Source organism: Anastrepha ludens, chromosome 2 (assembly GCF_028408465.1).
Source record: "Anastrepha ludens isolate Willacy chromosome 2, idAnaLude1.1, whole genome shotgun sequence".
Taxonomy (NCBI): domain Eukaryota; kingdom Metazoa; phylum Arthropoda; class Insecta; order Diptera; family Tephritidae; genus Anastrepha; species Anastrepha ludens.
The window spans coordinates 157078270-157222448 of record NC_071498.1 but is presented as its reverse complement, the minus strand read 5'-3'; the positions used below and the strand labels follow the sequence as shown (position 1 = coordinate 157222448).

Sequence of the window (144179 nt, the reverse complement as noted above, 5' to 3'; positions counted from 1 at the left end):
TTTTTAGAAATTCAAATGCTGTGCCACCAACTCTGTTTATAGAAGTTTTTTCTAATATCAGTGGCCCCTCGGCAGGCATAGGCAGAGTGTATTTTTGCTTGGAAGCAAGTGAAAAAGCTCCTCATTAAAATCATCTGCGCCTCGAAGGCGGAAAAAATATCAACACATTGGAGATGGAAATCATCAAGATGCACACAACGAATAGGAGGTGGAACTAAGCCCAAAGCGTTGGTGTCTAATAGTCACTTCTATTGCGTTGTGGCTGCTGCCTGAATACCAGCATTAATTTCTTATGTGTGCTTGTATGTGGATATCACACCATATCACAGTCGTTATCAAATTGGAAACCTACAAAAATGCACACTGCTGTTGAAAATTCTTAGTGCTCCATGCTAATTTCTGCTAGTTTCAGAATTTTCGCTGACAATAGCCTTATTAGCTCAATTTACTATTGAGGATAACCTCCAAACACAATTACAAAGCCAAAAAAGGGGGGTAAAAACAACTAAATGAAATTTGCACTTATTTTCAATTCTAAATGACTGCACTAATTCACGCAAGCCAATTTGAATGAAGAAAAAATAATAAATTAAAAAAAAGCGCTGAAGTGACATTTTAATTTGTAAGAGGATTGCTGACAATTTGACTGATTACTACTAATTAACTGCCATTCAAGTTAAATTTGCGCAAACAGCTACTCGTGAATAGTGAGCATAAAAGAGGCGCATACAAGCGCTTGACAAGAAATGAGGAAGAAGAAAATCAATAAGAATTAATTTAAGTTTGAGTGCAACGCTACTTAAGGAAGCCTTACGACTATTGTGGCAAAAAAGAAAACCAAAAACAAATAAAAATTCAAAAATGAAAAAAAGCTACAAATGTTAGTCAACCAGCGTAGCGCAATCGTATGCAGTTTTTCATGTCTGTAAATTACTTGTGTGTGTGTGTGTGTGTGAATGTGTGCGCTACGCCTTTTACAGAAGCTATTGCATATTTATTTGCCTAAGCATTTTTGTATGCCACAAGTGGCTGGAGTTCAGGTGTCTGGAGCGACTACTATGCAAATATATATGTATGTACAGGCATACATACGCATATATGTAAGAATGGATGTGTGTTTATACCTTCTGTAATATGAAGACGTCTCGAGTAGTTGCGGGAGCGGGGCTTTCACACCTATTCATACATGCATTGGTGCATAAGTAACTGTCATTGTGTACTTACGATTTATTTGCATGGACAACTATACATACACACACACACACACACATGTGCATATGTATATGGCTATGGCTAAATATCGTAGTAAACGAGTATATCAAATTACTACACTTTTTCAAGCAGAACTTCAAGCATTTGTCTGCATGCACAGTTGAATCGGATCTCAAAAGTTTGCTGAAAATTAGTTACATATGCACATATGTATGTTTGTGTGTCTATATGGATAGCTGCCAATTGGACTGTAAATGAAAAGCAATAAAAAAATTTATTAAATTTGGAATTTCATTGCACAATTGAAAAATCAGTTCTAAATCTGCATGCATGCATGGCTTTTATATGGCTCAGTATACGAGCAGTGCGTTGTGCAATTGCTTTTCATAGACCAAACCCATTTACTACATGGTATGTGTAGGCACATAAATATGTATATATGTACATATCGAATTTAATTTTTTATTTTCTGATGTCTCAATGGAATAAGGATTTTTCTAATTTTGATCTCTTAAAAAATTGGGTGAAAGTTATTAAAAAACACAAGCTGCGATCAAGGCCCTGTCGTCGCCGTATTGCAGCTCACTTCTGGTGAACTCCTGTAAGGAGAAACTCAAGCATCTCGATCCAGCAGGAAACATCTCCCTTATCTGGGCTCCTAGGCACAGGAATATAGAGGGAAATGAACCGGTTTCAGCTGTCCCCCTCTCAGATATCGGCGTCCCTTTGTCCATTGTTAAAGGGAAACTACATAATTTCTTTCTAAAGAAAGCGCAAGACAGATGGAGGTCTGTCTCATCGTGCGCTATTTCGAAAATACTATGGCCCAAATACGATAGAAACAGAACGCTTAAGGTGATGGGAATCCCCCGCCATTCAATTTCCAAACTCATTGCGGTGTTCACTGGTCACTGGGTGAACGATACTCATGTGGAAGTGCTTGGAATTCCGTACAATTCCTATTGCAGAAGCTGTGGGGATCCTGCAGAAAGAGACTGTTGCCAGAGAATTTTAATTTTTATAAATTTTTTTTTCAAGGCGGACATTAGAAATTTCTTAGAAAAAAATGTGATAGGGTTGCCACAGCATTTTCAATCAACTTTTAAAAAGAAGTTACATAATTTTCTATAATTTCTATAAACAGTGTTGCCACAGGATTTTGATTTCGATAAATTCAAGTTTTTTCAAAGACGAATATTCGAATTTGCTTACGAGCAAACTGAATTGAGTTCCCACAAAATTTCGCATAAATTTTTATATACACAGTTGCCACTGAAACTCAAATTTTCATAAAATTTATTTTTTTTTGAAGGCGCGCATTAGAAATTTCTTAAAAAAAATTTAATAGGGTTGTCCCAGCAATTTCAATAATTTTTTGAAAACAAGGATTTCAATTTCTATAAAACCTACCTTTTTTTGAAAGACAAGTATTCGGAATTGCTTAGAAAACAAACTGAGTAGAGATGACATAAGTTTTCTATAAAATCAAATTTGTTTCAAAGGGGAGTGCACGCATTCGCTCAGTGGAAAAAATTAATAGAGTTTCCATAAAATTTTTTGTAAGTTTTTAACGAGGAATGCTTGCATTCGCTCAGGGAAAAAATTAATAGAGTTGCCATACACTTTTTTGTAAATTTTTTAAGCAGGCTTGCCGAAGTATTTTCTGTAAATTTTAAAGTTAATTAAATTTTCTGAAAATAAATTTTTAAGTTTTAAATTTTCTCAAAATAAATTTTTACAATTTTAAAGTTTATTCTATTTAAAATTTCTTTATTATTAAACGTACACTCTAACGGTACTAATATCAAAGTTTTTTCATATAGCAAAAAAGATACTAAAAACACACACTGTACTTGTAAATATTTACACTGTTAATTGTGGCACTTGACATATTTCGACATTTAAAAACTCCACAAAGTATTTGATTATGACAAATAACTGCCTAAAAATGTAACTATCCACATACTTCGTTAACATATTTTGTCCATTTCAAATTGCTAAAAAAAGTTGTAAGCCACGCGTTGTTTCCTGTTCTATTTTATTTTTAATTTCATTTATTTTTTGTTCATTTCGCTTGCTTAGAAATTTTCTATCCCCATGTCTAATACCTCATGCTAAGAGGCCAACAATGTTTATTTTTCTCGCTTGATATTCGTTAAGAAAACAAAAGACAAAAAGAACAGAAATTCAACAAGCCAAAAATGGCGAAAATGCCAGCCTAAAAAATTAATAAACACACGAAAGCAAACAAATAAACGCCAGAGGAATGCGGTGTAGGTATTTAAGATACCTACTTCGCAGAAATGTTTTATCTCTATTCCTATTTCTAGACATAAAAATATGTACACAAATGCATGCGGACATACAAACCCGCCTATGTGCATATGTATGTACCTACCTATACAAGTGAACGATTGTATGTATGCGTGCATGTGTGCATGTGTTTTTATTGATGTCTGATGAAGCAAGAATGTCGGTGATAAATATACGCTATGATCATGCACATACATATATACATACATACATGCAGGCATAACACATTTTTGATCGCTAACAGCTGCCAGGCATTAAAAATATTTTTCACTCGAAACATTTGGCACAAATAAAATCACCAGCTTAATAGCTGATATAGATTGAAAGTGGTGCGATGGGTTGAGGTGGGCAGCGAAACGAAAGGACGGCGCATTGCAGTACACACAAAGCGGTCACACATACATACAAACACACATACATATTTTGATAACGCGACGATCGCGCAGCCAATTGATTGACTAGCCGTAGCGGCTGGCAGCCAAAAACGCTCGCTAGCGCATAGGCAGCTAGCAGACGACCCGCATTTTCACACTCGTCGCGATCGTCGCCTAGCACTGTCACACACACACACACGCGCACACACAATGGCCATTGACAACGAACGCGGAGACTTAGTGGCTGCACCAAAATCAATTAATCTTTAGCATTTTTGCAATGCGCGATCTAACCGCCATGCGCCGCGCCTCCGCGTGCCAGCGCTACGATGCTGGCTTCCCACAACTCGTGCGAGCAGGCAAACCACATTATTGCGGTGCCGCGCGGCGAACGTGCCCGCTAACATGGCAACCACCATCAGCGCGACACGCTGCACTTAACGCTTATGCAATGACGTAAATAATTGTGTTGATTGGTTGAGAGGGCAAAACGACAAACAAAAAATGGATAAGTCAAAGTGCTAAAAAACAAAAAACAAAAAAAAAAAAAATAGAAAAAAATAGAAAAATAAAATTTACTTGAAATTCGCGATAAAATAAGCAATTAAATTTAAACGCGTTGATGAGACATTAAAAAGCATTCTTAGAAGAAAAAAATCACTTTTAGGTATGCAAAGATTAGCGTTTAAGTTTATCTAAAGCGCTGGGCATGTGTGTGTGTGTATGGGCAGATAAGTGTGTGTGTATATGTATGAATGTGTGTAGTAGCGTGACGTATGTGCATATGCGCGCTGCCATCTACGGCACTTGCGACATTTGCGACAGCTAATCAATCACTTACCCATTCATTCAAAATATCGGTGCAATTATCTGTTTTTATAACCCAATGCGCGCTTCTGCGTATTGCGTTTGTGGCTCATGAACAGTTTGCAGTATTTATTTTGCTGATGTTTCTGCCTTTTCTGCTTCTTCATTTTCTGCTGCTTCTAGTAAACACTTAAAATTCCTAGAATTTTATAGCATAATTAGCGCAAATTTTATTTGTCAATTAAATTGCGAACAAATATTGAGTAATCCCATGCATTGCGCTGATTTTAATGCTAAAAGTAGAAGCAAAAAAAATACAAAAATAAAACAAAAAACAACAGTAATAAAAATAAAAAAAACAAAAGTAATAAAAATTAAATAAATAACGATAACTCGCTCGAAGGCAAACAATACAAAATTCTCAGAAATTTGGCCAAAAAATTGCTGACCAATATATTTTGCTTCTCGCCAAATTCTAGTTCATTGACGACGCGACGCGCCTTGCTGGTGTTATGTAAACTGTCAAAATGGCAACAGGTTTGTGCACCTTTAAGAAGTGCACACACACACACACACAAAGAAGTATATATGCCCTGTAGGGAAATCGAAATCGAAGGAAATTTTATTTTAACACCGATTGGTGCAAGGAAAAGAGGGCGCCTACGAAAGAGATAGTTAGATGACGTCGAATGAGATCTTAAGGAAGTGAACGTACAGAACTAAAGAGATGAAGCCATGGATAGAATAAAGTGGGGAAAAATTGTTGATGATGCTATGTTCCCTCATGGATTGTGAAGCTAAGAGAAGAAACAGAAGAAGGGACAAACGAGACTTATGACATACATTTTTGTGAACTTTTTCGGCACTACTGCCATGAGTAGCGACAGCTGTTCTCAGAGTTTAGTAGTGACGAAGCAAAAAAGTATACGTAAACCATTACTCTTTCCATGGCAATGATCAGGAATAATGGATTGCAAGATTATACTGATTGAAATGGAAAGTAATTGAAGATTAAATAGGAAAGTAATTGAAGACAAGATGTGTGAGAGAACTCAGAAGATTTTGTCAAAATGGTCAGTGATCGTAAACGAAAATGAAAAATTAGGTCCTCTTAGGTGCTCTTCTCGGCAGTTGCTTCTATTGGATAGGAAAGATAATATAAATGAAGATAAAATGAGAGTCAAAGAAACTCTTCACAACAGCTGATTCTGTTGAATAGGAAGGAAATAGAAATAAAGATAAAATGAGAGTTAAAGAAGCTTTTTTCAACAGCTGATTCTGTTGTATAGAAAAGATAACAGAAATGAAGATAAAATGAGAGTAAAAGAAGCTCTTCTCAACAGTTGGTTCTGTTGGTTAGGAAGGAAATAGAAATGAAGATAAAATGAGAGTAAAAGAAACTCTTCTGTTGGAATGGAAAGATAATAGAAATGAAGAAAAAATGAGAGTTAAAGAAACTCTTCTGAACAGCTGATTCTGTTGGATAGGAAAGATAATAGAAATGAAGAAAAAATGAGAGTAAAAGAAGCTCTTCCCAAGAGCTGATTCTGTTGGATAGGAAGGAAATAGAAATGAAGATAACTGACAGTGAAAGAAACTCTTCTGTTGGATAGGAAATATAATAGAAATGAACATAAATAAAACGAGAGCAAACGAAGCTCTTCTCCACAGCTGACTCTGTTGGATAGGAAGGAAATAGAAATAAAGATAAAATGAGAGTTAAAGAAGCTTTTTTCAACAGCTGATTCTGTTGTATAGAAAAGATAACAGAAATGAAGATAAAATGAGAGTAAAAGAAGCTCTTCTCAACAGTTGGTTCTGTTGGTTAGGAAGGAAATAGAAATGAAGATAAAATGAGAGTAAAAGAAACTCTTCTGTTGGAATGGAAAGATAATAGAAATGAAGAAAAAATGAGAGTTAAAGAAACTCTTCTGAACAGCTGATTCTGTTGGATAGGAAAGATAATAGAAATGAAGAAAAAATGAGAGTAAAAGAAGCTCTTCCCAAGAGCTGATTCTGTTGGATAGGAAGGAAATAGAAATGAAGATAACTGACAGTGAAAGAAACTCTTCTGTTGGATAGGAAATATAATAGAAATGAACATAAATAAAACGAGAGCAAACGAAGCTCTTCTCCACAGCTGACTCTGTTGGATAGGAAGGAAATAGAAATAAAGATAAAATGAGAGTTAAAGAAGCTTTTTTCAACAGCTGATTCTGTTGTATAGAAAAGATAACAGAAATGAAGATAAAATGAGAGTAAAAGAAGCTCTTCTCAACAGCTGATTCTGTCAAATTCATTTTCATCTCGCTAAACCTACTGTAAGTGAAGAAGTTCGATACTAATAGAATTCCTAGCAGGGCGCACTCACACAAATTAAAAATAAATAAACAAATGAGCTCTCATTCAGGTACAGAATTATGGATCTGTGCTGGTAATTATATTCTGTTAAATGGACTTTTGCTTTTAACTGACAAACTCATTTGTTTTGAATTTTGTAATTTTTATTTTTTATATTTTTTTATATTTTTTTTTTTAATTTTAAATTTGTTTATTTATTTTATCTTCTGTTTTCTTATATGAAATTTGTAATATTTTTTAATTCTTATTTGTTAATGGCGTTACGCATTAGTAAGCATTTTGAGAGCTCGCTCCAAACAATGGACGCTAAGGTGCCTCAAGCTGTTGCTACGGGCAATTTGAGAGAATAATTAAATATTTAAAGTAGTATTGAATATATGTACGTATGTATATGCACATACACATGTACCATATGTATATGTACACAATTCTATATATTTGAACACTATTCTCCGCAAGCTTAACCTGCCACTGAGTGACAGTCAGTCAGTCATAAAACTGTCAGCATATCAAATTTTAAATTTTTGACATAACTAAGCAATGAGAGTTATTTTTTATGACGAATTGAAAGCCGAGTCAATATGTGCATGTGTGTGTGCGTGCTTTTAACTTGCAAATTAAATAGAATTAAGGAAACACATAAATATTTCTTCAGTATATCTCCATATGAGTCACATCGCTGAGTGATAAATGTGCAATAAATAAAATATCAAATAAAATTTATATAAAATACAAATATTTATGATAGAGTGATACCACTTTGCCAGTGCACTAAATTTGGAAGGCAAATATTTACTCTTGAAAATTATTCATTTTCAACAAACTTACAGTTCAAGCCTTAAAAAAGTCTCGTTCAGTTTCTGTTTATTTGTTATCGAAATGTACAAAAAGCCACGCAAAATAATAGCGAATCTTTTAAGGGTACCTTACACGCTCAAAAGTTGTAAAAAAGAAAATAGTTAAAAAATTAAAAATTAATAAAAGAATAATTAATAAAAAAATTAATAAATTAAAAAATTAATAAAATTAAAAAAATTTTAATTAGAAATTTAAACAAATGATTGAAAAGATATTAAAAAAAATTTATTAACAATTATTAAAAATAATGCTTATTAATTGAGTTAGGGTTATATTGTATCTATCTTCTATAAAGTAACAATCCTATTAACAATTTGAAAAAAACGCAAAAAATAAAAGAAAATTAAAAAGTACAAAAAAAAAAAACAAAAACAAATTGAAAAAAAAAAAAAATTAAATTAAAAATTAAAAAAAAGCACGAACGGAAATTCAAAAATATGAAATGAAAAAATTCTAAATTCAGAAAAAAATTAAATAATAAGAAATAAAATTTAATTTAAAATTAAAATTAAAAATGAATAAAAACTATAAAATAAAAAAGTACTTAAAAGTCAAAAAATTTAAAATTAAGTGAAAATTCAACAAAAACTTTACGAGAACTTGTAATTTATTAATGATCTATAAAACATAAAAAAAATATTAATAAGTAAACAACAAAATTTAATATTAAAAAAATTATTAAAACCTATAAATTAGAACAAACCTTAGAATTAAAAAAAATTAAAATTAGAAATTTAAGCAAATGAATGAAAAATTATTAAAACAAATTTCATTAACAATTATAAAAAAAACGTTAATTGACAATTAAAAAAACCTAAAAGCTTTGAATTAAAAAGTAAAATAAAAGAAAAATATAAAAGTTAATTAACAAATTAACAAAATTTAATATTAAAACAAAAACATTAAAAAGTACAAAAAAAAATTTTAAAATTAAAAAAGATTTTAACGGAAGATTAAAAAAAACTTAAAGTTAAAAAAAAAAATTAAATAAGGATTTAAAAAAAGTGAATGAAAAACTATTAAAACAAATATAATTAACAAATGTTAATTAACAACTAAAAAAACCTAAAAAGTAAAAAAGACATTAAATTGAAAAGTAAAAAAAAAAGTTTTTTAAAAATACCAAAAATTAAAAAGTAAAAAACCAAAAATATTAAAAAACAATACCAAAAATTAAAAAAAGATAAGAATTAATATAATAAAAAACTTTAAATTGAAAATTAAAGAATTTTAAATTAAAACTTCAAAAATTAAAGAAAAACTTGAAATTTAAAATTAAAAAATTTTAATTAAAACTTGAAAAATGAAGAAAAACTTTAAATTACAAAAATTTTAAGTCAAAACATGAAAAATTAAAGAAAAACTTCAAATTAAAGATTAAAAAATTTTAAATCAAAACTCGAGAATTAAAATAAAAAACTTTAAATTGAAAATTAAAGAATTTTAAATTAAAACTTGAAAAATTAAAAAAAAAACTTGAAATTACAAAATTTTAAGTCAAAACTTGAAAAATTAAAGAAAAACTTTAAATTAAAGATTAAAAAATTTAAATCAAAACTTGAAAATTAAAAAAAAAAAACTCTAAATTAAAGATTACAAAATTTTATGTCAAAACTTGAAAAATGAAAGGAAAACTTTAAATTAAAAATTAAAAGAATTTAAGTCAGAAAAATTAAAGAAAAACTTCAAATCAAAAACTAAAAAATTCTAAATTAAAACTTGAAAAATAAAAAAAAACTTTAAATTAAAGATTAAGAAATTTTAAATCAAAACTTGAAAAATTAAATTTCACTTATTATATGGAAATATCGCAAGAGCCGCCACCAAAACCGATTTTTTAATCTACGCGATTTTTTAGCCGCTTAAAAAATGCGTTTTTTGTACCTAATGATTGAATGACTGAATGTTCATTGAACTATGAATTTGCATACTCGAAATTTTTCTAAAAATTCAAAAGAAAGTTTTTTTGAAAGGTCCCAATTTAGATGAAGATTTTTTGAAATTTTGCATTGCGGTTAGTTTATATGGTTTTGGCTAAAGAATGAACAAAATATTTAAAAAAAATTAAATTCAAAGTAAAATTTTAACTTGAAAAACTTTGTTAATATTAAATAGATCACCAGTGAATTCACTTCATTGATTATAACTTTGTGATTGTTGGGTTGATTTTGTTCTGCGAGAGCTTAAAACCTGCACAAATATTTAATTTATATTTAAATAAATTTTTGTGATTTTTTTTAATTTTTGTGATTTTTTTTTAATTTTTGTGATTTTTTTTTTAATTTGTAACAAACAAATTTGCAAATCGCTCAAGTACTGCCTATTGTACTTTAACTAACGGTTTATGGAAAAGTGTCGTATGAATTGAAGTCTATTTTTCATTTAAATTTTTTTTTCATTTATTTCTTTTAATGCTTATTTTTTTATTATTATATTTTTATGATTTTACGATTTATGTTACTGATTTAAATTTTTTTAAGTTTTTTAATTTGATAAAATCTTTTGTTTTTTTATAACTGTTTTTTGCCGCTTTATTAATTTTTTTGTTTTGTTTCTGTAATTTTGTTATTTCTTTTAATTTTTTTTTTTTTTACTGTTGTTAATAACATTTTGTTTTTAATATAATACATTTTTTCTTTTTTTTATTGTATTATAATTTTTTTTTGTCCTTTTCGTAATTGTTTTAAATTCTCTTTTTTTGATTTTGTTGCCTAGTGTTATCAATCCATTGTTTGTTTGCATTGTAAACGCCAAAAGGCGGTGGTTGTGGTGGCGTTGTCGCTGTTCTTCAAAAAAATTAATCTTACAAAAAATGTTGAAAGCAAATATTTAAAAAGCCAACTGCAGGTGTGCCTTATTAGCTATTAGACGATGTTGTCTTATGAAAATAGCATAACATTTTTCTCTCAAAACAAATATTGACTTCCACACTTAGATTTTCAGGTGTGTGCACTTGTGGCCTGCATGAATTTGCATGATTAAGTAGTTAGAAGCAATCGTCCGGCCAATCGGCCAAGCAAATGCCATTTTGTTAATTAGTTAGTATCGCCATTTGTATGTAAAAGTGTGTGCACTGGAAACAGCGTGGGAAATGGGTGATTAGTTATGAGTCAAGCGCCAATGGAAACTTGTTTCCCCACGCGCAACTGCGCCGTCGCCTAATACTCGTAGCTAATCAAGTATGCTAGTGGACGAATAGCCACTTAACTGACTGGTTGCTTGGTTGCTTGGCTACTTGTCTGAAGTTTGTCGCAGCAGAAAAGTATTTCCGAAGACCATCATCACACACACTCATCGGTGTGGCGCGCATTGAGCCGGAAGTTGCTGTTTATATCAGATTGTAGACCATAGATTAGACTAGAAATGTATTTACACTTGGTACAGACATACTTACGCATAAATTAACATATGTATCCTAAATAAACACCCCTTTTTAACGCACTCACTAAGTATTTCCGTTTTCTTTCATTTCCAGTTATACCAAACCACAGTCATTCGAAGATTGTGTCGGCGATGAGCTGCCGCATGGCTGGGAGGAAGCGTACGATCCGCACATCGGACGCTATTATATCAATCACATTGAACAGACCACGCAGTTGGAGGATCCGCGCCAAGAATGGAAGAGCGTGCAAGAGCAAATGTTGCGCGACTATCTGTCGGCGGCCCAAGATCAATTAGAAAATAAACGTGAGATGTATGATATTAAGCAGCAGCGCCTGCAAATAGCGCAGGAAGAATACAATAATCTGAATAAATTGGCGGCCAGCAGGAGTAGTTGTAAGTGTAATTTTTTGTTTTATTTTCTTTTTAAATACCTACATAATTGTTTTGTCAAAAACCAAACTAACTCGTGGCCTCTCCATTTCAGTGTGTTCCTCTTCGAGTTCAATGAGTCGCCACGATCCCGAGTTGTTGCGCGCCGATCTGGCTATGGCTAAGGAGCGCGTGCGTCTGCTAAAGCAGGAACTCAAGCACATCACACACGACATCACTTTTACGCAACGTGGCATGAATACGCTGCACTCGGTGGGCGAGAAGATCAATGCACGCCAGAATGGCTGTTATGATATTGCCGAAGTGCAGGCCATACGCGAGGAAATGCTCAAGGTGCACAAGTCGTTGGTGTCGGGTGAGAAGGTGCGCGAAGAGCTGATGCGTAGCCTAGTGCAAATCAAGAATGAGCTCAGCCGTCAACAAATCAACGACGAAAATGCTGAGCTGATGAATGCTGCATCGCCATTCGATCGCGTTTGTGTTGCTTCGCAGACGGATTTGTGTGGTGCTGGCGATATGAATAGTGGCGCACGTTTCGCAGAGATGGCCAAAACGAAGTTGCAATACTCGGAATGGCGTAAACATATCAAAAAACTACAACAACAGTTGGCCGATCATGTGGAACGCATCGATCCCGGTCAATTAGAGTCGGATAAGGATCGCATTTTGTTGATACAGGAGAAGGAGAAATTCCTCAACGATTTGAATAGCATTTCGATGGAGTCGCGCACACCCGAGGAGGTGCGTGTTATACAGCAAACACGTCGCAAGCTGGAAGAGGATCTGAATGAGGCGTATGAGGCTACAAATCAGTGCATAGCGAAGCGTCTGCGCTTCCACGAGGAGAAACAGCTGCTGGTGGGTGAGCTGCAAGAGGCGCTTAAATCTACGAAAAAACTGGAGGAACGCCTTAAGTCATTCTCGTCGGAGAGCACATTCTCCATTAGTAGCGGTTCTAGTCTGGGTTCGCTGTCGACGGCGAGTAGCAAAAGCGCGCTCAGCTTCACCGACATCTACATCGACCCATTCGCTGTCGATTCACAAATTGATGTGATCGATTTGCAACGCCGCTCACAACGTTTCTATCAGCAACAACAGCTGCAAGTCGCACAAACGCAATTGCAGCTGCAACAGCAACAGCAACAACAGCAGCAGCTGCAGTCACAAACGCATTCAGTTACGCACACGCATCCACAATTGCAACAACAACCCTCATCGGAGTTGTCGCTTTCGCCGCGTAGCAGTCTATCAATGGAAACACCACCCGCCTCGCCCATGAAATACAATGCCAGTCCCGATCAGGTGACGGCGTCCACAAACCAGCGGCTCAAGGAAGAGCCCACGTATGCCAATACATCGTCTGGCGCTGGTTTGCCACCACTCTACCAGCCAAGTCCAGCGTTGGCGGCAGCCATGGCACGCACACACGCGCATGACTTGGACTCGACCCTACTGGACTGTATGGTGCTGGAGGCTAAGCTGCAGAAGCTGAACTTAGCCGCACCAATTAACCTGCCCGCTGCGCCGCTGTCACCGATTTCCGAGAAGCCATCTTTACTAGATCTGCCGCAAGAGATGCTCAGCCGTTCATCTTCCTCGTCGAACACACGCTCCGTATCCGCGGCGGTGAGCAATGAGTCGGTCGCCGGTGACTCGGGCGTTTTCGAGGCATCACGCGCGCATCTGCCACGCAAGGAATTGGCACAAGTGCAGATCGGATTGAAGTATCTGAAGGAGAAGGGTGTACTAGTCGTCTCGCTGGAACGTGCGAACAATCTCTCAGCGCTATGGACTGCGACCGCAGACAATTCACAAGTGTAAGTTAATGCCATTTATTACATAGATGAACTAATTTCTCATGCGTTTATTCGTCACTACAGTTATTTGCGCGCCGCTTTGCTACCAAATTCGCTCACATCGATTCGCACGAAAGCCATGTCGGACTTCCAGAAACCCGTTTTCAGCGACACTTTTGCCGTCCCCATATCGCTTAGTAAACTGCAGACGAAGAGCTTGCAGGTCACAGTGGTCAGCATGACCGGCCAGAAGGAGGAGATAATCGTAAGTTAAAGCTCACGCCACATTCAAAAGCAGGTTGTCTAAAGATTTCTCTTCCACTCTTTTTCACTACATCTTCCACAGGGCACTGTGCAGATAAGCATGGCCGAATTCAACCCCGATGATTCCACACTCAAGTGGTACAATGTGCTCAGCTCTAAATTCATGCCAACCTTCGAACCACTGGACATGCCATCAACGAGTGCCGCCGCTGCTGCCAAAGCTGCTTCTGCGGCGGCGGCTGCAGCTGGCGTTGCCAATTCAGCTGCAACGCCTCATTTGTCTACGTCAACTACGGGCACCAATGTTCCGAATGTTGCCAAGGAAGAGTCGTCCGATGAATCGACCATCACCTCGTCACAAACATCAACGTTGACACGCAATCAAGTGCCGCCCTTCGAGATGCAAGCGCAAATCACCGAAGAAATGCAAGAACAATTGAGCGTAAACGACGAAGACGAGGAGGATGAGGAGGACGATGATGAGGATGACGACGATGATGATGAGCTAGAGGGGCTGACAGATGGTAAGCGCCTGGATATGCAAACAAAATTTCACAAATCTAAGATTTTTCTCAATAACTACAGCTGATTTTACAAAGAAAATGCTCGAAGCATACAACTGCATCGATCTGATCAAGCAAGAATATGCGGACAAGGAAACCAATACCGAGTGCGCATTCCAGCCGGAAAAATCGCGTGCATCCCAGCAGCAACAGCAAATGGCCGACGATAGGCCGGTAAAACGTTCGCAGACGTTCACACCGTCGGCGGCAGTAAATAAAAACCGTTACATCTGCCGATTGAATCGTTCCGACTCGGATTCGGCTATGCATTTCGGCGTCACGCCACATCCCTTCCATCGTGGCGCTGTGGAGCGACGATCGTTGCGCTTCCACACCAAAGTACCCAAACAAGTCACAAGTAAGTAACGCTTAGAGCGAAAAGCCTTTATGAACGCCAATGAATTATTATTAAATTACGAATTTCCTTTTTACAGAACTTCGTCATACCCATATACCCAGAACTAGTTTGGATCTGGAACTAGATCTGCAGGCGCAGCATAGTAAATTAGATTTCCTAAATGATCAAATAGCCAAGTTGCAGAACTTGAAGGATGTGTAAGTGAAAGTACGCACAATTTTTCGAAGCTATTTTGCTAAAAGCAATTTTTTTTTGGCTCACTTTATTTTAGGCTTGAGAAGGGTCGTGATAATCGCGATCCCTTAATTGCCGCCTGGGCTATTGAGAATGAGGAGTTCCAGCGCTTAGTCGAACGCGCCGATCCGGCCAAATGCCCGGAAGAGAAACAATTGCATAAGCTTTTGATGAAAACTGCCAAAGAAATTTATAAGCTGCGTAAAACCAAGGTGCCGAAAGGATCACCCGATTTACTGTCATTCAAGTAAGTAGGAAGATTTGTTTTTTTTTCTATGGTGCGGGTGTTTTTTTTTGTGTTTGTCTTAAGTCAAAAAAGTGGGAAAGTTGAAATATGCAGGCAGGTTCTATATTCACTTCTTAGGGTAGGTAGGTGAAATGGTTGAAGTGCCGGTCTAGCACTCCTCAAGTAGCACTAAAGCGCCGTTTTGATACCATTATGAGACCTCCAGCAGGCAGTTGTCTACAGCCAGCCAGAGCTGTTGATATAATGGAGGATATTGATTGGATTTAGGTTGGCACCCTACCCCAGGCTGTAGAATAAAAGAGTGCCCAGTGACCTTAGTCATCTAGCTGTCAAACCCGGACATTTACAGATAAAATTTTCAACAGTCTTTTTGTCTGAAATGTCCCCAGAGCTTTTGCAATGGGGGTTAAATGGTAACCCCAGCTTTTCCGCGAGTGTGCCGATCGTCCAGTGACCAGTAAACACAGCTACGAGTTTGGAAATTGGATGGCGAGGAGTTCAAGGGACTTTCCGAATCCTCCGTATATCGTATTGGGGACAAGGGGTTTTCGAAATAGCACAAGAAGAAATGGAGCTCCATCTTTTCTGCGCTTCCTGAGAAATAATTTGTGCAGTTCCCCATTAACAACTGTCAGGGGGATGCCGATGACCGGGTAGGAGGTCTCTGAGGCCAACTCAATCCCCTTTCTGGTAAGCTCATCAGCAATTTGATTTCCTTCTATGTTCCTATGTCCCGAAACCCAGATCAGAGAAATATTATCTGCACACCCAAGAGATTTGATCTCCTCCTTACAGGGGCTTACTAATTCCGTTCTGCACCATGGTGTAGTTAGAGCCTTAATCGCGGTTTGACTATCGTAGTAAATGTTAGGAAATCGCCATGAAATCCACTCGCAAATGAATTACAGAACCCGCCCGATTATATTTCATTAGTCATAAGACTTACATACAAATTTTTCATTAAGAGACCGCTTAGCTTTGCCGGTTTTTTCTTGGTAATACTTCCTCTACTCTGAAAATTATTAGATAATTTTTGTGACCAAGAGAAGAAAGCACTGATAGCCTTTTTTTATCATTGCGTCAAACTGATATTAATCTGATTTAGTTGAGCGAAACTTAACGCATGATTTCTAAAAATAAAAATAAATTTGAAGAAGAAGAAATAAATAATTTGCTTCAAGCAATTATTAGGGTGAGAAAACATCAGATAAGTTGAGATCGTTTGTTTACACGAAAATGGAATACTCAGCAAACGGCAAGTGAAGATGATATGAGCACGCAAATAAAATTCAGATAAGATATGATATGATAATTTTTCGTTGTTGGCACTTTTCTTTGCATTATTAAATGATCTCACAACATTTATTAGATTAAAAGGCTCCACGCTTATAATTTTCTTACGAATAATCAATTTCTTGAATTCGAGCAGAATTCACCCAGCCGCAGCTGAGTGGATTGGAGTGTGGCTACCCTTCGGAAATGCACAGGTTCAAAATAAACGAACGAAATCCCAATTGAAAACTTTCGTCACTCCACGAACAGATAAATCGCAAAATCGATTGACCTGTTTCTTATGTTTCATTTCATTTATTTATTTCATTAAGGAACTGGGATTTGTTTCCTTTTGCTTGGAGAGGCTGATTGAAAACACCAAACGATTGTGATGGTTTAAGGCCCTTAGAAATAGCACTTGAGAATCTTATCTTGGGCTCGTGTGGCCATCAACTTTATTCCTATTCTATTCTCTGGCCCAGCACAATCTAAAAACCTCTCAAATATCTCGAAGGTGGAGATTTTAGTTTCAGACTGTTCAGAGAGGCCGATAAAATAACAAAATGAAACTAACTTTAGGTTAGGTTCGGTAAGGTATATCTGGCTGATCTCACATAGATCTCACATAGACCACAAGGGTCCGCAGTGTCACCCGAGTTGTTGGAGTCGTGTTAAACATAGTTTGTGATACCTGTTTTGGCGAGTTTTAATAAATAGTTTAAACTTTTGTCAGCAAATCCTTCAGCGATGAAAAGTATACCGAACCCAGGCAGTTGTAACGAGTTCTAGTTAGAGCAGGACAGTGGCAAAGGAGGTGTTCTAACCCTGCAGGAAAGTACAATGCTTAGTTGCTTATGACGTTGCTTTTCATTTGCATGAAGAGGATTTGTGCTTTGATATATCAATACATTGGAAACCAAGAGCTTTCTGTACCTATAAAAATGTATCTCTGCTTGAAGTTTAGTTCTATTTAGTACACATGAAAATCTTCCACTTTTTAGGCAAACTTCTTCCCATTTAATCACGTGTGATTTGGTCGCTAATTTTACTAGCTTGCGCTTTTTGTCTCATTTAAATTGGTGAAATACTAGTCGTTGCCGGGCTGATTTGCATTCACCAAATTAGTATTAATTCCGAAATTTTATGCTTCTGTTTTCTGTAGGTTTTCCTTGCAAATATCGTTTTAAGAGATTGCAGATTTGTTTTTACATAAATGCAATTTGTAGTATACATTTTCCCTTTCTTCTTTGCTTAAGTTACACGCATCTTTCCATGTACCAATCCCATTTTAGGTGCGTGATATGTAGTGAGAAGATGTTCCGTCAGTACTCCAACCAATATTTTACATTTCTTCCTGAAGAGTGATAAAAGTATAAAGTTGGTGGTTTTCCTGTTTCAAGTTCGTAGCATTATTTTGGCAATCTTGTGCAAAATGAAGGCTTCTCCATATAAGAAGACTGTGCATCCAGAGTTAGTTCCTTGTATAGTTCCGTCTTCAAAACTGATAGTGAGCGCTATAAGTTCGACGTACTCATGCTAGGCAAGCGGGTGCCCGCCTTATAGTGCTCACAATCACCAACGTAAACGTATGCCCGTACGCCCATATCAAATGAAACAACGATCTACAATACTACGGAACGGAACGGTGGTGAGAATTCATTTACATGGGGCTCTCATTAGTTTATTCGTGTCAGCTGATACAGGCGTACATTTACGTTGGTGAGTGTGAGCACCATCAGCAAGCTCCTCAACCCTCTCATTTCACTCTATTCTATACGCAAAACTAGCATTGAAAATACTGAAAATAAAGCCCCAGCCAATTTAATTATTTAGCTTTCCTTTCATGGCAACTTTTCTAATCTTCACTCTCTCTCTCTTTCTCTCCATTTGATTCTTTCTTTTAGGGAAAAAATGACCTTCTTCACACGCAAAGGCTTTCCAGTGCCCGAATTGCCAGATCGTGCCGATTATGTGCTGCCCGATGCCAATCTCATCGAAGAGGAGGATGAGGAGGAGGAGGACGAGGAAGACGATGAGGAGGACAAGGCACGCGAAACAGCGATCGCTATCAATACGGCGCTCGTCGCTAGCAACAATAGAAATAAGAATCTCAATGAGAATCATATAGGCGGAGCGGTTAGTCGAAGAGAATTGAATGCAGCCAAGAGCACAGCAGCAGCTGCAGCAGCAGCAGCGGCCGCAGCCAACGCGGCAGCAACAACAACAAATGTAACGCCAACGCCTAGCACAAGCGCGGCAGCAGCAGCCACAGCGGCGACAGTGCAGAATAACAGCGCCAATGGCGATCAGAAGGATCAGCGATTTGAATATGTGGTCGATCGCACCTATGGCGTTGAGGTGTGAAACTGCCAAGCAAGGCTTGGAATTTTTTTTTTGTTTTTTGTTTTTTTTGACGTAGTATATATAAATATTTATGTAATGTAAGTAACCGCTTGTGGCTGGCGGAAAACTCAAGAAACAAAACAATTGTGCCTTACTCGTAGTTTTATAAAGAAGAAGAGTGGAATTAAAGGGAAGTGAAAAAAAAAATACTGAGTAGAACTTTAAATAAATTTAGTAGCTAAGTAAGTAGTTTTGCTGTACAAAACTGACTATTTGTTGGAAAGTAAAAAAAAAATGTTATATTATACGAATATGATTTTTCTAGAAGCGAAATTTTGCAAAACTTTTTCGCTTTTTGTTTTGTAAAACTGTAAAAAAATTGTTTTTTAAACGAAATTTGGACCTGAACGCGATATTTCTTACCCAAGACTAGCATCAGCTGTACTTTGATGTCATTGTATTTTAGCTGTTATAAATTTTATGCAAACTATCGAAAGCAAAATCATAAAGAACACACACACACATTGGACTCTACATTTCGTAGTGGTTGATTATTATTATTTTTTTTTGAGCATTTCTTTTACGAACATAACAGAAAGAAATTTAGTTAGGCTCCTCTTTAGTTGTAAAATTTTTTCTAAGCGAATTATAGGAATATCGCATGCGCTTTTTTGCTTGGCGCGTTGCTAAAATGTAAAATTCTAATTTATTTAATTTTTTTTATACAAACATACTTATTATATTTTAATATATTGGAAGGCTTGCGTTTTTGTTGAGCTCGATTTATAATGTTTTGTTGTAATTTATATTGAATGATGGCAATCCACATGATTATTATTATTATTATTACTAGAACTATGAAAGTAATAAATATTCGGGTATATGTAAAATATTTAATACACAGAAAAGTGAGTTTATTTAATTAACAATAATTTTTGTTTTTGTTTTGCGAAACTAACTCTTTGTATAAACAATGTTTTTAATACAAATTTACAAAAAAGCAAACAAATACAAATTTCTATGAAAAAATTATAAGTACATAATTTGTATTTAAATGCGACACAGGTAGTAGCAAGCAATTAAGCAAAATAAAAAAATTTCAAATTAAAAAATTGTTTAAAAAACAAAATTGTGAGCTAAAAAAATTTTAGTTAAAAAAATTTTATTTAAAAAAAAAAAGTTAAAACAAAAAAAATTTTGTTAAAAAAAATGTTTGTTAAAAAAAAATTTTGTTAAAAACAAACAGTTAAAACAAAACAAATTTTTCTTAAAAAAAATTTTAGTTGAACAAAAATTTGAGTTAAAAAATTTGTTTATTAAAAAAGTGTGTTTTAAAAATTAAACAAAATTATTTACTCTCAAAAGTTCGAAAAGTTTTTCAAAATCTGAAATTTTTTAAAAGAATTTTAAACGAAAAAAACATTTTTTGTTAGTATTTTAAACAATTAAAATGTTTTAAAAAACCAAATTTCTTTTAACGAACTTTTTTTTTCTAATTAAAAAAAAAAAAATTAAGGTAAAAAAAAATTTTGTTTGAAAAAATTTTTGTTAAAAAAAATTTTTGTAAAAAAAAAAGTTTAGTTCAAAAAAAAAAAGTTAAACCAAAAAAACTTTTTGGTGAAACAAATTTTAGTTGAAAAAAAATTTAAGTTAAAAAAATTTGAGTTAAAAAGAATTTTTTATTGGAAAAGTGTGATTTAAAAATTAAAAAAAAATACTTAACTCTCAAAAATTCGCAAAGTTTTTCAAAATCAGAATTTTTTTAAAATTTTTTTAAAAAACGTATTTAAAGAATTTTGAACAAAAAAAAATTGTTTTTGTTACCTTTTTAAATAATTCAAAGGTAAAAAACAAAATTTCTTTTAACGATTTTTTTGTAATTAAAAAAAAAATGTAGGGTAAAAAAAAAAATTGTTAAGAAACATTTTAGTTAAAAAAATGTTAGTTAAAAAGAATTTTAGTTAAAAAACATTTTAGTTAAAAAAAAATAAGCAGCAGCCAAAAAAGAAATTTAGTTAAAAAAAAAAATTATTAAAGATAAAATTAGAAAAATAATTATTTACTCTCAAAAATTCGAAAAGTTATTCGAAATCGGAAAGTTCTTGTATAATTTTTTTTTTAAAAACAAATTTTAAATATTTTTTAAACAAAATAAAATTCTTTTCTTTGTTTTTTTAAAAAATGTTTAATAAACCAAAATTCTTTTAACAAAATTTTTTTTTAATTTAAAAATTTTTTTGAAATTTGAAATTATAAATATTTTAACCCTTAACGGCCGAGAGTGTTTTTTTATAAGACTGTGGAAAATGAGGTGAAATTCTAAAACGTTTATAAAGATGGAAACTTAAACTAAACATTTAAACTGATTTATTTAGATATGAATTCAATATATTTACTTGATTTACAATTTTATATGATCAGCAAACCAGGGATGTTCAAAGTTGCAATATTTGTTAAAGAAAACTACAGCGATGATAGATAAATGAAATGAAAACTGAATTCGTTTCATATTCCCGATTTAAGGGCCTTTCGTTTTCTATCGCATAATTACTATGTCCCTTTTGGCCGTCAAGGGTTAAAAAACAAAATTTTTTTCAACAAATTTTAACAAAATTTTTTTTTAACAATTTTTTTTTTAAACAAATTTTTTTTTAGTTTTTGTTTTGAAAATTTTTTGTTATAACAAAGCCTTTCGGCCGTTAATTTTAATAAAATTTTTTTTAACAGTTTTTTTTTAAACAAAATTTTTTTAAAAATATTTTTTTGTTAGTTTTTGTTTTGAAAATTTTTTGTTATAACAAAGCCTTTCGGCCGTTAAGGGTTAAAAAACAAAATTTTTTTTTTAATTTTAACAAAATTTTTTTTAACAAATTTTTAATTTTAACAACATTTTTTTTAACAAAATTTTTTTTTAAGTTTTATTTTCAAAATTTATTGTTTTAAAAAATTTTTTAATTTGAAAATTTTTTTTTGCTTTACTTTTAGTAAATTTTTATAACAAATATGAAAGTGTGAAAAAAATGTGTTTGTAAATATATATAAAATAAGTATCCCCACATTTGTATGTAAGTGCAACTAGAATTGTGTCGAAATGAGCTGCAAAACATACATATGTACATAAATTTAGCTGATAAAAATTAGTTTAGTAACGCAACTCCACAATAATCAAATTTTAATTGATTTAACAATTTTTTCTCGATTTTGTTGCTCAGCTAAATTGTTGTGTTTTTTTTGCCTCCTGTCTGATTTGAGTTTGCGTATTTGTACGATTGTAAATCTAGTGTTAAGAGCTATCTATGTACATGTATGCATATGCATATATATGTATATGTGAATATATATGTGTATATAATATTTTTGGTGGTCCTTGTGTATGTTTTGATGAATACAAATATTTTGCTTGATTTAAGTTTGAAATAATTTAAGCGAGGATAAATATTTTAAGGCGAAAATGTGAGTGTATGTACATATGTATGTATGTAATTTAGCAAAAAACAAACAAAAAAAAATACTGTATATGTGACTAATATGAAATGGGAGCGCTCGGCAATGTGTTAGCGCTCCATATATTATATATAAATTTAATTTAATTTTAACTTATAATTATAACTAATTCTGTTAAACTCTCTCCTTTATTAGATTAACTACCCACAAATTACTACTCAAATAATTAAACAAAATAAACAAATTTTAGCAATGTACATTATATTTGTGCAATAAACAAAAATGAAATTGAAAAAAAAAATAAAATAAAAATAAAAAATTAGTTTTTTCTTTCTCCGTTGCCGCGACATAGCAAATTAACTCCGAGCCACAGCCCGACTGATGCACTAAATATCATGCTTAACATTTTACCAATAGAGCAGTACGGTAAGCAAACAGCTGCCAAAGCAACTCTCAGACTAAGAGAAATCGGCCTACTCAGAACGAACCAAAGAGGACACTCCTCAATTTTAGAACAATTCCCCTGCATTCCCAACACAACGGATTTCTGTAGGACCAAGGACATCAATTTGTATAAATCCTTCGTCACAGTATTTCCTTCAAAAGAGGAATGGGATAACGGGCTCATTGTTAAGATAAATGACTTAAACATCTACACAGATGGCTCAAAACTGGATAACAAAGTAGGTGGAGGGGTCTACTCCGACAAACTCGGAGTATGCCAATCATTTCGCTTACCTGATCATTGCAGTGTATTTCAGGCGGAAGTCACTGTCATAAAAGAGGGGCTTAAAGAAATAAAAACGAGAGTATTATCCACAAATGAAGTCTTCATTTACTCGGACAGTCAAGCAGCAATAAAAACGCTGGAATCAAAAACGCACTCGTCAAAAACAGTTCTAGAATGTTTTAAACTACTAGATGACGTATCTAAGTGCTACAAGGTGCACCTTATCTGGGTACCAGGCCACAGGGACATTCCAGGAAATTGTAAGGCGGATGAACTCGCAAGAGCCGGTACAACGCTCGATCTCGAACCGGATAAGGCGCTGATACCCATGCCTATAGCCACTTGTAAATTACTTATAGACAGGGAAACCATCAAAAAGGTAAATACAATCTGGCGAAACCTCACAACATGCGAACTAAGCAGACAGACATGGCAGAACTGGAACAGCGGTCGATCGAAGATCTTGCTAAGATTCAACAGGGAATCTATAAGCAAATTAATAGGTATATTAACAGGTCATTGTTTAATAGGCAGCCACGCTAGAAAGTTAGGACTACCTTACTTCGATTTCTGTAGAAGCTGTCTAAATACAGAAGAAGAGGAAAAAGTCAGACACCTTTTATGTGAGTATGAAAGCCTAGCTAGGAGAAGGCTGTGCACCCTCGATACAGCATTTCTAACCGATGTAGCGGATATAGCCCATCTAAAACTAACGAAGCTCGTTTATTAAAGCAACCGGATGGTTTGAAAGGGAACACGTAGAGTAAGGATAAGCTCCAGTGGTATCACAATGGACCTGCCGAAGGTCTAAGTGCGTCTTACGACAACCACCCTACCTACCTACCTACAGCCCGACTCAGTGGTTGATGATCTGACTTCAGCATTTCAACAAGCTGCGAAAGCAGCATGTCCTCAGAGAACGAAAAGAGGGAAAACGAAACCTCCATGGTGGTCCACTGATATAGCAAACCTTAGAAGGGAATGCAGAACTATGCATAACGAAGCGAAGAGAACCAACACGTGGGACAGATACAAAGAATGCCACCATAGATTTAAGTATTCCATAAGGGCAGCAACAACGGCGTCTTGGAAAAACTTCTGTCAAAAGATAGAAAGTGTTTCGGAGACGAGTAGACTCCGGAAAGTAGTATCAACAAGTTGACAAATGAAGCATTATCGGTTGAAGATAGCACTGATGATATTCCCAATGTAGAAAATAAAAACTTTTCACTGTGTAAAGAACATTTTAAATCTGGGGAAGGAGTTGGAAGAGTATGCTCTAGAAAACAATCCTCTAAGGTATTGAACAGAAATGTTCAAAAGAAATCTAGAAAACAATTTTACTGCCTACCAGGAAATCTATAAAGATTTACGAAATAAGACTTCAATAAAAAATTTTTGAAAACCAGTAATCGCTGAAAAGGATCAATCTGATAGTGGATCAAGCTCTGACTTTGAATTAGGACCAATGCAAGCAAAACGTTTCAAACACATTCAAATTATAATAAGTGATCCTGAGGAGGAAGATTTGTAGAAGGTTGTGATTCAAATTATAGTTTAATTCATTGTTAAGTAGATTTGAAATTCTGTTTTAAATTTTTTTTTTTCAGATTTTGTTTTGGTTAGGAACCTAACCCGGATTTTTGTATGGAGTAAAAGTCTCCTACAAAGCAATTTTCTACAACGCGGATTTTTTCAGTAACCTATTGACCACGTTGTAGGAGGGTTACCTGTAATTTTAAGTTATTAACTGCAAATGTAAAAAGACTTACTTTGGGTTTAAAGGGTATGATGTTTTTCCTTTTTATTTTTGGGTTATTTTTGGGTTATTTTTGGAGGGAATAATTTTATTTTCTACTACTGGCTTATTATTACTACTCAAATGAAACCACAGCTTGAAAGTAAACCATGAAAATATACTTATTATTCTACATGAAAATATACTTATTTTCTTAAGCAACATATTCCATTTTCTCTAGATTAGTAGATGTCAAAACCCTTTCTTGACAAACTGTATGTAACAACAACGCTTACTAATTTTCTTTCATGCGAAAATGTTCATGTAAAGTCTCTCCAATTCGTTCTATGCTAATCCGAAGTTCTACTGATATCTACCACAATTAAATTCTTCGCTATATTGAATATTTTCTACAATTCCTACCATTATTGGGACGTCTTAAATAAAAAAAAAAAAAAAAAATGTTGAGTGATAGAAATCTTTATTTTTAACTTCTGGCGCTCCATGGCTTGTACGTTCGCATACTGCAGCCGTCTAGTTCGCAAGTGCCAAATATGATTTGCAAAAATTGTAAATCTTCCACAAGGATGAATACTTTTGTGCCAGTTTGAATATGAAACCTCAGGAACCGATACAATTTGTTTCCGCGTTTTTTCTTTTGTAGCAAGAAATTTAATCCACTGGCATGGGGTGTCATTCATACTGAGTGATTATTTTTTATTATTTAGGTTAGTGTTATTTATATTATATATATATTTTTATACATATTACTTAGGTGATGCCTAATCGCTAAGCACCTCAGCTTGTAGTATTATTAGTCGCCCCTTGTAGTACTGAATTTTAGCTTTCGCAATTTGTATACAGCACCACACTCGCCCACATCAATTAACACGCCGTTGAAAAGAGCTAAGCAGCCGTGCGCCGGAAAGTAGGCAACATGGCTGGTGGATGTACCTCACATGCAATGCATGCAATATAAATTGTACAATAATATTGAAGCCACAGGGTGAGTGAGCGCTCGCTTTCTATGCCATGTAGGGGTATTCATACCGAGTTTGTTAAGATTGTAATTCGATATTCGTTTTTCGGTAAAGTTTTTAAATCTGGACGCCACCTCCTTTTTCTTACTTTCTCTTTCAATTTGTGTACTTAACTTCACAATTAAACAAAATTTTGGTAGAATTTACGACAATATCCAAAATACTTGGATCACGTGAAATGGAATTTCTTAAATCCTTTATATGCAATAATACCTCTGCATACTTACACTCTTGTACTGACTATATAAACGCCCCATCATCGCACAATGCGCAGAGTTCAGAGCTGACCATAATTTGTTGTTCATCGACTTTCAAGAAGCTTTTTACAGCATGCACAGAAACTGCAGGGGAAACACTGCGCCGTCGAAGCGTTCCCGGAAAAACCATTTCAACAATTAAAACAACTTACGATGGCGCTAGATGTCAATGGCGACGGAGTTCACCAGGAAGGTATTATATCGCGCTTGTTATTCCTCTTGGTAATAGGACACGGCTTCAAAGCAGCCTTAAGCCCGTTTCACAACTACGGCTTTAAATGGACAATGACTAGAACACATCGATTATGCTGACGACATATGCCTCCTGGCACATCGCCTAACCGAACTTAAGAAAATCGGTTTCGCGCTAGGAAGCTAAGTCTGTCGGCCTTAAAATCAAGTCAATCAAGTCACGACAAGTCGAAGATGATGAGTAGAGATCGGATTTTTATGCAAATTGAATATTTTATTATGATGAGTTTGTACCTAGGTGCGAACTTCATGTGATGTTAAACAAAATATGCACTTGCATAAGAAACCGATCTCTAATGATGAGTCTAGCAAATAAGATTGCAAATAACCATATCGAAACAATGGAGTAACTTACTTACCTCAGCAGTAAAGTTGCCCCGAGCGGTGGCACGGATGTAGACGTACGCTCAGGAATGAAAAAAGCCAGACGGGCATTTGGGGTGTTGTACTCAGTATGGCGAAACAACAACCTGAGCTCCAGTTTACAGGTTAGGCTCTTCAAGTCGAATATACTGTCAGTACCGTTGTACAGTAGCTCTTACTAGAAAATCACCAAACCCATAACCAGTTGCTTACCAGTTCTTGTTAACCGCTGTCTAAAGGATTATCTTTCGAATTTGCTGGCCAAAAATAATGCCAAACAAGGAATTGCTCGAAAAAGCAAAAATGCAGCCGCTAGACATTTGGATTAGAAGACAGAAATGGAAATAGCGAAGAAGGCAGGGGAATGGAACCCATAGGAGGAGCACCTGGCAGGTCGAAAAAAACTTGGAACGGAACTGTGTGGGTCGCGAGATGCCTAAACTTGGGTTAAGCTGGAAGCAGATGAAGGCTTTATCTATTGTAGTAATCGAGTGATTTTCCACTATTAATGGCATACCTTCCTTTTTATAATGAAGTAAATATCTTATATTAAAAAATAGCATTTTTCTTTGAATATTAAAATAACATCAACAATTAACAAAGGGCACTCGGTCGCTCCGGAGCGTTCCAGCAAAATTTTAAATGCGTTTTTCTCAAAACTATTAGGACTATGAATAAGTTCGTGCGGTTTTTTTCGAAATTTGAAACTTTATTGACGTAAAATGGTTACAAATTTAATATTCAAAATATTGTCCATCGCTTACTACTACTTTTTCCCATCTTTCTGGCAATTCACGGATTCCCTTTGTGAAAAATTCGGTCGGTTTTGCCGCAATCCATTTTTTGACTTCATCGTAATTACGGAAGTGCTGGTCAGCCAGGCCATGTTGCATCGATCGGAAGAGATAGTAATCGGATGGCGCAAGGTCTGGACTATACAGCGGGTGGGGTAGGACATCCCATTTGAGCGTTTCTAAGTATGTTTTGACCACTTGTGCAACATGTGGCCGAGCATTGTCATGTTGCAAAATAACTTTGTCGTGTCTATCGGCGTATTGCGGCCGTTTTTCTCGCAGTGCTCGGCTCAAACGCATCAATTGTCGTCGGTAGACATCCCCCGTAATCGTTTCATTCGGTTTCAGTAGCTCATAATACACAACACCCAGCTGGTCCCACCAGATACACAGCATAACCTTCAGGCCATGAATATTCTGCGCCGACGTCGATGTTGAAGCATGGCCAGGGTATCCATACGTTGCCCGACGTTTTGGATTGTCGTAATGGACCCACTTTTCATCGCCAGTCACAATTCGATGCAAAAAACCCTTTCTTTTGTGCCGTTGAAGCAGTTGTTCGCATGCCATAAAACGGCGTTCAACGTCTCTTGGCTTCAATTCATACGGCACCCAATGGCCTACCTTTCGGATCATTCCCATGGCTTTTAAACGTTTGGAAATGGTTGATTGATCAACTCCCAAAGTTTTTGCAACCTCTTCTTGCGTTTGAGCCGGATCTTGATCGAGCAATTCCTCCAATTCGGTATCCATGAACTTTGGCGGCGCACCCTCACGTTCTTCGTCTTCCAAGCCAAAATCACCACTTTTAAAGCGTGCAAACCACTTCTGGCACGTTCGCTCAGATAGAGCATGCTCACCATAAACTTCCACCAAGATACGATGACTTTCGGCTGCTTTTTTCTTCATATTAAAATAATGAAGAAGAATTCCCCGCAAAAACACATTATTTGGCACGAAATTCGACATTTTCAAGTGTGTTGTTTACGCTTCAAATAAAAAACTTATACTGACGTTTGTGCCTTACGACAGTAGCTCTCCAATGAATGTTTGGAAATGTGGATCGATGGAATAATAATCAAGTTACGCCATCTGTTGTAAAACCGCACGAACTTATTCATAGTCCTATTATGTTTTGTGAACTGGTGATCACTGTTCCTTAAAAACCGCTTAGTAGATTTCAATAAAATTTATACTGCTTTTGAAAAACATAAAAAACTCGTGCCTGATCGAAGGTTGTTTTTTCAAAAATCTCGATTTTTTTTTTAAATTAATTGCCGGTTTTTTCTTGAAAATCTGAAAAATATTTCCTGAGGCCGCCATATTGATAATTTTGAAAAGAAAGCTTCAATCAGGCACACAATTATCTATTAAGAAAACTAATTTTTCTTGTCCGATTGATTTTAAATGAATCTCCAAGGACTTGTGATGATCACCGCAAGGGACTTCTGGAGAAATGAGCTCCACACAAACAGCGATAACTTTTACAATTATTAATTTTTTTTTGGAATTTTGTTAAAGTCAAGTCGAAACATGATATATCTGGTCAATCCATAAGTTCGTGCGTTTTTTAAAGGTGGTTTTAAATTAATAAAAAAGACGTTAAAAGTATTTATTAGTCAATAATATATTTTCCTTCATTATTTACAATGTCTTCCAAACGTTTAGGCAAATTTTTAATTCCCTGCTCAAAAAATTGTTTGTCCTTGAAGCCAAAATACGCTTCAATATCCCTTTTTATAGCTTCTTTTGAGGAGTAGTTCTTCTTACTCTTATGGGATTGAAGTCCACGGAAAAGGTGATAATCACAAGGTGCAATATCCGCAGAGTATGGTGGATGCGGCATTAGCTCCCACCCGAACTCGTTCAGCTTGCCTAATGTTTGCCTTGCGGTATGAGGTCTTGCGTTGTTGTGGTGAAACAAAACTTTGCGTCTATTCACTAAAGCCGGTCGATTTTTTTAAGTGCCTCATTCAGGTTTGATAGCTGATGGGAATAATAATCAGCAGTTATCGTCTGGTTTGGTTCCAGTAGTTCATAACAAACAATACCGGCCATATCCCACCAAATAGACAGGAATCTTCTTGGGGTGAAGGCCATCTCTAGGGGTCGGTTCTGGTGTTTCATCTTTATCTAACCATTGGCGTTTGCGAACAGGATTAATGTAAAGGACCCATTTTTCATCACCAGCAACGATACGGTTCAAAAGACTTTCCTTTTCAAGCCGTTGCAGCAGCTGAGAACACACATTCACTCTCTACTGATGGTTGGCGACGGAAAGTCTATGCGGAACCCATTTTGCCAGCTTTGAAACCTTTCCCAACTGAACCAGGTGCCTGTGAACTGTTTCATGCGATGAATTTAACCTCTGAACTATCATATCGAGTGTAAAATTTGGCTCAGACTTCAGGACGAACAGCGCGCGGGGCATCCTCCACGTCGCAGTTACCACTACGGAATTTTCAAAACCACTCTTGCGCAGTCCTTGCACTCACGGTATCCTCTGTGAACAGTGTTTATTTCTGCAGCGGCAGCTGTTGCATTTTTACCACTTTTATAAAAAAAATATAAAATATGCCTCTTATACGCGTTCGAAGATTCCATTTTATTTTTTAACAACACGTGCTTCTATCCGCGTTTAAAATCACTTGTTTAATGCACAATATATCAGAGGAAATATAAATAGTTCCGTTATATTCCGCGAATAGTTTTTTGTATGCAAAAATCGTACAAAAGTCAAATTATGGGTAAAATACGCACGAACTTATGGACTGACCTGATATTAATGCTTTGTTTTTATTTTTGTAAAATTAAGCATATGACAAGCAAAAAAAAATTATTGAAAATCATAATTTTTACGGGCCTCTGACTATCCTAACCCCTTATGCTTTCATTCCGTTTATTCCCCCATTTAAAAACACAAGAAACTCATTTTGCTTTTTTATTAGACTAACAATTTATTTATAAAAATAAATATTTATTTAAATTTAAAGTATATAAAAATATTGTAACAAAAAACAAAAAAAAAAAGCAATGTTCCATTGTTTACTTTTATTCATTACTATGCGATATTTGCTGTATATTTACAAACTAGATTTAATATTTTATGTGTGAAATCCTTAATATTAAGTGGAAGTAATAAAAATAAAAAAGGCACGCTTACATAAACATATTTTCGATAAAAGTTATAAATGCCGTACATACATATTTATTTGCCTGGAATTTGCAACCGAAATGTTTTATATTTAATTTTATATTTTCATATTTTATTTCTCCTCTATTTTATAGTCATTTTTATATAAAAGAAGCGAAATGTGGTTATATGTGTAAATACATAAATAGTAAATATGTTTTTGAAAAGTGTTGAATAGTGTCATTACTTACAATAATTGAGTAATTCTTTTCTAATAATTCTAAAATTTTCAGATTCAATATTTGGAGTGCTATTGGTTAAGATTCGCGTGGCGCAGACGTTAATGGCGGCAGCTCGTGTGGTGGAATACCAGTGAAATTTTGTTTGCTATTTTGTTTTTTTAATCTAGTCGATTTTGATACAATAACTGGTTGCATAAATATATATGTATACCAACTTGATAAAAAATTCCGGAAGAACCAAAGTGAACTAAATTGAATTCTATTTTTTTTTCTTTTGTTAGGTTGCCACATCTGTATTCAAAATTTTATTGTCTTTTCTTAACATTTGTAAAAGCCATGCCATCTTGATTAATCGACGTCCGCACGGGTTTTCGATTTTTTAAAGTTTTAAAAATTAACTTAAATATGCAAAAACGAGTTTGTATAAATTTGGTTTAGTTTTTATAAAAATCTTTTACAAATGGATTCAATGTGTGGTGGAAAACTGTTCAGCTAATGAAACTCTGAAGAAAACAACCCCGCACGAGTGGCATGCGATCAGAAGAAATAGTGAGTCCATCGAGGATGGCGAACATAGTGGCAGACCGTCGACATTGAAAACCGATGAAAACATCAGTAGAGTGAGAGGAAGAGGAAAAGTAGATCAATAACTGCAAATTAACCATCAGAGAGTTGACAGAGGACTTGAACATTTCCTATGAATCCGTTCAGGACATTGTAGGTAATGACTTTGGTTTGCGTTATGTTATTGCAAAGTTAGTTGCAAAGGACACGTATTTCATACAAAAAAGGTACCGCGTTGACATCGCTAAAGGTGTGACTTCCAAGGTTGAATACGACGCAACATTCTTCAAACGCATCATTACTGGGCATGAGACGTGGGTATCTGAGTACGACATGCAAACCAGACAGCAGGCGACTTAGTGGAGAGCTGAACCTCACCGAAAGACCCACGTCGTTTTGAGTCAAAAAAGAAAGCGGTGTTCATGGTTTTTATGGATTAATGGAATACAACGTCATTGCACACCAAGAATTTTTTGCCAGAAGGTATAACAGTTAATGGAAATAATGGTATATGGGCGTTATGAGATATTTATGTCAAAGAATTCGCCGAAAATGAAGGAATTTTGGGAAAACAACTCGTGGATTTCGCATCACTTTAACGCACCTTCGAACAGGGTCATTATTATGAGCGAATTTTTGACCAAGAATGAAACGAATACCATCCAATAGTCATCGAATTCACCTGATATGCCTGCTTGTAGTAATGTTTTTCTGTTTGATCGGGGGACGCGCCGAGAGGACGTAGTGGAACAATCGAGGACGGGCTTTGATTATTTTTATTATTACATGCTATCATACCGGCCTTGGGTGCATAGTGACGGCTCTGATGGCTATTCCGAAAATAGAAATGTTTCGAAAGCTGGATCAAACCCTGACATAAGTGCGTTGGAGTTGATGGGGAGTACTTTGAAGGCGATGATGTCACTTTTGAGGAATTAACTTGTATTTTGAATTTTCTGCATATTTTCCGGGAACTTTTTGATCACGGTGGTATATGTACATATATATATAAAGATAAAGATTTTGAATTCCTTTTTCAAATGCATGCAACTAAGCATTTTATGCCGGTTTGTTAAAAGCAAATCGTGCCAGAAATGCCATGTACATTAATTGACCTAAATTTTATGCTAAAGTGTGAATTTCTGGTTTCAATTTCATAATTTGCACTAAAAGTTTTAAAAATTCGAGTTTCTTATAATTTTGCCCAAATATTTATGTAAATATTTTTTTATAAATCTGATTGTGAGTAGTAATTTGATAATCTGAGTCATTTATGCGGCTGGAGCAGGGAAAGGCTGGAGGGATAGCAAAATCTTTTCTCTCTGTTTGTGCAAAAAATTATCTCAAGTGATTTTAATTTATATACAAGGTGGCGCAAAATTAATCATTCAATTCCGTTTTTGTTTCACTTTTTTACTAAATGAAAAAAATTTTTTCAAAATTTAGTCATACAATTTTGTTTTTGTTTGACTTTTTTACTAATTAAAAAAAATGATTCGAAGGTGGCGCAAAATTAATCATCCATTTTCGTTTTCGTTTGACTTTTTTACTATATATATAAATGATTTCAAGGTGGCGCAAAATTAATCATTCAATTCCATTTTTGCTTAACTGTTTTACTAAATAAAAAATTATTTCATGGTGGCGCAAAACTAGTCATCCATTTTCGTTTTTGTTCGACGTTTTTACTAAATGAAAAAAAATTTACAAGATTACCCAAAATTATTCATACAATTTTGTTTTTGAATAACTTTTTTACTAAATGAAAAAATAAAAAAAATGTTTCCAAGGTGGCGCAAAATTAATCATCCATTTTCGTATATGTTTGACTTTTTTACTAAATAAAAAAAATGATTCCAAGGTGGCGCAAAATGAATCATCCATTTTCGTTTTTGTTTGACTTTTTTAATAAATGAAACAAATTTTACAAGATTACCGAAAATTATTCATACAATTTTGTTTTTGAATAACTTTTTTACTAAATGAAAAACAAAAAAAAATGATTTCAAGGTGGCGCAAAATTAATCATCCATTTTCGTATTTGTTTGACTTTTTTACTAAATGAAAAAATGATTCCAAGGTGGCACAAAATTAATCATTCAATTCCATTTCTGCTTAACTTTTTTACTAAATAAACAAACAAAAAATGATTTTGAGTAATGAAAATTTTTGTTTTGACCTTTAGGCGCTCCATGGCGCAAAACTAATAATGCGATTTTGATTTCGAATCACTTTTTTACTAAACAAACAAAAAGTTTTCAGTAATGAAATGATGAACGAGTGACTGAAATGTCTATTTAGACTGCTACGCGCTCCATTGCTTGTCTGTTTGTACCTAAAAACTGCATCTGTTTAGTTCGCAGGTGTCAAATATGATTAATACGCCATTGAATACGCCATTTGCAAAAATTATAAATCTTCAGAAAGAGTGAGTAAAAAGTGTTATCGAGGCAACAATTTTGACTGGAAAAATCAAAGGGGAAGACGTACTGTTGCCATATATCCCAATGATCCCGACAGATATGCCATTCGAATTCAAACGTTTGCAGTTCCCGGTGCGACTCGCTTTCGCAATGACTATTAACAAAGCACAAGGACAATCGTTACCAGTGTGTGGATTAAATTTGGAGAATCCATGCTGCTCACATGGACAGCTCTATGTGTCTTGCTCATGTGTGGAAAAACCTTCTGATTTATTCGTCTACGCACCAGGTGGAAAAACAAGACATATTTTGTATCCCACTGCACTTCAATAAACAGCGAATTGAAGCTGAACTTTGTAATGTCACAATTTTTTTGAAATAAACAAAATCAATAAAATGGTCTGGAATGAATTGAATATTTGTGTACTAATTTTTCTTTAAAGTTATTTATCTTAAATTTATTTTAGTTGTTGGCGTAGCAGCGCGCGCCGGGTACAGCTAGACTCATTAATGTCAAAGAACGATTTTTTATTGTAACAATTTGAGTGGGAAAAGATGCCACCTAGCCACACATTCAAAAAACATTTTTAAATTTGAACTTGCACTTGTAGTCAGGTAAAATAGGATTTCTAAAATTTGAGAATGGTTTCAACAGAATGGCCGCCAAAGCTCTAAATTAATAATATAGAAATGTAAATTTTTGAGAATTTTTTTTTTTTTTTGATTTGTCATTTTGTAAAAAAATTTGTAGAGTATATATATATATTTTTTTTGATTTTTTAATTTTGTAAAACAAATTAAGTTTTGACTTCTTTCTACCTTTGCAAGATTTTCAACCAAATTTTTTCACTTTTTATTGTGTTTTTTTTTATTGATTTGGTCGCAATATTTTAGATTAACAATAAATATTTAAAAATTTAGATTCATTCATATCAATGGAAGATTCTTTAACAATTTTAGTGAGCAAAGGGGAGCAATGCCACCTATTCACTTGTCCAAAGTGTTTATAAGCACCAAACAAAAAAACAAAAAATTCCCAGTCGAAATATTTGAATTTGATCACCTGCACCTGGTGATGGATAAAATAGTTTTTGAAAAATTTCAAGACAGTGTCAATGAAATAGCCGCCCAAACCTATAAATCATATAAGTTTAAGGGCATAATTTGTTTCTCTTTATACTTCTTAATTTTGTAAAAAAAAAAAATTTTATTAAATTTTAACTTTTTTCATCTTTTTTACAGCTTCAGTGTAAACCTGCTTCACCTTTTGTTGTTTTTTTTTTTTTGTTTTGATTTTTGAATTTTGTAAAAAAAAAAATTTAATTCAGCTTTTGTTTAAATTTGTTCACCTTTTGTTTTTTTTTTTTGATTTTTCAATTTTGTAAAAAAAAAAATTTAATTAAATTTTAACTTTTTTCATCTTTGAGAGCTTCTGTTTAAATTTGTTCACCTTTTGGGGTTTCTTTGTAATTTTCAATTTTGTAAGAAAAAAGAATTTAATTAAATTTTAACTTTTTTCATCTTTGAGAGCTGCTGTTTAAATTTGTTCACCTTTTGGGTTTTCTTTGTGATTTTCAATTTTGTAAAAAAAATTTGGAATTAAATTTTAACTTTTTTCATATTTTTACAGTTTCAGTGTAAATTTGTTCACCTTCTGTTGTTTTTTTTTTCAATTTTGTAAAAAAAAAATTTTATTTAATTTTAACATTTTCATCGTTTTTACAGCGTAAGTGTAAATTTGTTCACCTTTTGCTGTTTTTTTTTTTTATTTCTTAATTTTGTAAAAAAAAAATTTTAATTCTGTTTTGCAGCTTCAGTGTTTTTTTATTTTTCAATTTAAAAAAAAATTAAAATTCAATTTTACTTTTTTTCATCTTTGAAAGCTTCTGCTTAAATTTGTTCACCTTTTGGGTTTGTTTTTTTTTTGATTTTCAATTTTGTAAAAAAAATTGAACTTTTTAAAATTTTAACTTTTTTAATTTTTTTGACAAATATTTCAGATTAACAAATTACTACTCATTATATTTATTTTTCAAAATATTTCAAATAATGATTTTTTAACGATTTGAGCGATAAAAGGTGCTGCCTACCCATACATCCAAAGTGTTTACATAAAAAAGAAAAAAAATTGCTTTCGACATTTCTAAATTTGATCGTTTGCACTTGGAGATGCGTAAAATAGTATTTCTAAAACTCGAAAATGATGTTAAAAAAATGATCGCCAAACCTCAAAATCACTAGAAGTATAAGTTTTAAAGTATATTTTTCTTTTTTTTGGATTTTTTTAATATAATTTTTTGAACAACTTTTTTAAAGGTTAAATTTTGGGTTTTTTTGCACCTTTGAGAGTTTTTCAAAAAAAAATTAAAATTTTTTTCTTTTCTCGATTTTTTATTTTTTTTAAATTTGATTTCTCGCATCAGATTAACAAATTCCTACTCATTATTTTTTTACATAAATTTTTTAAAATTTATACTCATGAATATTAAATTAAGATTTTTCAACAATTTGAGTGCGAAAAGGTGCCACCTATCCACACATCCAAAGTGTTAACAAAAAAAAATAAAAATTACTTTCAACATTCTTAAATTTATCATCGTTTTTTCACTATAAATCTTTCATGCAATTATCTAAACAACAAATTTCTTTCATAAACGTATCTTACAAAGGGGTTGCAGTGTAGTTGTTATTGTTAATAGTTATTAGTTAGGTGTGTGATTGTTACGGCTTTTAGCGTTGGTGCATTTATTCCGATTGAAACCAAATTGTTGTTGCTTGCTTCATTCTAGTAGTAGTTACAAGTGCATGCGGCTCCAAGGACTCACATCGTTTTGCCTTACATGGGCGCCAATATACCGCCAATTTAGACCGAATTCAGTTTGTATTAATGACTTTTGCGTGCGGCTGTGAAAGCTACAGGTTCGTTGTACTCGTTCTTCAAACGGCTCACGACTGCTTAGAATCGTCCAGCGAAGGGTAGATTTTGTGAAGTTGGTGCAAAGTTGTTAATGCCACGATTTAGTGCTAAAACATTGCCGATTAATTTCAATTCTTCAAAATTTGTATAGTGAAATTTATCTCTACTAGTTAAGCTACGTGGAAGACTATTTGTTGGCTTACTGCTGAGGCTAGAAGAGCTGGAAGAGCTACTAACGCTAGTACCTAAAGTGCTTTGTGCACTGCCTCTGTTGCTGTTATTTAGTCTACTACTGATTCCGTTATTAATACTACTACTGCTACTACTACTACTACTACTAAAACTACTACTGCTACTACTACTATTGCGGTTACTGCTACTTACTGTGCTGGGAACTTTACCTGGCGGTGGCTGTAGCTGCTGCTGTTGTTGTTGGTAGAATTGCGCATTTTGCTGCAGTTGACTGCTAAGTTGTGGCTCTAAATGTTGTCGATAGAAGTTTTGATTGTCCAATGTTTGTTGTTGCTGATGCTGTTGCAGACTCAGTATGGATGCCGGTATGACAGATTGGATGGAGGGAAACTGGGAAATTGACTGCTTTTGGCCGAAATTAGATGTGCCCGCTTCTTGGCGGAATAAACGTGAACGATGTTGTTGTTGCTGTTGCTGTTGCTGAAATGCCTGCTGTTGTTGTTGCGGTTGTTGTTGTTGTTGTTGTTGTTGCTCCAGCAATGCTTGACTCAAGAAACTGGGCACCAAAGGCGATTGTTGCTGTGCCTGTGGCTGATGCTGCTGCTGCTGCGGCTGCTGTTGTTGCTGTTGCTGGTGATGGAATTGCTGATGATTATGTTGCGGCAAAGCCTGAAAGAGTGACACCTCCAGCGGTGATTGCTGCACGGTAGAAAAAGTCGGCGTATATTTAAATTGATTCGATGCCTGTATTTGCACCGAAATCCCCGCATTTGTTGCCTGTGGCTGTGTTGCGCTCACGCTGGGGGTTTGCAAGTTTTGCAAATTTTGAAAGACTTTTTGTATTGGATCGTTTGTTGGCAACTGTTGTTGCGTCACTGCCAAAATATTCGGCGTATAATTGCTGCTACTGCCGCTAAGCGAAAATTTATTGTTCGTCTCGTGTAACGGCAATTGTTGCTCGACGGGAAAAGTGTTGAAAAATGTTGTCGTACTTTGGGTGGCAGTGTTCGGTTGTATGAATTCCACGGAGGGACGTATGGTGAAATTGACAACTTGCGATTGTTGCTGTTGCGTTGCAGTTTGCTGTTGTGGCTGTGGCTGTGGCTGTGGTTGCGGGTGTGACTGCGCTTGTTGTTGCTGTATAAAGTTTTGCGTTGTTGTCACCGGCAGCGTTTGCGCGGTGGGGTGTGGCAAGCTATTCAAGCGCGATTGCTCCTCAAGCAATTTCAGTTGTCGCAGAATCAAGTCTTGTTGTTGTTGTGCTTGTAGCTTTAGTTGATAGATTTGCTGTTCGAGCTGGCGTTGACGTTCGATTAGGTAATTGCTTACACCTTCTTGGTTGGCATTGCCATTGGCGGCGACAGCTGTGTGGATAGAGTTCTTCTGCAAGAAAAATAGGAGCTGAGCACAATTATGATAATGATGTCAAATGATAAAACCGAGCTTTTATGCCAGCATGTGGTTCAATATTGAAAAGTAATTTCCCAGTTCTTCTAAATTGGCAATTTTAAGTGGTTTTTTGTGTTTCAATTGTTGGCTGATTATATGACCTTTTTAGCCAAAAAGCATTTGAAATATGGAAGTGCACCTTACTGGTGATTTTGCTAAAAAAATAAATTTCACCTTCGGATTCTTCGCAATCGAATGCCTCTAGAAAAATGTTTTGAAGGAGTAATATTTCCATTTATATAAATTTTAAGTTTTCTCAAAAGACTCCGCGACCAGTAACTTCGCAAACACAGAAAAAATGCTTAAGCTCCCCAATTTGAAAATAGATTTTTTTTGTGTAACACATAGGCTGAAAAATCCCGTGTTTAACAGTATAGAGAGGCATTCGTTTTATTCACGTCGTTTTCAGTAAGTACTAACCTTAAAAAGACAGCTGTTAAATTTTCGTTATATTCTATTTATTAGCTCGTGAGTTATTGTGCTAAGAGTGACGCTACTTTTGTTATTTTCTAAATAATGGATGAAAAAAAAAATTCGTGTTTTAGTTTTACACTGCTTGTGGATGGGGGAAAAACCCTTCGAGCAAGGCAATGACATGAAAAGTGCTGCGGGCGTCTCGCTTTATCAGAAATAATAATAAAACCATAGTTTGCTAAGTTCAAACGTAGACGTAGAGGTACCGATGATGCACAAAATATCAAAATAACTCGCAAAATCGTTTTGTATGATCGAAGAGTGAACTTCTGTGAGTTAGCTGACATGGTAAAGATATCAAAAGAACAATTGGATTAATATTGCACAAGGTTTTGACTATGAGAAAGCTCTGCTGAAAGAGGGTGCTGCGTTTGCTTACTGTTGACCAAAAAATCAATCAAAACCATGGCAAAAATACAAGGTGAAGTCCAAAATAAACAAGATAAGAGAACACAAATGCTTTTGATGGCGCCATCTTTTTAATGAGTTAGAGCGTTGCAAGTTGCTTGGTGGCATTCGGTTCAGTGGAAGCGAAGTTATTGCGTCTAAAGTGTGAGTACGTTTCTGAGTACGTTTCTGTCATCGGTACAAAAATGAGTTTCGAACAAAGAGCTAATATCAAATTTTGTTTTAAAATCGGTAAAACTTTTACCGAAACATTTGAATTGATGAAAAAAGTTTATGGCGATGATTGTCTATCACGTGCCAGAGTTCATGAGTGGCTTACGCGTGTCAGAGATGGTTGTGACATAAATGATAACGAACATACGGGCCGCCCAAAATCAGTACTCACCGAAAACTCCATCGAAATTGTTCGTAAATTTATCGAAAATGACCCGAGATTATTGTTGAAATTCATAGAATCGAAGTTGAATACAACGATTTATCGCATTTTAACTGATCACTTGGGCTTACGAATGGTCTTCGCATGCTTCATTCCGCACCAGTTAATTGAGGACCAAAAATTGCTCAGAATTCAACATTCGACAGATTTCATTAAAGAGGCGAGAAAAGACGAGAATTTTCTACAACATTGTAACTGGTGATGAAACGTAGTGTTTCCAATATTAATCTGAAACTAAGCGTCAAAGTGCCGAAAGGAAGGTCCCAGACGAGCCACCACCAAAAAAAATCGCGTTTGGAGAAGTCAAATATCAAGTAGATATTCATTTACTTTTACGATTCCAAGTGAATTGTCCACAAAGAGCTCATGCCAACGGGCCATACCGTGATTGCAATTTTCTATCTTGGCATTTTGAAGCGTTTGTTGCATCGCATTTATCGAATTCACCCTGAGTACCGCGAAGGAGGAAGCTGGTGCTTATTACATGATAATGCGCCATCTCATCGATCCACTCTTGTGACTGATTTTTTTCCTAGAAATCGCATTTTAACCACCAATCACTCACCCTGTTCAACTGATATGGCTCCCTGTGACTTTTACATATTCTGAAAGTTACATTTTGCCATGAAAGGAGAACGCTTTGCGTCCGTAGCGGCCATCCAAAAGGCTTGTACCGACATCCTGAAGGACAGTCAATGGCCTGAAACATTCTTTCGAATAGCTTTTAGATCGCGCAAAACAGTTTATCGCGGCCCGAGGGGACTATTTCGAATAAATGAACTCGAAGTTATCAGAACAAAGCTCCTGTCGTTTCTATTTTGGCTCGGTCTCGTATATTTTGGACTTCACCTTGTACATGAATTGTACTTCAAATTGCTCCCACATCCACCATATTCGCCAGATTTGGATCCCAGCGACTACTGGCTATTCGCAGATCTATAAAAAATTCTAACCTTACTAAAACTGAGGCCTATTTTGAGGCAAAGGCCGTGTTAGGCCTGCAGTAAATGAGCGATATGTATATATAAACCAGTGTTCACTATAATAGAAGCGCGATATATTGCAAAATTTTGACTATATGTTTTTACTTTTTATTAAATAAAAATAAAAATTAATTTTTTTCTACGAATATTTGTAATTTTTTTATATGGAGAAAATGCACAAGGCAAAAAAAGAAAAATTGCGAAAAATCAACATGATTTTCAAGCCACTCAAAATTTACACTCCAGACAGTGAAATTCAATGGGCTATAAAACTGCGTACCAAAAATTTTTCTAAAAATTTCGCTTTAAAAGTTTGAAGGATTCAAGACAATTTAAAAATTTTTGAAAATTTTGCTTAAGGTTCTATACTTCGATTTATATGGTTTTTGTTGTTGTTTTATATGATTAAGAAAAAAAAAATGATACAAAAATAGTCTAAGCATTGCAAAATGGCGCACTGCTACACATTATTATGAACCCAGGTGTATATACTCGCACCATACATATTAATTTGGGGAAAAGGAGATCCATTATTTTTATTTTGCGCAAATGGTTTAATATTCTCCATGAAGATCTATACACTTTTGCAGGCGTTTGAACCAATTGTCGAAGCACTTTTGCCACTCTGAATGAGGTACCTCCAAAACATGCATTCTGAATGCCGCAACCGCTTCTTCAGGTGTCGAAAAACGTTGACCTCTCAGTTTGTTTTTTACGTACGGGAATAAAAAGAAGTCATTCGGTGCCAAGTCAGGACTATACGGCGGATGACCCATTAATTCGATGCTTTGGGTGCTCAAAAATGCAGTTGTTTGAGCCGATGTGTGAGAGCTCGCATTGTCATGGTGAAGAGTGATCCGTCTTTGGCGATTGGTTTTCCTAATTTCTTGGAAGACAACTGGCAAACAAATGGTTGTGTACCACTCAGAATTTACTGTTCTGCGTTGTTCTATTGGTACGGTTGCGACATGTCCAGTTTTTCCGAAAAAACAGGCGACCATTTGCTTGGAAGTGCTTCGTGCGCGAACAACTTTTGTTGGATTAGGCCAACGAAGCCAATTAGCTGTTATAGAATCGGCACCATAAACACCATTTACAATTTCAGCGGCCTGGCCTGCATTTTCGTCTTTATCAAAGGAAAAGTGCAAAATGTACAGAATTTTCTCGTTGACTTCCATTGTTGACACCCTTTAACTCATAACCGAATTGAATACACAAAAAACAGCGCAAGAGTTTTTTTTAGTGTGAAATGCGGCCTTCACAACGAGCATAAACTTTAAATTGGTTGAGCGATACTTTACTAGATATCGATCACAACAGCCAACTACCGAGTAAGTAATGGATTTTGTTCGTGATTGATCCTTAGAGTCATAATTTGGTCGGAAAATTACTTCGAATATTTTTTTTATTTTTCCCTATGTGTTGATTAATCAAGTCAAGAAATTGCGTTCCCAGCAAATCGATCCTTCCTAGTGATCATAAGACGAAATATTCGCAATGTATCTTTGCCAAAAGTGTCAACATTAGCTGGGGCAAAGCTTTCTTGCGGACTCAGTTTTACTCTTACATGTTTTTCGTCTTCGGTGGCCTCCATTAAATTTGTCTACATACTTAAAATTTCTGTGGCAGAATTTATGTCTCCAACTGTATTTTTCAACAATTTTTATTATAGCTGTTTTCAGAAAGGGTAAAAAAAAACCATTTAGGCAGAAGGTAGAAGGTTAGAACGTACTAGTGAAAAATTCTTCGTTAAATTCTACTATAAAAGTCTGAGGACAGAAATCATATATAAAGGCACTTTATGCGTAATATTTTCGATAAACGATTCGCATTTTAGCTAAAAATTATAAAATTGTAATCCTTCCAAAAAATTCCTGGAGTATTAACTATATTCAGCAAAGTTGATCTTCGAAACACTTCTTTCGGAATTATTAATTTTTTTGTTTTGTATTGGTATAAAATAAAAATTTTTTTTCATAAAGGATTGTCTTACAAATCAAACAGATGGGAAGTTGTATGACGACTCAGAATATAATCTAATTTCTCATGACAGATAAGCGCTCAAATATTTCTCATTAAGTAAAGAAGCTGAAGTTCAACAAAGCTACGGGCGAAGATGACATACAGCCTGAACTAATGATTGCCGACCGGGAAATATCAACGGAAATTCTTCATGCCCACATCAACGCCGCCTGGACCAATGTCTGTCCTGAACAAAAGGCATCATTGTGAAGCTGCCCAAGAAAGGCGCTTGCGGGACTGCGGAAACTCGAGAGGAATAACCCTATTCAACGTCAATTACAAAATTGTAGCCGTGATTATACAAAGCAGGCTCAAAGATATCGAATGGCTGACCAAGTCAACACACTTCGGATTAAAGTAGAACAATCAGTTGAGTGGCGCACCCCGCCCTACATGTTCGTAGACTTCGAGAAGGCGTTCGACACTATTAAACGAGACGCAATATGGGTGGCACTCAGTAGAAAGGGAATTCCTGCCAAGATAATCCGCCTCATCAAAGCCCTCTACGAGAACTCCGAACTGGCAGTACTTCACAAAGGCGATATCAACGATCCATTCACTACTAACGCAGGCGTAAGGCAGGGTTGCCGCTGTATCTCATTCTCTTCGCCATCGTCCGTGATGACGTCATAAGCCTGCACAAAAAAGGCATCGAATGGAGTTTCACCAGACATCTTAAAGATCTGGACTTCGTCGATGGCATCTGCCTCATCTCTCACAAACTCTCTGACATGCAAGCGAAGACCGACAAACTAGTCGCGCTGGCACGCACTGTCGAACTGGAGGTCAACATCACCAAGACCAAGACCCTGAGAGTTAACCACAATAACGCAAGGCAGATATTCTTTGGCGGACGTCCCGTTGAATTCGTTGAAAGCTTTTGCTACCTCGCTTGCATTATCACGGCAGATGGTGGAGCAGATGAAGATATCAACTGCAGGCTAAACAAAGCAAGGGCGGCATTCGGGCGAACGCATACAGTATGGGCGACTTCGCAAATCTCCAGGCGAAGTGCGTCTTGTTGTACGGGAGCGAAATATGGCTGATCTCAAACACCATCACACAGGGACTACAGTCCTTCATCATTAAAAGCCTCCGCGTTGTGGAGAACGAGGAACCCATCCTTAGGCAAATCAAATGCAGAAAGTGGCGATGGATGGGTCACACATTGAGAGAACACCAGAAGCATCACGAGAATGGCACTGGACTGGAACCTGCAAGGGAGCAGAGGTCGCGGTTGAGCAAAAAACACATGGAGAAAGTCGATGTTGTGCGAACTAACAGATGCCAACATCTCATGTGACGGTGCAAAAACAAAAGTACAAAATCGTGCACGATGGAAGAGTCTTGTCAAGGCCATAAACTCCTCAGAGGAGTGAACAAGGAAAACAATAAAAATAAAATTTGTCATTCATCATAAATTCCTAGAGTTCCAGTACATTTTAATATCAGCAGGATTCCAAACCGCGAGCATCGGGTTACTTTGCACAAAACTCTCACCGCATACAATTTCCGCTACCGCAGCTGAAAGTAAACTCACCGTTACAAAATTATCCGCTGCAGCAGTATTCGTAAACGGTGTCGTGGGAGCAGCTAAAATACTTGTTGCTTGAGTTGGTGCCACCAGCCCAACATTACTGTACACTGCCTCACTTTGAGGCACGCTCGGCAGTTGGTTTGCTGGCAAAACACTCAGCTTCGATATTGTGGGACCCACACCCCCAAAAAGCTGCTGACCACTCGTGGCAGGCACTGGCCGGTGCACCTTTGGTTGATCTACGATCGGAATAACATTCTTGGCCGCTCCACGCTCATCTAAATCGACGGTGAACGCCGTCACCAATGGTGCCTCTAGAATGCGTATATCACTTTTATCCACCACTTCGATATTCTCGCCATCCTCATTGTGTGTGGGACGTGGAGTAGTGGTGGTTGTTGTAGTGGTGGTGGTAGGAGGACGCCGACGCGTGGTACGTGGTGCTGCTGTTGTAGTTGTCGATGTCGTCGCTATCGTAGTTGTGGTGGTAGATGGTGTTGCTGCTGCTACGGTGGGGCCATGCGTTTTACGTATCTCAAATTTAATTTCATCTGAATTCTCACCGGAGATTTCATTCAAACGCGCTGCTGAATTTGAATTCAATAGATTGCCAACACTGCGCGCCGTCTGTCGGTTACTCTCGAAAGTGCTCGAAGCATGCGCCACTGTGTCCTCATTGGCAATTAGCGGGGCGCCTGTGTGCGCTTTCTTTATGGTCTTCTTCCAGATGCGTGAACGATCGATGAAGGTCGCCAATGGCTGCTCGTGTGCATGCTTCTCATCGAAAATTGCTGTGTAAAATTGTACCGTGGGAGGCACATCGGCAGCATTGGTACTCTCCTCGAGTATCTCATCCTTGTTAGAAGTTGTTGTGGCATCGTTGTTTGCGGTTATGCTGCTATTGGTTGTTGTGGTGGTGTTGCTGATGCTTGGTGCAGTCAATGTATTTGCTGGCATTTGGGTTAGTGGCTCCTCGGTGGAGTAACTGGTAACGCTGTGATCTTCTTCGCCAACCTCATCGTAGTCCTCAGCGGCTGCTTCTCTCTCCAACTTGTCTATGGCACGTAACAGAGCTTGTCTTACGGAAAAATCCAACTTTTCGATTGCTTTTCGGGGAATTATTTCATTAGTCTCTGTGGAGTTCTCATCCTCTGCACTGGCTGCAAGGTGGTTCTGAGCAATGAGTGAGAACAGTAAAAGGCAGGTGGTAAATTTCTGAAAAGAGAAAATGTGAAAGAAAAATGCGTTAAAAACAAATGAGATTTTAATACATTTGAAAACAAAAAGGAAATATATAAAGAAAAAAAATTAGTATATCAAATATAGTAAATATATAAGGTGGCGTAAAATGAATCACCCTATCGGTTGATTTATAATTTTTGCAATTTTTACACTTGAGAAGTAGACAACTGACAAGCAATGGAGTGCGTATAAGTCAAAGAAAAGACTTCTGCCACTCAAAATAATTTTTTTTCATTTAGTAAAATATTATTTAAAAACAAAATTTATGATAAATTTTGCGCTACATTGTAAATAAATAAAATTGTGCTTAACGAGTTGCTCGAGATGAGAGGCTGCAAGTTGATTGCCTACGCGGATGGCGTGGCTTTATTTTCAGAGGAAAGTTTTTAAACACTCTGATGGAACTGATGCAGGGTTATCTGAATCTAGTTGTAAAATGGACCGCAAATTGCGGCCACTCGATAAATAGTTTGAAAACGGAGCTCATTTACGAGGAATAAAAAAATACCTAGAGCCTTTCTCTCCTCAAAAGTAGGCGCTCCGTTGGTGCTCTCTGACGTTAAGTAACTGGGACTTATCCTTGATAGAGGGCTAACGTGGAAGCCCAACAATGAACAGAGAAGAGAAAGGCCTCTTGGAGAGGGTCCAAAAGTCTGCCCTTATTGGGTCAGCGGGGCGCTTCCGACCACTCCTACTCTAGCGCTCAACGCTATGCTAAACGTGGCATCCATGGCATTTTCACGAAAAACTGCCTCTGCACGCGCTGCAATCAGATTGAAGTGATCGGGTCATAAGCTAGACTTAAGTTATGAACACTCTAGTATTGTTAAAAACTTTGAGCTCATCCCCATGATGCTGCATCATTGTACATCCTCGCTAGGTCCGAACGAAACATTTTTCATTCATATTCTATCAAGAGGGGAGTGGCGGGATCTAACATTTGTCGGCAGGGCATTGCAAACCTGTTTACAGATGGCTCGAAGTTGGACGGAAGAGTTGGTGCGAGAGTATTCTGCGAGGAGCTTCCCATCAAGCGCAAACTTAGGCTTCTGGACCCCTGTAATGTTTTCTTAGCGGAGTTAGCCGTAACTAAAGAAGCAGTCGATTGGTTGCGTATTTCTGTAATTACTGTAAAGGATGTAAATATCTACTCCGACAGCCAAGTGGAGGCAATTAGGGCCTTAAGCTCGTTGTTTGAGTGTTTGAAGATAGTTTGGGAATACCTGACTGCTCTCTCGATTGCATCCGAATACTTCGAGATTAGGCTCATTTGGGTTCCCGGTCACAGCGGCATAGAGAAAAACTGCGGGGTTGATGAGCTGGCAATATGAGAACCTTTGCCCTATTCCGGGCTTCGCCTCAATTCAGCAAGCGCTGGGCTAGTGCGCCAACGTGCAAAGTCTCGAGATCCTTCTGGTCACGCGTAAATCGGTGGCGCTCGAGGGATCTTCCAAGGCTAAAAAAGCTGCAGCTCTCGAATATGGTAGGTGTCCTAGCCGAACATTGTCCGTTAGGTGCCCATGCGTTGAGACTAGGGATTCCTTCAAGTCCTTCTGTAGAAGCTGTATGAAGGACGAGGTGGAATCATCTCAGCATCTTCTTCTTATCTGACCTGCTTTCGTCGGGCAATGGCTCAGACAACTCCCTACGCTCTTGGACAAATTTTGAATATTTGTCGAAATGGGCGCTCAGCAAGAGCAGCCATTTATCGTAATCTAAACACCTTAGTCCGCCCAGTGACCTTAGTCGTCTAGCTGCCAAATCCGGACATTTACAGAGAAAGTGTTCAACTGTCTTCTTCTCTGAAAGGTCCCCACAGTTTTTGCAGCGGCGGTTAAATGGTAACCCTAGCTTTTCCGCGTGTGTGCTGATCGTCCAGTGACTGGAGACACAGCTACGAGTTTGGAAATTGAATGGCGAGGAGTCCAAAGGACTTTCTGAGTCCTTCGTATATCGCATTGGGGCCAAGGGTTTTCGAAATACCGCATGAAGAAATGGAGCTGTATCTTTTCTGCGCTTTCCTGAGAAATAATTTGTGCGTTTCCCCTTTAAAAACTGTCACAGGGATGCCGATGACCGGGTAGAAGGTCTCTGAGGCCATTTCAGTACCCTTCCTTTAAAGCTTAACAGCAAGTTCACTTCCCTCTATGTTTCTATGTCCTAGAACCCAGATCAGAGAAGAGTTACCTACACACTAATTAGTTTCGTTCTGCACCATGACATCGTCAGAGCCTTAATCGCGGCTTGACTATTGGAGAAAATGTTAATACCTCCCTCGCTCCCGCGTTCCCTAACCATTTTGCATGCCTGCAGGATGGCAAAGACTGCTGGTTGAAAAACACTAGCAGTATTCGGCAGTTTAAAGGAGATAGATAAATTGGTTGATTTAGAGAAAACCCCTGCTGCGACTCCCGATTCCATCTTGGAACCGTCAGTGAAAACAGAGGAGCAAGCTTCGGTGCAGATTTACTCCTCGATCCATTCCTGCCTATTTGGAAAGATTGCCCTAGCACGACCCTCAAGCTCTAGTTTACGGGTAGATAGATCTGTTCGAAGTTCGGAGAAATACGATGTTAACTGCCCGAAAATGCTACCATGTGCCTTGAGAGATTACCTCCAGAGGCTAATCTCCTTTAACCTGATTGCACTTATAGTTGCGATGGAAATGACGGAAAAGTCGATGGGAAGTAAGTGCAACACGACATTCAGGGCAACACTGGGACACTTTTTCATGCTCCGGTGATGCAAATGCATGCAGTCCTTTGCACCCTCCCCAGTTTAGTGTTATTATAGCCCTTCCGAAGAGCTTCCCACCAAACTAGGCATCCATACGTTAGGCAAAACCACTGCGTTGTACATCCACAGCACGACCTCTGACTTGAGTCCCCATTTTTTACCGCACATAGATTTGCAGGAGTAGAAGGCTATACTGACCTTCTTTACCCGATTTTCAATGTGTAGCTGCCAGTGGAGCTTGGAGTCAAGTATCGCTCCAAGATACCTAACTTCGGATGAAAGCGGAAGAACGTGGTTGTTTAATTTGGGAAGTCGAAAGGGTGGAGGTTTATATTTTATGGTAAACGGTACCAGCTCCGTTTTGTCAGCGTTAACTCGGAGGCCCATCAACTGAGTACAGCCAGTGACCTTTCCAAAAGCTCAGCCAAGTCATCGGCGTATGCTACTATAGGGTTATTCAATAGGTGCGCTTCAACTTTTTTTCCGATAGGGAGGGCGAACGACGCAATATTTTTTATTTTTCGCTTATCATTTGTAAACTTCATTAGTATACATTTCATCATGGAACGCTACACACTTGATAAACGATTGCAAATCGTGCAAATTTTTTATGAAAATAATCGTTCTGTTACTGCTACTTTAAGAGCATTACGGCCATTTTACGGTCCATTTAACAAGCCGTCCCGTTTTGGGGTTATGTGAAGTCATTGGTCTACAGTAACAAGCCGGCGACGATTTGTGAGCTCAGAGCCAATATTGAACGCGAAATTGCTGGAATTTCCGCTGATTTATGCAAAAGAGTGGTCGAAAATTGGGTTCAACGATTGGACTTCGTAAAACGTGCACGCGGTGGTCATGCAAAAGAATTTCATACTTAAATGTATATGTTCAAACTCGATAATAAAAAAAAATTAGTTAAAAAAGTCAAACCGTTTGTGTTTTATTCAAAAAAGTTCAAAAGTTGAAGCGCTCTTACTGAAAAACCCTATACCTTAACCCCACCCTAGCATTATCAGAACTTACGTTCTCTTTTAGACTGACAATAGATTTTTTATTGCTTGATGACTGAAAAAAATACTTAAAAAAATCAATATTTTTAACTCGGCAACCACTCAAGTGGGTTAGCGTGGCTGTACGTCAATCTTTACCCAATTTCATATTTCTTCTTACGCGTTTAAAAGTAGGAAATGCATTAATTAGTATGATGCCACAGCTCACATGAATCTTGATTTTACAATGTGCACCGATATGTTGAAACCAGTAGATAGAAACCTTTCGATAGAATAAAATTGTTAATTTTGCCTATTTACGACTTCATTCAATGAGAAACCTGAAAATTGTTCGCCAAAAGTGAAGCTGAAGAATTTGAGAGTTTACCACTGCGATCTGACAGGGCTATCAAAATTCATAGAGCTATGCAATGCTTCCACTTTAAATAACCAACCCAGTACATTCAATTCCTGTATGAAAAATAATTGATTTCGTCATTTCTTCAAGGAACAAAAAATGCTGTTATGCGGAGTAACATAAAAATATCGACTCATAAAATCTGTATCTATGGCAGCAATCACAGCTTGCAGTGGTTTTTTGTTTTTCTGCTGTGTTTGTTCATTACCCACATCCAAACCATTTACATATTTGCTTCGCTAATTTACAAATTGTCACACACAATTGTCGCAAAAGTAATTGAGTGTAACAATCTAAGATTCAATTTGCTAATCGCTGCGCATGCGTACCAATGCGAAAGCATTCGGAGGTGAATGAACATTCGCACGGGTAAGCTAAATCTGAGGCATGAAAATATGAGCTCATACACATGCATGCATACATATGCAAATAAGTGAATACCAAAGTGTACACTAATGCGCAAAAATATGCAGACAAATTATGATGCAAATATCAGAGCGTTTAAATCTTTACGCTGTGTTCATGCGCGATTACAAGACACTCAAATTATTTATTCACGCGGCTGGATACATATTTATATATTGTGGAAGTAGGTACATATGCATATACACATTAGGGCGGGCCAATTTTGTTGTCGACATGGTTGAAAGTAGATAAGATTATAAGAAAAAAGCCTGCTAGAGCATGGCTCTGAAGTTAATTTAATGTTCTCCAAATTTTAAAGTAAACTGTTTTCAATGAATAATTAATACTTAAATTTCAAAAAAAAAGAAATTAAGAATTGTAATAGTTGTCGCTGTTTGTGTGGAGCCCGTTTCTCCAGAAGTCCCTTGCGGTAATCAACACAAGTCCTTGGAGATTCATCTAAAATCAATCGGACAAGAGAAATTAGTTTAATTTATAGATAATCTTGTGGCTGATCGAAACTTGTTTTTTAATTAATCTATCTGTGCTCTCCTCAAGTATTCAGAGTATTTCTTTGATCCTAACTTCATCAATCATTTTTAGGAAATGTCCTATTTTATTGAATTATTTAAGGGTTTTCCAATAACAGGTGTTTTTTTTTGAATAGCTCGCTATTTTGGTAGATGTTACTTTTGAAGCTGTAATTTTTTGATATTTGACAAGTAGAAACTACGTTTAAACAACGCATGGAAATTATTAAAATTCACTATAAAAATGGTGAAAATTTGGCAGAGACGGTTAGTAAAACTCGAGCATTTTTGGGTCATCGTGGAGCACCTTGTCGGACCGCAATACAGAAATTGGTGAACAAATTCGAGCAATTGGGACAAGTTAGTGATGTGAAGAATAAAACCCGCGCACGTCGCTCAAGAACAGCCGAAAATATTGCTGTTGTAGCCGAAAGTAATGAAGAAAACCCAGATTTGTCCATTCCTCGTCGTTCTTTGGAATTAGACATTCCACAAACGTCACTACACCGTATTTTGCATAAAGACTTGGGCCTTAAGGCTTATAAAGTCCAGTTAACACACGAACTCAAGCTGGCTGATCATCAACAGCGTCGTGTCTTTGCTGATTGGGTCGTTGAAATGCATGAAAATGATCCGGAATTCCATCGAAAAACCATCTTGAGTGATGAGGCTCTTTTCCACCTCGGTGGCTTCGTCAACAAGCAAAATTGTCGGATCTGGGGCTCAGAAAGTCCAAGAGTTAGCCTCTCTATCCTCAACGTGTGACTGTTTGGTGCGGCTTATGGTCCGGCGGAGTCATTGGACCTTACTTTTCCGAAAATGAAGCTGGAGTAACAGTTACGGTTAATGGTTTGCGCTATCGGGAGATGATTAACGATTTTTTATGGTCGAAAACCATTGATCTTTTATCACACCACTTATTGAAACCTTTTACTATGAATGCTATTTTTTAGAACTAGTTTTGTATGTGGAAAGTTTTAGGTACAAATAACTAATTTTGTATATCCCGTTTTTATACAAAGAACTGAAAGATGGCGCTAAATTGAAACATATTTTGTTTTTTATGACATCCAGTCACTTTTCCTATTACAATTTAAAAAAATTACATATACATAGTTTGAAATCAATCATTCGGTAAATAAAAAATAAATATCAGACTTTTTTTTTCCTACATTGGTGAGCATTCTCTGCCATATAAAAGACCCTCGGATATGTGCTTTATAAGGGGGAAAATTGTCAACATCGCATGCTATAAAAATTATCAAAAATCAACTTGATTTTTAAACGACTTTAAACATTCACTTTTTTAGACTAAAATTGAACGATGTGTAAAACTGCATACTTAGATTTTCAGATTTCTGAACATTTTGGCGGTGCATTGTCATCAAGAAAAATTACTTTGTGACGCCGATCGGCATATTCTGGGCGTTTTCGGTGTATAGCGCCATTCAAATCGGCTAATTGTCATGGGTAGCGTGCACCGTCAACTGTTTCACCTGGATTTAATAGCTCGTCCCAAATTATACCACGCTGATCCCAGAAAACACACAGCATTGCCTTGCGGCCGAAGTGATTTGGTTTGGCCGTTGTTTTTGGCTTGTGGCCGGGCGGACCATACGATCGTTTACGCTTGGGATTGGAGAAATACACTCATTTTTCATCACCCGTAACGATTCGATGCAAAAAAGACTTCCTTTGATAAGCGTTTTTCTTCAATTGATAACAGAAAATCAACGATGTCCACAAATCGTAGGCACGAAATTCGACATTTTTAAGAGCGACAAAAATGCATTGTTGTATGAAACGTAACAAACAATGACCGGAATATTGTTGACAGATGACAGACAAAAAAACAAGACATTTGGGAAGTTTTAAAAATACTCCTAGCGACATCAATGAACTAATAGCTCAAAGTCTCATTTCATAGGTATATACCTGATATACGGTTTTTGTTATGTAGTGAACCATATTTTTATAAAACATTAACGAAAAAATGTATTTATTTATTTACAGATGTGAAATAATAATATAACTATTCTTTCACGTAAATAAGGAGCACTGGTTGCTAGGACCTTCAGCTCGCTGATGTAAAAGTCACAGACAGTTAGCTTTAAGGTCTTACATGTAAAAGTGAGACTAGAAAAATTAAGGAGTTAGGGGTGGTCAAAACTTTCAAAAAATTGGATTTTTTTTGCATTTTCTTAAAGCATGATATCTTAGGAATAGTGTGTAAAAATTTGAAGTGAAGCCGACAAATACTTTTCGAGTTATTCAACAATTAACAAAGGGCGATTGGGCGCTCCGGAGCCGATAACAAAACTTTAAATGCGTTTTTCTCAACACTGTGTTTTTTGAACTGGTGATCACTGTAACTTAAAAACAGCTGGGTCAATTTCAATAAAATGTATACTGCTTTTGAAAAACATGAAAAACTCGTGCCTGGTCGAAGAATTTTTTTTTGTAAAAAATTTCGATTTCTTTAAACAAATAATTATCGGTTTTTTTCTCGAAAATCTGAAACATATTTCTTGAGGCCGCCATATTGTTGATTTAAAAAAAGCATCGAGCCTGAGATTATCTATTAATAAAACTAGTTTCTCTTGGGCGATTGATTTTAGATGAATCTCTAAGGACTTGTGATGATCACCGCAAGGGACTTCTGGATAAACGGGCTCCACAGAAACAGCAATAACTTTTACAATTATTAATTTTTTTTTCGAAATTTTGCTAAAGTCAAGTTAAAATATGATGTATTAATGCTATGTTTTTGTTTTTGTAATATAAAGTTATTGACTAGCAAAAAAAATTCTTGAAAATCATGATTTTCAGGGCCTCTCTTAGGGGTAGTACTAAAATATAGTAACTATGTTAGAGGAAAAAACATCAGATACATTTTTTCATTTCTAATTTACCTAGAAATTCTCATATTTTTTATATATTTTCTGAGGAAGTAGTTCTTAACAGTGTAGAAGATATTTGATTGCGATCTTCCTTTTTCTGATTTGTTCGAAATGTGGGCAGTCGTCGAGTAGATGGCAGACTGTTAAAGATGGTGAGTGGCAGTGTTGGCAGCATGGAGGACTGGAACCATTGAAAACGTATGACTGTGTGGCGATTGTGTGCCCTAGTCGAAGGCGGACAAATCATTTGATGTCCTTGCAACGGGAATTTAATGGGTAGTTTGGTTTTATCCTGTTTGGATACAACGCTGGGAAGTGCATCACCAAGTGACCATTTGTGCATTATAGTGCGTGTGATATATACATTTTGTATACGTCTTTTTTCGAAATATAATCGAAAGTTGTAAGTGGTTCTTTCCCAGCGAGTTTAGCCCGTTCGTCCCATAAATTATTCCCTTTTATGCCTGCATGGCCTGGAACCCACATAAGTTTTATGCGGTCGCTATTTTTTAATAATTTGCTCCGAATACAGGAGATGATGTGCGTTTTGTTCATTCTGGTCCTTATCGAGTAAATGACTGATTTGCTATCCGTGCAAATTACTGCTTTCGGTAAAGAGTTTTCAGCGAAGGTAATACCACGGAGAATCACTGCAGCTGCGGCTGTTTAAACGGAGGCATAGCTAGGGAGAAGGCTGGCCGTGATTGTTACTACTTTCGAAATGACAATTCCGAACGAGGTGTTAGTATCAGTTTTTGACCCAGCAGTGAAAATGAAGCTCCATTCGGGAATAAGAGGAGTTGTGACTTCTGCAAACAGACGTTGGTGAAGAGTAGAATTGATGTGATTTTTACCATATTTCGCTAGGTTTAATATAAAATTAGATTATTTTATCAACCATGGCAGAAACAGTACATTTTAGTGAAGTGAAGCGGAAGTGATACCAATCTCTCTGGCGAAAAAAATTTAGAATGAAAAATATTCCCAATATTGTAGAACGATTATGTGAGCCCAAGTGTAGGTTTTCTTAAAATTTGGGGGCTCGAAATTGACTTTAGAGCTTTGCTCTAGTAGCCTTTTTTCCTTATTATTTTATGCAGAATCCGATTCTGCTACGAATCATATCGAAAAATGTTGGCAGGCAGATAGATGAAAAGGTTGAAGCGCCAGTCTGGCCCTCCGCAAGTAGCAATAAAGCTCCCTTTGATACCATTATGAGATACCCAGCAAGCAGATAATTACAGCCAACCAGAGCTGTTGTTGTAGCAAAGAAGATAAATGGGATTTAGGTTGGCGCACTGCACCAATCTGTCAAAGAAAGGAGCATCCAGTGATGTTAACCATTTAGCTGCCAAACTAGGAAATTTACAAAGAAAGTGCTGAACACTCTCCTCCGCTGAAACCTGCAAGGTGGGTTAAATAGTAAACTTTGGGTTTTCGCTTGCAAACCGATCATCCAATGACAGATAAATACAGCTACGAGTTTGGCGTTGGAGTTTAATGGGGTGGAGTCCTTTGGACTTTCTGTGTCCTCCGTCTATTCCACTAAAGCCAACGGGTTTTTGAAATGGCACATGAAGAAATGGAGCTCCATCTGTTTTGCGTTTCCCTGAGAAATAAGTTGTGCGATTCTCATCTAACAACCATTAGGTGGATACCGATGACCGGGTAGGAGGTCTCTTCAGTCTCCTTCCTGGCAAGCTCATCAGCAATTTCATTTCCCTCTATGTTTCTATGTCCTCGAACCCAGATCAGAGAAATGTTGCCTGCACAACCAAGAGATTTGATCTCCCCCTTGCAAGAGTTGACTAGTTTGGATCTGCACCATGGGGTCATTAGAGCCTTGATCGCGGCTTGATTATCGGCAAAAATGATAATATCTCCTGCGCGTTTCCACGTTCCCTGAACATTTCTTCTGCGTCGCAGAATCGAAAAATGTATTGTAGTTTCTTACAAATTGGCCCACCCTAATGCACATATATATGGAAACAGTATGAGACATTGATATTGTAAGAGTATGTGTATATGTATCGTAGTGTAGCAACAGCAGTGGTGTCGGTGATGCCTACAATTTGTTGCATGCTCCATAAATTTTGTATGCAAAAAGCCAGCCTATTATATCATTTATGTATATTATTAGGCAAAAAATGTTGTTTTTGTTTTTTGAATTTTTGCAATTTTTTCTTTGCGTTGCAGCTTTTCACAGACAGATCAGTAGTTCGTAATTTGAGCGCGCACTTTAGCCACCGCAGCCCAACTTATTTTGCACCGTTACTAGTTTCTTGTTTTGTTTTTCACTGATAACTCACTTCAAATGTAGACCCTTAATTTCTGAACGCGCGGTGTAAACCAAATAGAAACACTTTTGCTTGCTGCATAATTCCAGTGAATCTGATTTAGATCGCTGCCAATTACATAGCTGTGGTTGCAAGTGTAGTAAGTCGATTTTTTATTTATTTTTTTACCCCGAAACTAAAATTTTCTATATTTTTAAAATTTCTTAAATTTTTAATTTTTTTTAATTTTATCTTCCAAATTTTCTTTGATTTGAATTTTTTACAACGCCCGCCACTTCAATCACCTGTTACCTGCCGCATTCCCAGCGTCGTGCCGCCGTGGCGGGCATTAACGTGGGCCGATGCAGAGTCACGTTCTTGGCACTTTGCACTACTTGCATAGGTTTTTCTGCTCTCAGCTCGATTTAATAGCCACTCTAATTTATTTTCTCTTTTTTTTTGTTAATTTTTTTGTTTGATGCAGCGAATTGGAAATCACTCCATGAAAATTTTATGTTTGCGTGATTTGACCGATTCAACTTTACTGCCTTGCTGTTTGCGCTGCTTGCAGCTTTAAATTCGCGATTTGCCTTGTGAATGCTTTTATAAAAGTTACCACTTTAATTGAAATTTTCTGCTTTATTGAATTTTCTACTGATTACTCCATTCAGCTAAATAAAGTGGCACTCGTGGTTGTCTCTGCTTATTGGAAGTGCTGTTTATGGCTCATTTCGTTGCATATCTCCATTATCATAATCTTTTTTTAAGTAACTGTAATCAGCGAAACATTGAACGTAAATTTTGGAATCCAAATTTTAAGATTCTTGTTTCTTAATTTCATTTATTTGTAAAATCATTGATTTGATTGATTGCGCATTCTTCTTGTTGCATTTCTAAAGATTTTTCAACGACTTTAAAAGGGAATGATTGGACTAAGCGATTACAAAAATATGATATTCGACGCATATAACTTTCAAATAAACATATATAAGGTGGCGCAAAATTAATCAGCCTATCGCACGATTTATGATTTTTGCAAATGGCGTCGCACGTCAATCAAATTTGACTTTAGGTGAGAATTAAACAGCTCGAATATACGAACAAACAAGCAACAAGGATCAAAATGCATATAATATTTCCAATGTTTAAAATATTTTGTTTTCTACTTAATGAAAACGTCTTTCAAGAACAAAACTGAATTATTAATTTTGCGCCACCACGTTGGAAAGTCATAGCAAGCACCACATAACCTTTGCACAAAATTTATAAAAAATCGACAAATCTTCATCACAAATTTAAGGTTAGGTAGAAGCGGTTGTCCTGTGGAACACACTAAGGCTCATAGCCCATTGTGATGCCGTGTGGGGAGCTTGTCAATATTTCTCCTAAAACCAGTGTGTGCTTTTCAAAAATTTTAGAATATCTCTGAATTCTGCAGAACTGAGATCTTCCAACTCGTTAAAAAATTATTTACGTAGAATAGTAAACCTGCGTCTGAATAGAGCAGGACAGTGGCGCAGTAGGAGCGAAATTGTCTCTTGCTCGCCCTCATTTAGACAACTTCTACAGACGTCATATGTTTGCACACTCATCCTTTGGGCGTGTCTACCTATTAGGCAGTGCCCCGTTATGACTGAAATTAGTGTGCTAAGACTGCCCTTATCTCGTCTTAGCAAAAATTCTATGCTTTAAGCATTTAGAGTCGGCCACAGTTGACAGGCGATTTTGCAGGTGGATTCATTACGCCATCTTTCGTTTGCTTGAATACCAAAAGTAGACATCATGTAGGATGTCAGCGCTTTTGGCGAATCTAAGCAGCGCTGGGAGATCCGCTTTTAAAACATCCGCCAGACCCTCAAACAATGGGACTCCCAGGCATTTTAAACGCGTTTTTAAGGATGCCGGACAAACGCATAGTAGGTGTTCTAAAGTTTCCTCAACATCCTCTCTGCATTTCCTGCATTTGTCCGTGTTAGCAATCCCTACACATGTACGCATGTGCAGCCAATAGATTATGACCTGTTAGCATACCTATGATAGTTCTGCAGTCCTTTCGCGAGAACGAGTCGTTAGTTCTACACATAACTTTTGCTGTTTTGCATGTGGTTAGATTAGTCCACCTACCTTCCACTTGCCTTTTCATGTGGTCGTTCATTTCGTTGTATATTGTGTTTAGCGGTTTTGGTATGTCGTTCTCTTGGTCAAATGGTAGTCTCAGAGCACTTTTTGCTATCTCATCTACTATTTCGTTCCCCATAATGCCTTTGTGACCAGGCACAGAGTAGATATACAGCCTACTCTTTGCAGCTAGCCTTTCTATGGCCTCCCTGCTCCGCCGAACATTTTTGGACTTAATACAATATGAGCCTATTGCTTTTATTGTTGCTTGACTGTCCACGCATAAATTAAATGTTGAGTTCTTTCTTGTTCGAGTGTAGGCTAGCTCCGCGGCTTTCCCCACAGCAAAAACTTCCGCTTGGAAAATACTGCTGTGGTCTGGCAGCTTGATAGGCTGTCCTATCCCTAGTTTTGAGCAGTAAATACCCGCTCGCACTCCGTCTATAGTTTTAGAGCCGTCTGTATAGATGTGAAAAGTTCTATGGCTAGGCTTCATGCCTTTGTGCCATCCCTCCTCTTCAATTGTATTGCGAAACCTTCTCTCCCAACAGAAGTACGGAGTCATGTAGTCTGTACAACCTGAGCTCCACTTTCCTATTGAGCACTGACTGAAGGCTCAGCAAGTGAATACTCCAGCAGCCATCAACCTCCTCGCGGATTTCGCTGCCAGGTATTCCGGAACCCATGTTACCTTTAGGTGAAATGACTCAGTCATCTCCTTAAGAGATGTGCGGCATTTCATGGCTACCTTGGAAGTTGTCGACTGTTTTGTGAGGACTTTTATCACCGCTTGGCTATCAGTGAAAATGTAGATATCATTTCCGGATATCGCATCACACTGTATCAGTGTCGCGGCTTTCATAATTGCCATCAGATCAGTCTGAAATACTCTACAGTAGTCGGGGAGCCGAAAACTGAAGGAGATTCCCAGATGTTCGGTATATACATCTCCGTCCTATATATCCTGGTGCTTTTGAGCCTTCTATGTATTCATGTATGGACTCGTCCTGTCTTACATCGTTCTGTTCTCACTCTTCCATTCAGGATAGAAGGGTCGTGAACATTGTAATGGCAATTGCAGTTTGAAGTGCATAGGATAGTAGAGTTCCGGAAGTTCCGAAATACCAGTTAGGTTCTTCCCGTGATCGGAGCTCACTACTTGACTATTTACTTGCCGCACTGCTAGCGATATATTTTGCTTGCAGATCTACCCCAAGGATATTTAATGTCGCATATATATTAATACTTTCGATGGTGTGGTTGACATCGCACCGGCTATCAGAACAGTTGCTAGTCTTTGAACCTTGTCAAGTTTTTTGATGTTCACGCCCTTCTCAAGGACATTCCACCATATTACAATACCATAGTAGAGAATTGACCTAACCACTGCTGGTAGAGCCAATGTAGCCAATTAGCCTTCCGCAGGAGATCACAAATACAAAGTTTTAAGCTTCATTTTATAAAACAATTTAATTTTGGTACAACGAAACGCAAGTTGGAAATCGCTGAAAATTTTTGCTAGTTTTTGATCATTTTTTATCCTGACTATATTTCGGCGGTCGCCGAATGGGTTGATTCGTGACTACCATTCAGAATTCAGAGAGAACGTCGGTTCGAATCTCGGTGAAAGACCAAAATGAAGAAAAACATTTTTCTAAAAGCGGTCGCCCCTCGGCAGGCAATGGCAAACCTCCGAGTGTATTTCTGCCATGAAAAAGCTTCTCATAAAAATATCTGCCGCTCAGAGTCGGCTTGAAACTGTAGGTCCCGCCATTTGTGGGGCAATATCAAGACGCACGCCGCAAATAGGTGGAGTAGCTTGGCCAAACACCCAAAAATGGTATACGCGACAATTATGTATATCATAGATAGGTATATCAATGTTTCGCATTTTCTGCAAATAAAAAAAAAAAAATTCCAGCATTCGGTATTCCTTTCGTCAGACAAAAGTCTAAATCCTTTCTCAGATAATTTTCTCGGGTTGATTATAGACTAAGACTCTGTTGATTTTTAGACTAAGACAATTTTTTTTTTCTTTTAAGTGAGATGCCAATATTTCAGAACCTTTGTTAATCGATTATGATTTATGATTTTAAATGAGGTATTTTAGCAAATGTTATTTCACTATTGCATTCCTTTTTATTTATTTACTTAGCCTAAGAATTAGCATATAAGGTGAACAGTTAAGTCTCATATTATTCCCATGGAGGACATCTGGGAACATTAAATCTGTTTCATTCCACCATACGCATTTTCAGATGAGATCTACGGGGTCCGGCACTCGAAGTGTAACCGACTTCAGACCGCTCGCGTTAGTTAGTTGGCTAAATGACAGTCCAGAGTATTGTTTATAAGTTCACCGAAGCATTTTGCCGAGAGAAGAAACGCAAAAGAAGAAAATCTGTAATGGCCTTCAAACGTAATAAAACCAGCGTATGTCCGTGAGCTCGAGCATCTTAAAGTAAATAAAGTTTTTGTTTATCGCATCATTTTTTGTTACACTGGTAGCATCGCAAAACGTCATGGAGGTGGTCGTCAAAAGACTGCAACGCAACGTGAAATGGTTCAAAAAGTGATGAAGCGAATTGAGCGAAAGAAGTGCCAATCAAGTGGCGAAAGAACTGAAAATATCTGACCGTAGCATCTGACGCTTAGTGAAAAATGATCACAAAGTCAAGCCTTACAAGATCCAAAAGGCGTATGATCTCACACCAAAGCAGCATCAAGTCAGTCTTAAGAGAGCGAAGGAGTTGTTTCGCTTGTCCGGAAGCCGTCAATTTCTGAACATTGTGTTTTCTGGCGTGACAACTTTTCAAATTGAGCAAATCGTAAACTCCCAAAATCTAGGGTTATTTGACCAACCGTTCATACGAGAATTTGAATCATCGTTTTACCACCAGGAGGCAGCACCCGCCACAGGTAATTGTTTGGAACGCTGCAACCGCAGATGGGCGCTCTCCAATCGTTTTCATCTAGCCTGGCGTCAAGGTGAATACGAAATATTATAGGGAAAGTATTCTGGAGATTGCTTTGAAGCCGTGGGTAGATAAACATTTCGTTGGCAGACCATGGACGTCTCAACAAGACTTGGCACCGTCTCACAAAGCTCGAGTGAACCAAAAAATGCTAAAAAACAACGTTCCGAATTTCATAACGTCCACACAATGGCTTTCAAGTTCACCTGACGCGAATCCGATGGATTATTCTCTTTGAGCCATTTTGGAGAGCGAGGTCCGAAATAAAAGATTCACCAGTCTCGAGGCGCTGAAAAAGCCATTGCCCGCGAGTGGGCCAAAATACCTGCAAGTCATATTCGGGCAGCTTGCGCTTCGTTTCTGAACTGTTTCAAGGCCATAGTCAAGGCAAAAGGTGGTCATGTCGAACTAAAGTAAATCGATTCTTAATTTTGTATTGTTTTCACACATATTTTATTTTGAATTGAATAAAAGTAATTTTACAAACTAAATTTATGCCCTTTTTAATTGGTTACACTTCGAGTGCCGAACCCTGTAGTGGATCCCCTAGAACGTCAATTGACATCAGCGTTTCGTTGCAGCGACTGGAAACGGTGGTTAGCAACAGTCGGAACGGTAGGCGCAGTTACCATTAGGGTGGCTAAACATGCATTAAATATTAGGGTGTGGCCTAAACAATTCGACTTCCTAACTTTGTTTAATCGAATAGCGACTGAGGTTGCAAATGTCTAGCAATAAATTAAATTTCTGATGCAGCATAGCGTTCATTTGGTGTCAAAGTCAATGAAACCGAACTCCAAACGCTAGACTGACCACCCTGTATATTATTCGATAACATTCACCAACTTTCATCATTCATCGCCATGCTTTCACGCGAATTCATATTTTCTATTTACATTTGGCTTTATGACGAAACAGCGAAAATGAAATTTTCGTTTATGTAAACAAACGTATATTCGTTACACACGCACGCGTGTGTGTGTATTCATAGTATCGAATGTAAATGAAAAATAGAAAATCGATAATCGACAACCAAAAATGCGAAACGAATTTCAGACATGTTAATTGCGATATTTTACACTGGCATGTGCGCCGAGCTATGTGCACACATGCACACACCCATACACATCTACAGCTACATACACATATTGATGGAAATGTGCGCGCATTCGCTTGAAAATCGCTCATCTTTCGCCGCAAGTCGGCACGCCATGCACAACAGAGTTGCCGCGAGCTGAACGGACGAGTGCACGCAGAAGGTGTTGTACGCGCGCCAAAGTCACGTTACCCACACACACACTCATACACATAATAGGTATAGAAACTTAGCATAGTGGGCACTGCGCTGTCTGCCACGACTTCATGCAACTACGAGGCCAAGACTTTTCATTTCCGTAATAATTCTCACGTTATTCATATTTGAAAAGCTGAACGCACACAAAAAGGCCGTAACAGTAATAATAGAAACGAAATCAAAGATTTAAAAATAGCCGCCTGTAGATGCACATATCGTACACATGCTTGTATGTATGTGTGCATGTATGCGTGTATTGTTTGAAAAGCCAGAAAGAGGTGCTTTTGAGTAAAACAAACTCGTACACAACATCAAACAAATGGATTGAGCATAAAATGATTGCAATGAAAATGAACAAACAAAAATTGCTGTAGTTGGTAAAATATTTGGTGAAAAAGGAAAAACTACAACAAATACGGCAGTCATTTGGAAGCTTCAGGAAATTGCCATCGGTAAGTGGCACTGACAGCTTAATGCTCAAAGCGCTCACAGCGGCGACAGACGGCAATGCTATGCGTCAAACATACATATGAATGAAGCGACGAATGGCTTGGATGTGTCGCTTTAACTACGCACAACAACACCAACAACCACAGCAACGTTATTGCACGATTACACCATGGCTTTGGTTAGATATTCAGCTTTTTCGAAGATAATTTCGTTTTTTTCACGTGGAATATTCCGTAGGTTGCTGCAATGATTTATGTTTATGCATTTATGTACACACTTAAACTTTATATGTGTTAATTTGCAGGCTTGTTGCCCTTAGGACTTGATTTAATAGCGCAAATAGTTAAACAGCAGAATAATATGCGGGGTTTGTTCGAAAAACAAGGTGACACCGCAAATTTCGAGGACTGCGTATCTTCGGTTTTCGCTTTTTTTATGTTGGTACCTCTGCCTTCAAAATATCGCTCACTAATTTCAATAGTGTCATAACTCAAAAAACCAAAATGTCGAAAAAAACGGCTGCAAAGTTTTCAATTTGCTGTGCCTCCCTGTGGAAAAGTAACGACATATTTTCATCTAATGAGATACTCTTAATCACCTGAATTTTGTACACAACATTAAATAAGTGCTTGTGATCATTTCTGCATACTTATGTAATATTTTTTTATTTTTTTTATTGTGAAACTATTAAAGTGAAAGAGCGATATTTTAATATAACGCCTGCGTGAATACAAAAGGTTGCCACTCGGCTGTTAGTGAATTAAGAGAATCAGCAGTAGAGTTGACATGATTGTTAAGGAAAGTTAAGATTAGGTTAAATCGGCTGGCATTAAGACACATAGACTTTTTGGTCCCTTTGATGCTTTCAGTAAATCTAGGCAACTCTAGGCCCGCAAACTGTGGAGCTCCCAGACATTTCGAGCGTGATTTTGATAATGCCGTAGAAAGCCACAGAAGTAATTGACGAGGTTAGTTTACATTTTTGAGATTACAAAATACTTTTTTTCTGTTCTCCTTTCTATTAGACTGTGAGACAAAATCAAACTTTTTCAACATTTAAAAAAATATTTTTTTATATTTTATTTCATATATTATTCTTTTAGGATAAAACATACCTCTTAACCTTTTTCTGGGAAAAAATTAAATATTTTTTAAATTGTTTTTACTCTTTTTCATTTTTTAAAAAAACAACCCTTCCCAATCGGGTCTTTAATAGCTGAGAAAATGTTTAGCAATACCGGCACGTTTCATAGTGAGATTCCATTAACTTTTGAAGTTATGTTAAAATACAAAAAAATAAGAAAAAATCTGCGAGGGGTGGTTCTACAAAAAAAACATTTCACATTTTTTATAAGTATATTTAATCGTAAAGAATCGTGTTATACTAAAACCATCAAACAATCCACTTTTAAAAAAATTACGTAAATTTTCCGAAAGATTTTTAAATTCTTTTTTTAAGTATATTTCATGATAAAAATCGTAATCAAGTCTACAAATAACCCACTTTTCAGAAACATTTACGACAATGTCGAAAATACTTGGGTCGCTTGCCGTGGAATCACTCCCAAGCTATTGACAGCCTTTTGAGGCGCAAAAAGTGCATCGTATAAAAGGAATCGGATCCATTTTTAACATTTTCACACATTTGCTTTGTTCATTTTTTACGACGAAATATTTTATAAAAAAAAGTTTTTTCATTTTTTGGGTAATTTTTTTCCCCACTCAGTTTTTTTTCTCTCGTTTTTTCATCAATAACTTAGAATATGCGCTTCTCTAAGTTTCAAAATGGAATTCCTATAACCTCAAGTTCATCGAAAGATTTTATCAACTTACAAATTTTTGCTTCGTAATTATTAAATGAAGCGATCATAAAAGTTAATGACTTCTACTGAGGACAAAACATAATTCAGTCAACATTCGCTGAATGCGGGGTAAATATAACAGATCTAATGGCCAGAAAATATGGTGTAAACTCAGGATAACGAAGATGGCTTCTTTAATTATTTTTCGACATTCTCGACTTAGCGGCAATAAACAGAGACAAAAATGTATCACGAAACAATTTTTCATTTCAATTAGTAGAAAAAATTTCCACAGAGTATAAAAATCGATCTAAACAGATAAACTTGAATAATATCTTGAAGAGCACTGAGAGTTCTAATATAAGAAAAACTTATCAAATAGGTTTTTGTAATGAAATAAAAACTAAACTAATATTACTTTTTATTAATGTGTATATATACATCATGTGCCTGCAATATAAGAATGAAATATTATATATTTTATTTTATTTTATTTAACACTTTTTTTTAGTTTTTATATTTTACCAACTAAATATTGCTCCCGTAAAAATGCCCGGTTTAGTAGAAATAGTTATATAACAAGTGCTAGAAATTCGAGTGCTAATGAGTATTAGTAATACAGAGAAATATTTGTTGCTCCAACTCGTTACTTGTGATATTCGTGCTCTGTCAACAACCTTTTTTTTTCTCGTTCTTCTCAATGTTGTTATCACAGTAGACTAAAAACTAAAAATTGGCAGGTATAAGAAACAGAATTCCCAAATTGAACCAACAAAATGTGGTCTGTATGAACGCAGTCTAATGAATACTACCTAATATCAGAAAAGTGTTTTGGCAGTACAGGTAACCCTTCTATAACACGGTACTTCTATAGCGCGGTTTCGCTACAACGCGGTTCGCGAAATGTCGGAGGTAGCAGTTCAGGAAACTGTTGCTAATTCAGTAGAGGACGAATATAGAAACGTAATAAAACTGGCGAACATAAAAAGAGGCGATGGATTTGACGAAATTACCGTGGATAATATTCGAGAATTAGTTACGAATGACGAAATAAATGAAGCAGATTTAGTGACAATGACAAATGAAGCATTATCGATTGAAGATACCTCTGACGATATTCCCAATGTAGAAAAAAAACTGTTTACTAAAAATTATTCAGAAAATTTAAAATCTGGGGAAGGAGTTGGAAGAGTACAAATCTAGAAAACTATTTATCTGCCTACTAGGATCTCTATGAAGATTTACGAAATAAGGGACACCAGACTTCTATAAAAGATGTTTTAAAACCAGTAATAGCTTAAAAGAATCAATCCAGCTCTTACTTTGAATTAGGACCAACGCGACAAACACACTCAAATTATAATAAGTGATTCCAGGGAGGAAGGTTTGTAAAAGGTTGTGATTTGAAGTTGTTTTAATTCATTGTTAAGTAGATTTGAAATTCCGTTTTTTATATTTTATTTTATTTTTCTTTGGGTTGTATAGATAAATGAGTGGGTATTAATTTATGTTGTTGTAATGAATTGAATAAATGAAAAAATATTTTAAATAAAACATATAAAGACTATTTTTTTTTCGAATAGAAACCTAACTCGGTTTTTTGTATGGAGTAAAAGTCTCCTAGAACGCGATTGTTTTTAGGAACCTATTGACCGCGTTGCAGGAGGGTTACCTGTTTTGAAAAAAAGTGAGTTATACCAGTTGAGAGAGCCTCTTCATATGCGATATGGCATATTTTTGGATTACCATAGCAACTGGGTCAATATCAATACCACGTTTGAGATCGCTACTGCGTACGTGCAAATGCATCTGAATACTTTGTTTTGAAATCTTTATATTTGCAAGGAATCGCTGGTGCTTGAGCGACCTCATAAATGGATGGCATACACTCATATTGGTTTGAAAATCTGATTATATAGCAGAACTTTATTGTATGTGGATAAAGCAGATCGCTTGCCCATAAGCCATATCATGTGCCGATATTTCATTTCCAACTCTTCTTTTTCCTTTTTAACGTGTTCGCTCCATTTGAGTTTAGTATCTAAGCTCATACCTAGATATTTAGCGGTGTTGTGATGTGGGATTTTTTTTATAGGTAAAGTCGGTATGTACCGATTTTATTCGTATACTTTTATGCACCATCTTGTCGTCCATTCAGAGCTGTATTGAGGTGACGTTTCAGCCTTTCAATTCACTCGGACTGCGTTTTAGCAACCAACAAAATGGCCATGTCGTCTGCAAACGTGGGTCAAGGGCCTTTCTGGTTGATGAGTTAGTCGCAAGTAAAAAATAGATAGATAATGAGCGTCAACACACTACCCTGGGGAACGCCAGCTTCAATTTATTTGAGTGCGAAGTATGCATCGCTATATTTGATTCGCTATATTTGATTGACAAATATGATTTTAGAAGGTTGTGATATTGTGTTGGTAGTAATGCGTCGCATGCTTTGTCGAAGGCTTTGGACACGTCAAGGAAGACAGCGGAGCATACCTGTTATTCTTGAAAGGCGTTCTCAATAACTCAAGTTAATCTGTGGTCTTGGTTGAAGGTTGAATGCTCTGCACGAAAACGAAATTGGTGCATAGGAATTATATTTCTCTGTTCAATAACGTGATTGACATGCTTTCATGTGTAAATTTTTCATCAAGCGAGCAGAGAAGTGCCGAATTGTGTTCCTCCTTCTATTTGTCGAGTGCATGTCAATGTTTTTCCAGTTTTATGCCGCATCCGAACGGCAGATGATTTCTTATGAACCGTTTTTTCATGGCAGAAATGCACTTAGAGGCTTGCCATTGTCTGTAGAAAGGAGACTGATATTAGAAAAAATGTTTTTATAATTTCATGTTTCAAGCTCAAGCCACACACCCAGTCAAGTGCCAACCCATTCTGCTACGGCGGCCGCATGTGATCCTTACTTTTTAGATATATGATCTGTTATGCAGTTCTATAAAAAAAAGAAGAGAATATTCTTGTGGAACAGCCTAACTATGCAATGATGGGTATTTTTTCCGTCTTTTTGGGGAAGGACCCAAAATGCTCACTACTTAACAGTAAGTATAAAAATCTTTTTAAAAATTCCTATTAAAAATCATGGATTTGTGTGAAAAATTTACTGAATTTTCTTAAATTTTGTGTTCAGTTTGAAACTTGGTTTTTATTAGACACTTTTGTATGAAAATAATGTGCGTCCAAAAAAAAAAAAAAAAAAAAAAAAAACCCCAAAATTGTCAAAACTCGTTAAAATGTTCATATGCTATTATTCGGGCCTGAAATGTCTAACAGTTTCAACTTGCTAAATTAATTACCAAACCTTTCATTTCCTGTAACTTTTTAATCACGAAATCAGGCACTTTTTTTCAGCCCCTCAAATTGCATGACTCTGTACATTCCTCTCTCGTAGAAATTTCACGCACACGCCGCACTTTTTTCGGGTTTGGCTAACAACTTGCAACTATTGGATCCAATACTGTCATAAAAATGACATTTCATTTTAATATAAATAAGGCAAATATAGTTATTTCTAGGTCAGTGATTTAGTCACTTCCTTTTTTGTTTTCATTATTAACTCACCTCAAGTCCAAAGCTATTATATCCATTCAAATCAAAAACTCAAAATCAAATTATTAATAAACTATAAAATAGACAGTTAGACCCATTCATCTTCATACGAAATCATAAAATATCATTTCGGAATTTGCCTTCAAAATGACAAATGCCTACTACAAAAAAAAAGTCGGACACACTTCAATGAATCCACACATACACAGCTACTTTATTGCCTTACTTCAATCAATCAATTCATCAGCATTCATTGCCATTCATTCCATCACAGCTTCAGTTTCTTTTATTCATTATTTCTATTGTTATGCAATTTTTGCACTTGGCGCCGTATTAGATATCAAATAAATAAATTTGCAAACTATCATCGGCCATGGGGGGGCCGCTTTCTACACTTTGACTGAAAAAACCAATGGACTGTAAAATCAACATTGAATTTTACAGCATGATTAAGTATGTAATTTGTAGATATACATTCGTAAATCATTTCCATGTGTTTATTTGTAAATATTAGACAGTGGCGTTGCGATGCAGGGTCAAGGCTAAATGATTTAAATGATGATTGTAACGCATAAATCATAGTCGAAAAAGGAAGAGAGACGTATTATCAGAATGAAGAAATGAGACACCGAAATACGAGAGAGTGAGGAGCTTGAGATCCTGGCCAGGAAAAGCACCTGAAATTTCTATCAGAAGTTTCGGCGGCTTACAGAAGATTTTAAGGCAAGGCGATTTCCTTTAAGAGCAAAGACGGCAATCTGGTGACAGACATCCAGAAGGAACACTTATCGAACCTGTTAAATAGTGACAATTACGCATATCCCAGATAATGTGAAAACCCCGAAACCCCAATCGTTGGCGACGAGACTGTCATTCCACGACACGATCAAAATGAAGTGAAAATAGCGATAAAGTGACTAAAGAACCACAAAGCTGCGGAAGCCGTTGGACTGCCGGCTGAGCTATTCAAACATAGTGGCAAAATATGGTCGGATGAAAGCATGACGGCTGATATGAATTTAAGTGCACTCTGCCCAATCCATAAGAAGGGTGATACTGAATCTGTCTGATCACTGTGCCTGTGCCAATTAACGCGGGACTAGTCTTCTAAATAAAGCCTATAAGGTTCTAGCGAGCGTATCGTGTGAAAGGCTGAAGCGCACCATCAACCAACTGATTGGACCTTATCAGTGTGGCTTTAGAACTGAAATATTTACCATCGATCAGATATTCACAATACGCCAAATCTTGGAAATGACCCATGAAAGGAGAATCGACACACACCATCTTTTCGTCGACTTCAAAGCTGCATTCGACAGTACGGAAAGGAGTTACCTGTATGCCGCGATGTCTGAATTTGGTATCCCCGCAAAACTAATACGGCTATGTAAGATGACGTTGCTCAACACCAGCAGCGCCGTCAGAGTTGGGAAGGACCTCTCCGAGCCGTTTGATACCAAACGAGGTTTCAGACAGGGTGACTCGCTGTCGTGTGACTTCTTTAACCTGATGTTGGAGAGCATCGTACGAGCCGCAGAACTTAATCGCTCAGGCACAATTTTTTAATAAGAGCGTACAATTGCTGGCGTATGCCGATGATATTGACATCATCGGCCTTAACAACCGCGCTGTTAGTTCTGCCTTCTCCAAACTGGATAAAGAGGCAAAGCGGAAGGGTCTGGTGGGGAACGAGGACAAAACGAAGTACCTCCTGTCTTCAAACAAACAGTCGGCGCACTCGCGTATTGTAACCCACGTCACTGTTGACAGTTATAATTTCGAGGTTGTAAAAGACTTCGTTTATTTAGGAACCAGAATTAGCACCGAGCCTTGAAATCCACCGAGGAACATCTCATTCCAACAAGTGCTACTTTGGCCTAAGTACAAAATTGAGTAGTTCATTCTTTCCTCGATGAGCAAAACTAATGCTTTATAGGGCTCTCATCATGCCCGTCCTAACGTATGGCGCAGAAGCGTGGACGATGACAACATCCAATGAAGCGACGCTTGGAGTTTTTGATAGAAAGATTCTGTGTACGATTTTTGTAGCTTTGTTTGTTGACGACGGCGAGTATCATAGGCAATTGAACGATGAGCTGTGTGAGCTTTACGACGACATAGACATAGCGCAGCAAATAAAAATCCAGCGGCTTCGTAAGCTGGGTCATGTCGCCGGAATGAGTACAAACGCTCCGGCTCTGAAAGTATTCGATGCGGTACCAGCTGGTGGTAGTAGAGCAAGAGGAAGGCCTTCCCTGCGTGGGAAAGATCAGATGGAAAAGGACTTAACTTCACTTTGTGTTTCCAACTGGCACCGGGTAGCACGAGAAAGAAACGACTAGCGCGCTTTTTTAAACTCCGCCCACATCGCGTAAGAAGAAGAACATTCAGGGGCGCAAGCAACGCAAATAAGAATTGAAAGAAAGAAAAAAAATAATAAAAAACACCAAACGAGAATTTACACAAACATAGCCTCCAAATATAATATTAACGCTTTTGAGCTGTTTATAAAAATATATCATCATCATCATGGCAATTACAACTCGGGGTAATTCAGTGCTTCCTTTGTAAAAATAACGGGTGGTTAAGTTTCAAGGGCCGGTGTTGATTTTGATTAAAATACAATTTTTTTAGGAACTTATTCCCATTTCTCTTTATTATGATAATATTGGTATGGCTCAATTACGTATGGAACAAAATATCTGCCAAATGGCGCGGACTCGGCGGCACACCTCCATCCGATGGTCCCAATTTTTCGATGACGCTGAGGCATAATTGAGGTTCTATGCTGTTAATGTGCCGATTTATCTCAACCTTTAGCTCTTGAATTGTTGCTGGCTTATTGACGTACGCCTTTTTTTTCATATAACTCTAAAGAAAGAAATTCAACATGGGCCCTTGGAATATAACAACCCTTCATATACAAACAGCCAGAGCTGTTGATGTAATGGTGAGGGTTAATTGGTTTTAGGTTGGTGCACTGCCCCAGGTTGTCGAAGAAAGGATCACCCAGTGACCTTAATCGTCTAGCTGCCAAACCCGGACATTTAGAGAGAAAGTGCACAATAGTCTTCATCTCTGAAAGGTCCCCACAGCTTCCAATTCAATCATGTAAGTAATTTAAATAAAATTTCTTATAAATTCAAGAGCTTATATTGTAATAAATATTTGTAGTAAACAAACTTTTACTTCTTTCAATTCGGCATTCCAAAATTTGCGGGACCTAAAAACGAGATCTCGTGATTCACATCCCTATACAGGACTTACGTATGCATCTTTGTATGCCATGCACATTTAAAATGTCACCTCACTCTCGGTGATGGAATTATTCAATGAATTTGTTCAACTTTATTTATTGCTTTTTTGCCTAATGTTATTGCTGCCGTCCGTCAGTTGATAATATCTTTTGCTTCAGTTAAGTCACAATAAAATACATAAAACTTGAAATTCAAATTATGTGACCTAAAGCGCACAAAGCTCTGCCTTTTATGGTTATGAATGAAAAAGCAGAAACCAAAGAGTAAAGAGGCGGAAAAAAATAAAATAATAATAAAAGCACCAGCGCAGCATCAGTGAGGAAACATTGTCTGAAACAAGCGCAAAGCATTAACATATCTTCACACTTAATTAAGCCATCACATCAAACACAAAAAATTAGCATATCTCGAATTCAATTCAGCCAGTAACACCCAGCTTGGTAATTTGTGTCAAATGCAGGCTGGCCGCATACACAGCCAAGCTCTCGCTTGCATTGCCAAACACATTTGTAAAAAAGTACGTATACACTTATATAAGTATGTGTGTATATGTAAAATTTAGATAGATAACATTTACATGTTTGCGAAGAAAAATGACGAATTTCTTTTATTACAAATTTTGCGTGCTGAGAGAAATTAATTGCCAGCCCACGTCTAATGCCTTTACGGTCGATGGGTTGCCTACTGGCAATCAATCTTTTTCATCGAATTTCGTGAAATTTTCATATTGCACAACAAGCAGGTAGTCGCGCGCGCCTATTTCTTACGTGCAGGAGTGTCTAGAAAAATTTAAAGCAATAAAATACAGCAAAATTAAAAAGAAAAAAAAAATAAATCCATTGATAATTCGAATGGAACCTTTATGTAATGGCGCGCCAAACCAATGACTGGTACGAAAAAAATTAACCACTCAAGCCACAGGCAAAATAGTACTTCTCAGTGGTAAAAAACAATAAAATAACCAGGCAACGTACTAAGAAGTTTCAGCAATTCTGGCGGGGATATACTAAATTGACACAGGACATGCTGGTATTGATATCCTATAAGGAAAAATTATATGAATATCTTTGGAAATTTTTTGTTACGATTACCATACTAAGGATTGAGGTAACCAAAGCTATTATTTTTTTATGCAGAAGACGCCTTAATACCTCAAATATGACGTCCTAAGATGATTTTTTTTCTAAAATTTTGTAAATATTTCTATTTTAAAACTTCTCATGGATACTCTTAGTCCGAAGCGCTCCGTACCACAATTGTTTAATTTGGTTAAATTTAAAATTATCACGCAGAATCATATGAACTTATGTGCATTAGTGTGCCACGATTTTTTTTACCAAACGTATAGCAGATAGGCGGCCGCCGTAGCAGAATGAGTTGGTAGTCACTCACCAACCCATTCGGACTTTACAGAGAGAACGTAGGTTCGAAACTCGGTTAAACACCAAAATTAAGAAAAACATTTTTCTAATAGCGGTCGGTCCTCAAATAGGACTTTTTTTATTAAAGTATGGCCCCTTGTTTGTTGTTAAACCAAATAATCCAGGCTTCGAATTAAAAAAACAAAAAAACAATAGAAAAATTGGGCAAATAAGAAATGGGCTATAAGCTGCGTACCTAAGTTTTTTTTTACATTAAACCTACCTAAATGACCGCTTTTCAGACTTTAATCAAAATTATTAAATTCCAGGTTTTTATTTTTCTTGAACCTACTGCACGATTTTTCTACAATGTATAGCTGCATTGAAATCTCAAACTTAACACAAAAACCGTAGTTTGCTCATCAGTTTCTCATCATCCGATTGTGTTCTAGGAATACGCCATGTGCTTACAGTTTGTTTTACGCTGGGTACAGAGCGACTGCTGGTAACTCACGAGGCGAAATAGCGATCATTCAAATTAGACCCCAAGGTATGGAATGCATTTATAGAAAATAGTCAAAACTGCAACAAACCAAGTGCAAATATTATTGTTGATGAACAGCTACTTGCGACAAAATCAAGATACCGATTTACGTAATATATGCCCAATAAACCCGATAAGTTCGGAATCAAGTTTTTTCCTGCATTTCATTTGACATTTTTCAATATCAGACTAACTCAGTTTCAACCATGGAAAGATACACAATCAAGCAACGCGCGGTCAATGGTCAGAACGGTGGCAGAAAATGTCAACGGTGAATGACCAATTTTCGCAGAAAATCATCTTCAGTGATGAGGCACATTTTCACCTCAGTGGATTCGTCAATAAGCAGAATTGCCGCATTTGGGCAAATGATAATCCAAGAGTGATTGCCGAAAAACCAATGCACCAATAAAGAGTGACTCTTTGGTGAGGTTCATGGGTCGGCGGCATCATTGGACCGTATTTTTTCCAAAATGAGGCCAGTGAGGCAGTTATTGCGAATAGTGTTCTCTATCGTGAGATGATAACAAACTTTTTATGGCCCGAATTGGAAGATATGGATGTGGACGATATGTGGTTTCAACAAGACGGCGCCACTTGTCACACAGCTAACGAAACAATGACTCTTTTGCGCAAAAAATTTGATGGCCGAATAATCTCACGTCGCGGCGATGTCAATTGGCCGCCAAGATCATGTGATTTGACACCGTAGGACTTCTTCCTTTGAGGTTATTTGAAAGAAAAGGTGTACGTCGCTAAGCCAGCAACAATTCAAGAGCTAAGGGATGAAATAATTCGGCACATTAACGGCATAGAACCTCAATTATGCCTCAGCGTCATCGAAAATTTGGACCATCGGATGGAGGTGTGCCGCCGAGGCCGCGGCGAGCATTTGGCCGATATTTTGTTCCATACGTAATTGAGCCATACCAGTGTTATCAGGATAAAGAGAAATGAGAATAAGTCTCTAAAAAAATTGTATTTTATTCAATCAACAGTATGGAAAAAGGGTATAGTTTCCCAGTCGCAAAAAAGTTGGCAACCGCTGCGGTTCGTATTTCACCATATCTCGCTATATTGCACAATTTTACACAACCAACTGAATCACATTTTTGCTTTAAGGCATTCTCACCGGTCATTGTAGACTGAAAAGTCATTAGCACAGGCTCGGGGTATGATGTAATGATTCTTGTCAGTTCTGACATTAGTCACCAGGGACCCCACAAACGCATCTACTGCTGAATGTTATGTCATTTCGAGCAGAAGAAGATAATATTTCGTTTCGGTAAGGCCGACAAAGTACGTACTCATAAGCTGATCTCAGCTCAATGCCATCTCAGATTTTTTAAGAGACCTGTGACTAGACAAATATGACAATGGCAGTATTGATAGGATTAAAGGGCAGTAAAGGTCTATTAAGGTTGAAGTGCATACCTCCCCTTCATGTACAAATGCTTCTCTAAATAAGTATGTGTACTTCGGTCAATAAGTAAAGATGATAACAAATTATTTATAAGTGCACTTAAAGGGCCTACCGTCAATGAAGAAGTGCAGACACTTGAATAAATTCATATTTCAATATGTGTACGATTTTTCTTACTTGCCAATCAACATTTTTGTAAAAATATTAAGTTTTTTAATTACGAAATTCTGTGAGATCAATATGAAGAGCACTCAAAATAGTTCCAAGGCTTCATTATTGCATTTAAAATCAAATAAGTGTTTGATAAGAGGTCGACTGCTCTTATAATGGAAGATGAACCAACCGCTTAAACATTCGAATGCTCAAATTTGCTTAACATTTTTTAAAAAACAATGGTACTACAGAAGCATTTTGCATCTTAATATGCCAGTTACAAGCATTTCTGGGTTACTACATTTCTACAGCTTCGCTCTAAAAATCCTAACAGCGAGCAAACAAAAGAAATGCTAAAGTTCAATCAATGGCCACTTTATGAAAGGAGATCGCAAAACAAATGCATTCAATTGAGTTTATCAAACATTTATTTATGAATAAATGCTGATAAAATTTAGATAATCAAAATGTGTTTATGCATCTATGGCCTTACTTATGCATGCAAGAAAGCTATTGTGTTTAGTGTTTAGTTAAGTGACCCATAAATTTAGGTATAACATCTCTAAGACGACATTGAAATGGCTATCAAATATGCTTCTTACGTTTATGAGGGCATTCATTTGACTTGATTTTATGTATTTTTTTATGGGCAGCACTTCATTCATCCAACCTTTGTATTTATGTAAATAACTTTAATGCATGAAGCTGCATTTGTACTCTATGCGCTTACGAGTGTGCAACTCTAAACGCTTGCAGTGAAACAATTAATGCACACCTGTAGGTCTGTCTGACTACTGGAGTACTAAGGGGATGTAAAAGGCAAAAGTACTGTACGAGTATTGTGCAGAAGTTTAAGACCATAAGAGTTTCAGTAAAAGATATGATATTAAATTTCGTACACAGCGCTTCCATGTCAAGTGATAGAATTATTTTGGACGTTGTCGTCAAGCTATTCGAAAAATGGTTTGAAGTATTTGAAATATTGAATTATTTAAAAAAAATTAATAAAAAAAAAAAAAAAATAAATAAAAAATTTGAAGTATTTTGAAAAAAAAAATTCTTTTCGAATAATTTTGAGATCTATTTAATGTAGAAAATTTTGGGGTGGATTTTTTTCTTCGGTTTTATAAATTTCCATTTTAATTTATACACTTAAATATACTTAAGCAAGTTTTTAGTTTTTTGATTTGTTTTTTCTCAAACATTTGTTTTCTTTTCTATAACTTTTTGTTTTTTTTGACCAAACATTTTTTTATTTAATTTGTTTTTTTTTTTCTTTTGACAAAATTTTTTTTTCTTCTTTATTTTTGTTTTAATATTTTTTTTAATGTACTTAAATATATTTAAACAAATTTTTAATTTGTTTATTTAATATTTTTATTTTGGGAAAAATACCCTTAAATTTTATTATAGTGAGGTATTCCTTACTAGCCTGAGAATATACTAATTATATGATACAATGGAACTTGCAGGCTCAGTAAGGAAAAAAATGAAACTGCCAAACATAGGCTGGCATCGTTCACTCGCATAAGCGGCGGAAACACCTGGGTAAACATATATTACCAGGTGAGGAAAAAAACTTAATAAAGTAGGGCAAATACTGAAGTTTATTGAGGAAGTTAGGCCCAGAGAAATAATCTGATTCCACGAAGAGGGCACAATAATTAGCAGTTCTAATCCCCTTGGTATTTTTCAACACTCCAAAAAACTTCTTTTTAAAATTTTTAGGATAAAATATGCTTTTTAAAGTTTCTTTATTGAAATAAGTGCGAATGCATTTGGATTGAGCTGGAATATGTTGCATAATGTCGATTTGGCGACTCTGCAATCCAAACGCATATTTAATTCTCTCTCTTTTGCCATTCTCTCCTTTTTTACCTTTTCAAGGACTTGAATAAATTCTGTAACTGAAGCCGGTTGTCTTTTTCGTTTTGTGCGCGCTTGATCATAAGTATTGGGTGGGGCTTTGTAACATTTGCTAAAAAAAATTTTATATTTTCTTGTCGAAATGTTTTTATATTGTTGTCAAAAATACTTTTTAAGCTTTTTCTGCAAAAAATTTCATATTTTTTGTCAAAATGTTTATATCTTTTTGTCATTTTTAAAACACACCCCTCCCCCTTCAAAGATTTTAATTAATTGCTAAGACTATGCTCTGAAATCCGGAACGTTTCAGAATGGGATTTCATTCACTTTTGAAGTTATTCTCAAATATGAAAAAGACTATTATGTATAGTGTAAATCAAAATGACAAAAAAAAAATTCGCAACAATTTTGAATATAATAAGAATTTGCGAAATTTTTGGAATTAAAAAATATATACAAAAATTTCCAAATTTTTGAGAATTTTTTTTGAATTTTGTTAAAAATATTACAACATCATTTATTTTTTATTTTGTATAAAAGAAATTGAGAATTTTTTGGGAAATTTTTCAAGAGTTTTTATAAAAAAAAAATAGTTGCGGAAATTGTGGTAATTTAAAAAAAAAAGTACAAAAATTTCCCAATTTTGTTTTGTTTTGTTTTAATAAAAATCCTCAAATATTTTTGATTTCGCTTATAAAAAATTTCCAAAAATGTACAAAAATATTTTTTTTTAATATTTTTTTAAATACTTTTTTGGTATACCTTCTACTCAAATATGAACGAGACGTTATCAATAAAACGGTCCGCGGATGACATATGGCAAAAATAATTTTTTTGATTTTTGGTAGAACTGTTATAAGCTTACATGGCAAATTTCAGCGTGATATGTTACATAGTTTGTTTTCTGTGCTACTGTAAACAAGTCAAGCTCGAGTGTGTTTTTCGAATTTAACGATGGAAATTCAAGTTGAACAAAGAATTTGTTTGAAATTTTGTTATTCCAACAAAATTTCGGCTTCAGACTCCTTAAAAATGTTGAAGACAACCTATGGGGACTCTGCTCTATCGCGTGCACGTGTTTTCCAGTGGTACAAATCGTTCAAAGAGGGCCGTACAGAGGGCCCAAAAAAACACGCCAAAGTCGCTCAAAAATTAAGGTTATGCTGACTGTTTTTTTCAATTACGAAGGTGTGGTGCACTCGGAGTTCTTTCCGCATGGCCGATCGGTTAACGCTGAATATTATTTAGACGTTTTAAAGTGTTTGCGCGAGAACATTCGACTTAAAGGAAGGAATTGTGGGACAACAAGTCATGGCTCTTACATCACGATAATGCACCAGCTCACACATCACGTCTTGTTCGCGATTATTTGAACAAAAATAATGTTAATATCGTTCCGCAAGCACCGTATTCGCCTGATATGGCTCCATGTGACTTTTTCCTGTTTCCCAAGCTAAAGTTGCCGCTCCGTGGAAAACATTTTGAGACAATTGAAGTCATAAAAGAGAATTCGAAGACCACACTCGAGCTTGACTTGCTTACAGTAGCACAGAAAACAAACTATGTGAGATATCACGCTGAAATTTGCCATGTAAGCTTATAACAGTTCTACCAAAAATCAAAAAAATTATTTTTGCCATATGTCATCCGCGGACCGTTTTATTGATAACGTCTCGCTCATATTTGAGCAGAAGGTATTTTATCAAAATATCGTATTATACTCACATCTGCAAATAACCCACTTTTCAGAAAAATTAACGATAATGTTCAAAATAATGGGTCACTTGACATGGAATCTCTCACAAGCTCATTTGATATTGACAGTCTCAAAAATCCCCACAATCTTAGTAACATATTTCCATAATTTAAAATGGACCGTATGATCTTTTAATATTTTCATATGTATTTAAAAAAGATTTTAAGATTTATTTTTTTTTTGTCTTTTTGATGCGCTTCTCAAAGTGGTTTCTAATTTTTTTTGGCTTAGACTATGCTCTGTAATCTTTGAAAGTTCAACAATGAAATGCCTATAATCCTGCGCTTCTGGAAAAACCTTTAGTATCGTATCAATTTTACATAATACATATTTACTTTCGGCCAATTTTGCTTTTGAAAGTTTCGTAAAACGTTTGTAATTTTGGTCACAATCAGAAAAGAGTAAAGAAATATGGGTAAGCAAGCATCTTGAGAAAGTTTGGTTTTCGTTGATGCGATAATACATACAGAGGTTGGTATCCACAGAAAGCGTATAGAGCTTCCCTTAAATGACTTAAATGACGAGTAGTAAGTGAAGAGTGTTGAACATTTTCTTTTTCACTATCTTGTTTTTGCCAGAACCCGGCATCGCTGTCTACCAAAACGTAATGAAAAGCAAAATCTTCACACTCACACACTTTTGTCGCTCATAGTAGATAAAACAAATATAAAACGCTTTGCGACTCAACCCCTGCAGAGCTGGTTAATTTTTATATTGTTCGGCAGACAAAAGTCTACTTTTGTGGTAGCAACAACATTCAAATGAAACTTCAATCATAACAACATCAATAACAACTCAGGCGCCATATGCAGACAAGCGCTGAAAAGTATTGAAACTATGTCGCTGCAATCAAATTGCAATGCACATAACCCGGTTTACTTTTCACTTTCCGCATCATAATTACTGCAACAACATCTTTGCTTACAGTTTAACTGTCTGAGTGGACATACAGTGGCCTCGTAGTAGCCATACAGTTAACAGGTTGACTGCCATGTAAAAATAGACTTGGTCTCGTAGTGTGAAAGACACATCTAGCTGTTTATTGCTTATTGCTGTCTCACCGTATTTCATTTATGATTTGGCCATGAGGTGTTATGTTGGTTGCACTAGGGCTATAAAAAACTGTGTATGTACGCTGGTTTTTTTTCCGCAAACTGCGTATTTATGATGCCTTAGATTAATGTGTACCATCATTTACTCTGCTTCTCTAGAGGTGTAAGACCAGTGTCACAAGAAGATTTGTTAAAATTTTAGTTCAATATTTCTTCGTTTATGACTATTTTTCATATACTCATTTTTTCATTATATTCATTTTTATTTATCATCATTACGTAATGTAAAGCTTCTGGTTCTTTGTGTAATTTCACCTGGTCCATTTACTTCTTCCTTGGAATGAGAAAATTTAAAAAATCGATAGGGCAACTTCAAGATTGTGCAACAAACTAATAAACTGAGATGGGATGCCTTCTGATGTTCCTCGAAATGAGGAATTGTGAGGCGTGTATGCTATCTGTTAGGTTGGCCGAAAAGATTTCCGTGGTAATAAATTCACACCCCGGAAAGAACTATTGGGCAAGCTACCCATAAGGTCGACTAGGACGATAATAATGGTAATACCACTCCTCAGGCACAAAGTGTGAGTGTGGTCAAGTGGAGAAACTTTGTCATTTTAAATAACATATGGGCTGAAAAGTCCAAGGCCTAATACATAGATGACACTCGTTTTATTGCATTCATCTTTTTTTCAGTTAGTTTTAACCTTAAATATACAGCTGTAAAAATTTCATGATATTCTATTCATTATTTTATGAGTTATTGGGCTTAGAGCGACGCTGTTTTTGTGATTTCCAAGACAATGGATGAAAAAGAACTTCGTGCTTTAATTTTACACTGCTTTTTGATGAAAAAAATACTGTTCAAGCGAAGCAATGAGTTGAAAAATGTTATGGAGACTCCGTTACATCAGAAATAACAATAAAACCATGGTTCGCTGTCTTCAATCGTGGCCGTAGAGATACCGATAATGCACAACGTAGTGCACGTCGAAATGAGGAGGCAACACCAAAAAACATAAAAAAATCCACAAAATCGTTTTGAATGATCGAAAAGTGAAGCTGCGTGAGTTAGCTGACATCGTGAAGATATCAAAAGAAAAGTTTGGCTTTATATTGCATGAGGCTTTGAGTATGCGAAAGCTCTGTTCATAGTGGGTGCCGCGTTTGGTCAGTGTTTTGCTTCATCAAGACAAGGCAATCAAAACAATGGCAAAACTAACAATTTCGAATTACTCCCACATTCACCGTATTCTCCAGATGTAGCCCCCAGCGACTACTTCGCAGGCCTTACCTGGTCGCCGGAAAGAAATTTCGCTCGACTGAAGAGTAACCTCACTGAAACTGAGGGCTATTTTGAGGCAAAAGATAAATCGTTCTACAAAAGTGGTATTGAAATGTTAGAGCTGCGCTGGAACGTCTGTTTTGTTCTTAATGGAAATTACGATGATGAATAAAGCTAATTTTGAACAAACAAAAAACGTGTTTTCTTTGTTACGCTCGGGACTTTTCAGCCCTTAAGTTACTCTGACGGAGTGAGATGGTTATATATATAAGCGCAAATGAGCTACATCAAAGAATGAGTCAATGATGGGGGTGAACTCAATATATTAGCACTCAGTTGAGTTACTGAGCTTGAAGAAGTTATCTTCTTTTGCTACTTGGGTAGCATTATATATTCAAGCGAAGTTTCAAAATAAGATATTACCAATTAAGATGTCTGGAAGTCCTCTGTGATCAGTCATAACATCAAAATTAAAATATTCAACTCTAATGTCAAGTCTATTTCTCTTATTGGAATCTTGCAGCCACATACTTGCAGTGCTTACAAGTAGTTATGAACCGTTGCCTCCGTACAATACTTTGAATCTTTTGGCCCAACACCATATCCAATCAAATCTTATGGGCTATGACGAACCAAACTACAAAGCGAATAGAAATACTCAAAATAGAGTGTAGATGGCTTGGACACATTTTAAGAAGAGATCCGAACAACATCACCCGTAATGCGAGTGATTAGAACCAGCAAAGTAGCCGACGCAGAGGCAGACCATCACTAACCTGGAGAAGAACCTTAGAAACGGAAATAGCAAGGACAAACAAAAGTTGGATAGAACTTAAGTGGCTAGTGTCCGACAGAAGCGAATGGAGGAAGCTTGTTGTGACCTTTTGTGCCCTCGCGGAGCCATAGAAACTTGTATTATATAATATAATATAAGTTGAGTTATCCACCTCGAGTACCTGTTGCGGAACATAATATGGAACTATGCTCAGCAACCAATTTTTACAGGTATATGATCGCAAGACCCACCGCAACCGGGATCTACTGTAAGCGGAACCACCTCCGAGGCATGTCAGAAGTCATCTATTCAAACTTACTTACTCCGCAAGTAGTTAAAGGAAAGCGTATAGAGGACTTTCGCACAAAAGATTTAAGTGGCAAATAGATTTATATGTAACCTTTCGCAATATACCAATAGTAAGCACTCCACGCAAAGATCTTTTTAACAATAGCTACAAATAAGAGTCAGCCCAGACATAGAGAAATAGCTAAAAAACAAAAAATATAAAAAAACAGCTTTACCAGACAGTGAGTTAAGGATGGAAATCAACTCAATAGCTTTACTCAGAGTTTAGTTGGCCATTAAGGATCATTTGCAGCATGACTATATCCAGTCTGTGCGGATGATATGCTCAGCAACCATTTTCTGCTGGTATGATACCGCACCGGGGTCCTGCAGTTAGCAAAGTCTACTCGGAGGCACGTCAAAAGTCATCTACTCAAACTTACTAACCAGATTCAGATATACATTAAAACAACCGCTGGACGCGACGAAGTGCTGATATAAATTAAATGACCTTTACACATTTTCTCTACCCGTATGTCATCAACGGAGTTCAATTACCACATTTTGCCTAAAGCAATGAAGAGCTTTCGTGGTCTTGTGAGACACTTCGTTACCCTTGCTTAATAACATTCTAGATACTTTAGGAGGTTGATCGCCCACTGATTCAGAATCAGCTCCGAAATTCGAAGGTACCTCGCAAGATACTAATTACCTTTTCACATGCTCGCCTAGACCTACTCCTCTAACACTCTTTTGACTCTGGTACCACACGGACGAAACGCCTCGTTCCCTAGGCTAACCTTCAGAAGATATCTGTAACGATGACTACTTTGCGCTGAACGCTCTAAGGACGATTTGGTAAGCTACTACAAAAATAAAAATAATAACAGTACCAGCAACAACAACAATAATAATAAGACCAATAACAACAACAACTACTACTACAAAAACAAAAACAACCATAATAATTATAATAGCAAGACCAATGTCAACAACAACAACCACAACAACAACAACAACAGAAATTCCAACAAGAACAACAAAAAACCAACATCAACGATAACAATAACCACAACGATAATAATAACAACAACAACAAAAACATCTTAAGGGGATAGGGGTGGTTAGAGGCCCGAAAAGATGATTTCCAATAATTTTTTTTGGTAGTCATTTGCTTTATTTTACAAAAATAAAAACGTAGCATTAATTCATCATGTTTCGACTTGATTTTAGCAAAATTTCAAAAGAAAAAAATTTATAATTTTAAAAGTTATCGCTGTTTGTGTGGAGGCTGTTTCTTCAGAAGTCCCTTGCGGTGATCAGCACAAGTCCTTGGATATTCATCTAAAATCAATCGGGCAAGAGAAATTAGTTTTATTAATAGATAATCTCAGGCTCGATGATTTTTTTTCAAAATTATAAAATTAACAGTATGGCAGCCTCAGGACAGATTTTTCAGATTTTCGAGAAAAAAACCGACAATTAATTGCTTAATAAGGCACGAGTTTTTTATTCTCTTCAAAAGCAGTATAAATTTTATTGAACTCTACCCAGCTGTTTTTAATTTACAGTGATCACCAGTTCAAAAAACATAGTTTTGAGAAAAACGCATTTAAAGTTTTGCTATCGGCTCCGGAGCGCCCGAGCGCCGTTTGTTAATTGTTGAATAACTCGAAAAGTATTTGTCGGATTTACTTAAAATTTTCACACAATATTTTTAAGATATTATACCGTAAGAAAATGCAAAAAAACCATCCAATATTTTGAAAATTCTGACTACCCCTAACCCCTTAAATGAGTGACTATTAGTATCGCCCCATGTGGAGAATATTGGTCTCAAATGGCCCTGAAAGTTCTTGGTATTCGAGGAAATTTTTTTTTATTGTTTATTTCGTTTATTCAGTCTACAAATAATTCTTACAGACTATATTAGATAATTTTTAATTATTAGTTAAAGATTATAAACAATTGTTGCCTAAAATTATATAAACTTAGTCTAAAGTCGAGGCTAGGATAATTGTTGCAGAATCGAATGCATCTCACCATTGGTTCATTGAGGACATAGTTAGTTCTATACCGTTGATCTACAAATAAACGAACCTGCCTTAAATCATGTTGCTGTGTTTGATATGTAATTAAACTCTGTAACTCACAGCAATTTATATTGAAATTTAAAAGATTATACACGAAGAGGATCGCAAAGTAGATTCGTCTGTCCTCAAGGCTTTGCAGTCCAATCAATTTGCGTCAGCCTATATAACTAGGGAGCCCTTTAGGCCAGCGCAGCTTACACAACGCATATTTCGTAAAGACTTTTTGGACTCTTTCAATCTTATTTATATGACATTGTTTATTGTTGATATAACGCCAAAAGCTAGAGGGATTTGATTTTAAATTTGATTCAATTCTAAATATATAATGTTTAAACAAGTAGTTATGAAGACAATTGAATTCCCTTTTCAATCGGAGGAAGTTGTCTCGATCGATTATGCTATTGGTTCTTTTTAATTTCTTGTATGCTTTGTTTTTTAAATTTTTCAGATGACAAAGCCTCGAGTTAAACCAGGGGGGTTTCTTATGAGATTTCCAATTTCGTAGAGGAACAAAGCGGGAAATTGTTGATGTGACAAGTTATGTCACATAAAATACTATAAGATGTTTTAGGATCATCGAAAGAGTCCAAAAATGACTCTGAAATTTTCCTGGTTTAGTGTGATCATTGTGCCCAGAATGTAAACATAAAAAAAAATTTAACGCTATTCTCCATCTATTACGAATTTTAAAAACTTAAGTGAATGATTTCAATTCCAACTCAGAATTTTTCCTTGATATGTAGGAAAAAAAGTCTATGACAGTGGATCCCATTTCTTTCAATCGCGTAGCGGCAGTCAACGTGTTAATAAATATGAAGAAAACTATTTTAAAAAATATGACTTATATGAAGATTCGCCACTTTAAACTACCGTTGCCCTTCAACAGCGTTACAATTACAACCACTAACACAAAGATGAGCAGCAGCCTCGAGCCAAGCAACCAACCAGTTGCGCTACAATTAGACGTTTTTAGGTCTTTTTGGCCATGTAACATATGTGATGCTGTTTTTGCAGCACGTTGTTGTTGTTGATGTTATTGTAAGCCACAATGATGCAAGTGTCCAAAGCGACCAATTCAAAGTGGCACTTCTGCTGTCGGTGGTTACTGCACTCGCACTAATGACACACACACATGCATGTGCAAAGCAAACAATTCGCACACATGTGTGTGTGTTTGTAGATACATACATATATATATATACTCGTGTATATATCTCACATACAGGTATTTATGATGCATACCACATTCGATACTTTTTGCATATTTTGCATTTTTGAAATGTTGCTGCCTTTGAGTTTTAATTGCTGCTGTTACTGGTGCGTGTATGTGTGTTGGTGAGTGGCTTCCTTTTAACTTTTTTTCAGCATTTCGTCGTCTGCAGTGTTGTGATGCAACAACTAGACTTTTGTAGCCTTTTTTTTTTATTTATATTTTTCTTTTACTGAAAAAGCTTGAAGATTGCGCACATCTGCCCAGCGCGTTGCAATGCAGCAGCCATATGCAGCTCAACTGGTCAGTTGACTACTTACATGCATCTGCATACATATTAATGCCTATGTAGCCGTGTATGTGTTTGTAAAATCTTCTTTTTCTATATGTTTCTCGCCCTACTTGCATAGTGAGTTTATCGCGATCGTTCATTTTAATATTCATATTTTCGTTTTTGCCACAATTTGGCAATGAAGTGTATTCAAGTGTACGTAATAACAGTTACTTCTTCACCCATTGCACAGATATGCAAATTTCATAAGGGAATTACGCAGCAAATATGCAAGTTACTCAAGCTTATAATGACCGACAAATTCTACTGATTTCTTAACACAAATTTCGTCCACACCTCGAATTGCATGGAGCACTTAAATGATACGAGGTGATGTTAAATTAATCACCGATTGTATTTTTTAATATTATATTAGGTGGCAACTAAGTTCTCGCGGTTTTTTTGATGAAAATACATAATACAGGGTTGGCCATATTAAACTGACCCATGTGATTATTAAAAAAATATGGAAAAAGAAACATTTTTTTGTGTTTCATTGTGAAAAACATTTAATTTAGTTCAAGGAGATTCGTTTACATCACTTTTTGAATATGATATCGCGCAAGTGGTCGCCCTTAGCTCGTATAGCGTAATGTGCCCGTTTTTCGGCGTTTTCCATAGTTTTGGCCAGCGTCTCGGCCGATATGGCGGCTATTTCCCGTCGGATATTGGCCTTAAGTGCGCCTAGTGTCTTTGGCTTGTTGACGTAAACCTTAGATTTCAAATAGCCCCAAAGAAAAAAGTCCGGTGGCGTCAAATCCGGTGGTCGTGGCGGCCAGTCAAAATCGCCGCTTTTTGATATCAAACGGCCAGGGAACAAAGTCTTCAATAAGTTGACGGTGGCTCGTGCTGTGTGTGGTGGTGCGCCATCTTGCTGAAACCAGAAGTGCTCCATACCATTTTCACGAACAATCGGCATCACAAAATCGGTTATCATGGCCCGATAACGCTCTTGATTGACGGTCAATGGTTGGTGTTGACCATTTTCAAAGAAGAACGGCCCAATGACCATATCAGCGCAAATGCCACACCAGACTGTAACTTTTTGGTCGTGGAGAGGTACCTCTTCAATAATTTGAGGGTTTTCAGTGGCGTAGAAACGGCAATTTTGCTTATTTACGGTTCCGTTCAAGGAGAAATGGGCCTCATCACTCATAATGATTTGATGCCAAAAATCCTCATCAGTTTGGGCCATTCGGACGACAAAATTGGCATATTCCAAGCGACGAGGCTTATCGGCCGGCAACAGTTGTTGATTTAGTTGTATTTTGTACGGGAATATCCCCAAATCCAAACGAATGATACGTCGTAGAGTGGTCCGAGGGATGTCCAACTGAACAGAACGACGATTACCTGACGTTCGCGGCGATGACTCGATACTGGCTCGTACGGCCGCGATATTTCCGTTAGATCGTCTTGGCCGCTTTTTATTTGGACGTCGGGTATTAGCCACAGTGCCGGAAGACAAAAATCTTTTGTGCATTTGCTTGATTGCGTTCTTTGACGGCGCACTTTTCACTTTATTTTTTTTTCTCCACGCACGTTGCGTTTTTACAATCGAGAAGGAATTTTGAATGTACAGCTGAACAATTTCAGCGCGTTCTATTGGGGTGTACTGTTTCATGGTATAAATCTCCTTCGACTGACGCTTCCAACGCGGTATGTCATTAGCTGATCTGAAATTACAGTAAAAAGTTATAGGGTTACTCAATGGGTCAGTTTAATATGGCCAACCCTGTACATTATTCTGGTTACTAGTGAATCATTGATAGTATTTCCCAACGCTGGTTACTACTTTTTCCCATCTTTTTGGTAGATTTCGTATACCGTCGCGGTAAAACTGTTCATCTATTGAGGCTAACCACGGATCAAGCCATTTCTTGATGCCTTCATATGAGTGGAACTGTTGGTCAGCTAGACCATGCGCCATCCATCGGAGCAGGTGATAATCGGACAGCGCAATATCTGGAGATTTGGAGAATATGGCGGGTGGAGTAGGATTTCCCATTTCAGTGTTTCCAGGTCGGTTTTAACGGGTTTGGCAACGAGAGACCGAGCGTTGTCATGCTGAAGAATCACTTTTTCATGCCTCTCCGCGTATTGCGGCCGCTTCTCGCGCAGTGCTCGGCTCAATCGCATCAATTGAGCCGATACCCAGTGATGGTTTCGCTTAGTTTTAACAGTTCATAATAAATAACACCAACTTGGTCCTACCAAATACATAGCATAACCTTCGCAGCGTGAATATTCGGGCGAAGCGACGACGTAGAAGCATGACCGGGCAGTCCCCATGACTTTCTTTTCATTGGATTGCTGAAATGAATCCATTTTTAATCACACGTCACAATGCGATGAAGAGAACCCTTGTTTTTTTGCCGCTGGAGTAGTTGTTCACAGGCGAAAAAAGGACGTTCAACATCCCTTGGTTTTAACTCATAAGGAACCCAAGTCCCCTGTTTCTGAATCATTTCCATGCAATCGCTTGGAAATGGATTGGCGGGTAACTCCTAATACTGAAGCAAGCTCTTCTTGCGTTTGATACGGATCGTCACTGAGCAATGCTTCCAATTCAGCGTCTTCGAAGGCTTCTGGCCTTCCTTCACGCGGTCGTCAACATTAAAATCACCGTCTATGAAGCGACGGAACTGATCTCGGCACGTTGTTTCTATTCCACTTAAAGCAGGATCTCCATAAACTTTTTGTAGCTCTCGATGCGCTTCTGCCGCCGTTTTTTCAGTTTTTTTCGAATGAAAGAGGAAAATCAACACTTCCCGCAAATGACGATTATTCGGTACAGAATCAGACATTTTCACAAAACCAAAAGTATATGATACCAAAAAAAAGTCGCTTATGTGTCGCAGCAGTTTGTTTACCATAGTCTAAGCTTGATTGACGACGTTTAGGTTATGTTACTGCTGACACACTGCTGTCGGCATATTGACACATTGACAACAACGGGAACTTATTTCCCGACCGCTGACATCTGCAAAAAAAATTTCTCCGTTGCCGGGTGAAATTGAAAATAATAAAAAAGAGGATGTGCATCCTTTCTTTTCTTATTGCTTTTCGTGAGACCATGTACGTGGAAAAATAGGGAGATCGTATGGGAGCGGTAGAGTGAAATCCTTTTGGAAGTAGTGGGATTGTGTAATTTTAGGTAATTTTTTTGTAACACACATAAGTTTCTATACACCCTATAATTTTTCTACTGTTATGGTTTTATTAAGGTTATATTTATCTCCAATGATAGCTAATCGTCCAGGCCTTCCAACAAATGCTTTATTAACACTCCACTTCTCTTTTGCTGGGACGTGAAATTCAAAAAAATTGAAGAAATTTCTTAAGTTTTTCAAATTTTTACGATTTTTCCCCATGATGCCCGATAATTGCACTTTCTTGCAAGTTTTGATAATCTTTCAGTTTATATGCAAGTTGAAAAATATATACATAATTTTTGAAACAAACATGATGTAAAAGCTGTACACAAACGGTTTGGCAACAACTTTTTTACCTTGCCTAAAATAGTTTCCAAATAAGAATAATAGGCCCCTTCTTTTGGCCAAGCATTAACAAGAGGCGAAAAGATGAAGAAACTGGTATAAATAGATAATATAGCAACCTAAAATTACATTTGTTTGCTTAGTATAAAAATATATTTATTTATTTATGCCCCAAAATACTCAAAGCGAAAACAAATTATTTGAACTATGTGTAACTTCAGGTACCTCAATTTTTTGGAAAACTTTAAGCAAAAATTGGCCAAACATTACAAAATACTAAGGACAAGCACCGTCAGGAAAAAAATGATTAAAAATCAAATAAAGTTTTGAGTCACTAAATACTAAATTTAATAAAACTGAAATTTAATGAAACTGAAAACTGAAAAAGTTTAAAATTTTGATGAACGTTGTCGAGTTTTTACCAATTTTTGAGTATACTGAGAAGCTTTAATTTAACTTACGTTGTAGATAGGTTCAAATCTCCGGGCACGAAACAACAAAATAATAGATAAAGTTTATTCTAATGCCGGTCGTCCCTCGGCAGTCAAAGGGAAAACTCCGAGTGTATTTCTGTTATGAAAGAACTCCTCATAAAAAATATCTGCCATTCGGAGTCGGCTTAAAATTGTAGGTCTCTCCGATCGTCGAACGGCATCACGGCGCACGCCACAAATAGGAGAAGGGGCTAAACACCTAACTGAAGTGTTCGCGCCAAATATTTATTTTTAGTTTTTTACTGTAGAATAAAATGCATTTTTTAAATAAATTTATCAGAATAAAAGGAAAACAAAAAAGATGTCAAAAGTACTCAAAAGTGGGCCAACTTTACTGGCACTCTATCGATTTTTCGTTGCTTAACTTTTGTTGCTTTACCATAAAGAATTTTCACTAGGCAAGCAATGCGAACCTTAAGCATGCAAACAAATGGCGAATTGAAAAAAAATATTTTTATTTAGGAAAGCCATGCATATTTTATTGTATTTCATTTACTCTGAACATTGTGAAATATCACCGTAACTGGGTTATGTTTTTATTTTTCAGCCAGCTTTCAAAACACTTTTCGTATTATTTACTTCTGTTAGTGGTCTTTAATCCCTCTTTACTTTTGAGCCTCAATTCCCATCTCTCCCTCGCTGCTTTAATTAACCAAATAAAACAATCTTAATTTAATTAAAAATTTGCATTTATTTGCCTTATCACGTTTTTCATTTTGTGTTCATTAGTTTTCACTTGAGTTTTGCCCTTTAGGGTGATGACGCTCCGACATAAAATTTCATAATAGCCGAGTGGTGCCTCATCACGCCGTAGAAAAAATAATGAAATCAAAAAACTTCTTTTAAGCAGTGATGAAGAGGTTAATAAATAAACCCTTGGAAAATTGCATAAAACTATTACTTATCATCTGACTTTTATGCGTACAATGACTGCCTGTGAGATTTTCAAACAAACATTCATAAGTACTCGTACATATATTTTTATGAGTATTCAAAGTGGCTAAAGCAATTGCTGCCGCTGCAATAGAGGTGACGGTCAAATGATGGGTCTGTTATGGCTCATCAACTTTGCTTGTGTTGTCGGTTTCCTTTTTTTTTATTTATTTCAAGGCAAGAAAAATATAAGCAGATATTTATCGTATGTGTATATTTATGTACTATACATCTGTGTTCATTATAAAAGCAGCGCAATATATTGATTATTTATAGAGTTTTTATGACTTGTTTTTCATTTTTTTATAATATATTGTAGTTTATAATACAATATAATATAATAAAAAAATTTAAAATAAAAAAAAATTATTTTTAATAAAATTCCTTGTATCTATGCATATGAGCCGAAAATAAAACAACAAATGACAGTGTGAGTGTTCCCAGATGATCATGGTAATGGTAATAGTTGTACAGGTTGGGCTAAGGTTGTAAGCACTGCTTAATTATTTAATATTGCGAGGAATCGAACCAGCTCTTTAGGAGGGAGCATTTGTAAGCCTTCATCTTTTAGTAGCTGCGAGCTCATGATTATTTCAGCTCTCTAAAGTAGTGTATTGAAATGTTTATTGCACGCAAAGTGACCTTTAGGTGTTCCACAGAGTAATCTGAGGGCCTCTTTGTCTAGGGTTAGATCAGATATTGCTCTGTTGGTATTAAAGTTCGGGAACTTTTTGGAGTGATTAAAACCTAGTTCAGGGATATATGTTCCGGTACCTTTGCACGGTACAAAGCTCCGCATGGAAAATTGTAGTTAATGCTAATAATTTGTGTGCTATAATATTCCAACCTTCTCTAGACGGGAAGATAACCTTGAATCACTTAGTAAAAGTGAGTATGGGTTCCATATGGTCATTCGTCTGGGTTATGCTTACTGCATGTTCACCCATGCTTAGAATATTTAGGTGTTCAGTAAGATCTCCTGGCTTAAATTTTTAAGCGGTGGTAGTTCTTATAGCCCCTGTTATGCTTAGTCACGCCATCCGGTCCATCATACCAATGCCCCATATAGTAGGATAGGCTTTACCATTTGACTGCAGATCCAGAAAGGGCCCCAGGTTAGGTTAGGTTATACTGGCTGGTCTAAGCCACGCAGAGGTCTTTTTGGTCTATCGCTCAAGATGCGCGTATGGTTCGCGAATTTTGGGAGTCGCTCAAGCTCCAGTTCAGGGATATATTCTAGCCTTTCAAAGCTGTTAACACCCAGGTAGCATAGTCTAGTTTTTGAGAAAGCTGGACAGTAGCATAGCTACCCGGCTCATTACATTTCCTGTAAATGTTGTTAATGGTTAAATTTAGCTGTAACCGTGCGCTGCAACTAGGCAGTGGCCTGTTAGTATACCAAACAAAGTTCTACAGTTTCTTTTATCGAACGATATAACCGATTTAGTATACTTGTCGTGTTATGCATGCTTATAAATGAGCCTGGCAACTTTGCAGTTGGTTCGTTCCGCTAGTTTTTTTTTTTAATTGTACGCAGGTAAATAAGAGTAAGTATCTCACTTATTTCATCCCCTGCAAGTTTCGCGCCTTCTTTAGCTATTCCATCCACTGTCTCGTCACCCTCTATGCCTTTATGGCCAGAACCCAATAAACACAAAGCTTGTGTTTGAGAGCGAGCTTGTTGATTTCTTCCCTGCTTTCAAGGACATTTTTGGATGATACACAGTATGATTTTATCGCTTATATAACCGCTTGGCTACCCACGTAAGAGTTTATTGCGCAGTTAATTGTTGCGTCTGTACATAGCTCTCCTACTTTCTTTACAGCAAATATCTCAACTTGAAACACATTACAATAGTTAGGAAGTTTAAATGCCTTATTGATGGTTAATTTCGCGCAATATATGCCAGGGTTAATCCCCTCTTCCATTTTTGATCCATCAGTGAATACATTAATGGTATTACTCCTCGGAATAACGGCATTTAGTGGTTTTCCAAAACTAATAACTGGAACCACATAGCCTGAATTGACTGTGGCATTCCCAGTAATAGAGCTATATGCTAGGTTCTAGAGGTAAGCTGTTTGGTTGCTTATAGCCTCACAGCTGAGTTTACAGCCCGATTTTCTGCATAGCCTCGAGGGCTGCCGTTGATTTCGTAGCTCCAGTGATGCAAAGGGCGGAGAGTCGTTGAACTTTTACCAATGGCCTAAGTTATGATTTTTTGCTTACCGCCTTCCAAGCACCAGTGCATAAGAGCGGGTGATAGCCCCCATCTTCCACGTCAATTGATTGTCCATTATTACCCATAGGTACTTGATGCAGGACTTCAGCACCACTTGTACTTCTTTATAAAGAGTAGTAAGCCCGTTTTTTCAGCATTGACGCTCAGGCCAGCATTGCTGGCCCAGTTATGTATTGTTTTAAGAGCGTCACTCATTTGAGCGCTTAGCGTAGATAGGCACCTTCCAGGATTTACCCAAAAGTTGTTTTGCTGTCCAAAGGTTTTTCGTTGCCTGTTGTGTTATTGAGTTGAGGTCGGCCTCCCAGGTGAGTTTTTTATCCAGAATAATTTCTACATATTTAACCACTCCCTTTAGAGGTACCTCTATTCCATTTATTTCCAGAGTGAGTATATTCAAAACCCTTTTTCTGCTAAAGGGGAAAATAGTGGATTTTTTAAGAGTTTATTGAGAGAAGAATGATATTGATATTGGGAATTGTTCGCGGAAGATGCCCCTCAAAGCAAGTGGATGCCTTCTGTTTTCGGAAAATCTGTTTATGTCGCAACTTCTTTGTCTTCTTGCGAACTAACTAAAAAAATAAGACTTTTTTCACTGAAACCGAATTGGAACTAAACTGATAGCTAAACGCAGCCAATGGCGAAGACGAATCCGAAGTTCGCTCGTTTTCTAGTTATGTGGAAAAAAAATGCTTAGCACCGTCAAGAAAAAACTGATCAAAAATCAATGCGAACTCTAAGACTCTTTAAACTGGCCAATTATTATAAAAAAATTGCTTGGACTACACAAAGGCGTACACAGATCAAAACTTTTCTAAAGATTCAGGCTAAAAAGTGTGGAGTTCTGCTGAAAATTCTAATTTTATTAAAATTAAAATGTATTAAATATTTTTACAAAGTCTAAAGCTTTAAGGTATATGGTTTTTGTTACATAAAAAAATATAAAAATATAAAAAAGAAAGTAAAAGAATAAAAGAAAAAGTGCGAGTAGCGTAGTACACATAACAAAAATGAAACTTTCAAGGCAGACAAAGAAAGAGGGAGAGACCCGAGAGAGAATGAGACAGAGAGAGAGAGATAGAATGATAGAGAGAGAGAGAGAGAGAGGGAAGGAAAGAAAGAATATATATCTAAATAAATTCACAACATTTGCAGAGAATACGAATAGACAAAATTTACAAAAAACGGAGAAAGGTAGACCGGTGTAGGTAAACGCCGTAAACAAACCGTGGCAACAACGCGCACTCCTCCGAGCGTTTATCTCCCGCACAAACGAAGTGATTCCAAGACTGCAGCAACGGCAAAAATTACCGCAAGGCAATACCAATAAATCCGATGACGGAATGGATATCACTTTATAGTACGCACAAGCACAAGTGTATCTAAGATATATATAAGGTATAGCTCTCTCTCGCCTTTTACTCTACGTTATATCTTCTTTCTCTCTTTCTTGGAACGAAAATGCCCAAAACGTTGCATGGCCTTAAAATTTTACTCTCCATTCTCGCTCGTCCATCGACGAAGTTTCACTTCAAGAATAAATAAACACCCAAAACTTTGCACTAGGTCACGCTGCTATTATTGTGCACGCAGCTGTATGCAGAAGCAATCGCATGTACGCGTGGGTACAAATGTAAAAATGCGCTCTGTACGTCCATTATTTTATATTTATGTATTATTGTAATTTATTTATGTGCAAGTACATATTTGTGCTGGTCTTTTTGCATCTTACATTTTTGTTGCTGTCGATTTTCGTTTTGTCTTGCTGCCTGTTCAGTTAGTAAGTCGCCACGCCGCGTCTTCTATTGTTCGTCATTGTCAATGAGCTACAAAGTTGTAATCAGGCAACCCAGACATCAAATTGTTTGTATGTATGTATGTCCATTTGTTTGTGTATGCTTGTACGCTTGCATGTTTGTGCCACCAATTGATGTAACACAATGTCAATGGCATCTTTCGTTGCGGCAAACGCCAAATAAACACAAGAAATAAATAATAGCAACAACAGTGCCACGGCAATTTCACTTTTAGCCGCACAGCAGCATCTTCAGCAGCAATTTGAGTTAATTTCTTGATTTTCGGTTTTTTCCCCCTTCTTTTGAATTTTTTTAATTTCCTACAACTTACCTTATTTTATCTCAATTTATATATTTTTTGGCATTTTTGCCAAGTCCGACTGACTTTACTTCGATTTCGAGTTTGTTTATGTTTTTTGTTTTCCTTTGCATTTTTCTTCTTTTTAAGTGGAAGTTGGTTTTACAGCGTCTTCTTCTGCAGCTGTTGTGCGATTGCCTGATTATGCAATGTGTGTGTACTTGTGTATATGGATGTATGTGTGCATGTTTGTACAGGCACGTAGGTAAGTATGCATGTAATTTTTATAGCGGGGAATTGCGTATCTTTGCATGCGACCTGTTGTTTTCATTTGGTAGGCATTACTAATAGTTGACTGACTGCTTGTCAGGCCGGCTGCCATCAAAAATATTTATGTACGTTTGTATGTATGCAAGTGCAATGTGCAAGCCTGTCTGCCCGCTTTTCAGCAGTACTATGCGTTTCGCAGACTCTCCGTCGTATTGCTGTCACCCAAGCAACCTTTCTTCTTTTTTTCCTGGTACTTTTGGTCTTTCCGACCGCGTATTTGTGTGTATGTATGTATGTTAAATAACTCCTGTCCTCTACCACATCCATTTGCAATCATCCGGAATGTATTTTCCACATTTTTATTGCCTTTATTTGTAGCATGAAACTCGTTCTGGGCACTAACCAGTAAGTTTGGTAAATTTTTTTCGAGCTCATATTTCACGAAAGTAAAAGTGATGGCGCATATTAATAACAGCAATTCTGAAAGCTGACTTGATGTGACTTTTAATACGTCTCAAATTTAATTTTATGTGTAATTCTGTTGTCCCTTCACTAATATTTGGTGTGGTGCAATGCAGCGGTTTTGTGGCAACAAATCTAACTTTGTTTTCTATTTGGATTTTTGTTTTTTATATTCTGCGGTGCGTAACTGTTAGCGTAGACTAAATATGGGTAGCTTAACATATTGTAATTATTTATATTTATCCATATGAGCTTAGATATAAGTATTAGATTTTTTTTACTGGGACATAATTAAATACTTAAAATTTTTAATTCTGGCGCTCTATGCTACAACTAGAAGTTAGAGGATCCTAAATATATAAAAGTGGTATATAGCAAGTGAGGACGCTCTAAATTCGGTCAGAATTGAATCTTTTATACCTGCGCCCTTTTGAGTAAAATTTAATTTAAGCTGACAGTTAATTTTTGGAATTAAACCCACTCGCCGGTAGTCAGAGTTGTTGCTTGTCACTTCAGACGGACGCACGGAAATAGAGCATTAACATAAGAAAAAATGGGCGTGGCTTTTAATCAATCTTTATAATATTCAAATCGAATGCAAATGAGGTGGGGAAGAATAAGTGTATAGAGCATTGGCGATATTTATTAAGTTATTATTGAGATACACGCATTTACGTGACACCGCTCATTTTCTCAAATTTTTCTTTCATCATATTTTTTTCTGAGCTTTCTTTCAATCATTAATTTTCAATTACCTTGCACATTTTTCATTTGAAGACATTTCTGTCTGCCGCGGGGTGACCGCTTTTAGAAAGAAACATTTTCGAAGATTTTTGTGTTCTATAAACACTGCAGTTTTTTAACCCAGCCGCTGCCGAATAGGAGTCACTCACCAACCCATTCGACTACGGTGGCTGATAATATATAGAAAACGCAATATTTGCAACTTAAATATTTACATCGATTCAAATTAATATACGAAATTCCAAATATTTTCTTTGATGTTAAATGAATAGACACCTGTAAAATTTCGAAAAAAAAATTTTTTTTTCATAAAATGTTTATATGTATAATCCTTTGAGAGTATGTGAAAACAATTTTAGAACGTAAATTTAAATGGGAGAGGTGCTAAATTCTGCTTTTCAAAATTCTTTTGGATGAAAATTCTGTAAAAATCAAAAAAAAAATTCTGTGCAGCTTAAATTCTTTTGGTCCAATATTCTGTATTTAAAATTCTGTATGATCAAAATGATGGAGAACTGAAATTCTGTATATTAAAATTCTGAAATCAAAATTATTTTCGATCAAAATGCTGTAAAAATATAACCAAATAAGCAGATAACCTGATAAGCACGCTTACCTGAATAGCACATTTATTTTATGAATAATAGAATTGTGATTTTATAGAAACAATGGTATAGGTATATACATACGTCAATTAAAGAAAAATTCAAAAATTCATTCAAAACAAAAGTTATTACATTATAATGGCGAAACAATTATTATATTATTAAATGTTTAGCAATTCGCTTTAGGAAAGAAACATGCCTTAATATAAGCCTTTTTTTGTCATTCTTTTAAGGGGGTCTTCTGGTCTCGAGGCCCTGAAATGAAGGGTTTTTTTGGGGATTGATTGTAACAAATCCTGTGAATATTTAAAAAAAAAAAATTTTTTATTTTAAAGGTGCATGTCTTGGCTTTTAAAAAATGGTTTTGACTTTGAAAAAAATTAACACCCGCGACCTTGAAATGGCGCTGAAAACGTCCACCTCCAAACGAAACAGGTCTCCATTTTGGTCACGGTTTTTCCACCTGGGTAATCAGAAAGCAAAAATTAGATATGCGTTGTCTTCAGAGTTGCCCTGGTTAAGTTTTCCCGTGACAGATTTTTTTTTTTAAATTTTTTTCTAAAGTTATGCAACAATTTGCAAAAAAAATTTTTTTTTGCTCATTTTTTGAACTTTAAAAGGTTATAAAAATGGAATGAAAAAAAATTTCAAAAATCGTACACGGGGAAACTTAGCGGTAAGTTTTCCGAACCTTTTAAGACCAAAACCATTGAAATCGGAGTATAACTACTATGAAAAGTGTGACCAAAATGCTTAAAAAACACGATTTTCGGGGAAACGCGTTTAAAGATAAAGTTTATGATGAAAACGGCCGGAGGAGGGTACACTTCGGTGCCCAGAAAAATGTGAAAAAATGCGATTTTCAAAAAATCCTTTCTGTGGCGTATTCTCGCATACACATACAACAAAATTATGCAAACAAAAAAAAATCGATTTTTTTTTCGCTGGAGACCAGAAGACCCCCTTAATTATGTTGTTTGCTTTTACAGCCTTCTTCGTTTGACTAATTTTGTGACCATTTTGAATTTTTGCTAGTTGTGCTTTCGCACAAACCAGCTCGCCTTTTAGATCATTAAATGTAGGCACCACATCGAGAGTGCCATCCATGATCCAACAGTCGCTTTCATCAAGCAATTGCAATGATGATTTAGTACCACATATAATCATACATTCATTGTGAAAATATTTTTCTGACAAAATAAAAAGTTCATTTTCCAAAACATACAAGCTTAATGGAATATCTATTTCTTCTATCGAATCTGGTTCACGAAGTCCTACTTTCGCTCTTTTTATCCTGTTAGTTTTTTGCTTTGAACACTTCTTGTGGGTAAATAGTCACGGCTGACGGAAACGGTCTCAACAACAGATTTCTGGATTATTTGGCTAGTAGTCAGCAAGCTTGATTTCGCCAACTTTTTCACCAAATTATTAGCTTTTACGACATTGACCTCATCTGGAAACGGTTCATGGGAGTGATCCTTTGAATACTTCGTAATCGTATGCACATTTTCAATAAGTGTTGTAACAAGACGCGATCGACATTTCTTTTGTATTGTTTTAGAACAGGCTCAATTATATGTTTTTTTTTGTAGATCGCTCCAAATAAAAAAAATATCCGTCAACACAGAGCATATCTTTACTTTTATTAGACTTAACAAGAGAGACTTTCGCCATATTAAACACAGTCAATATTTATTTATACAAAAACTTTTATTATTTCTTTAAATTTGTAATTTCCCCAAACTTGATTCATGCACGTTGGCCAGCCACTATCAATAGAACTAATCGAAACTCTCTTTGTAAACTTATTTGACCTACTGTAAACGAGAAACAAAAACAAAAGACCGCTGGGTTTGGTTCTGTCGTTGTCGTATTGTGTTTCTATAAATTTTACAACAAAAAAACGTACAATGAAAGAAAGGGAATTGATTAAAACAGTTAGGTATTTGAACGAAGTATACAGAAAATATTGCTATTATTCTACAATATTTTTTAGCATGGTTGCTCGAATTTCATTCACATTGTTTCTGAAGCTATAAATACATACAAACATATGCACATTTGCTTTATGTAAATCTGTTTTGATAATATAGGAAACCATATGGGTCAAGACAAGTCATGTATTGGCAGTATTTTGTTTTGTAAAACTCTATATTGAAAAATCGGAAGAGCATATGGATAAATAAAAAAAGTGCGCACTTTTTTTTATTTTTCCATATGCTCTTCCGATTTTTCAGTACAGAATTTTGCAATGCAGAATTTTGACAATACATAATTTTGATTTACAAAATTTAAAATTACAGTGTTCCGCAATACAGAATTTTAACATTACAGAATTTTGCATTACAGATTTTTGAATACAGAATATTGAATACAGAATTTTAGTTGCAGAATTTTTACCCAAAATCATATTGTACCCAACCCAATTTAAATATCTCTTATATTATAGATCGTCAACCGTGACGACTCTATTCTTTGCGTTCGAGCGCTGGGAGAGGTATAGTTACGTTGCCGACTTTAGACGCGTTTTTCTCAAGACTATATTTTTCGGCTTGGCGTACACGATAACTCGTAAAGTTATTGACCGATCTCCCTGAAATTTTGCACACATCTTTTCTATGATATTACTTTCTATATGAATTTAAAGTTTAATTTTTCGACAAATAATTTTTTCGACGCAAAAATAGTAGGAAAACTCGCCCCAAAATTAATTTTTTTTTGCAGTATTTTATTCTGCGAATTTTTGTTTCCATTTATTGTTAATTCATATAGAAATTATGATATTAATAAATTAAAAAAATTTTGGTTTTTTGTATTCAAATAAAATACTTACACCTCAGTGCTACACAACAAAAGACTTAAGCAACGAACGTGCATAGAAAAGAGTCATAGCATTGCCTGAGACATTTGCATTTAACCATAGATGCATAACTAACTCAATATTAACCAAATTTTTACAGTTGATTTTTACGAGATCGTAAAATCGATAAATAAAATAAAGTGAAGCCTTTGACACCAACACTGCACTGATGGACATTCACACGGGCATACGATCAACAAATACGAGTACAATCAAAAACGTAAAAAGCACGGAAGTATATTTTTACACCTTGGGTCAAATACGTACATATGTAATTATCAAGTACCCTACGAGCTTAGAGTGATGGCACATAACTTCAGTCAAGCCTTATTTACTTATTGGGTTATGTAATACGTGAAGAAGGTTGTCTTTATTTGCTTGTGAGAATGCAATGAAAAACTTAGGCATCCATCATTTTCTTGCACTGACTAACAACAAAAAAATAAGAGGAAAACAATCAAATACAATTTAAAAAATATATATAAAAAATAAATACGTTGAACATGTGAATAAATAATGTACAAAAAATGAGAGAAAAACAAACTCCGTCAGTTTGAAAATATTAATATTTAGGTGTGGGCACTAGCGCGCGTCTGATCGCGCCTCTACAACTAGTGATGAATGAGGTAAGCAACAACAATTGGTAGGACAAATTTATGAATCAAATGAAATTATAACTGTGAAAAATGTATTTATAGGCTTAGTGGTAGCACCTAAAAAAAGAGTTTTAGTAAAATGCACAGTAAAAATACGTAGGCTCGCTTGCGGTTGGGCTGAGAAGTAATCGGCTTAGGCAAGAAAATTTATTAACATTAGTGCCGTCTAGTAAATAAATAATAGCCATGAGTTACTTAATTTTTGTATGCACAAAGTGTTGCAAAAAGTGTGCGCCTATTAGCCTATTTGGGCGTTAGTACATTTTTTTACATTTGACAGGTAACTGTTGCGAGATTTTTGTGTTTCAAAATAGAGGGCAAAAGCTGCCTTAACAGAATGGAATGTAAAGAAAAGAAAATTTATATTTTGATGAAATTAATCGTAAGTGGCTTTAACTGAACGTGAGTTTCGAAACAAAAAATCGAACCGTGTGACACGACTTGGGGAATCTGAAGAATCTTAGGCTACGGTTTGAAGAAGATTTTGTTTAAAATTCAGAGGTACTAATAGCTCACAGGCCACACTCAGGGGTCGTTAAAGCGGAATAACGATTAAATGGGCATTTTCACGAAATTGATTATGAGCGGCGGTGCGCATTTCCATCCCTCTGAAGAAGTAAACTAATGAATTTTCGTGCTTTGTGTAATCTATCATTCTCTTGTTCTCCATGAGACACCGTTTCATTCATAAAAAGTAACCGCGTAGCCCGCTATTTACTCAGACTATGCATAGACAGCCGCCGTAGTTGAACGGGTTGTTGCGTGACTAACATTCGTTAGTTTCCGGGTTCGAAACTCGGGACATGAAACACTAAATGGTAGAAATAGTTTTTTTTCTAACAGCGGTCGCCCCTCGGTAGATAATGGCAAACCTCCAGGTGTATTTTTGCCATGAAAAAGTTCCTCATGAAAAATCACCTATTCCACATTTTTTTATATGGAAGAAAACTGCCAACACCGTCAACAGAAAAAATTGTCAAAAATCAACGAGATTTTGGAACCACTTGAAAATTGCACTTTATTAGAACAAAATTTAATGGTCTATAAAACTGCGTACCAGCTTTTTTTTTGAAATTTTCAGAAAAAAAATTTTTTTTTGAAATTACCCAATTTTTATAAATTTTATAGAAAGTTTAAGACTTTGTTTTATGTGGTTCTTGTTGTAGTATGGACTATATTTTTATAAAAAAATAATTGAAATTACAGAATAAATAAATAAACAGAAAAAATTTACCAAAATTTGGTGCAAACTTTATTTTGATGCTGGGCGTTAAATGTACGTAAGGGCCTTACTTTTTTTAAGCTCTCATTTAAAAAGTAGGCACCATAACTGGCAAATGGTACAATATATACAATATATGTAATAGGTCTATTTATAAGTTCGTGCGGTTTTACAACAGATGGCGTAACTTGATTATTATTCCATCGATCCACATTTCCAAACATTCATTGGAGAGCTACTGTCGTAAGGCACAAACGTCAGTATAAGTTTTTTATTTGAAGGGTAAACAACAATATTTTTACCACACTTGAAAATGTCGAATTTCGTGCCAAATAATGTGTTTTTGCGGGGAATTCTTCTTCATTATTTTAATATGAAGAAAAAAGCAGCCGAAAGTCATCGTATCTTGGTGGAAGTTTATGGTGAGCATGCTCTATCTGAGCGAACGTGCCAGAAGTGGTTTGCACGCTTTAAAAGTGGTGATTTTGGCTTGGAAGACGAAGAACGCGAGGGTGCGCCGCCAAAGTTCATGGATACCGAATTGGAGGAATTGCTCGATCAAGATCCGGCTCAAACGCAAGAAGAGGTTGCAAAAACTTTGGGAGTTGATCAATCAACCATTTCCAAACGTTTAAAAGCCATGGGAATGATCCGAAAGGTAGGCCATTGGGTGCCGTATGAATTGAAGCCAAGAGACGTTGAACGCCGTTTTATGGCATGCGAACAACTGCTTCAACGGCACAAAAGAAAGGGTTTTTTGCATCGAATTGTGACTGGCGATGAAAAGTGGGTCCATTACGACAATCCAAAACGTCGGGCAACGTATGAATACCCTGGCCATGCTTCAACATCGACGTCGGCGCAGAATATTCATGGCCTGAAGGTTATGCTGTGTATCTGGTGGGACCAGCTGGGTGTTGTGTATTATGAGCTACTGAAACCGAATGAAACGATTACGGGGGATGTCTACCGACGACAATTGATGCGTTTGAGCCGAGCACTGCGAGAAAAACGGCCGCAATACGCCGATAGACACGACAAAGTTATTTTGCAACATGACAATGCTCGGCCACATGTTGCACAAGTGGTCAAAACATACTTAGAAACGCTCAAATGGGATGCCCTACCCCACCCGCTGTATAGTCCAGACCTTGCGCCATCCGATTACTATCTCTTCCGATCGATGCAACATGGCCTGGCTGACCAGCACTTCCGTAATTACGATGAAGTCAAAAAATGGATCGATTCGTGGATTGCGGCAAAACCGACCGAATTTTTCACAAAGGGAATCCGTGAATTGCCAGAAAGATGGGAAAAAGTAGTAGTAAGCGATGGACAATATTTTGAATATTAAATTTGTAACCATTTTACGTCAATAAAGTTTCAAATTTCGAAAAAAAACCGCACGAACTTATTCATAGTTTTCTATTATTCTATTTGCCAGTTATGGTAACTACTTTTTCAATGATATCTTCAGAAAAGTATGGCCCTGAGCAGGAGTTCTGAGTATTGGAAACTGGATGAATTGGAGTTGAAGTATTTGTGTTTTTAGCACCACTCAACGCTTGAAACTGAAGATTTTGAAAATTATTGCAAAATTATAAGAAAGTCTTTGTTGGTCCGCGAGATCGCCTCCTGTGAGGCTACTTAAATGGGTTGGCCTACATGAACATCCCGCTGACCAGAGCCAGGCATTCATTTGAAGCGATGAAACTTCTTCCATTGAGCTCAACAAAAGGTAAGTTATGAGCCTCTTGAAAACCTTCCTTTCGTTCTATAATAAATTTTTGCACTTTTATTTCCATAAAATTTCTTTAGAGCAACTAAGTTACATATCCGTTGCGAGGCCTTCAGCTAATAGCCTCTTTGAAAATTCGCTTCTCTGATAGCGGCACGAAAAGACAAATTCAAATTTTAAATTTGTGGGTAATCAGATTACAGCCCTTTAATAACTTGCCCTTTCATCATTAATCAAAACAATTTTTAATTTACATCCTTAACTTGGATTTCAAGATGAAGCTCCATTTGTGGTAGCCACGACATTTGCATGTTAATATGCGGTAGTAAATGGAAAATAATTTAATTACATAACAGCGCCTAAAGCAAATTTATAATTATGATTTTTATTTATTGCATTCCATTTAAAATTTCATAGTCTTAAAAGCACCTCAAGCTAAATAAGAAGAAAGTGCAAAGTGATCATAAAAATTACTAATTAATTTTGTGTGCCTAAAGGCTGCTGTGCGCTACCTTAACCAATTAAATTATTCTCATGTACGGTAAATGAGACTAAGCCATTAAAAAGAGCGCACCCTTAAATTAAACAAAGAAAATGTGGCAAATGAATTTTGTGGAAAGTTCGTCACACAGCCGATCGCTAACAGCAGCATTTCTTGAAAATAATTACAAGTCTCGGACACTAATGGGCAAACAATCGCACTTAGATTTAGGAGTCGACATAAACGCACATGTGCTTGCCCATAGGTATAAGTACGAGTATATACGAGTATAATAGCACAAAAGCAAATTTCTAAAAATGAATGAAAGCCATCCAATGACTCGTGGAACAATTATTCAGGCTATGGAGGGAATGGAAATTAGCAAATTTTTGATGTTGAGACTTGAATTGCTTATAAGAAATTTTCTACACAGAAAATGAAATTATGATAGGGAAATATAAAATCTGTGCTATTTTCACTGCAAGCCAGACCATCCAAGTTGAAGTGTAGTGCTAGTGCATTTGTACTAAAACTCATTCCTTGATAGCACAATGAAGTGGCAAATAATAAACATTTGCTTCTTCATAACCACTACCCCAGCAAGTAAAGGAAAACCTCAGTATCGGCAAACCTCAGTATTTTGGATTTTCGCAGGTTACGTATATTTGAATTTCGATTTTTTTATGGTAATATGTTGGTACTCATGTCTCTGACTCATACCGACGAGTTCGGCCATTTTGAATGTTCAGTTAATTGTTGACATCTGCTTTGCTTGCACGTGTTTCGGCTCGCCTTCGATTTTTACCTATTCAAAAAGATGGATCAAAGAACCTGTATCAAATTTTGTGTGAAAAACGAAATTAAGTGCGCGGATGCATTCCGAATGTTGGCTGCGTCATACGGAGAAGCCGCTTTAAAAAAAAGCAACGTTTATCGGTGGTACACAATGTTCTCAGAAGGCCGAGAAGATGTGAACGACGAAAAGCGTGCCGGACGCCCGAGCACTTCAACAACAGACGAAAAAATTGATGAAGTGAAAAAAATGGTATTGGCCAATCGTCGAATCACCGTTAGAGAAATTGCTGAGGACCTGGACATAACGTTTGGCTCGTGCCATTCGATTTTTTTCAGTGATTTGGGCTTGAGACGGGTCGTCGCAAAATTCCAAAACACAAAACTGCTCAAATTCGACCAAAAACAGCATCGCATGAACACTGCAAATGAGATGTTGGACTCTGTCCGCGACGACTCAAATTTGCTCCAGAGGGTCATAACAGGTGACGAATCGTGGGTTTATGATTATGACGTGAAAACCAAAACTCAATCATCTCAATGAAAACTGCCGCACGAACCAAGTCCGAAAAAAGCGCGCCAAGTTCGGTCGAATGTAAAAGCTTTGCTTACCGTTTTCTTCGATTGCAGGGGCGTTGTGCATCATGAGTTCTTGCTACAGTGTGAAACGGTCAATAAGGGATATTACCTGCAAGATATGCGCAATTCGCGCGAAACAATCCGTCAGAAACGCCCGGATTTGTGAAAGAACAAAAATTGACTCTTGCATTACAATCAGGAGCGTTCACTCAACGTTGCTTGTGCGCGACTGTTCGGCGAAAGACAACACACTAATGATGCCACAGCCACCGTATTCCCCAGATCTGGGCCCCTTGTGACTTTCTCTTGTTCCCGAAACTGAAGAGTCCCATGAAAGGACGACGCTACGCTACGATTGACGAGATAAAGACGCCATCAAAGGAGGAGCTGAACAAAATATAACAAAATGATTTTTTGAAGTGCTTGGAAGATTGGAAAAAACGTAACGCCCCGATTTCTCCTCATATACACCCAATTGCAAAATTACACGCACAACACAATTTTTTTTTTATTTTTATAAAAACATAATTCATGTTACAATAAGAACCATATAACGTAAAGCTTTAAACTTCATACGAAATTTTGTCAAATTTCACCTAAACTTTCAACTTTTTAAAGCGAATAGTTAGATTTTTTTCTCCGTGTGTAGCTTCATAATCCATTGAACTGTAGCATTGGGTTAGGGAACAAGTTCGTAGCGTTTGGCAAAGGATAAGTATTCATTCGATTGAACTCTTGTACTCTACGTTAATTGCATTCTTGAGCTATTTAATTTTTTATTAGTTTTGAGGGTTAGAAATGGAATATCCAGAAGGCAAAAATCAACATTTTCGACAACTGCTTTTCTTTGCCTTTCATTGAGGTCAAAAAGCTGCCGAAGTGGCACGGGACATTTGCGACGTGGGCGGAGAAGATGTTATAGACGAGCCAACAGCAAGAAAATGGTTCAAAAATTGTGAGGTCAATGACACGTCATGCAGCGGAATAGCTGAAGGCCTTCTGAATTTGAGGAAGAACGTCTCAAATCACTTTTGAAGGTGAACAGTCGCCAAACCAGTCGTGAAATGGCGGAAAAAATGAACTGTGCTCATAAAACGATTCTTAATCACCTCCATCCATAGGGATTTACCGAAAAATAGGAAGCTTGGGTGCCTCACGAGCTCAACGAAAAAAACAAAGAAAGTCGCCTTCAAATTGCTTCTCAGCAGCTCGCCCGCCTTCGAGCAACGCGCGGTCGTAAACAGCGCTTTTTGTACCGTATCATCACGGGAGATAAGAAATGGTGCCTGTACATTGATATGAAGCAAAGGATGGAGTGGGTTGCTCCTGGAAATACGTCAAAGCCGGAAGTCAAGCCAGATATCTATCCAAAGAAGATCAAGATATGTGTTTAGTGGGACTGGGACGACATGGTGCACTGGCAAATGCTCGAAAATAATGCCCTGGTCTACAAGAGGCTCTACATTATCCAGCTACATCGCGTGAATGCCGCACTCCAAGAGCTCGAATGGGAGGTCCTTCAGTATCTGCCGTGTTCCTCGGACTTTGCACCGACCGATTACCATCTTTTCTGCTCACTGTTAAACCATATGAAGAGCGTTACCTTCGATAACAGAAAGACTTTTAAAAACTGGCTCAACAGCTTTTTTTACACCAGACCTGGCGATTTTTGGTCGAACGGTATCCAAAAATTGGACGAGAGGTAGGAAGATGTTGTAAACACCAACGGCGAATATATATCTGATTTACTTATTCCTCTTTTTCCTCAACCTAATGTAGCAAAGTGCAAGTTTCAAGAGCCTACAAAATATAGGTAGTTTTTTATTTAATTTTTTTCGCTGAGGTGTCACGCCGTTTACATAGTCGAATTTTTTTATATGGCAGAAAAAGTCGAGCAGCATCAGCAAAAAATAAAATTGCCAAAAATCAAACAAATTCTATACCAGATCTCAGTCGTTTTCGAAGTTTAGGAAGTTATTTGCTACGTCATATTTAATTAAGGAATCACGCCGCACCGTTTCGGATCTGGTCCTATTTCTGAGTCATCTACGAGTGTATTATACAATTTCCAAGCCATATTCTGCATTTGCTTGCATCCGACGCTTTGGCTCAGACTTTGCCGATACACTTAAGGTAGTCGTCTGGTAACTTACTTTGAAAATTTCGAATTTCGGTTTTTTACATATTTTGAAAGTGAGATATATTGGTAATATAGGTACTGTACAAATTTTAGACCGAAATTCGAAATATTGACGAAATTATAGCACATACATGAGAGCGGCTCGTACTTGCGCGCGCTAAGCCGCTAAAACTTTAAACGCGGTTTTCTCAAAACAACGTTTTTCCGGATGGCCGTCGTGAAAATAATTTTTCTATCTAACGGATTGAGCTGAAATTTAGATATGTTTTTCTACATATCAATAGTTCTGGCGGGTAGTAGATTTAATTTATTTCGTCCCTAACTTTCCATTTTTTAGTCCGATTTCCACTTTAAAAAAAGGCAATTTTCTTACGAAGTCCGCCATTTTGTTATTTTTTGTCAAAATCACAATTACTACCCGCCAGAACGACAAGAACACTGATTAATAAGCAATTTGTTTTTTCTGTTTCAGATGACCACAAGTGACGAAATCACGCCGGCCAGCCACTGTACCTCTTTTTTTTGCCGCTTGCTGCAGTGTACAAAAATAGTATCAAAACATTAAAAAAAAAAGAAAAACTTTTTTGTACACCTTCTGATACCTTTAATAACATATCAGAAAATCAAACCGATTGAATTTTATTTTCGCTTCCAAAAATGTCCCAAACACGGCCTCAAAAAACGTGTAAGTTACCAAACTACTACCTTAAGTAACTATTTAAGTCACTTGTGTGACCTAAGTTGGAATATACTGTCTCTACATGGATGCCATATAGCCTTTGCCATATTAACAGACTTGAACGAATTCAAATGAATTTTCTTTATTTCGCGCTCAGGTCGATTAATTTTCTTGATCCAATTCCTTCGTTTAATGAAAGATGTGGCTTAATTAATTTTAAGTTAAAAAAAAGAGGAATGAATGAGAGAATGAAAAATTCAGATTTATCTTTGATTGTGGCGATTGATCATTGACTGTCCTCTTCTTTTAGAGCGCATTTAACTTTACATTCTACAGAAAACCCTACAGAGTAATGAATTATTCTTTCCGGAGCGGGTTAGAAGTGTCTATGTCTCTTTAGCTCCAATGCATTGAACGTTCCAGTTAGTAAAATATCCACTTTCTGGCTCTAAGCTAACTTTGAAATTGCCACTGAATGAATTATATAGAGAAGTATGAACTTAAACGATAGTAATAAGTATCATTATGCTATGGGGGAATGGCAACTGTTTTCCAAATGGAAATTTTTGCCATCCAGAGAGTAGCCGAATGGATAGTCAAGAGTTGATGGAGCAGAAATAGATTTGAGTTTTCAGTGACAGTCAGGCTGCACTGAAGACCCTGGAGAACTCGAAGCAAACCTCAAAGATTGTTCAAGAATTTAAGAAGAAGATTAATTCAGTCGCAAGACAGAACAGGCTTGTACTTATATGGATTCTAGTACATTCCGATGTTCAAGGAAACGGAATTGCCGATCGATTGACCAACCGTGGATCAGCGGTTCTCCCACAGGAATCAGAGTGAATAATCGGAAATAGTTCTGCAGTAATCATGAATTTGATCAGCGATTATGCATGCAATGTACATAAAGTGCGATGGTCCGGTCTACAATGCTGCAGAACTGTAAAATGTTTTGTGACAAATCCGAACAGAAAATTGTCAAACTTTCTACTAAAACTTGGAAGAAAAGACATTCGGTTGATGGTCCATATCACAGTGCGACATCAAAAATCAAACCGCACCGGACCTTTTTTTTCTGAAAATATACCTATAGCAAAACCCTCGCTGGGTTTTTAAAAGTTAGCTCGATTTTTTTTTTTATTGCGTTTTGAAGTTTTCTATTTTCATGAGATTTTGGAGTTTTACCTGTACGCTAAATTTGACTTATAAATCGACCTTTGTTTGATCTAATCGATTTATTTTGTCATAGCTTGATGCAGAAATTTCGTACATGTACAAATAAACTTATTTTGAGAAGAACCTATATCTCAATACGCAATTTTGAATACCAAAATTTCGAAAAATTGTATGTTTTTACCATTTTTTACTGTAATTATGAAAATAATTAAAATTTCTCACTATTTCTTCTAGCAAAAATGTTGCAAAATGTACTAAAAAAGTCATTTATAAGATAAAAACATAAAACTGAACTTTAAGTTTGTTATTTTCTAAAAAAATAAATTTTTAACAAGATTTTTCTTCACAAAAATAATTTTTTTATGCTCTGCTTTAAATTTTTTTTTAAATATCTAAAAACTCTGTAGGTAAAAATATTAAATAGATTAAGTAAAAAGAATATATACTTGAATTCTTATAATTTTTTTTTTTTTAAATTAAAATAAAGAATTTTTACGTACTAAAACCTTAGAGACGAGCTCTTTTCGACAATGGTTGAATTTCAACATCATCATTATCAGAGTAATCAGATTCATCAGAATAATCAGATTCATCAGTAAAGAATTCCATGCCTGTCTCTTCTTCTTCTACCTCATATTCTTTTTCCTCCTGGTTACTCCATTTTCCTGCATTTTCTTCCTGATCACTGATTGATCCATGCTTTTCACTCGCTGGTGTGAAACGTCCACAACAATAACAGAAAACGTTAATATTTGCAGGACAATTGTACATTTTTTATTTTCTTAATTCATAAAAAATTCACGTAAATGAAATTAATAAATTCAAATATGTTAACAAAAACCGTATTGTTCACAAAATATTTAGCGCGTCAAATGTGTTTTAGGAGTTGTTATGCACGAACCTGATCTCGCAAGACTGCTGCGATCTTAGAACAGGTAAAATCGTTGGGAACAAATTTTGGAATTTCTAAAACAAACATTTCCTGATAAGACAGACTACAACCTTCTTTATACTTTTTATTTTGAAATGTGTGCTAGCCACTTTTCTATGTACTTAACAGGCTAAAAGTCTTGTGAGACCAATCTTGCTTTTCACTACTCACGATCACATTTTGTTACATCCAATATTCATTGGAAAACCGTATCTGGAAAAAATACTAGCAAAAATAGAAAAATCTGAAAATGTGTATAACGGGTGGTTACGTATAAAATTATTTTCATAATTACAGTAAAAAATGGTAAAAACATACAGTTTTTCGAAATTTTGGTATTCAAAATTGCGTATTGAGATATAGGTTCTTCTCAAAATAAGTTTATTTGTACATGTACGAAATTTCTGCATCAAGCTATGACAAAATAAATCGATTAGATCAAACAAAGGTCGATTTATAAGTCAAATTTAGCGTACAGGTAAAACTCCAAAATCTCATGAAAATAGAAAATTTCAAAACGCTATAAAAAAAAAAATCGAGCTAACTTTTAAAAACACAGCGAGGGTTTTGCTATTGAATAGGTATATTTTCAGAAAAAAAAGGTCCGGTGTGGTTTGATTTTGATGACCCCAAAATTGTCGCACAGTGTATTATAACAGGACACAACCTATGGGTCAGCATATGACCACCATTAGAATCATTGAGGACCCGATGTGCCTGTCTTGCTTGGAGGAGTCGGATAGCGCTGAGAACTTTTCCTGTGAGGGTCCTGCCTTTGCTAGAGCAAGGCTACGAATCTTGGACGCCGATGTTGTGAGACTGAATGATATTCGACTCTTTTGTCTCTATTATTTCTTATCTCTTTCTCTGATACTTTTCTTCTTAACTATCTACCCTCTTTCTAGAGCTCTAAATACAATGGACTTTTTAGACTGAGTGTTTTAGGAGCCACCAAATCTCTTGTTGCTTCCTGGCTCGACCTTTTCAAATTTCAAATTTCATGAAATTATTATTTTTGTTGTAGCCTGTAAGAAATTATGTACTTCTGCATTTATGGAGAAAAAATTAATAAATAAATATAAAGCTCAATCTCAAAAAGGAGAAAATTTTAATTATAAAATTTTATACAAAAATTATAAAATTTTCACAACCCCTTCATCCCATTTCCAGTGTTGTTAATAGGAATTTCTAGCAAAAATTTGGCTATGCATATATAAAATTCTACTACATATACAAGTTTGAAGTTCCTAAAACAATCTGTTGACTTTTAATGATTTTTTCCCAGCCGCTTTTGTCTATTTTCTCGACATAAAAATTTCGTGCCTTACTCTTCTAGTGTGTTCAGCGCTTCAGCAATAGGCGTAGGCTCATCAACATAGCATCACAGATTGGGGGGGACCATTGCTTCTGTTACAATTCGCCTCCACGTCACTCGGTCATCAGCTTTTCATTTGATATCAGCTATGCCCATAGCTCCAAAGCCGCCTTCAATGTCATCTCTCTATCATTTGCTCGGCCGTCCTCTTCGTCTGTTGGATTTGTTTCGAAGATCTTTTTTATAGCTCTGTCGTTGCTCTTTCATAGAATGTGGCCATACCAATGAATCCCTTACGCTTTGATTCACTTGATGACATTTGCGCCCCTAATAAAAATGTCTAACTCGTCGCTGTAACGAATGCGGTAAGTAGAGTCTTCAAGACGTAGGCTCTAAAAGCTTCAAATTTTTATTGATTACGAGTATTTTTTTTTTAATATTCAGATAAGGAATAATACAAATCAGACTATCTCGGACTCTTTCCTTTTAATTACACGCGTGATTTTATTGTTATATTAGTTCAGATTTAAAAATGAAAAAGTTTAATTGTGTACGTGATCGGTCATCATGAAGCGCGTGCGTAATATTGCATAAAATTGACGGCTGTTGCAAGGAGGCGTTTTGCAGTTCAAAAATTGTATTGTATCTGCACTTTTGTTAAGCCAACTAAGTTTTAGTTGTAAAGCAAGTGATGCGCACATGCGAATTTATTGTCCGCTGAGAAAATAACTCATTACTCATGCGACACATTTCAACTTTGGCTTTTTGCTTGCTCGCGTATCTCGTTTTGTTTCCACTTTCTGTAGGTCATCGTAGTCGTACAGCGGCAGCGGCGTCCAGGTGTCAGTCAAGTTTCACTTTCCACGCATTTATTATGGGATTTTTTGTCGAACGGCACTTATATATGTGAGATTTTTCCTCCAATGAAATTATGTAAGATTTTCTGCGCACCGGATGCGCAATAACCTTTTAATTTTTATAATTTGCCACAAAAAAATTTATAAACTTTAAATTGCGTTTGGACAATGGAACTAATTGCAATAAGAAATTTTATTTAATAGCAGGTCGATTTTAGGAGGTTGACGAGCGCAACTACAACAATTGGTTATTTCCTCCAATATCGTTTGAAAATTTAAGTTGAATTTTGTACACCGCCTGGTTACGGTGGCAATATTTGCAATTTTTATATAATAAATATTTTTGATTTTTATATTTTATAAATTTCTACCAAATACATATTTTTGCCACAGCTTAATAAGACTTTTAATTTATTTCTGTTATATGTAAAAAAATCCTTTTAACAGAGCATTACAATTCAGAGGTTGGCGCAATGAACATTTATGCTTTTGAGATGTCATTTCCAAAATTTGGTTAAAAAAGTCAAACAGACATTTTTTAATTTCCGGGTATCCATTTAGAGACTTTTTCGAATCATATATTATTAATCATATATACATAGTGATAGATCTTTGCCCCAAGAAATCTTCACAGAAAGTCAATTTCATATCTCCATGGAACTTCATCGAAATTGTTCGTAAATTTATCAAAAATTAACCGAAATTATTGTTGAAACAATACAACGATTTAACGTATTTTATGGAAGGTCCCAGACGACTCACTACCCAAAAAATCGCGTTTAGAGAATTCAAAAATCAAGTCGGTGTTCATTTGTTTACACGATTCCTGTGGAACTATTCACAAGAAATTTGTGCCAACGTGCGTTTTGAAGTATTTGTTGCATCGCATTCGTCGAATTCGCCCTGAATACCGCAAAGGAGCATCTCATCGATCCACTTTTCTGATTGATTTTTTAACTAGAAATCGCATTTTAACCATCAACTGATGTGGCTCCCTGTGACTTCTACCTATTCGGAATATTGCATTTGGCCATGAAAGGAAAACGTTTTGCGTCCAAGTGGACATATAAAAGGCTTGTACCGACATTATGGAAAAACATTCCGGTTAATGACCTGAAACACTCTTTCGAAAAGCTTTTAAATCGCGCAAAACAGTGTATCGAGGCCAGAGGGGCCTATTTTGAATAAATAAACTAGAAGTTATCAGAACAAAGCTCCTGTCGTTTCTATTTTAGCTCAGTCTTGTTAATTTTGGATTTCACCTTGTATATATGCATATATGGTTAAATCGGATGTTAATGTGATGGTAGTGAATAAATGGAGGGAGCTGAAAAGGAGGAGTTTTCAGTCTCCAAGTGTTCGTAGCTGGGAGCCGGAAAGGCCTAGTTCCCAGTTTCCCTTAAAGCTTGCGTTGTACTTCACGACGATTGTGTGCGAATGGGTTTTCTCTTTGTTTTTTTTTTTGAATGTGGTGGAATTGAAGGGACGGAGCTGGAAAGACCTAATGTTCAGTCTCCCTTGAAACTGCCAATATCTCTCAAGACGAAGAGGCCGTACTGAAAGCCGGAATGACCGAGATTCCGTTGCCTTCGTGGACGAACCCTCGTGCGAGATGAGATAATTAAGATAGTGCAGACTTGAAAATGTCGTTTTTCTCAATCGTGTGTGACCTTCATTTAGAAGTAAATTTCGGGCTACTTGATTGGGATGGTCTTCTAGCTTTAGTATGTATTTTTTGCGTAGCCGTACTATTTCAACGGCTACACGAGGTATGTACATGTTTTTGTGAATGTCTTTTTTATATGCCATGGAGTTCCCGTAATTATCCACGAGGCTTTAGATTGCACTCGCTGAAGTTTTTCAATACCTGAAGTCGTAGCAGTTGCTCACATTTCCAAACCATATGTGCATGTTGGTGTTAGCATGACTTTATGCAGTAGCTGTTTGTACTCTAGAGGTGATGCTAATTTCGAATTTAGCATCCAATATACAAGGTTTTTCATTTTAATCTTGATGTTAGTTCCTTTCTTTTCTACATGATTCTGCCATGTGAGTCTTTTATCTAGGTGATTTTATTTCATTTTGTTGTGGTATATTCTGACCATTAATTGTAACTGCAAGGCAAGTTTCTTTCCTTAGAGTAAAAGTAAAATGCACGCATTTGGTTTCATTACCCTTTATTCTTCAGTTTTTAAGCCATGATTTTATTGCATAACCAAATAAATCTGAAATGACTTTCTCAGTACAGGGTTACCCGATATGAGGTTATGGACATATATCGAAACTATCTTTTTTATGCAATATAAAATTAACACTTTTTTCCACTTTGTTTTTGTTTTGCACTGTACGCTTTAACTTTCCAAAAAATATTCCACCTTACTGTGAATACCCTGTGAACCAATTGTCCGCACACAGAGTATTCACAGTAAGGTTTTAGGAAGTTATAGCTGAAGGGCGAAGTAGCCAGTGTTTTAGTTTTTTTGAAGTGGGATAATTATTTATAAGAAATTTCCAATTTTGTTCTTTATTTATCTTATTTACGGCTCTATACTTTTGTAGTTAGGCCAATCTTAATATATGGAATACTTATATAACAAAAGGCAAGTTAAGCTAAAATCATGAGTAAAGTCAAAAGAACAGCTTTAAGGACTCCCAAACAAAACGCTGAAAGTGCTAATAAATTTACCTGCACTAAATTAGGTAGGAAAACACGTGGCCGTTGCCTTAGTGCTTAGACTCAAAAGTATGGCGCTATGGAAAGACTGGTTGTCTGGACACGCATCTATTTTGCACTCTCTGAATAGTTACAAACAAGAAATAGAATATTCTATTGCTAGAATCACTTTCGACAGACTCTTCAAGACGAGTATACCGTCAAGAAGAGGGAGGCAGACTCCAAGGCGATGGAGAAGGCGAGAATTAAATTTGTATACAGATGGTTCCAAGCTAGACGATAGGGTTGGCTATGCAGTATTTTCGAAGGAATTAGGACTGGAACTATCCGTTCGACTACCAGACTACTGCAGCGTCTATCAGGCAGAGGTTCTAGCTATAAAAGAAGTGGCTAAATATCTAAATACGCATGCCGTAGCAAAAACGACTATAAAAATATATTTTCGGATAGCCAGGCGGCCATCAAATCTATGAATGCGGCTATACTAAGATCGAAGATTGCACAGGAATGCCGGGCAGCCCTAAATGATATTAGTGGCGTATTCAAGGTCAACCTGATTTGCGTTCCGGGGCACAGAGATATTGAAGAAAATTGTAAGGCCAATGAGCTAGCCAGAAAAGGTACTGCTCTTAAACTGCTCAGTGATAAAAGTACCATTGGAATACCTTTAGCCACGAGTAAACTAATGATGAAAAACAAAATTATCCAAGAGGTCAATAGGTCATGGAGAGATGAAGACACATACGTAATAGCTAGCTTACAGAGGCCACAAATAAATAAGGGAAATACAGAGGAACTGCTTAACCTTTTAAGAGAGGATATTTCGAAGGTCACGGCTTATTGCAGAAGTTGTAGAGATGAGGAAGAGGAAGAGACAGTTGAGCACTTCCTTTGCAATAATCCAGCCTTAGCTAAAATTAGAGCAGGTTGTCTAGGTAAATACTTTTTCAATTCTCTTACAGAGCTATCTGGCGTGGGTATGGGATCAATTCTACGTTTCATAAGAGCCACAAAATGGTTCCATGAAGGAAAGTATATGAGGTTCCCGTGCATAACATTGTTTCACAACGGACCTGTAAGGTCTAAGTGAGTTGGTCGTACAGACCGACTACCACCATAACCTAACCTATTTTATTATTTTTTGATTTTATTATTTATAATATAATAACTCGACTTTTATTAAACAAAATAAATAAAAACAATTTTGGAAATTTCTTTTTTTCACAAAGTTTGAGTCTACGTACTTAAGACGTTATTTTCAAAGAAATCAAAAATAGAGGCTTTCTTTTTTTTAGCGGCGAGGTTCCTTAGAGATTTCGTGTGTTGCGCTTTTATAATAAAAAACGGGGGCACAAAAGACTATGAAGTCGATGTGCAAAACCCATAAAGAATAAAAAATTTAGAATTTCGTATCCCATTATTGAAAAAATTAGATATCCTTTTATAACTCACCGATTTCATTTTGGTTGTATTCCAATATCAAAATCCTTGAGGCTTAGCAGGCAATGCAAAATTACTACTTGTTTATGAAATGTTTATTTTCTTTAAATATTTTTTTTCTTTATTATTTTAAAGGCGTTGAAATGCTGGAAAAATGTAAAGGTACAACAGTGCACTGACTGTAATAAAAATAACAAAATAAAAATAAAAATATTGTAAATGCAGATTTGATGGTTTTTATTTAAGTCGTTTATTTTTGGTCTGAATTTTTGTTGATTTATAATTAACACATTCACAACTTTCTTTCAATACGCAATTAAAGTTTTCAGTTTAAACACTGTAATATTCACTCGTAATTAACAGCAAAGGCATAATTACAACGGTAGCAATGTTTACGCTAGCCCACAGGCAAATATAGTGCATACATACGCAGATACACACATGCGAGTTTATTTGTACGTTTTTGGTTTTCCCTGCGGCAATATCAAATTTCCGCGCCTTTTTTCAATTGAGTGCACACGTTCGGAAATAAATTGAAAATCCAACAACAAATATTTTATTGGCTTTTTATTTATGTACTCCAAACACACTTAGCAAACCGTTACGTTTGTAGGAACGCTATTGAAAATGTTCGTAATCCGGCAAGAGACGTCTTAACCAACTGAATACGCGCTGCAGACTGAATGGGTGTTGACGAGCGCATCCCTGAAGACGTCAAAAAACCGCCATGCAGCCGCAAGCGCTTGGCAGAGGGTTAGACTGCACGCGAATCAAAAGTTCAAGAAAGCAGAATGCGGAGGCAAAAGCTAAAGTTTGCAAGCAACACAAAAAGAGTTGTGTGTGCGGGTGTGCGTATTAGGTGGCTTAACACAAGCGAATAGCCAGAGCAACATGAAATGGAAAAAGGTTGCCTGAGTAATGTTGAGTGTCGGTATGCTGTTGGCAACATTAGCAAAGAAACAAATGTTGCTAGGGCTACTATAGAAACTCAAAATGTTGCTAAGCCCACCATAGGTATAGCAAATGTTGCTAAGGCTACTATAGGCATGAGAAATGTTGCTAAGCCTACTAAAGGTATGGAAAATGTTGCTAAAGCTCCCTATAAGCATGAGAAATGTTGCTAAGCCCACTAAAGGTATGAAAAATGTTGCTAAATCTCCCTATAAGCATGAAAAATGTTGCTAAGCCCACTAAAGGTATGTCAAATGTTGCTAAGGCTGCTATAGGCATAAGAAATGTTGCTAAAGCTCACTATAAGCATGAAAAATGTTGCTAAGCCCACTACAGGTACAGAAAATGTTGTGCTGCATTTAATTGCTGATTTGCCGCGCTCACGCAGCTTTAATCGAATTGAGGTGTTTGTAAACAAAAACTAATCAGGAAGAGTCGGCGAAAAAGTGCAAAATTGGAAAATAAAACTAATGCAGCATACATATTCAAGTCCAGTAAGTCACAGCGGCGACGCTAAGCGCTGACTGGTAACTTAAATCATAACCATAGCTAATGGCAATAAAGCCGGCTTAATTGTTATTTATTCACGCTACTTCTATTATTTCTACTGCGCTTCGGCTGCTGTCATTTGGAGGTATTACCGGAGCTTTTGTGGCTGTGGGTGCTTTAGTAAACCTACAAGTAGTTAGCAACAAACATGAAAGCAAAAACAAAAAGCAAAAGTAAAAAAAAGAAAAAAATTGATACAAAAAAAAAAAAATCCAAAAATAGCTAAAGCAAATATAACTACAAAACAACAATGAATCAGAAGAAAAAACACACACAATTAAATGAAATATGATTGGCGCCGTAACTGTATGCTTGGCACTTGTTGAGTCGCGCGCTGTCTACCACCTTTTCTTCTCTTTCATTTTTTTTTCTTTCTCCGCTGCTGCTGCTGCTGCTTATCGGTCAGACCGGATCGTAAATAATAAAAAGTATTATTCATTACCTCTTATTTTCATTTTCATTTTCTGTTTTCGTTTTTTTATTATTTTATTATTTTTGTATTTCATTCACTCCACTTGCTTGGCCAGTTGTTTGCGCTGAATGGGAAAATTTCGCTAGTTCAATAAAGAAGATTAGCAAAACACTTGAATGCCGCCAAAGTACCGTCGAGGGTCATCCACAGCTGCGCATCTCTTTGCTGTTACGTGCCACGTCATTGCGGTATGGTTCATGCGCCACATTGTGTGGCATAAGCGCGAGGAGGGCGCTGCCTTAGCGGGTATTTGCCGCGAAATTAAGTAACAAAAACTTACTTGCCGCATTTCTGGTGGTTGATACGATTGTTACGGTTGCGCATATTCGTATTTACTCGATTGAATTGCATGTCGTATGTGTACCCCCGTACATACAGAGAAGATGTCGCTTCAGCATCTCCAATTTTGGTAATGAATTATGGAAGTGAAACGCCAAGCGCACCTTGATGCTTGAAGTAAGAGGGGCGTAGAGAAATTAAATAAAATGTGGACTCTCGTTGTATGAGCATTAGGGCGGGTCGATTTAAAAATCGCTCATTGCTCTGTGAAAATCGTATTCTAGGGATCAAAATAAGAAACTTTGTCGAAGGAGCCATATGTTACCTCTAAAACGAATTCTGATGTCCCCCAATTTGGGTCAAACGAAAAATCCCACTTTGACCCATTTAGAGTGCTCCAATCGAGTCCAAATGTATGACCGGCCCCCACTAACTTTGGACGGCCGATCCACCCATGCCAGTGGCACACCCCTTGGAACTCCCATGGGGGGTTCCCCATACAATCATTTCAAAATATCACCATTTTTGGCCTTTACATGAGAAAAGAAACTAAAAAGTTCGACCCAAATTGGGGGACATCAGAATTCGTTTTAGAGGTATGGTTCCTTCGGCAAAGTTTCTTATTTGGATCCCTAAAATATGATTTTCACAGAGCAATGGGCGATTTTTTTGCCTCCCCACAAATCGACCCGGCCTAATGAGCATACAATAATACATCTGATTCAATTTAGTTGCAGCGCTTTTATCGATAATTTCTGCAATCTCAGATTCTTGCAGATTCTTCTCAGATTCTTTGCAGTGAATTGGACTTAAGGCTTGAAGAGTCCCTAAAATAGAGGGAAACCTAAGAAGATATTTGGTTATTGGTATATTTTTTTCATTTCATTACGATTACATTGCTAGAACCTGGAGCTAGCTGATAGCTTCAGATTAGCGATTGAAGGCTGAAGGTATATACATATATATATATATAATGGGCACTTAAATCCTTTATTGGTTATTTGTCCGAGCCTCTCTTCCAATTTCATGTTGTATGTGTTCGTTTTCGATCCCTTTCTATACTCGTCTACATGGGTTTCGGATAAATTTTCTTCTTTACTTTATTTTTGTTATCTGTGATAAGTTTCCTTCGAAAAAAATGGCGGATTTGTCCAGGTTTTCTAGTCCAAGCAAGCTGCAATTGCCATGAAATATGTAGAAATACCCTAGTAGCACGTTTATATCGCGAGCCACTTGATGCAAGGAGGATTTTTTTTTCGTGGGTGAGTAGGGTTCAAAATGCCTTCGCACTTACAGCGACCGTCGTCCACCGCGTCGTGTGGTATGGCCACTAAAACGATCCCTCCCCTCCTCCTGGGGAGACACCGTTCTCGGAAGTGCTTTCTATATTACTTCGGGAGGGCCCATAACGGCATCCATAAGGGACCAATTCTATTCACCCACGTCTCGGGGCAGCATATTTGTAGCTTTCATGCTATAGGCTCGTCTTCTTGTGTCTCTATCTGTGCGGCTTCACTTTGTTGCACTGTGTCGAGGTCAATATTTTTTTCGTAGTACGTTCTCGATGTATTACTTTACCGCATTCCAGCTGTCCTTGCGTTAGGGATTTTGCTGATTATGTTGTTCGGTGTGATGTGGCAAATCTGCTTCCTCAGAGGATTTCTCTCCGCGAGCCATCTGTTAGTGTGTGCGCGTGTATTTAGCGTCATCGTTCAGCGCTTCGCAGTATATGCACTTAGAATCGGTTACCTTGCCCATGCGGTATAGGTATCTCCGAAAGTATCCGTGGCCCGAGAGGAACTGAGTTAAGAAGAAGTTCACTTCCCGAAGTTGCTTTGGACCATTTGTCAGCATGGTTTCGCATCTCCATTCTAAAAAGCTAGTGATAACGTGTTTCTTTTTGAAATCCCTCACATCCTTTCGTACCCGGACCATGAGGTTGACGTGTATCTGCCCGCTGATCACAAAAATTGCAGTGCCTGAGACAGCGCGGTAGGCTGAGGCAACTCTGGGTGCTGCTGTTGCTCGACCTCCTATGCTTTGCGCTTGGCTTTGCAGTTTAGCACAACTAACCATACTTCGCTGCCGTACAGGAGAATTGAGTTTGTGGCCGCCATAATTAGCTTTATTTTGCTCTCCGATGTTTACCATTAATCTACTTCGCATACTCTTGACCTTTGCTGCTTTGGTAGCCACATGCCGTATCTGGTCCGAGAAAGTAAGCCTGCAGTCAAGTTGAATACCTAAGTATTTCACTACTTTTTGAGTCACCAAGGACGTTTGGCATTTGCTTGCTGACCTCGAGTGGCATGTGACCTCGTGTCATAAGGACGACTTCGGTTTTATGTTTGGCGAGTTCCAGGCCGTGGTCCTCAAGCTATGTTTGCGTCTTTATCATGACTTGATTCAGTTACCTTCTAGCGTCCTCAGTGTTCCGAGCTGGTACGACCGCCGCCATATCATCCACGTGTCCCACTAGATATGTATGTATCTTCTGATATTTCTATGCTCATCTCATCGTTGCTAAGATTCGAGAGATCGGGCCGAGAATAGATCCTTGAGCTGCGCCAGACGTTATCGCTTTTGTTTCCTAGCCATCTGGTATGTCGTACAGTAGTTCACCCTCACACGGGTAGCTCTGGAGAATTCTTAGCAGGCATGCAGCTATTCGAAACCTTTCTCGTAGTGCCTTTATAATGTCTATCCCTCGTAGGCTGTTAAAGGCGTTTCGTACATCAAGCGGTGTTAGGGCGGTGATGTAGTTCTGGAAGTGGTGTTTGCGTTGAGTGCTGCTTATCACCTCCTCTATTGATTTTTCGTATCGGAAACCGTATTGCCTTGCTGACAATCCTCCTGGCAGATGCCCGCAAAAGACGCCACTAATCCGTGGTCAGACGCATCGAATACTTTCAGAGCCGGAGCGTTTGTATTCATTCGAACAACATGACCCAACCAACGTAGCCGCTGGATTTTTATTCACTGCGCCATGTGTATGAGTCGTAAAGCTTCTGCAGCTCATTGTTCCATTGCCTACGACTTTGCTACAAGGTGGATTGTTTTAGCTTCGGTACTCACCATTGACCCTATCGGCTTAGGAGGATCTACCAGTAGCTACGCTACCGTCGACATCACTCTCGGTATTATTGAACTTCCTAAGCCTCTTCATCGCGGCAAGGTAAGAAACTCTCAAGGAGCCCTATGCTCCACACGGAGTTAAAGGCGGGTCATAAATTGTGCGAGTCTGTAAAACACTCGGCAAAAACGGTAGTCAAAGAGTCACAAAATATAAATATATATAATCGCTTAAGTGCCAAACTTGCACACTTACAGAGAAATTACTCAAGACTCTCCTTCCCTGCAAAGTCTCCACAGCTTCTGCAATGGGATCTCATTGGTAAACCAGGCTTTTCTGCGTGTGTGCCGAATGTCCAAGGACCGGTAAATACAGCTACGAGCTTGGAAATAAAACAGTGTGGAGTCACCAGGACTTTCTATGTCTTGCGTCTATTGTACTGGGGCCAAAGAGTTTTCGAAATTGAACATAAAGAAATGGAGCTCCATCTTTTCTTCGCTTTCCTGAGAAATAATTTATGTACTTTCCCTTTAACAACTGTCAGAGGGATGCCGATGACCGGATAGGAGGTCTCTGATACCAATTCAGTTGACTCCTTCCTGGCAAGCTCATCAGCAATTTCATTTGCCTCTAAGTTCTTATATCCTGGAACTAAGCTCAGAGATGTATTGCCTGCCCACCCAAGATATTTGACCTCCTCCTTACAGGAGTTTACTAGTTTTGTTCTGCACCGTGGCGTCGTCTGAGCCTTGATCACTTGACTATCGGAAAAAAAGTTAATATCTCCCTCCCTCTCACGTTCCATAAGCATTTTGCGTGCTTGCAGGAGCGCAAAGACTTCTGCCTGAAAAACACTAGCTGTATTCGGCAATTTTAAGAAAATATATAAGTTGTCTGGTTTAGAGAAAGCTCCTGCCTGACTCCCGATTCCATCTGGGAGTCGTCAAAAGGCAGAGGTACCAGCTGAGTTGCAGATTATCCTCTCTTTCCAATCCTGCATATTTGGAAAGATTGCCGTGGCATGACCCTCGAACTCCAGTTTGCGGATAGAGAGATCTGTTTGAAGTTCGGAGAAAAATGGTTTTAAGTGCCTAAAAATGCTACTATGTCCCTTAAGAGATTGCCAACCTCCTTTAACCTGATTGCACTTTGTACAGCGATGAAAATAACGTAAAAATCAATGGGAAGTTAGTACAACACGACATTCAGTGCAACACTGAGGCAATTTCTACAAGCAATCCTTTACACCATCCCCAGTTCAGTGATATCATAGCCCTTCCGGGGACCTTCCCACCAAACTAGACCACGGAATATATTAAAAATTGGCAGAAACACCACGCTGTACTTCCAAAGTATGACTTGTGGTTTGAGTCCCCATTTTTTTCCGAGCATAGAAATGGAATGAGTGGGAGGCTATACTGCAGGAGCGTACTGCTCCTTCTTTATACTGCCCTTACCCGATTTTCAATCTGTAGCTTCCAATGGAGTTTGGAGTCAAGTATCACTCCAAGATACTAAATTTCGTTGAAAGCGTGGGTAAACACGGCACCTAACCAACCAAATCACGCGGCATCAACTGCATACATAGACATCATCGACAACCAAATGCGAATTTTCATAACTTTTTCTCATATTGTTTATTTCATGGCTTTCACGTAAACATTTTTATTTCAATGCCAATGTTTTGCTAAGTTTTACAACGCATTTTAGTTTTTTACTTTCTTTACTCCAAAAGAAATTCCGCGAAAGTGAGTTGTTTTTTGCATTTACACTTACATTTTTTATGTGCCTTGGAATTCCTTGCTCTCCAAACAGGATTTTCGCTTTTGATACATACAAATGCCTGCATAGGTGGGCTTTTCGCAAACATTGCATAATAGCAAACTGGCGTTGGCGCATCTTCAGTTTAAATAACAACTCACACAGGCGCATACAACAATGCACCTGGGACTAGTTTTTGCGTTCGTTTACGACTTGTCACCTGCCGCGGCGAGTCGTGAAACTTGGCATTACCAAATACTTAATATTTACTTATACAAGTGCATACTTACATATACATATAGCAAATACTTACGCAAGAGGCTGATTTGAGATGAGTAGCAAATTCCCGAAAATACTGACAAAAAAAGCAACAACAATTGTCATAAGAAAATCCCCTATACGTCTTTTGGTACATAATCGGAATTTTTCTAGGATTTGCAATATAGATTTGTATAAATGTACACATGGCGATATGTACATATACCCGTATTTTTTTATTTTTTGGAAAGTGGTTTAACTCAAAAAATCATTAAGCGTGCCATCGTACCAGTGACATGTGAGGCATGCTCCTACTAGGTAGGTAGGTAGGTATAGTGGTTGTCAATTGACACACCTTGGCCCGCAGTAGGCCCATAGTGATGCCATCGGGGCTGTCCCCTCTCCTCACTCTACATTGTCCTCATTGAACCAACCTGTGGCTTTAATATTTCTAACAAGGCTTGTTATTTTTAAATTAGCTACTCCTGCCAAGTTATTCAAGGAACTTTTTCCTAAAATATTGAACTTTCTTGCATCCAGAGCCATGCACCCGCATAGAAAGTGTTCTATAGTCTCTTCTTGTTCAATTTCGTTACAGTTTCTGCAATAGTCGTTATAGGGTGCTCCCAATCTAGAGGCATGCCTGCCAATCAGACAGTGCCCTGTTAGAACCCCAAGAAAATTTCTCATGCCCTTCCTGTTCAGTTTCAACAGTCGGCTTGTGCGTCTCATATTCCATTCTGGTCATGCCATTCTACTTGTTGCACAGGTCAGGGACTGGGTCCATAGCCTGTTGGCAGCTCTAATAGTGTGTTTGTTTAAAAGCATCTTACAAGTTGCTGTTTAGATCGGTAATGTGGTACCCAATATCACTAGTTCATCTGCTTTGCCGTTTCCTGCTATGTCGCTTTGACCCGACACCCAGATCAGGCTTATTGTAAAAGTACTGTGCCAGAATTTCAGCTGGAAATACATAACAGTGATCGGATAGCCGGAATGAAATGTTGGCACTCATTTCCTCAGAGTGAAGGGCTCCGCCTACTTGTTCATTTAGTTTGTATACTGACTCCACTTCTTCCATTGTCCCAATCTTCTCTCGTTGGGAATGCTCCTACTAATACTATAACAATTCTACACCCAGGTTCCTCTCCGGCGGGCGAACGGAGACTCTACGTCTGCGATAATAATTTCTTCGCCAGTCTTTCTAGAGTAAATGGTACATCGGAGTTTTTGCGATAGTGTGAAATATACAAACTATCGTCTTGTCATATGTCTTATACTGCAGTAAGTGCATATCTGAAGCGTCTGTTCCATTGTTTGTTTGTCTGAACAAGTTCGTGTCCGGTGGTGTGCTGCGGCTTTCGTCGCTGTTGAGCTTTTCTTTCCCAATCAATGTGTTGCAGTTTCATCATGATTGAGAACGCAAACGCCTTTACGAATCCATGCCCTGCACAAGTCCGAACTCTGTCGACGGATGTTCTAAGACCTCCGCGAGCAAGGTCTTCGATCTCCGTTAAAGCGAATGCAGGGAAAAGCCACTCTCTATTGAAATGGGGCAGCTGGGGCAGTAGGAGCTCTCTGTAAGCTGAAAGCGATGTAGATATTCCAGGAAACAGCCGTTACCGGTTGGATTATTTGGATAAGGTAACAATCAGTGTCAGCAAGTCTTCGTTTCACTGACTTCCCCAGGTTAAGGATAAGTGCGTTTGTCCAACGGCCTTTCATAGACGCTTTCCAACTTCTTTGCCACTCATAATGCGCTGCGCCTGTGTGTCCGAAACATCTTACGCATATGGCTATTTTTAGCTTCGGCCCATATCGGCGCTGCACAGTCGATTATTGAGCCAGCTATTTATTGTTCACAATAATCACCTTCTTTCGCCTTATGGCCCTCCTACGTTTGAAAGAATTCTTGTCAGTGCTCCATTAACAACCGCTGATTTACAATTGACTGCTGCTTGAAGCTTAGTCTTACGCCCAGATACCTAATGGAATCCGGGGACAGTGTTTCGGACCAACCACCGCAAGTTTCATCGTTTTCTTTTGTCTACGAGGACTTTTTTGGACCGCTTCTATTTTCTGTGCTGTTAACTCCAGGCCCACATTCGTAAGCCATCGCTAAACTCCCAAAGTGGCATCCGTCCAAATTATCGAGTCTTTATCAACCACCACAAGCGCAATGTCGTCAGGTTACCTAAAAATGTCTGCTTTATCCGGGAGCTACTACTGTAGAACCCCATCATACATAGAATTGGTCCACGGATCGATCCTTGCCGAACTCCCCCAGAGGATTCATACGTTTTTGGGCCAATATCAGTACCATATTTTAAGATATGATAAGCTTCTAATGATGCGTAACTGATAATACGGCACTTCTGATTTTCTAGTGCCGAGAGTATGTTGGGCCGTTTCGTCTAGCTGAAGGCATTTTTTACATATAGGGTGATAACTGCACATCACATGCACTTTGAGTTGCAACAACAGTTGACTTGGCTCGCCGGAAGCCGTACTGCTTATCAGATAGACCGCTGCGGACCTCTTAATGCATTTATGCATCTTTTTCTTCTTCTATATAGTTTATTTGCTTGTATTATTACAAGTATGACACTTACCTTTTTAAAAAATATGTAACACCACCTATTCGCTTTCACTACTAAAATGTGAAAAGGTTTTCCAGGAGGGAAAAGATGTGGGCAAGGAATTAGGAAAATTCGTATTCTTGTCATGTTTGTATGAACTATTACACCATTCAAATATCGAATCACAACTTACTTTGAATATCAAAAAAAGCTGTCATGTCACTTTCTCTAAAATTCCAATTGCGTTTACTCGATGCATATCCTCAAAAATGTCCGAGTAATAAAATCGGGTATCGGGTATGCGGGTATCCGGTATCTAGGTACGGTGCTTCGCAATGACTTTAATTTCCTTAAATGACTATCCGGTAGTGCTTACCTCCTTCTCATGCGTTCTCTTAGATGTGCACCTGTCGACCTTTCCGTCTGCTATCGAGCGGGTACTCTTCTAGCCTGTTTTCGGTTGGGTCCTTTCGAAAGGTATGCCCGATCCATTCCCACTTTTTTCGTTTTTTTTCTGTCAGGATGGGTAGTTGGTTGCCCTGATACCAAAGATCTGCGTTGGAGTCTGTTTTAGGCCACAGGTTGCATTGATGAAAACTTGTAGTTTGTTGGCGAGCAAGTCCATCATCAACCATGTTTCGCTGCCATACAGAAGAACCGTTTTGACGTTGGAGTTAAAAATATGCAATTTAGTAATAGTGGAAGTTGTTCAGGAAATCCGGCTACGGGGTTTATCGTTTCTAGGCTGAATGTGTTCTACTGCACCGTCAACAAGCAACATCCCTGGATGAGATAGACCAGCAACATGGGTAGACTGGTGGATATTGGGGGATGAAAAGGACAAGCAACATCACTGGATTGGTGGATATCTGTGGACAAGCAACATCGGTGGATTAGATGGACCAGCAACATTATTGAATTGGAGGATATCGGTGGATGGACCATCCAACTTGGTGGATATCGATGGATTGGTTGGATCAAGAACATGGGTGGACTGGTGAATAGCGGTGGTCAAGCAACGTCGGTAGATAAGATCGACTAGCAACATCGGTAGACTGGTGGATATTGGGTGAAGAAAAAGAAGAAAAAGGACAAGCAACATCACTGGATCGGAGGACATCGGTAGGCCAGCACCAGCGGTGGACCAGCAACACCGGCGGATTGGTGGTTTTCGGGTGACCAACGATATGGGTGGATTAGTGGATATCGGTGGAATTGGTTGATATCGGTGGATGATATGGACAGGAAACATCTGTGGACTGGTGGATATCGGTGAAAGGGATGCAACAGCAACATCGTTGGATTGGCGGATATGGGTGGACAAGCAACAACGGTGAACTGGTGGACAGCGGTGGATTAGATGGACCAGCAATGCTTCCCAAGTAAGGGAAGTTGTCAACATTTTCAATATCGGTATTTGTTGCGATGATACTGTTGCCCTGATATGCCCCATTCACTCTTAGTGATTTCCTTTTGACAGTTAAAAAAGGGCTGCTTGATAAAGTTTAGAATTTATGATTTTTCACTAATTCACATCATTAAAAAATTTTATTCAAACCATTTGGGAGTTATTTTAAAAATTATTTTGCTTTTTAGCTATCCAGAGGGCTATAATATTCTAAGAATAATGAGATTTTGATGAAAATTGTATGAATGTTTAAAAATTTTGCACAAACTGAACTATGATTTATGTGCATTTTGTTATGACAAGCATTTATTTTTACAATATAGAAAAAAATCGATTAGAATTAACTTAAAAAAAAAAAAAAATTCCAAACTTATTGACATTCCGACCTTATCAATATGCAACTCACTTTACTAAATTCCTAGGGCCTAAATTTGTTGCATAATCCACAACTAAGAAACGAAGCCCTATTGGCTCATCCAGTAAGATTAACTCGAAACCATAGCAAATTCCACTTGCGCTAAGAAATTTCTATACTTCATCTAAGTCAGCGTGTGAGTGTCTGGAAGTTTTGGCACTTTAAATATAATTTGCGGATAAATTTGAAAAATCACAATCGTCACGAATTCGTGGCATGTTAACAAGGGCAAAAAGTTATTTATGATGATTAACCGTTACTTATGTGCATGCAGATGTGCACACATGCAAGCTAATACCCATGCATTACATGTGTTTTATATGTAACATCGCTTTGCGCATGTGTGGGTGCTCAAACTAAAGCTTGCCATAAGGCCATATGAGAGGCAGCACTTATATCATAAGTAAGTATGTATACACACACAAAGATTACCACATGCCTACATATGCACATATATACATTTAAATAAACAATAATCATTATAAACAACAGACGACCGATTTCGAAGACAAAGCCAAGCCCAATTGAAGCGCGATTTTCTATTGAATTAGCGTGGCGAAAGTCAGCATCGGAATGGATTGAATAGGAAGAGCAAATGTTGGCAAAAACTTCAACATGCCAGCAACCAAATGGAGCTGATGACGATGCTGTCATTGCACGCGTTGCAAAGCAGAAAAAAAAACCAAAGCAGAAAAAAGGAACACAAATGAAAATGAAAATGAAAATGTCAAAAAGGTCGTCGGCGGCAACAACACAGTCAATGAGCTTTCAACTTGCCGTACAAACAGCAAAATTTTGCAATATCTATTTATATACATATTTATATCTCTGCTTACATATCTATATATATATATATGTGTGTATGTATGTGTACTTGTTCAAAAGTGTGCATATGTGTGTCTGCTTTGAGCGAAGTCAACAACTAGCTGCACTTACTTTACAACCTGGCACTTCCAGCACCAGAGGCTGGGACTGTAACAGTTTGCGGCATGTGGCACGTTAAGAGCGTCTTCGTGAACTCGGTATCGCACCCGCTGCAGAAGCGTGTAAAAAGCGGCACATTGCCGGCTCAGCCAGCGGTTGTTGCCACTTAAGTGATTATGCTATGAAAATATGTGTAGATATGTATATACATATAATATATGTATTAGGGTAGTTCAAAAAAAAAAAAATATTTTCAATATAATTTTTAATATATTTTTTATTGTGCTTTGTGTGTTTATATTTGAATGCATGTATATTAGGTTTGTTCAAAAGAAAATATTTCTTTTTATTGTATTTTTTTAAATATATTTCTCGATATGTTTTTAAACTTTTTTATATTTCGTAAAATATAATATGTTTATTATATTTTTAATATTGTTTTATATATTTAAATGTATGTATGTTAAGGGGGATAAAATAAAATATTTTCTGATATTACTTGTTTTTAATATTTTTTTAAATATTTAAATGTATGTATTGTATTGTATATTAGGGTGGTTAAAAAAAATATTACTTGATATTAGTTTTTTATATTTTATATTTTTTTCAAATGTTTTTAATATTATATATTTATATGTACAATATGTAAGTTCGGATGGTTAAAAAAATATTCTTCCTATTTTTTAAATATATTTTTTGATATGTTTTTAATATTTTTTTCAATATGTTTTTAACATATGATATTTAAATTTATATTGTATATAGTTACCACTTACACCCCTTATTCGGTGTTTGGCCGAGCTCCTCTTCCTCTTTGTGGCGTGCGTCTTAATGTTGTTCCACAAATGGAATTAAGAAATACACTCGGAGGTTTTTCATTGCGCGCTGAGAGGTGACCGCTATTAGAATGTATGTCGGGGTGGTTAAAAATACTCTGCTTATTTCTTTTAATATATTTTTAAAACTTTTTTTTAATATTTTTTTAATATATCTAAATGTATCGAAAACAAAATTTTGAGTATTATTTTTAATATATTTTTTAATATGTTTTTAATATTTCTTTGTATATTTTGTTAGTATATTTAAATGTAAATTAGTGTGGTTAAAATAAAAATTGATATTGCTCTTTAATGTATTTTTGATATATTTAAATTAAAGTAAAGGGTGGTTAAATTCTAAAGGCCGATGTTGAATGTGAACCCCACCTAAACCTCAAGCTTTTTCTGCATTTTGTTGGACATTTTTCAATTTCAGACTAACTCAATTTCAATCATGGAAAGATACACGATCGAACAAGGCGTTAAAGTTATTCAGGCTTATGATGAAAACGGGCGTTCAAATCAAAATGCATATCGAAGTAAATCATCTTCAGTGTTGAGGCACATTTACACCTCAGTGGATTCGTCAATAAGCAGAATTGCCACATTTGGGCAAATGATAATCCAAGAGTGATTGCCGAAAAACCAATGCACCCATAAAGAGTGACTCTTTGGTGAGGTTTATGGGTCGGCGGCATCATTGGACCGTATTTTTTCCAAAATGAGGCCGGTGAGGCAGTTATTGCGAATAGTGTTCTCTATCGTGAGATGATAACGAACTTTTTATGGCCCGAATTGGAAGATATGGATGTGGACGATATGTGGTTTCAACAAGACGGCGCCACTTGTCACACAGCTAACGAAACAATGACTCTTTTGCGCGAAAAATTTGATGGCCGAATAATCTCACGTCGCGATGTTAATAGGCCGCCAAGATCATGTAATTTGACACAGTTGGACTTCTTTCTTTGAGGTTATTTGAGTTATTTGAAAGAAAGGTGTACGTCGATAAGCCAGCAGCAATTCAAGAGCTAAAAGATGAGATCATTCGGCACATTAACGGCATATAACCTCAATTATGCCTCAGCGTCATCGAAAATTTGGACCATCGGATAGAGGTGTGCCGCCGAGGCCACGGCAGCTATTTGGCCAATGTTTTGATCTGTACGTAATTGAGCCATACAATTATTATCATAATAAAGGAGAAATGACAATAATTTTCTAAAAAAATTGTATTTATGGTAATCCAAAATCAACACCGGCCCTTGAAACTTAACCACGATTTATATTAGGGTGGTTCAATCCAATCATTTTTTCAAAGGATCTCCTTATTTTACGTTAGTATCAGAGACGACCCAGCATGAAATTGTAGGTTATTTTGTAAGCAAAACAGCGACCACATATTTGAGCTGACTGAAAATCACAATGTAGGGCCAGTAAAGCTGGAAATCTCGCATACTTAGGGTGAGTTTAAATAAATTTAAATATTTAGACCAAATAAAAAATGTTGTCACTGTAACTGCGAAAGCATTTTGAACTCTATTTGAGCAAAAAAAAAAGGGGGTTGCTCAAGTTTCAGCAACATACTTCAAATCCAAAGGCTACAGAACAAATTCTTGTGATGCGCTGCTACTGGTAATGTAAGCTTCAGCGACCTTGACCGGGATCGTTCAGTTGCCGTCGTTATTAGAAAAAATGCCCCATCTCATATCAATAAGTTATATCATCATGTCAACAGCGAGGCCTCTGCCCTCACCGACCAACACAAAATGGTTTGGAAAGCTGAAATGCAAAAAGCCGCAGCACCTAAAGCAACTCCTTTGCAAATGTTGTGCGAAGCATTAGTTGGTTAGAGCAAATCATCCTTCCAATGCTCCAATTTCTAGAACTTCAAGAGAATGTAATTCATTTCTAAACCAATTGGCCTAGATTCTTCTTCCGCAAAGAACTACTTCAAAGTGTTATTAACAGAATTGTTTAACTACATTCCAAGTACTATTGAATATTCTTTCTTTGTGAACTATAAGAAATGTTGCATTTTAGTTCATTCATTAAAATGAAATAAGTCAATTATAAGATTAATTTATTTTTGATAGAATTGCTTAGCATTAATGTATTTTTCATAGGCTGTAAATAAATGCTGCGCTTCTCTATTATTAATAATAAAATAGTGAAATAAATGAAAAAATAAATAAAAATTAAGTTTAAAAAAATTATAAAAAAATAATGAACCACCCTAATACAAATATATGTATGCACGTACATATGTGTGCGTATTCGTGTGGAGTTGTTATGAATGGAAAAAGCGTAAATGTTTGCGGAAAGATCACAGCTACGTATTTTCTATTTTTGGCCGCTATGACACTGACGCGCCTGCTGAACATGACGAACAGCTATGACGATGATTTGAACGATCATTATGACTTTGCTGATAATAACAAGAGCTTACACTGGCTCTTACCCTCACAGCTTTTCAGTCATACCACAATTGGGATTCGTCATATGGGGGCGATTATTACAGGTGTCCAATGCATTTTAACAGCTCTTTCGTGCTTTAAGCTTCTCGAATTGCAAAATTTTCTATCGAAGCTGTCTTTCAATTGACTTGAATGTGTTGGAGCTGGTTTAGGCTTCTCAAATTACTAAATACTATTACTACTTTGCTAATATTTACTTGCATTACTGCCGCGATTCATACGAATCCCTGCTTACAAAATGCAACAAGCTGGGCAACTGAAAAATTGCAAAGAAGATGTGTGCCGACTGGAATACTTCAAAAATAGAAGGACTAAAGAAGTGATATTTTCAGATTAAAAACCACAATTGCAGAAAATTAGTCCCTTGACGAACAAGAAGCAATACTCGGTTTCATAGCTGCAAACTCGAGGACAAAATGGAAACATTTCCTCACTACCGTTAGCGATCAATAACGATAAAACTGGGTACACAAATTAAACTTTATTCAGGGTTCTGGACTGTTGAAAATGAGCGAAATGGGTCAAGAACCACGCTCACCTACAATATTAGGGATATCTGCAAACAATCCCTTGATATCCCTGTTATATATGAAAACAACAATTTTTTTAGAAATGAGCTATGCCACACCCACTTTTAGCAACTGCATCTATCTCGATAAGAACTTATGGTAATAAGACTCCTCCTTATTTCGTACGTTTTGGAGAAAAGAGAATTTGACATTTTTTTTTTAAATTCACAGTAATTAAAAATTAAAAAATTTAGAATTTTTTTGCTGTATTTATTTCCATGTGGAAAAATTCTAGACCCCGCGGCAAAATGTTCAGTTTTGACCATTGCTTTTCTCATCATGTTATTTTTTTCTGCATAAAAGGTAAATTTTCTGTAGAAAAGTATAAAATATTTACAAATTAAAAAAAAATTAAACTGCATACGTAAATTTTTTAATTATGTATACAAAAAAGTTTGAAATTTTGATATTCAAATTTTTACAAATTTTGTAAATAATATATAAATAAAAAATCTCCAAGCTACGACAGAATTAATGGACAAATTATAAGGTGTGTTCAAAAAGTATCGCGAATATTTAATTTTCGCAGGTTACGTATATTCGAATTTCGATTTTTGTGGCGATATGTTGGTACTCATGTCTCTCACTCATGCCAACGAGTTCGGCCATTTTGAATGTTCAGTTACTTGTTGACATCTGCTTTGCTTCCACGTGTTTCGGCTCGTCTTCGATTTTTACCTATTCAAAAAGATGGATCAAAGAACCTGTATAAAATTTTGTGGGAAAATCGAAATTAATTGCGCGGATGCATTTCGAATGTTGACTGTGTCATACGGAGAAGCTACTTTGGAGTAAAGCTACGTTCATCGGTAGTACAAAATGTTCTCAGAAGGCCGAGAAGATGTCAACGACGAAAAGCATCGCCGAAAGCCGGACGCCCAAGCACTTCGACAACAGACCAAAAAATTGATGAAGTGAAGAAAATGGTATTGGCCAATCGTCAAATTAGCGTTAGAGAAGTTGCTGAGGACCTAGACATATCGATTGGCTCGTGTCATTCGATTTTTTTCAATGATTTGGACAAGAGACTGGTCGCCGCAAAATTCGTACCCAAACTGCTCAATTTCGACTAAAAGCAGCATCGCACGAACATTGCTAATGAGATGTTGGACTCTGTCCGCGACGACCCAAATTTGCTGCAGAGGGTCATAACTGGTGACGAATCGTGGGTTTATGGTTATAACGTGGAGACCAAAGCTCAATCATCTCAATGAAAGCTACCGCACGAACCAAGACCGAAAAAAGCGCGTCAAGTTTGGTCGAATGTAAAAGTTTTGCCTACCGTTTTCTTCGATTGCAGGGGCGTTGTGTATTATGAGTTCTTGCCACAGGGTAAATGGTCAATTTGCACAATTTGCGAGAAGCAATCTGCCAGAAACGCCCGGATTTGTGGAAGAACAAAAATTGGCTCTTGCATCACGATAACGCCCCTGCTCCCACATCGTTGCTTGTGCACGACTTTTTGGCCAAAAACAACACACTTATGATGCCACAGCCAACTTATGACCCAGATCTGTCCCCCTGTGATTTTTTCTTGTTCTCGGAACTGAAGAGGCCCATGAAAGGTCGATGCTACTCTGCGATTGACGAATTAAAGACGGCATCGAAGGAGGAGCTGAACAAGATAAAACAATGATTCTTGAAGTGTTTCGAAGATTGGATTGGAAAAAACCTTGACACAAGTGCATAATATCTCATTGGGATTACTTTGAAGAGGTCAAAATAGATATTAATGAATAAATAAATAAAAAAAATTCGCGATACTTTTTGAGCACACCTCGTTTCTAAGGAATATATTTAACTCGTCAATAAGACTCAAATATTTCCCTTTGCCTTGAAAAGTATCTGAAATAACTGCTCTGCCAAAACCTTCATCATACAGACCGATAAGTCTCTTGCCAATTTTGTCGAAGCTACATATTTGAACAACTAAATTATGACTGCCTTGATCCCCTTATACAGTCTAACGACATAATTCTCTCTCATCAATTTGGCTTTCGGTGAAATCATTCCACGATACAACAGATACACAGAGTAACAAACAAAATACTAAAGGAAATTCATAATAAAATTTATTGCGTCGCAGTCCATCTTGACGTGGCTAAGACCTTTGGCGGTGTATAGCATCCCGGACCATTGCACAAATTAAAAAAAAAAAAATACTTCCAACTGGCTATAATCTACTTTTGCGGAGTTACTTTAATGAAACATATTTTTATGCTAAATATCAGGACGAATGCCCTTATGTACTACATATGGAAGCAGGTGTTCCACAAGAAAGCGTTTTGGGGCCACTCTTATACATTATCTATACATTACCCTGCCCAAGTGACGATAACATGATTGCAACTTTTGCTGATGTCACAGTTTTAATGACCTCTAACAAAAACATAAATGTTGCCACAAATAAACTTCAACAGCTACTTCACTCAACGCTGGTCTGGTTCAATACATGGGGAATCGAAATTAACACAAATAAAACTATCCAAGTAATATACGCAAACAGAAAGTATGATCCATAAAAATTGACTATAAATAATAAAGTCATTAAATATGATACAAAAACCAAATAGTTAGGCATAATAATTGATGAAAAACTGATCTGGAAGGAGCATGTACTTTAAAAAAGAAATGAAGCTAAAAACAGATTCCGACAACTCTACTAGCTACTACGAAACGACTCGCGACTTTCACTTGGTAATAAATTGTTAATCTACGAAACTCTTATAACTCCGATCTGGAAATATGGCATCGAACTATGGGGAACAGCAAGCAAATCAAACCTTGAAATAATGCATCGATTGGAATCCAAAATCCTAGGGAGTATCACAAACGCAGGCTGGTACATAACCAATGACGATATACACAGAGGCCTCAAAATTTAAGTTATGGAAGAAATGCTAAAAATTCCACATTCAACTGTCAAAACGAAGACTAAAACGAATAACTCCGACAGCCCTACCAGATACTTCATCACTAAAATAAATATCAACCTGTTCTATGTTTTATGTCATATAAGGGGTTATATACAGTTAGAATTTTCAAAAAATCGATTTGGTTTTTATTTTATTTTCTTAATGTACGTATATTTAAGAATGCACACAGAAACTTTAATATCGTTCCGGTGAATATTTTCGAAGTTACACGCAAATTTGAAAAGGCGTTGCAGAGAATTTGTATCCTATGTAATGTGATTTTCAAACTTTAACGCGTTTTTTTCAAAACCATGTTTTCGAAGTCGGTGAACACGATTTCTCAAAAACGGCTGAACCGATCGTCTTGAAATTTTAACACAACCTTCCCAGATATGTTCTCCAGGTACTAATAGAAGGAATAAGAATTCTGATGATTTTCAATTTTTTTAGGCAATTTTTCGCGAAAATTTTTGTAGAAAATTCGATTTTTCTATATTTCTTCCTATAGCCGCCATTCTATCAACAATTAAAATTTCGACTATTCCTTCGATTAATTCCTAGCTTTATCCATCCTCAGAAAGAATCTAATTGGCTTTTCGATTTCAGATAATCCAAACCGGATATATTTTGTCCACAGCCAAAAGCTATTTTTTTTGGAGGAGGCTTGGGAGATCATTTGCAGAGCCGTGCACTTCAATATTTTTACTAACTTTACGTGCTATAATTAAGTTTAAAGTAGACATTATTTGAATAATTAAAAATTGTATTTGTTTACTAAAATAGTTCTTTGTAAAAAATTCTCGAAAAAACGTGATTTTTCAGCCTCACAAGTGTATATAACACCATAATTCTTATGTGCATGTATTTATCCACCCTATGTCATATAATTTTTATATGCATTATCCCTCTTATGTTGTAAAAAGAAATTTACTTTAAATAATGATTTAATGTTACGCTTATATTTCCATTGGTTAAAGTGGGATTCTTCCAGAATCCAACTAGCGCTTCCGCACCATTTTTTTGTATGTAAAGGTTGTCAAAAAAGTCTTGCGGTATTTTTATTGAATTTTCAATTGTTCATAAAATTGGTTATATTAATGCGATTTAAGTCAAATATGCGCCGTTTTGTTCGATGACGAGTTCCCAACGAGATGCCAATTTCATAATGCCCCTCTTATAGAAGCTCGCTTCCCTATTGTCAAAAAATTCGGAGAGCCAATTTTCACAGGACTCTTTTGTGGACAACTTCCGACTACCAAGCTCGTTCGCCATGGACAGAAATAGGTGGTAATCACTTGGTGCGAGATCCGGACTATACGGTGGATGTAAAAGAACCTCCCATCCGAGCTCCCGGAGCTTCTGGCGCGTCACCAAAGATGTGTGTGGCCTGGCGTTGTACGGATGGAAGACAATTCGGCCTCTGTTGATCAAAGATGGCCTCTTCTGCATGAGTGCTGCATTCAAGCGGTCCAGTTGTTGGCAGTACAGGTCCGAATTGAGCGTTTGGCCACGACCGTTTGCGCTTCACGTTGTCGTAAGTGACCACTTTTCATCGCCAGTCACCATCCGCTTCAAAAACGGGTCGATTTTATTGCGATTCAGAAGAGATTCGCATGCATCCATAGGGGCAAAAATGTTTTTTTGCGTCAAGTCGTGTGGCACCCATACATCGAGCTTGTTTTTGAATCCAAGCTTCTGCAAATGGTTTATAACGGTTTGATGACTCATGTCCAGCTTTTGGCCGATACTACGGCTGCTACTATGCCGGTCTCTTTCGATCAATTCAGCGATTTTATCGCAATTTTTGACGACAGGCCTTCCGGAACGTGGCGCATCTTCGATCACCTCTGCACCAGAACGAAAACGTTGAAACCATCGTTGTGCGGTGGAAATGGAAACTGTATCGGGTCCATAAACTGCACAAATTTTATTGGCAGCATGAGATGCATTTTTGCCTTTATCGTAGTAGTACTGTAAAATATGCCGTATTTTCTCTTTATTTTGCTCCATGTTTGCGACGCTATAACTCACGAACGACTAAAAGCAAACAACAATTAATCAAACACGTGTTAGTACGTGAAAAGAGCTTTCCAAAAAGCTCTAGCGTGAACCGATGCGACGAATACAACTAGAACTACGCACTTGCAAAGACAAGCTTGCGGAAATACCGTAAGACTTTTTTGACAACCTTTATATATCCATAATTATTATAAAAATTACTAAGTGTCAGAAGTTAACAGATGTAATAAATTGGAAAAAGAAATTTGGAATGAATGAATTGGGGAAAAAATTGGAAATTTTGCATAAAATTACAAGAGAATTAAAGGGCAAAATTACAGATTAAAAGGCAGTCGATTCTACGTTACCGTAACGGCTCGAACGCATATCTGGCTAAGGTCTCCACTCCAGCAGCATTTCCCCGTACATGTAAGGAGAATGTTTATGCCGCTACAAGAACAACAACAAAATGGCACACAATGACACACATTCTATTAGAAGTTAGAGGGCAAAATGTTACACAAAAATGTTCCAATATGGCGACGCGAGAACAAAAAGTTGAGCTAAGGTCACCAAACTGGACCTCTGAGCTTTGTGGATTTTTGCATTTTGAGTTATAAAAAATTTACATCGGATTTGTAGTCAATGACGGCAAAATCCTCCGAGAATCCGTTTTTACGAGCTCAGCTCAATTTTATTTAGTATACTAATTTCGAATCTCGGTGAAAGACCAAAATGAAGAAAATTTTTTTCTAATAGCGGTCGCTCCTCGGCAGGCAATGGCAAACCTCTGAGTGTTTTCTGCAATCAAAAAGCTCCTCATAAAAGGTAACGGTAGGTCCCTCCATTTGTGGAACAACAACAAGACGCACACCACACATAGGAGGAGGAGCTCGCCCAAACAACCAAAAATGGTGTACGCGCCATTTATATATAAAGGGTGATTTTTTAGCTATTATCTTTTTAAACATGTCGTGTTTTGTTGCACTGTCAAACATATTCAGTTTGGTCTATAACCATGAATCGTCTTACAAACGAACAACACTTGCAAATTATTGAATTTTATTATAAAAATGCGTGTTCTGTTAAGAAAGTTTATCGCGCGCTTCTTCCATTTTATGGCCACTTTAATTGACCCACTGAAGCGGCTATTCGAGCTATTGTGACTAAATTTTGAACCAAATTTACATTATTGGACATCAAACCAGCAACACTCTAACGTAGAGTGCGAACTGAAGAAAATATCGCAGCTGTATCGGCCAGTGTTAATGATGACTACCAATTATCGATTCGTCGCCGTTCGCAGCAATTTTGCCTTTGTTACTTAATAACGTGAGAAGCCTTTCAAAATACAGCTGGTGCAAGAATTGAAGCCGAACGACCTACCGCAACGCAGAATTTTTGGTGAATGGGCTCTGGGAAAGTTGGTCGAAGATCCACTTTTTTATCGAAAAATTGTGTTCAGCGACGAAGCTCATTTTTGGACCAATGGGTACGTAAATAAGCAGAATTGTCGATTTTGGAGTGGAGAATTGCAAGAGCTACCTATGTATCCAGAAAAGGTCACAGTTTGGTGCGGTTTATGGGCTGGAGGTATTATTGGACCGTACTTCTTCAAAGATGCTGCGAATCGTAACGTAACTGTGAATGGTGATCGCTACCGTGAAATTATACCCAACTTTTGCCCGAAATGCAAGAACTTGACTTGCATGACAAGTGGTTTCAGCAAGACGGTGCCACATGCCACACAGCACGCATATCAATGGACGCGTTGAGAGGCGAGTTCGGTAAATATTTTATTTCACGTGCGGGACCTGTCAATTGGCCACCCAGATCGTGCAATATAACGCCTTTAGATTATTTTTCGTGGGGCTATGTTAAAGCTCATGTCTACTCAGACAAGCCTGCTTCAATTAACGCATTGGAAGACAACATTAAGCAGTTATATGTGAAATACCGGCCGAAAAGTAGTTAGCCAAAATTGGACTAAGCGGATGGACCATTTGAAGCGCAGTCGCGGTCAACATTTGCATGAAATAATCTTCAAACATTAAATTATATGGACTGTACTATCGATTTAAATAAAAATTTCAAGCATTTTTCTGAATTTTACGTGTGTTGTTTTGAAAAGCTTTCCCATAGCTCTTAAAAAATCTCCCGTTATACAATATAAAATGGGGGTTAACCACTTTTTACTGATGTTTTTTTTTTTTTTTTTGAATTTATGATTGTTATTGTGTAAGATTCTGGCGTTAATTTGAGTATAAGTCGAAGTCTGTGGCACGCCAAGTTTTTGAGAAACGAAGGAGAAAAATTTCTCAAAATCATGACGTGATTAACCCTTTTTCACCCCTGAATCGTATTCAACACACAAAACTACGTCGGAAACCAGATTCATATAAAAAAATGTAGAGTTATGATTTCGTATTGAATAAAATACTTTATAACCACAAAAATTGCTTTAATTTTTTATTTTTAGTAAATTTTCTTGTTTCTTGGATTTTCGTATATTTCCATTGTATAATCCGAACTAGAAAAAAAAACAAACATCGTTGCACCATTTTTACAAACTTTTGTTATACTTTGGACTGATTTACTTTTTTATTTGAGTTTAAGCTCATGCATAGGCAAATTACTTGAAAAAGGATTTATGACCTACAAATATGCAAAAACTTACCATTGTACGAGTATTCTTTTTTCCAAGATCGGTAAAAAAGCGCTTCTTTGTTTGTTGATTTGTTAGGCCATCGTAAAATACAAAATAAATACATTTGCATATGTTGAATGTGAGCAAAAATAAAGAAAAAATTGTTCATCATAAAAGGGGCAACAATGGTTTGTAAAATATGTAAGCAATACTAACAAACACCTTACCGTAAGAGACAACTACTACAAAGAAAAATCTTCAATTTTTGAATACCAAATTCAAGATCAACTTAAGGGGGTTTTGTTAGTGTTTTATTTATTTAATATCGGCGGTAATAAGCTCAGATTCAGATAATTACAATATGATAGCTAAAAACCAAACAGAAGAGTTTTTCGCATAACCTTCAAATTTTTAGCAGGGCTTTTGATAAGCCATATCAATTTGTAATTATGACGAAAAAAAAAAAAAACAATAATTCAACAACAATGACAATAAATAAGTAATTGCAGCTGGTGCAAAGTAGGTATTCTTTCTTACTTGGATGTACTTGAACCTATGCGAAGGTGTTTTAATAAATGGCAGTACATCTTAAAACTTTTCATCAAATTTTGACTTGTACAGCTTTCTATTGAAGTAAAATGAAGAAAAATCAATCATATAATTCGCTTTGAGCAATCAAATCGAGTTTACCTGATAGCCATATTTCTTATTTTTATTGTTTTCTAACTAATCGGTAAACTGCGAATTTGGCCTTACCTTACACGCTTCTTCTTATTTAATGTTAGCGATCGTAAAAAAAGAATTTACATCAGAAATTATAAATTAAGTAACTTTTTACCTAGATTTTTAGAGAATTTCTTTTTTGTATAAAAAAAATTTATGTGTGGCAACATTGCCCCAAATTTTCAGTCGCAAACCAGTTAACGACTCGCAAACTATGCTTTATTGCAATTTTTTAGAAAGTTTACAAATTTATAAAATTCGAACAAAAGACTTAGGACACCAACCTGCCACAACCTGGAATCTACTCGGAATCTGTAGAACTACACAAGTCAATACGTCTTCCAGCCAAATTTAGCGCATTGCAGGCAGAATCGCTAGCAGTCAGGTAAGCCTTAAGGCCATCTCTCAAATCATGGAAGCTGGAGCCAATGTAATTACCTTCACGGATAATCAGGCTGCTATGAATGTAGTAAACACAATCAACATAACTTCCAAACTTGTAATGCATTGTATATAGGAACTCAACTCACTTCGTCAATGGTTCTATATCACCCTAGTATGGGCTCCAGATTACACGAACAGCGATGGTATGAAGAAGGCGGTTAAGCTTGCTAAGCTAGGAATCTCCTTATGTTCGACCGACGCGAAACCAGTAGAAGTTCCCTTCAGCCATATCATATATACTAATTTCTCGAAGCCCTGGATTGATTTTCATTCTATTTTCTCAGCTCTGTCAAACGTAAATTGTAAGTCTAATTCTTTTCGCGCAGCACCAAGTGCACCCCAGTAGAGCATTCTAGGACCTTTATTGTTCGTCCTATTTATAGAATTTAATAAATTTATAAATAAAATTGATACTCGAAAATTGAAACTGATATTCTACATAGTTTTTTATTGTTTGCTGATGAGTGATTATTAGTTGGTTTTACAAAAATAAATTTCCATTAAATATCACCATTAAAATATGAATAGATATTATCAAAAAATGCTTTTATATGACATTACCCAAATCTCAAAACCAAATGGAGGAACCTCACTTACGAATGACAGCTGAAATTTTATGAGGAGCTTTCATGACAGAAATACGAACAGAGACAATGGCGAAGTCTGCCGACGGGCGACCGCTATTAGTAAAAAACCGAATAGCCCGAAAAAACAGTTGGTACGACGAGGAATGTCATGCTGCCGCAGAAAGAAAGGATGCCGCCTATAGAGCCACGCTGCGATCGGGCGCAACGCGAGCCATGTGGGATCGCTACAGAGAACTGAAAAAGGAAGAGAGACGTATTATCCGAAAGAAGAAACGAGAGGCCGAAATACGTGAGTGCGAGGAGCTGGTAAGGTGCATGCATCAGCTCCTATGCAGAATATGGTCGGATGAAAGCATGCCTGCCAATTGCAATTTAAGTGTGCTCTGCCCAATCCATAAGAAGGGCGATCCTGCAATTTGTGCCAATAACCGCGGGAGTAGTCTGCTAAATATCGCCTATTAGATTCTAGCGAGCGTATTGTGGGAAAGGCTGAAGCCCACTATCAACCAACTGATTGGACCTTATCAGTGTGGAAAGTCTACCATCGACCAAATATTTACAATACGCCAAATCTTGGAAAATACCCACGAAAGGAGAATCGACACACACCATCTTTTCCTTGATTTCAAAGTCGCATTTGACAGTACGAAAAGGAGTTATGTGTATGCCCGATGTCTGAATGTGGTATCCCCGCAAAACTAATACGGCTATGCAAGATGACGCGCAGCGAATACAGATCCAGCTGCTTTGTTGGCTGGGTCATGTCGTCCGAATGGATATAAACGCTCCGGCTCTGAAAGTATTTCATGCAATACCAGTTGGGGGTAGCAAAGGAAGAGGAAGACCTCCTTTGCGTTGGAGAGATCAGGTGGAGAAGGACGTGGCTTCACTTGGTGTGCCCTATTGGCGCTGGTTAGCACAGGAAAGAAACTGGCGCGCTTTGTTAAACTCGGCCAAAATCGCGTAAGCGGTTATCGCGCCAGTTAAGAAGAAGAAGAGCTACGCGCCAACTTATTCGGCTTCGGCGAATAAAATGTGAAATGCGGGACGTAAAAAAGAGGTTGTCTGTAAAGTCGGTTTACTGACGATAGTTTAACGTGACAACGTCATAAGAAAATATTGATGGAATGGTTGCAATTTTCAAAACAAAATTTTAATTTTATTTGTTTGATAGATATTTTGTATGGATATAGAGGAGGAGGTAAATGGAATTGCAATGGAATAGGTCAAGTTACATTTACACAAACGTGAAAAATGAGGAAACATTTATCAAATTCATGAAAGATATCTTCAATTTCGATTGTGCATCAGACGTTAATAAGTCAACAACACTAAGAGGCAACATCATCGATTTGCCTTTTTCAAGACACTTTACACTCGAAACACTCCCTTTCATTTCCTACTTTTTCTATCATCGTCCTATTCTCAACAGAGAAATGGTTCATTACCATGCATACAGGAAGAAGGCATATGCAAATACAAATACGTGAATTTATGTATGTACATATGCGCATATACATACATATATACACTCACTTAAGTAGGAGAGAGCAAGATGTCGAACGTTGCCGTTCGTTTGCTTTGTTCGCTCCGCGCTTTCGCTTGCAGTTCATTCAAGGTAACACTAATGAGCAAGGTAACGACACATTTTTTCGTGCGTGCAGCCGGCTAAATCGAATTATAAGACGATATCACGTCAAAAATATACTAAATTAGTAACAACTGAACGTTCAGCAACGAGCGCATGTTAGAGCTCTTCACCCGTACTTTTAAGTATAAAAGACGATATTTCGTCTACGATATTTTGAAAAGTTCGGACCAGACTGGAGTCAAAAAGGCATTGGATGGTAATGAACATATCAGTAGATGGTACTAACAGTGGATCATTGGAGAACACACATAGATTAACTACAAAGCTCCACAAACAATGTAGGAGCAGATACTATCAATATCACGTTTTAGGGATGATTCAAGGATGGTATAGCATAGCAATCTGATTCAGATTTATAAGAATATTAAGAGAATCAAAATCTAAGCATGATAGACAGTAGCATGCGGGTATATCAACGTCATTATTATTACGTTGAAATTTCAATTTGAAAAACTCAGCAAAATTCGTACACCTTGATCAAAAAGTTCCCGGAACAACCGCAAGGTGACTCTCTAAGTCAACTGATTTGAGTTCC

At 36.8% G+C, this 144179-nt stretch overlaps 2 protein-coding genes across 2 annotated transcripts; one reads left to right on the top strand and one right to left on the bottom strand.

The window, feature by feature from the left end:
- The first annotated feature begins 11404 nt into the window (after positions 1 to 11404).
- On the top strand, positions 11405 to 19932 carry LOC128855672 (protein kibra). Its single transcript, XM_054090764.1, has 8 exons — positions 11405 to 11702; positions 11794 to 13516; positions 13580 to 13760; positions 13842 to 14283; positions 14345 to 14680; positions 14757 to 14877; positions 14952 to 15161; positions 18338 to 19932. The coding sequence occupies exons 1-8, from the start codon at positions 11564 to 11566 to the stop codon at positions 18795 to 18797; spliced, it is 3612 nt and encodes a 1203-aa protein (XP_053946739.1). The 5' UTR covers positions 11405 to 11563; the 3' UTR covers positions 18798 to 19932.
- Positions 19933 to 36089: 16157 nt separating this feature from the next.
- Positions 36090 to 116314, bottom strand: LOC128855671 (putative mediator of RNA polymerase II transcription subunit 12). The gene is made up of 4 exons (XM_054090763.1): positions 116159 to 116314; positions 44178 to 45389; positions 37075 to 38248; positions 36090 to 36780 (listed from the first exon to the last, which is right to left on the bottom strand). The coding sequence occupies exons 1-4, from the start codon at positions 116165 to 116167 to the stop codon at positions 36713 to 36715; spliced, it is 2463 nt and encodes an 820-aa protein (XP_053946738.1). The 5' UTR covers positions 116168 to 116314; the 3' UTR covers positions 36090 to 36712.
- Between the last annotated feature and the right edge of the window lie 27865 nt (positions 116315 to 144179).

What these genes read in the sequence shown, in the direction of transcription:
- LOC128855671 (XM_054090763.1), bottom strand. An exon ending in CAGCGGATAATTTTGTAACG is followed by an intron (nt 38,249 to 44,177) that starts GTGAGTTTACTT and finishes TTTTTCTTGCAG; the next exon opens with AAGAACTCTATCCACACAGC. An exon ending in GCAGCTACAGCCACCGCCAG is followed by an intron (nt 36,781 to 37,074) that starts GTAAAGTTCCCA and finishes GCAATGTTTTAG; the next exon opens with CACTAAATCGTGGCATTAAC.
- LOC128855672 (XM_054090764.1), top strand. Translation starts at nt 11,564, where the DNA reads ATGTTGCGCGACTATCTGTCGGCGGCCCAAGATCAATTAGAAAATAAA. An exon ending in ACCGCAGACAATTCACAAGT is followed by an intron (nt 13,517 to 13,579) that starts GTAAGTTAATGC and finishes TCGTCACTACAG; the next exon opens with TTATTTGCGCGCCGCTTTGC. An exon ending in GCTAGAGGGGCTGACAGATG is followed by an intron (nt 14,284 to 14,344) that starts GTAAGCGCCTGG and finishes CAATAACTACAG; the next exon opens with CTGATTTTACAAAGAAAATG.